The sequence below is a fragment of the Triturus cristatus genome, chromosome 12, assembly GCF_964204655.1.
Source record: "Triturus cristatus chromosome 12, aTriCri1.1, whole genome shotgun sequence".
Classification (NCBI taxonomy): domain Eukaryota; kingdom Metazoa; phylum Chordata; class Amphibia; order Caudata; family Salamandridae; genus Triturus; species Triturus cristatus.
Genome location: NC_140595.1, coordinates 60,990,836 through 61,114,578, shown reverse-complemented (window position 1 = coordinate 61,114,578; position 123,743 = coordinate 60,990,836). Strand labels below are relative to the sequence as shown.

The following is a 123,743-nucleotide window of genomic DNA, read 5'->3' as shown; positions in this document are numbered from 1 at the left end:
GAGGAGGAGGTAGGGGCACATGTACAAAGCATTTCCTAAATGCCAAATAGGCATTTAGGAAAAGCCATTACCATCGACTCCCAAGTCGATAATAACCATGCGCAAATTTAAAATATGCACCCAAAATTCATTTTTTTAAAAGTGACATGTATCGTGCACATGCCCCTAGGACATTTGTGCACTTTACATGTGTATCACTTCTTTTTGGGGTGAATCAAGGGGGGGCCTTGGGCCCATAGGCACCCTTGGTTTTGCATTTCCTAATTTGCGATTTCCTATTAGGAAATCACAAATTTGGAAATGCAAAACCATTCGTACCTATAGGAACGAATGGTTTAGCATTTTTTTCTAAATAGCGATTTCCTAATAGTGATTCCTACTCTGTAGGAGTTGCAATTGTGAAATCTCTATTGTTGTACATTCCAAACAGCATTTCCTAAATAGCGATTTCTTGGGATTCGCCATTTAGGAAATGCAAAATGGAAAGTTTGTACATATGGCCCCTTGCCTAACAAAACTAGTGGGGGGGGGGGGGGTCCACAGGGCTCAATCCTATTGTCAGTCTTGCTAAATCTATATCTTGAACCGAGTAACTGGCATTCTCGATTACCAGTATGGCGATGCTGAACAGAGCGGTCTGAAGATTTTTTTTTCCCCCCCCGAACAACATCCTCCCACTGTCCAACATCCTTCACAGTATTCAGTCATAGATATCCACCCACCACTTCAAAATAACGGTTGACTATTTAAAACTGAACCAAACAATAACTGAGTATTTACTAATCTCCCCCCAAAAATCTGGCCTACCTATTCAGGAGTGCCTGGGATTCTGCTCTCCCTTGAACTGCAGAGCAGCCATTATGCAGAACGCCAAAATGCAGGACGTTAACCTCACAATTGTCTTAATCAGGGCCGGCTTTAGCGCTGGCGGTGCCCAGTGCGACAATACATTTTGGCGCCCCCCACACAACATGACCGCCGGCTCGGATTCTCTCACTACCACAGGGCTAAAGTGATCCTCATCTCTCCAATCATAAGATATTGCTAAACACAGCACCCCCCTGAGGTCAGCGCCCCCTCCACAGTTCAGCGCCCAGTGCAGCCGCACCAGTCGCACTGCCCTAAAGCCGGCCCTGGTCTTAATCGTAAGAAGCAAATCTCAACCATAGCCCAAAGCCCCCACAACCAGTTCAGACTGCTCTGTGGCATCAATCAGTTCATTCCTGAGCAGGAGTTGATAATGGTAATCCAGACTTTGGTACTTTCTAGATTGGAAAGAATGAATTTGCTCCTCTCTGAGCTCACCAGTCGGACCTAGCACCGCTGACAGCAGAGCTTCACACAGCTGTCTGATTTTATTTCAATACAAGAGGTTCATATTCAGGGCTGGACTGGGAACCAAAACTGGCCCTGGCAAACAGCTTGGCCGGCCCCCGAGGGTGGGGGAGCAGGGGGTACTAGCGAAAAGCACCACTCCCGTCTCACCACTACCGCTTTTGTTACAAGGGGTTGATATTGCAGCTATGCTGCAAAATTGGCACCCGGTAACAAAATGGCCCCCCCAGGAGTTTAAAACCAGACCCCACCCTGGCAGCCCACCGTGGAAATGGCTGGTGCCCGCTACGGGCAGTCCGGCCCTGCTCATATTATGGAGTCTATTTTCTTACTGTTTATTCACACAGCACTTAAACACATCTACAATTCCAACAAACCTGCTCACCAAGCCATGAAGTGTAAACACAAAAAAATGCAATATCACACTATATATTATAAAGTCACACAAGACACTTCCTCTTTTCTTGCTGCTGAGACTTATTTTCGGAGTAGTTTGCTGTTATATGTATTCAATCTTTGTATTTGACGAGCTCATGTTTGGTTAGGAAGTGTCACTTTGTAGCAATTTGTCAATTGCTGGTTGTAGACTGTTGGAATCATGCAGGTGTTCGGAGACCAGACTTGGATCCCAGGGTATTGTCAGTTACTTGGGGCGAGTGTTACTTTGTATCAGTAGGACAGGCTTCCAGGGTATTTTCAGTTGCATTTGACTGCAGGAGTGATACTTTATATCAGTAGGATAGGCTTCCAGGATATTTTCAGTTGCAGTTTGACTGGGAGAGCGTGACTTTGTATCAGGAGGATAGGCTTCCAGGGTATTTTCAGTTGCAGCTTGACTGGGAGAGTGTTACTTTGTATCAGTAGGCAAGGCTTCCAGGGGATTGTCTGTTTCAATTTGACTTGTAAGATGTTACTTTGTATGCAGGAGATGGGCTTCAAGGGGCAGTCAATTTCAGTCTGGTTTAACAGTGTTACTTTGTATCAATGTGCATTTGGAGGGACAGGTTCAATACCATTTCACGTCAGATACTTTGTATTTCTGCTTATCTTGTTTAAACATGCATATTATGAGCCTCGTCTTCAGGGCCGGACTGGGAACCAAAACCAGCCTTGGAAAACTGCTTGGCCGGTTCCCTGGGGGTGCTGAGGGGTTGCAGTCAGCTGTTTGCAAGGGCCGGTTTCGGCCGGTTCTGTTACCGGGGGCCGATATTGCGGGCCCCCGGTAACAAAAACGACCACCAGGGGCCCAAAACCGGCCCCCACCCTGGCGGCCCACCAGGGAAACGCCCGGTGCGCGCTACTGCCAGTCCGGCCCTGCTCAACTCGCAGATTCGCCTAGCCAGTTGTGAAGAAGAACCCTGATTTTATTAAGACAAGGGAGGCGAGTATTTTGCCACCACTGATATGACTGAAGTCCATTTGGAGGAAAGCCAGATACAAAACAAACTGATGTGGTTGCTGCTGGGCTTTTTGTTGTTATTTTAATTGTTTAGGTTTATACATGGATTAATATATATATATATATATATATATATATATATATATATATATATATATATATTCACTTAAAAAACCATAGGTTTCACACGTTATAGTTAGCTGGACATTTCCCTTGTAAAAAACCAATGAAATTCCCCCGTTATAGTTAGTGCAGGCAACTATAACTCACGCGACCACAATCCTCTGCTGATGACGTCAGATATTACATCACTGTATTTAGACACCTATTTACCCATGTCTTCTTCCATTAATCTTTAGCTATACATATATTACAAATATTTATTTTTCAGAAAGACACATATATAATCAGTGATGTAATATCTGACGTCATCAGCAGAGGATTGCGGTCGCGTGAGTTATAGTTGCCTGCACTAACTATAACGGGGGAATTTCATTGTTTTTTTACGAGGGAAATGTCCAGCTAACTATAACATGTGTGAAACCTATGGTTTTTTAAGTGAATTTGCAAGGTTTTTTAGATGCTAATTCCTAACTATAACGTGTGTGAAACCTATGGTTTTTTAAGTGAATTTGTACGGTTTTTTAAATGCTAAGTTATGTATTTATTAATATTTTTTTTTCAGGTTTTTCACCGTGCGCGCGCTGTGGGCGCTCGGTACGCTTCGTGCACCGAGCGCACACGAAGCGTTGTGCGTGCCGTGCGCGCTCCGTGCGCGCACCCCGCGCATTTATCAAAAAAATAAATGTTTTTTTCACCCTTGGGGGTCCATCAGTGACCCCCTGACAAAGGCTAGGGGGTCAGGAACTGTCCACCTTGCCCCCTTTTCACGTTCTCCACCTTTGTTTTTCACTGCCTCAGACTGCGAGAGACAAAATGGCGGCCGCCACTTCCTGATTTCGACCGATTCGAATGTTTACTGACATCTAACAACCAATCAGAATTGCACTCGCGCACGGCAGGGTGCGCGCACAGTGCGCGCACGGTGCACGCGTATAGATATTGATATGGTTTTAAATGCTATTTTCTCAGGAAATACTGAACGGATTTACACAAGGCCTTCAAAAGGCACTTCCTTGACCTTATGGCTACCTCTCTGCCAAATTTCACGTAATTCTGTTCAGCCATTCGGGCTGTACCTTCGACTAAAGGTCCTATGGGGAAAACACGTTTTGGGACCCCCCTTTTTTCTCGGCCCCCGCTTGACTAATCACCCCGAGACTTTCAGGGTAGGAGCGGAGCGGAGCGCCCCACCTATTTTGAAAAATTCCCGAGGATTCGTCAACCGGCGCCAAAGTTATTCAAAATAGAATTTTCAGATTTCCTATGGGAACACGGTCCTAACTATAACTATCTACTGGCGACCGTCAGTAGATAATATATATATATATATATATATATATATATATATATATATATTATTACCTACTGGCGGTCGCCAGTAGGTAGTTATAGTTAGGACCCTGTTTCCATAGGAAATCCGCAACATTCTATTTGGAATAACTTTGGCGCCGGTCGGCGAATCCTCGCGAAATTTTCAAAACTAATGGGGCGCTACGCTCCGCTCCTACTCTGAAAGTCTCGGGGGGGATTCGTCAAGCGGGGGCTGAGAAAAAAGGGGGGTCCCAAAACGCGTTTTCCCCATGCATTTTTCCATAGGACCTTTAGACACAGCTACAGCCCGAACGGCTGAACAGAATTACTTGTAATTTGGCAGAGAGGTAGTCCTCAGGTCAAGGAAGTGCCTTTTGTAGGTCTGGTGTAAATCTGTTCAGTAGTTCCTGAGAAAATAGCATTTAAATCAATATATATATATCTGTAAGCGCGCTCCGAGCGCGCACCGTAAGCTTACCGTACGCGTACGGTGCCGTGCGCGAGCGCGATTATGATTGGCTGTTAGATCTTAGTAAACATTCGAATCGGTCGAAACCAGGAAGTGTCGGCCGCCATTTTCTCTCTCGCACTCTGAGGGGGGGAGGAAAAACAAAGTTGGATATCATGAAAAGGGGCAGGCTAGACAGCTCCTAACCACCTAGCCTTGGTTATGGTGTCCCAGAAGGCCATCCAAGGCCAAAAATTAATTTTTTTTTTCTTGAAAAAACGGCGAATACGCTTACCATACGCGTACGGTAAAAAAAAAAATCAAAAAAAAAAAATCCATATTTCCCCCCCCCGTGTGCAAAAGGTGCCCGCAGGTCACCTTTTGTGCATGGCATATAATTAACACTGAACATTTAATAGATAACCTTTCACAACGAAGCGCATAATATGTCCTCCGTGTGCGGACGGTGCGCGAAGGGCATCGTGCGTACATGGCCCATCCAGCGTAATGTGGGCACGCGGTGCGTGTAGCGCACCGCGTGCCCACCGTGCGTGCACGGCACTAACTGCGTTAACTGGGCGCGCGGTGCGCGAAGCGCACCGCGTGCTCACTGTGCGCGCACGGTGCGCGAACGGAACGAACTGCGTGAAGTGGGCGCGCACGGCGTAAAGTAACTTAGCATTTAAAAAACTGTACAAATTCACTGAAAAAACCATAGGTTTCACACACTTTATAGTTAGGAATTAGCATTTAAAAAACCTTGCAAATTTACTGAAAAAACCATAGGTTTCACACAAGTTATAGTTAGCTGTACATTTCACTCGTAAAAAACCAATGAAATTCCACGTTATAGTTAGTGCAGGCAACTATAACTCACGCGACCGCAATCCTCTGCTGATGCTAATACTGTATTTAGACACTTATTTGCCCATGTCTTCTTCCATTAAATTTTAGCTATACATATATTACAAATATTTTTTTTTCATAAAGACACATATGTCATCAGTGATGTAATATCTGATGTCATCAGCAGAGGATTGCGGTCGCGTGAGTTATAGTTGCCTGCACTAACTATAACGTGGAATTTCATTGTTTTTTTACGAGTGAAATGTACAGCTAACTATAACTTGTGTGAAACCTATGGTTTTTCAGTGAATATATATATATACACACACATACATATATACATATATATACGTTCTAATCTCGGTAAAATAAAGTAACCGAGTGTAACCTCGATAGAGTGCGGTCCCTTCATTTGCGCTGTGAGATGAAGTTTTGAGCTCACACACACATTTGAGGGGGATTAAGAAAGAGGAAGTGACTTGTAGAACTGCCAAATTTATAATAAGATGCAGTATTTCTTTTGTGTTTATACTTTCTCTCTTAGTGAACAGGATTGTGGGAACTGTAGTCGTGTTTAAGTGTTGTGTGAATAAACAATAAGAAAAGAGGCTGTATAATACTTGCGTACCTTGCCTTTAATAACATCAGGACTCTCCTTCACAACTGGCTCTGAGAATCTGCAATTTGTGATAGGTCACAAGACATCACATTTTCTCTTATCCTCTTACAACGGCTCTCCATCGGAGCAAGAGCCCATCTACGATAAAGCACTCACAACACCACAAGCTCCTATTTCGTTGGAAAACTGAAAATCTCTAGGGCTCAATGGAGATTGAGTAATGCTGGTTCCCTCTTCTTGGAACCTCCCAGATTCAGGCTAGGACGCTTTATGAAACAGGTGTCCTCTGGTAGGGCAACAAAGATCTGGAATGCCCTTCTGCTAGCAATTTGGATAAATTCTAGTCTTGCCAAATTTAACAAGCATTGGCATAGCCAATAGGTCTCGCCTTTGGGACCTTATAAGTGTTTAGCCATGCAACAGTTGCATAACTACATACTTATAAGGTCCCAAAAGCGAGACCTATTGGCTATGCAAAGCGGCCGTGGGGCCGAAAGTGAAAGTGATCGCGATCAAACATCAAAGCGGCCGTGAAAGTGAAAGTAATCGCGGTAAAGCGCGCGCCCGCGCACTTGCACTGTAGCTCTACGCTGGCCTGGTAGCACTTTTTGGAGCCCTCACAATAAGTCTCGCAAGACCAATGCATGCGCTGGGTCAGGCGAGACCTAAAAAGGAACGAAAACCATCTTATTTGAGAGGCAATTTGGGTAAGCTAGGTTCAGTTCTCTGCATCCCCTTGTCTATCCAAATACAACTGATTTACCTTTCTTTCCTGATTTAAACTGTTTGCTCTCTGTCTTTGTTGCATATCTGTTTTATAATGATGGTTATCCCTAATTTATTTCTTGTCACTCGTGAAGCACTCAACCACAATATTCCATTAGTTGCTGACAAATATAGGTGATAACTGAGAACCATTCCTTTTTCTTCAGAAGCACACGATTCACGCAAGTGTTTCCAAGCAAAGGCCAGGAGGCTCCCACACCCAGCGACAACTCAAAAAGAAAATACTTTTCGTATAAACTGGTTCAGTGGGTCTAACATTCGGTCCTCAAACATGCAGGGATGTCAAACTCAAGTTTGATTTCCAGGCAAAGCTGCCGCAGGCCTTCCAAGGTCATTAGGGGGACGACGCTACATTTGGTAAAGGTAACATCTGCTATTTAAAAGTAACAATTTTAAACGTGCGGTATGAAGGGCAATATAGAAAAAAAACAAGTTCTTGTACTTGGACAGTATGGGAATCATTATCGCCGTCTAGTCTGCAGCATACATTTTTTCGAGATGACTGCATCCTCCTTTTACTGGCAGTGAGGCGATTTCTCACACCCACCTCCCCACACTCAAGGGATTTCACAGCTGTGCGATTTTCTGTGGAAACCTTCATGTCTAGTTTTTATTATCACTGCCAAAAACTGCCCTGTTGGGTTTTCCCTCTTATCCCACCCCATCAGAATTCTAGTGCATCTTGTAATAATGACCCCCCCCCCCCCGTGCGAATACATGAATGTACAAGTCAGCGCACACGTCCTGAGAAAAATAGTAGGGGAACTAATTAACATACGCAATCACAGGAAGTGACATCACAATACAGGATGCCATGTCCTCTAACAATCCTTACTTAAAAGATCAAATTTATTTTACAAGACAGCAATTAACAATCACAAATAAATGTGAAAAGAACATTTTTTTTTTTTTAAAGCAGGTATTCTTTCCCAAAAAACAACACATAACAAAGCTCAGAATGGCTAAATATGACGCTATTTTTAAAGAGACCTGTGGAGCATAGTATTTACATTTATTTGTAAACGAATTTTAAGGAGCAAAATATGCTTGGTGAAGTTTTTGAACATTATACTTGCTGTTAAAGAGTTTGTTTCCTGCTAGTGTTGCTAATCAAGCTCCATTGCCCCCCCCCCAAAAAAAAGTGCTTCACTTTTGCACTTTCTTAAGCAATAGAATGGTTAATAGTTTTTGAAGTTTTGTGTTCCTCAGATACAAAATTAAAACTTACCCCCATCTTGGCCATTCTCACAAAGAAAGGGGATTGTTCACACACATCCTGAGGTCAGATTACACAGATAGTGTTAGGAAAAGGAAGCGGCTGCAGTGCTGGAGCACAAGGTCACAACTCAGAGCCTTAGATTTAGGGGAACGGTGTCTCATCTCTAAAAATAGTCTAAGGACTCCGTGCCCCCGACTTGTACCTTGGTACCAATGTACATTAAGGTTTTGTAAATTCAAATGTGAATTCACACTAAGTTAATCAGTCTTTTCAGAACCTGAAATGGACACACTTCTCCTCCAGAAGGAACCTCTGCATCACATGCCCCCCCTTCCTTTTCATTTTCTCCAAGACCAGGGGGGATTATTATATCCAGTAAGACTGGAGGGCATAGGCGCATAGGGTTCGAAACACTCGGTCAGGTGAAGCGTGGTCCTAGCCCCTGGTCTGAAAAGCAGAGTCTGAATTGCACGTGCCATCTTCCTGGTGGTGTGAAAGCACCTGGTCCTTGGCCGACATCTCCATTTGATGGGTGGGTGGTGGGAGCAGATCTTTGGAGGGCCTGATGGGTAAGGCTCAATCTTTCAGCATGTTATGTTCGGCGATAGGTAACCGGGGAAGGTGTCCGAGGTTGAGGTTAATAGGTTCCGGCTCCATGACCCCTTGGAATAGTAAGGAGTGTGTCCTTTATGTGGTGACGACTGGCGACTCATTGCCTTAGTGGGTTTGTGATATTGTTATTATACTAATATCCAACAATGCCGTTTGGTTTTCCAAGTCTGGTATCTCGAAAAGGCTTTTTAAAGGACCCGATTACTAGTAAGGCTGATTTTGGCGAGGGGGTACTGGGTGGCTGGAATTAACATTTCCTGTTGGTATCCAGCAGATAAATCCAGCTAATATAAGTTATTGTCCTTGGAATGGGGAATCAAGTACCAATCTGAAATTACCCATAGCTAGGTGTCATTTTCCACCTGCAGATAACCTATACTGGTGACAACACTGCTCCCATTTACCACCTGCTCTGAGAGTTTCTCAAGAACTCGTCATCAGTGTTGTCGAATACCGCTTCTGCCGAGCCTTGATTCCAGCTCATACCTCTGATTTCCACCTCCCTACATTCCCGGTCTTTTTACCTCATGAGTTGCAAGGATGGTTAATCTTGATTTCAGCTTGTGGCTTATCTTTCCATCACCCTACACTTCCTGTCTCTTAATCTCACTCTTCCAGGTTCTTTTTACTTCCCTCTTCTACTCCATTAGTCACGCCTTCCTATTCTTCTCTTCCTCCTTCTTTCTACCGGTTCTTCTCTCTGGGTCAAACTGAGAACGAGAAATAAATCCAGATCCCCAAAATAAGTGCTGATTTCCACCACCTGAATAATGATGCACTGCAGATTCAGACCAGGCTGGGATTGGTTCTCCACGTGGACCAATCACAGTGCACAATTCACAAAGACAAGGAGGTGGTACAACTGATGTACGGACAGACATACCTGATCCATCTCCTAACCGCATAGAAGTCCTTTAAGTGGCATTCCAGTCCACTGTTTTTTGTTTAGGCTTTGTCAGAGGTAGACTGTGGACTCACCTTTAGGCAAAAGATTTCTTTACAGCGCCTCTTAAATTTTTCACTGTGATAACATAGGTTAGGAAAAGACGCATTTAGGTTTTCCTACTATAACATGCCTGCAGTTTGTTATTGTCCATTTATGCACCAGGCTATTATTTTTTACTTTTTCAGAAGAGGTCTGAGTTTTAAACCCTCTTTTCATGTACCCAACCATCCTCACGTGCGGAGTTATAATCTAAACAAAAATTGCCTATATGAGAAAAAGGAGCTATGGCGTGATAGACAAAAGCCTCCAAAAGGTGGCAGTGTTGGGGAGGAGCCAACCACACGTTATGCCGTCATTGCCAATGCATCCTTTTTACCATTACACAGAAGTACCATTTTGACAGTTTTCAAATTTCCCTCTCGGGCACGGAGGGAATATTTTATGCTTGCAAGGGCAATCTTGGGCTGCCTGCTGCAAGCACCGCTGAAGACCGCAGCATCGATTTGCACAATTTTCTGTGTTTTTGAGCTCAGAATTGGTAGATGACGCTCTCAATGAATATGTGCAAACTTGAAGTGTTCGCAATTTTTCTCCATGATCTGCGGCAGGTGACAATCCTGCAGGCAACAACTCTTGGGCTTCACATTTCGTGCCCATCTACAGCTCCAAGTCTGCGACGAATAGATGTTTATGCCGGGATTGGTGCCCAAGTAGTAAAGACACCTTTCTCTTCCCAAGACCCACTGGCCTTTCAGAGGCAACGACTTGACCATTTCCCAATAGACCAGCCAAATACTCAAGCCATTTGTGGAAAGACAGCAACATAAAACAGAATTCTGACGGGCAAACAACATACACAAGTTCTCATTTGTACCACCCCCTGCCCCCCAATATGAAATCACATATAATGCTTCATGTAAAACACTTTATTTTCATTTAGGCAATATCTATGCAATATACAACTATATTGCTTAACACCACACCTCTGAAAATTCAGTAAATTTTGTACAATATATATATTTATAATTTTCACTTTTTATACAAAAAAAAAAGGCAAGGATCTTTCCTTTCCATTTTGTTTTAAATAATAAACAATTTCCCACAGCAAGCGAGATAGGTCTGCTGCTAAAATAGTCTTTACAATCTTTTACTTTTGTGTATTTTTCATTTTTATTACAAAAATAGAAGTTACATTCTTACAAGACGAGACGTGAAGAAAACAGATACAGTTTTCTAAGTTTCAGAAAGACAAAATGGAATGATTCATAATCGCTCAACTGATTTATTCCCCTTTACTAGCCACAGACAATTTGTATTTGGCTTGCCAGTCAAGTGGACTTCAACAATGGCTAATGCTGAGGTGGCCACTGTGTGCCACTCAGGCTCCTGAGTTCATAGTGCAGCACTGGTGTCAAGCAGCTTTACACACTAAACTGGATTTATTACTTAGTAATGCCTGCAGAATTCACATTACACTTCCCACAATGCACCAGGGTGTTCTTCATAAAACCTGCACTGGGGCTGACGGAATCCAATAAACTTTATTCTCAGGCTCTTGTTCTATGCAGCCTCTATGGTAGTGAAACTGAGGTTGACAACTACCCATTCCATGTCATCAGGACATGTCTCCTATACTTGGCTCTCATTTTAAAACCTGATGCAATCTGGGAGTTGTAGTCTTGATTCACTTTAGTTCAACCAATTGGACAAACACACCTGGCAACAATTAGTTGTTAAAAATAAAAGTAGATTCCAGGACTGCAAACCAGATGCCCGGATACTTGGTGTGAGTTGACAACCCCAAGTGCAACACCCACCCACCACAGTAATGTCCATGAATCTGCTTCTACAAATCATTACATAGTTGCTACAAACATCAAACACTTTTCAATAAATTAACAAGTAAAAAAAAAAAAAAAAAAGACAGAGTGGAAGGTAGCTTCTGTTTTTACTTTGTACCAACATTCACAAGCAGTGATTCAAATATATATTATCTTTTATAAATAGTATTTTTGAACACAGTGCTAAGGTTTTTGTTTCCTGTAGTTTTTGGGCGGCCACATGATTCAGGACGTGTTTACTGAGCAACACTAGGTAAAGTCATATTCCACGTCGAGAGAAGAAATCTGGGGCCACAGTTTTAGGAGCTTATGAGATCTATTCTGGATCATGTAAGATAAATGCTGAGTTGTCACACATCATTTAATGCTATAGGTGGACTTCTATCCTACTACAAGTTTGGCAGATAAGGGAACTGAGGCACAGCGATTCCCCCAGCATCATACAAATAGCAAGGTGGAAGGAAATAAAGGTTCAAACTCATGTCCCAGATCTACTGAAGACCATTTATGACCACATCTCCCCTTCATGTGGTACTAACACACAGATTTCAAGGCCCGTAGTTTCGGACTGGTGAATGCTCATCCTCCTTTGGGACACATACTTCTACAGCAAAGCACAATTACATTGACACTAGTCTTATTCACAGACTACGTGGATGGTGCCATTAGGGTCTGTTTGCTGGATAAGACCAGATAGCCAAGTGTGTTTTAAATTGATATTTTCTAAGCACTTAGACAATAAATATATATCTATTTTACAAAATTAGCTATCGGAGCTATCAAAATCCAAATCACTTGTATATATATGGGATGGTGAGTTGTGAAAATGCATGCCCAACATAGCTAAACACAAAGTAGCCAATGAGATACAGCTCGCTTAAAATAGTTGCTGACAAAAAACGCTAAATAAAATCTAAATAAAACATGTAGGTGCCCACATTTGTATTAACACGGAGCTCCCTGAAAGACCCTATCCCATATTCCTCCACACTTGGTGCATTGTGTAATTTTTGAAGAGCTATTATGAGGGGGCCCGCTTCGAACCGTAGTTAATCAGAAACACCTCAATCTTGGAGTACAACAGAAAGGGACAACAGGGAGATAAAATATTCAAAGCGGACTCTGACAGCTGTGAGTTTTCTGTGAGGGTGGTGTCATACTTCCAACAGAGGGGCCTATGTTGACTAGGGGGTGTAGTGTTCTGGGGAGCATGTGCGACAATGTGACAGCATTGTGTAGAGCCCTACTTTGCTATTTTCAGAATTCAGATACATCATTATGATCTTCTCATCTGTGACATTTGAATTATGGAGGCCAGCATTGTTGTTTTATGCTCTTGGGTGTCAGAATGCAGAATGTAGCAGTTATCCTCTCGTCTGTGACCACACGATGCAGAGATCAGCATTGTTTTCTTCTGCCCTGTGATCTTTGAATGCAGAGTGTAGCACAGCTATCCTCTGTTGGTGCAATCAGAATGCCCAGGGCCTACATTTCTGTCTTCTGCCTGAGATGTCAGAATGCAGAGTGTGACTTATTTTACGCTTGTGTGTGAAATCAGAATGCAGAGACATTGTTTTTTTCTAATAGAAAGTAGAGTGCACCATTGCTATCCTCAGTCTGGGACATCACAGCTCTACATCACTATCTTCTGATCCGGGGCGTAGCATGATGAGTGTAACACTGTTCGACTCAGGTTTATGACATCAGAACACTGAGCCGAACACTGCTAACTTTTCACATGTGACGCAGAAGGCAGAGTATAGACTTTGTTGTCCTCTCGTCTGTGATGTCAGAATACAGTCTAACAGTGGTGTCTTCACTTATTTGAAGCTAGAGCCCAGAGAGAGAAAGTTTTTACATACATGCAAAAGATGTGAACATACAAATTGTGAAGTCACATATTCAATGTCGGAGGGGTGGATTGAACAAGAGCAGTCTCACTTTTGTTTCAAAACAAGGTCAACAAGAAAAGCGTGGACATCTTTGTGGAATGGTACTGACATTGTTCTCACATCACACTGATGATCACTACGATCGCCTCGCTGCTCAATAGCATCCAAGCCCCAAAGGTAACAAGATGGGTGCTATGAAAGTCATTTACCCGCAAGCATCCAAGCCCCAAAGGTAACAAGATGGGTGCTACGAAAGTCATTTACCCGCAGCCGGGGGATTTCACTGTTAATCTATGAGTGACCTTATCTTGGTGACTGGCACGTGGCACAGAGGTCTGACTATAGAACCTTTGAAAAACGCCAGCTTGGCCGATCATAACATTATTGCTTTTTAGTGGGAAATCTAAATATGCACGTCCAACATATGTTGGGGCACATTTCAAAATCCTGCAGAGTTTCAGTGCTCCATGGAATAGGGGAGGACGTTAAATAAAGTAATGACTTCCTTCCTACCAATGTATACAATTGCTCACTCTGGCAAGAAGGGATGAGGTGAATAGCTTAAAAGAAAAAGTTAATGATTGATAAGACATTGTGCAAAACTGGAGAGATCCTGAAGCCCTCGGTATAGTCAAATGGAAGGCCAGACTGGGTCCCTGGAGTCTACCAGTGGACATTGCCACGGGGATTCCCCAAAACACAACACATTTGGGGAGATGGATGAAATACTATTGGCCTTGAGGGGGAGTGGGACACAGAGACTGGTAGCGATGAAAAGTCTGAAGAAACTATGCCTTTTTACGGTACATGTATACAGCGGATGTTTGTTTTATGTTGTATTATCAGTTATTCATTAAAACGAGTGTACACTTTTAATGTAAAAATGTAATACATTGAAAGCAAATGTATGAAAAGTAGTACAAAAATGCAGTTATTGAAAAAACAGAACTAATAGGACTCAGAATTTTTAATGATGGGCAAATAAATAAAACAAATTATAAACAAAAAACAAACAGCAAATAGTTTTATAAAAGGAGGACATAAACACTATGGAGGAGAAGTCAGAAGAGGTCTGGGGCAAAGCCCCCACCCCCCCAACTTACTCCCTCCCCCCTTTTTTCATCCTACTGAACAGTTGGAGTAATATGGGACAAAGGGAGGTGCTGCCGTGAGTTCCTCAGACTTCCTCACACGAGTCAACAATGGTTGACAGACAACACCAATGGTTGTGCACCAGTGGAAATTCCAGTGGCATACAATCAGTGGTTTTCCCAGCTCTAAATAGAGAAAAGGAGCGGCAAATTTAGTATGACGCTCGACAAAGGGGCTGCTATTCTGCCAAATTCTAAATGGGCCCCTTAAACGGTAGTTCGAACATGAAACACTCTGGTTTCTATTTGCTCCAGATGTCTATTCCAATGTGAAGTGGAAAACTGTAAAGACCCTCTATCGAATGGGTAATTCAGGGCCTCACCAACACTTCCTAATGCCACTGCCAGAAGATACACAAAGACACTGGCTGAATAGTTAATGACAATAACAACAACATTAGAATCGCCTACAAGTACCATAGTCTCCTGTGGCACGAGTACTTCGAATTAGCAAAACCTTCAATGGAGGCACCCGTGAAGATCGAATAAAGCAATACTAAAATATGCTTTGGGACTCCATTTGTGAGCCTCAATCTCTGTTATGTCACTCGGTGGGTAAAGAAGCTCTGACCTCATCAACCCCACTCAAAGTATGACACAGAGGTAAATTAAGACACAAGCAAAGTGAGCATTGAGTACAATGTCCGACCATTACTCCGGTCTTATTGGATGAGGTTACTAATTAAGACGAAACAATTTTTAATAAACTAGTGGTGTTCAACATTATGTGCCTACGGTGACACCAGTTTTGTTACAGTAATCAAGGGCTATAAACAATTACTTTTTAGCTGAACTAGATGACCTACATCTCATGAGGTTATACTGAAAAATCTGTAATGGCTCTAACCTGGTTTACCAATATTGGAGGCAACAGTAATAAACGCATTAAGACCATGTTTTTTGGGGTGGTTCCCACCCGCTCTGCGGTAAAGGTTTTGCATTGGTTAAATATACCAACTGAACAAGGAATTCCATGCTGGTTGCTACCATCTGAAAAAGGCACTGAAATTGATTTGTATAGTAAGTTGGCAAGCATGCCATTTCAGCTACACATGCGGCAAGATGACAGCATCAGCTGGGCCAACTAAGCCCGGTGAAAGGTTGGTTCCCTTCTGAAGCAAATCTCTCAGGGCCCAATTTACCGAAAGCTTTCAATATTAAATATTTGGAAAAATATTTGGTACATAAAATAGTTTTATGCTCGATTGGTGATACGAGGAAGCTGAATGTTATCAGAAGATAAAAAATGGAATGCAGGGACCACCACAAAACGAGTGCAGCTAGTCACAGCAAGCTCTTCTATGCACATTCTGAACCAAAACACGAAGAGGGGAGTGGATCATGAGAACCCAGTCGCTCCAGTTGCCCTGGAGTCTCTGGTTAAACTAAGGCTTTGTGCTCAGAACAAGCAGTGAGGCCAATGGGGACGTCTGCTGCAGTGCTGAATTTGTAAAAAAAAACAAAAACAAAAAACTTGCTGGGGCCCTCGTCAGGAGGCCAATATTTTTGCACCACAAATTGCCACCCACTGTACTTACACAACTACTAACCATCACACTGCTACAATTGTGACAATTCAGACTGTTCGAGGCTGCCAAAGCTTTAAGACAAATAGTGACACCATGTGGCAGCTATCTATCATAAGTGCAGGTTCCGGTAATTAAGCACCGGTGCCAGCAATTAAGTGCCGGTGGAGCGCACCGGAGAACACCGGCTCAAACTAAGCACTGGTCTGCTGGACAAACCATGATGAAAGCGTGGAACAGAGGTCACTGTGTAATGTCATTGGGGTCAAAGAGTATTTGGTGTCTCTTTTGCTATCAACATTCATATAAAGAGGACGATGAAAGGTATGGTCAAAGGCAAGTGCTCCAATGAAGAGTTCTCGGTAAAAAAGTGAGCAAGCGAAGCAGAAAGCCGGCTAGGGAAAGAACGAGTACAGCTGGACTTAGAATTGAACAATTTCTTGAAGGAGATTTCTTTAAGGGAATCCAACTCGAGTTAGAAATTGGGGGCAAGGAACTGAGGAAACGCTGAAGGAATGAGGGGTGTGAAAGGTGACAGTGGTGAAATTGGGAACCTGATGAAGGAAAAAAAAAAGAAAAAAGCCAAGGAGGTTTATATAGAGAAGAACTGCTCAAGTGTTAAGAATATCAGCTGCACACAGAGCACGCCGAAGGAGATTCATTGTAAATCAGTAAGTTGTTATTGTACTAAATGCTCAGGTGGCAGCAGTATTATAAGTGACCTGGTGGCCAGTCGGTCAATTTAATTCAACTCATTTCAGCCATCTGCTTCAGTATATACAGAAGCTTGTTTACAAACATTATTGTAAACACAAAATAATCTGTGGCCGTTATCAAAGGAATTGTATGGTTCTGTGTGAGCGACAGAGTGCCAGCACGCTAAACGACAGACAGTTGGATGAGAGAGTGAACATTCAGTGTCAAAGGATTGCCCCGTAAGAGTGAAGAGGATGTTATCCATTTAAAAAGTGCCAATGGATGAAAATACATTCATAGGTTACTTTTACTTTGAATATCCTCATACGTTTAAGCATCTAAAGCAAAGAATCCCACTAGGCTGAAATCCACATATTGGCAGAGGCCTCCCAAACACAGTCAGTGCTTGATTAACTAGTGTCACTGTTTGTCATTGGTCCTTGATGTACTAGTACCACTGTTTGTCATTGGTCCTTGAGGGTAGCAGTGCCATTGTTTGTCATTGGTCCTTGATGTAGCAGTGCCATTGTTTGTCATTGGTCCTTGATGTAGCAGTGCCACTATTTGTCACTGGTTCTTGATGTTTTAGTGCTACTCTGTCATTGGTCTTGGTATTTGTCTGTCCCCTGCAGAAAATGGTCCAGAGGTCTGGAGCACATAGGTGTGCAATCCACAAACTACTCCCACTCCTGTAAATAAATAAAAATGCCAAAATAAAAAATAATATACCAGAACGAATACACTGCTTTTCATCTACATATGGAATCCAAATGGCAGATTTATTTAATTGTTAGTCTCTGTCAAGTGGTCCCTTAATTGGTCTCCTTTGGGAGATGGAACACTGAAGTCCGCCTTACATCCTATTACGCCGTTATCCCAGGATGCACCATGGGGGAAATGGTTGCCAAGTGAGCTGCCTCTAAGGAATGTTAAAGATACCACCAAAGAAATAATGTGTGCTGCCAAGTGTACCATAATAATAGTCGGACTGAAGGTATTTTTTGGGGGGGTCTTTCTCTGATGTAATGTCAGCCAACTGTTGAGCTGTATGTCATTGTCATATCACCGCTCAAAACCAACAAACCCCAGTGCTTACGGATTACATTCGGGAGCATCTGGCAGATGTGCTTATTTTACGCAGTCTCTGAGCTGGCTTACTGGTGCCGATTGCTGGTGCATGTGGAACAAATTGATTGTCTGCAAAAGTGAAACACAGTCCAACTCTTTAGAGGTGGTCTCAAACGGAGATGGTCAAAAAGCTTTTCCATAATTCCCAGTCTCAGGAACACGTTATTGAATACAACCCCCGATCTACAAAGCAGAAACACAGTGCCTAGGAAAACCAGAGCCAGGCCACTTTCTCTTCCCCCACCTTTTTACTCTCTAGTCCGTTTCCTGTGCACGTTTTCCTCTTATTTTGGCCACTCGTTTGCCTCTCTTCGAATCCACGAAGACAGAAGGTGTCAGAGTTGCTGCTGTAGCCTCTTGTCTTTCTTGACCAAGTGGAGTTGTCACATTCACGGGTATCGGCAAAGTCCACTTTCTGCTAAGGTTCACTACATTCAAGAGTGATTTCAGTCGAGGGAACGCAGCTTTGACTGAAGGGTCATAAGCAGCAGGGGCTATAGGCCGGTTTGGAAAAGCAAAACCAAACAGCTTTTGGCTTCTTACAAAGCATGCCTTTTGGCTGACATGACCTCCACTTGCCTTTGGAGCATGGGAATTAGCAGTTTTACAGCCAGCCCTTTTGAGCCAGCGGCCTAGCTTTCCCTTAAGTCCGAATACTGCAACTCAGAGTTGAAGACCTCCTTATATAAAGGGGGGAAATTATTTGCAGTGTCCGGATGCAATAGTCGAAAAAACTCAAGCTTGTCCAAGTGGAGGTTGCAAATGGACTTCATGAAGGGTAGCTTTGAGAGGATCTAAAGGAAAAAAACAAGGAGACAGTCAAGAAAACGAACACTAAAGTCACACAGGCAAAGAAAACAGTGGTCAATAAACCTAGAAACATGGTTTGAAATCAGTTAAACCCAAATACCAGAAGCTATAAACTAGGCAATCACCGACTATATTGCAGAGTTCTTATTTCTTTCTGCAAAGCTTTTTTTCTATCAACAAGCAGGTTTCTAAGTCCTGAAGGCACTTTTACTTTTTTGCTTTTTTTGGCAAACAGGTTTCCTACTCGTGAGCTCAAGTGCTGTATTACAGAAACACAGCATCAACAAAGCAGAACAAGCAAGCCTTTAAGGTAATTAATAACTGGTTTTATTATACAGCGCTTTGTACCACAGTTCGCCCATTTCAAGGTACTGTAAGTAAGAGAGTTACTAGTACCCAATTCATGCCACTCCATTTCATGACCTCTGGAGGATGCACAGATTAATCCACCCTGCTGGGATTCCAACTCATGACTTCCAGAACACTGCATTTGCTAGCAGTGATTAGACTACTGAGTCATCCTGAGGCATAGCCTAACTGGCAGTGCTTCGTTGACAAGACCCATTGTTGATTCCCGACACTGAAGGCCATAGAAGAAATACATTTTGCTGTGGTTACAGGCTGTACATTTCTCTACAGATTGAGCCTACGTGCGCCTGTCAATTACTGTCCTTTGTGCTCGCTTACTGACAGGGTAGCCTTCTGCTTAGTGATCCTAAAAATCACAGAAAGCCAGCGCCTAATTTGTGAAAGGAAGAATGCCGGTGCCCGAAGCTTTACTAAGAAGCCGGCAGCTGGCACAATTAAATGTCCGTGCACTGAATACAAAGGCTGGTAGTCTTTAATCCACTAACAGACACTTTCTGTCCCTTTTTCTTGCTCTGTCGTGTTCCTGCTTTCTCCCTTTGGGACCATTTTGCTGCCTTTCTCTTTTTCCGTCTTTCCGATCTGTGTGTTTTTCCCTCTCTTGCACTCCTAAACATCTGATGTGGAAAGATAAGTGCTGGTCCTCAAAACTAAGTGCCGGTGGCCCCCACTGGCCCAAATTAAGCACTGCATAAAGCCCCCAGTGTATGACTTTAGAAATAATGACTAACAAGTATGCAGTAGTCTGTTTCTGTTAAAATAACCACCCAAAACATTCCCGTATTAAAAAAGACAGCATTACTGTAAAGTGGCCTACTCCAAAAGACGTGCACATGCTCAAAGCCAGTCTTTTTTGTACGGCAAGAATACAGCTCCTTAATTCTCCACAGAAATTCACAAGTTACGGCTACCAAGACATCTATAACACCCTTGCCCGATATAGACTGCTGATGATTTCACACACATGATAACACACCTGACATCCTTGAAAACCCAATACCTTTTTTGTGAACCTTTTAAAAAATTGGAGGTGTTATGGTTGAAATACACAAACGAGAACGCAACTACAAAACACAGAAGCATATATATATGTCTTAAGGTGACGGCTGTGATGATAATCTGCCATAGTGGTTTGCATTTATTTCTCAACATATTTTTTCGGTCAATAAATACTGCTAGAACAGGATGTACAAATAGGTTTGGTGTAAATTTGTTTAGCAGTGTTTGCTGCTGCATTGAGCAAACATACACACAGGAGATGGCGAATGGATGTTTTAGTTTGCCCCAAAAACCCTTGATGCCCTTAATCAGAGTGAACGAAAACAAACAACTGAGGCAAACGAAGAACCAAAGGCGGTGAGCCAAACCGGTGTCAAATTTTGTGCAGATTCGAAAAAGGGTCCAACGCCATTATTAAAAAGTAAAAGTGCATTTCCTGTAGACCAAGAATATCCACCATTCCCACAGGGCTGCTATTGATGACTGCAAGAGAGCCTTCATTATGGTTAAGATATAAAATTGTCTTTTTTGAATCATTAATATCTTTTGAGTAGTTCAAACGCATCTCCTTCAAAAGCTTTACGCATCTAACTTTAGACATATAATCCAAATTTGGTCTGGCTCATACTGCTCCTTCTTGCATGCATTTAAAGCCCACATCTCAAGGCAGAAGTAGACAAAATCTGCCATGAAGGCAAATAATTTGCCTGAAGTGGTCCTTTTAAGATAAAACATAAATAGTTTCAATATTTTGGAAGATATGACAAAAACACTCCTCAATTCATACTAGAGCGAGTTTAAGTCTTACAGCATCCTTATGTCACTAAGCGATCTAAATATTTGCTTTAATCAAAGTAGCAATTGAAAATGTTCATTCCACTCTCCATGTTGTAATTAATGTAATTATGGATCTTGAAAGAGCTCCATAGATTAAAAAAAAAAAAAAACACACACACTCCTCTCGCTCTGCCTCCCCTTCTTGGAGGGAGGAAAACAATCTAGAGGGATGAACCATTCTTTAAAATCTCGACCCGCTCCAATGGGAACAGTTCATCCCACACTTTCAGGCCAGGTCCTCCCGGTCAAGTTTTTTTTCTCCTGCTGATCATGTCTATAGGAAATGTGCTCTCAGACATTTGAAGTCTTTCACATCTTAGATCCCGAGACGAGACCAATTTGATTAACTTACTCAGCTAACAAGTTTATATTCTTTTTAAAACTACAGGTCGCCAAATTTGTTTCTCATGATCTCGGACTAAGGAACCTGTTAATTTCACTTGGTTCACAAGTCATGAGAGTTCCACTGGACGTCTTTGAGTAAAATCCAATCGATTTGTGCTTTGCCATGTCTTACTAAGTTCACTTCTATACTGCTTGACTGTGGACCACCGGGTAGATGGGAATCTATGATTCACAGATAAAAATAATTATTTTATTAATAAACCATAAAGCATAATAAACCATTGACACTAAGTCAATATTTCAAACAAGATACAGGGGCATACAACTGCCCATGTAATTTAGGAAAATACATATATAAAGATAGAAATAGGGGATACACAATAGGTAACTGTGCAATATAGTCCAATATTACATCCAGGGGTTTTGGTGCTAACATAAATTATGAGGCCTAAGCTTTATAAGAACCTGCGATGTCAACACAGGACAATATTACCTGTTATGAATTTTTTATATTACCTGGCGATTTTGGTGTAGTTCAAATGGAAAAGTTGTTCTGTTCAAAATGCAGCTAATGGACTTTAATTCGAATGTTTAAGTTTGGTTTACCTTTCATGAATACACTGTTGATAGAGTAATAAACAATTGCGAGGGCCAGAGATTTATGCAATTTTGCGGACACAATATTTCCTGCAAAATTAAGGATTTATTGCATTTTCCACTTCATTTTCATATTTTAACAATAATGTTTCTAACTGGAATTATTCAAAATGCTACAGCCAGAAAATGTGCAGCAGAATGCAGCTTAATTTACTTTCCTTGACACATGCTTTAGAGAACACTTCGCTGCTTAATTTTGTCTTACGTTGCTGTGCAATTCTAGGCCTCACAATGGTAAAGCTCTGCAGAGTGGTTTGAGGGGGGAAATGTCCACTACAACGCAGCCGTTTCCACGCATAACCTTAACCACGCATGCATTACAACGCATGCGTGGTTAACACGAATAGCCTTTACCACGCATACCTTTACTACGAGATACGTAGTAAAGGCATGTGTGGTAAAGGTTAAAATTAAAAAAGGGGGCGAAACGAAAAGGGGGTATGTGGGGGGAGTCTCCCCCCCCAAAAATGCACCTGATAAAGTAGCGATGTGGAGGTAATCGGCGTTGTTAGAGGAAACGGCACTTCCGTTTCCTCTTTACGACGTATAACGTGAACTCGGGAGATCATAGAGAAGAGACGACAGACGAGACGACGTGGAGAGGTAAGGGGAATGTTCGAATAAAAAAAAAAACGCAGGGGTGCGATTTTTTGTTAAGGGCAGGGGAGGGGTATTTGTAAGAAGAGTTTAGGGATGGGGGAATAACCTTTACCAAGAGTCTGCCCTTACCATACATGAATTTACAACGAAAATCGTTGTAATAGTATTCATGGTAAAGGAATATTCGTGGTAAAGGTTATGCGTGGGAATGGCATTTGCGTTGTAACGGATGCGTGGTAAAGGCATGCGTTGCAACGGAATGCGTTGTAACATCATACAACTCACCAAGTACGATTACAACAAAGCGTGATTTCTTAGGAGGTGGACGCTTTTCTATGTGTTTTGGCCACCGAAATGCGTATGTGAGTGTCCACCCGCTAAGAAATCACACTTTGGTGTAATCGTACTTGGTGAGTGCACTTGTATTGTCTTCATATGTGGGAACCTTTGGATTGCATATTGCATTCGACTGTGATGGAGAATCGATATCAGGCCGCACCTCCTTGATCAGGAAGCCGGCCATGCAACAAGTATATATATCCATTTGCAAAGCAGGAGTGTGATGAATGTCTAGGCTTACAGAGTGAGGCTGCATGACACCCACCCAACATCTTCTTACTAACCCTAGTGCCACGACCTCTGAAGGACCTCAACATCCTTCGTCTTTTCTTGCTAATCGTACGGCAGATATAGGTGATGCTACGATAGAGGACATCATTGTGGACACTCATCCGGTACACAATGGACACAAAATCTAATGGACTTCTCAGTCTTGGTCTAACAATCTGACATTGTGAGTCAGCTAACATGTTAAATTAAACTGATTTAACAAACTCCTTGCGTTCCTTTGATGTCTGAATTGTAATTGCAAATACTATTTCAGTTCCGACGGAAAGGCAAAGAGGATGCTCAAGTGTGTAGTACGCTTCAAGGAATGTGGTGAGTGGGCATTTTACTAAACACAAGAGATCTGCATTTGCCAACTCCAACTTCTCTTATTCATATTTTAAAATTCTGGGCCTGTCTGTGGTGTGCTGTACCTTCGAAAGTGTGTCGTCGCTGCCGTGCTTTTTCTGGATCTCCTGCTGCAGGGCTACATACACCCGGTCTTGGAGTTTCTGTACCTTCTTGGGATCCGTCAGCCAAGGCCGATCTAGGAAAAGAAGAAAAAAGGTAATGTAATTCACCATTTGGATTAATCAGCATTGCACTATTCTTTGTACAAATGGACACCTCTCTCTACAGTGCAGCTACTACAGTCTCAAGGAATTAAAGATCCATCACTACAGGCCATGGCAGAATTTCCGAACAAAGGAACCTACTCGTTTGCAGGATGTTCATGTACAAAGGATCATATAATCTCTGGGATCAATACCTTGACTTCCAGGCACTTACTAGGATTAAGAATCAGTTTCAGAAAAAGCCTCATTCAGGGAAAAGAGATTCTGCATCATTAACTTTCTGTGATTGTGATTGACAAGAATGTAGCTAAAACCTGCCCTTCTTAGCTAACTGGACTGGAAAAAAGAGTGGCAGCAGTATTCTGCTCGGTTCGCCGATTAGGGCCAATGCAAACCACAACACTGCCCACCGAATTGGTCTATCACCTACTAAGGTCTTTGCAATAATGTTAGGGTATACAGAGTATTTCCAGTCCATATGTTACTAGCCTCGTGCGCAGCCATGGATGGGAATTGGAGGACAGAAGAGCAGGAGCAGCTGCAAACTCCACTACCCTAGCCTTCAACTATCCTGCAAGTTCAACAGGACACCCTGGTCGCGCATCCCCAGACGAGTCTTTCCTGCGACCATCACCGTTCGACTGTACCAAGTTCCCACTCTCTCCTTCTCGGAACTACTGCCCCACAGTAGTGTGAAGGAGTCATGCCAAGACAATTATTCGGGGAGTTCTATTTGCAACAAAATGTGGCATTGATGTAGCTCTCAACCTGTAATAAGTTATTAGTTGAGTTGTGGCATCAAAATGCCTGTTGCTGGAGCAAGCCGATATTGTGAATTAAGGTTCTGGAGCAGAAGTTTGATGTGTAACAATGAAATCAAGCGCTAGCTTTCCAGCTCTATTGAACTGCTTCCTTCAAATGAACAGTCATTAGCAGAAGAGAAGCCTTCAGGGTAGCATGTTTATTTGTTGCTGAGGCATAGTTCATTAGACTAAAGAAGGAATCGCTCTGCTGTTACTGCACATCAAAAGTGCAGGAGCTGCGAGTAAAAGGCTGGTGGCTCATTGGACGATCTGGTAGCTCCAACTACCACTGCAGGTGAAGTCAGGAAGTGAGAGAAAAGTGCTGGAGATTATAGAAGGCAACGGGAGAATCCTTTAACCACAAAGGTTAAGAAGGGAATAAAGAATGAAACCAGTACTGGGGACTGAGGGTACACCAAAGTCGTTTATGAAAACAACCATAGCATGGTGGAAACCAGGGCAGACCTTACCTCTGACAGCCCAAAAATCTTACCTGGAGATAGGAGGACGGTGGCTGTGAACAGCGCAATCTCCTCATCGGACAACTGGAGCCGGCACATGTTCCTTCCCAGTTCAAAGATAGTGTTGACCAGATCATCGCATCCTGCATGACAGAGGAGACAAGGGGCTGCATCAGCATGAGGAAAACAGACACAATTTAGCTAATGTGTGGGGCTCACAGTTAAATCCTCCACCTTGTTCCCGGATGCACACACCCATGGACAGATAGGGATCAGTTACCAGTGATCCTTTTAATCTCCGAAGCAGCTATTCATTTGGGACGCCTTGGTACAAATGTGTACTGTGGTAATGGTGCTGGGGGACCCAAAATCTCAGTAACAGAACCCCGAGAATAAATGTAAATGTTTTGCAATCTTTGGAATGATTGGACTTCAGATGTGCGTAATTTTTCTGAGTACCTCAGCCTCTGAGCATGGCTCGTTCATATTTTTTTAAGAAGATAATCTGGATTTACATATCAAGGGTACTGAGTCTATCATGTTGTTACCAGTAAGCCATCAGGACCTACATGGGCAGTACTGGCACTTATGGGCACTGTAATGTGACCCATCACAGAATGAGCTACCTGTCTCTGGCACATTTTTCTGTGTTGTACTGATCTCTGTAATATAGGAGGAGTGGGCACGTGGCTTTGCCAGTGATTGACAGCCTGCAAACAGGCCTGTCATGTGGCTCTGTTCATCTAAAACCAATGCAATATGTCAATGCTGGTGCCAAAGCCAAGGGAATTAGTGAAGAACTCAGAACAAAACTGGGGAATATCTTTAATGGATGATCTTGAAACAGCAGTATCTACAACAGTATTGGTCTGCAAGGCGTCTAGAGGGATTGCTCCAGGGGTAGAGAGCCTATCGTCTTTAAGTACATGAATCAAAACCAACCCTAGCTAGCAGTGGCCATAACTTACAAAACAAAATCCATTTCTACAATGGGCCTTTTAAGACAAAGATGTGGAGTGCCATTCACAGTTCCATGCCAATATTGTGATTTATCATTTGTAGAGTCTTGGGACCTGATTTAGAGTTTGGAGTACCCGCACTCTGAATTTAGAGAGATCTGCTGGCCCAGCGGACATCTCTTTTCATTGGCAGAAACCGACGTCACAGCAATACCTGTCAATGAGTTAAAAGTTTCACTGACAGCTCCATCAACAAAAAGGACGCCCATAAGTCAAACTTTAAGCATATTTTAAAGTCTTCAACAGAAAATCCGAAAATGGGACTTTCTGTTTGAGAAAAAACAAAACTAATGACCCCCACACCATGGGAGTTTTCTCTGATGGTGTGGGAGTAATTTAAATGTTTCTACTGCCCTTTATATCCAAGACTTTCACAGCAGAGAGAGAGATAGTAAAAACTGACCATTTGAACGTCCACTCTAAATTAGGCAGTGTTGGAAAACGAGGCAGCATCTGTGAGGCCTGCACAAATAACATGACTATATTTGTCCTTCACTGGGAACCAAACACCCAATTGTAGCGCCTGACTCTCAGAGGGTAGCGTTGCAGAGCAGTCTGAGGCTTATTCAAGGGAGGTGGTGTGGGCTACTAATCGCCATTTGCAGGTGCACAAAAATAACACTCAATAATTGATTGTCCAGTCTGTACTTTGCTTTACAAAAGTAAGAGTACATTTATTAAACACACACACTACTCAATACCATGCACCAATTTACAAATAAACATAAACTGTTGGAATTACTTTGTGACATTGCATAACATCTCCACCCCTCCCGCAGGGGGGGTGGGGTCTAGTACCACCACTCCCATGTATGCACATCAACTTGCCCCCAATGCAGATAGTTGAACATAACCCGGAGCGAGGGCCCTGCGCACTGGCACCATCCCAGTGGCGACCCACCCCATTACCTCAACAAGCATTAAAAAGGGGTAAACCTGCCTTGGTGACACATGACCCTGACTGAGCATCTCCTACTGACCATACAGTATGCACCTCTATATCTTAAGGGCTAGCAGTCTGGGGTCTTCACCTAAGCGCAGCAGCAAGAATCCATGTTTACGCACACTTTAGAATGACAGTACTCATTACATTAGTTGATCATTTGAATGCATTGCAATTACAGCCCCTAAAGGCATCACAGATGAAATCACAGGATTACGCATATACAGCCAGGCACCCTAGCAGGACTGTCTGACAACATAACCCCACTTGGCTTATGACATCACCTTACACCAGCACATCAAATTAAACAAATGAACTTCAGTCCCTCTGAAAGAAATAACTATTAGTAAATGCATTTCAGTGCAGTTACACCACTTCACCTCCAGGGGATACCCTTCTCCAGACATCCCAAACTCAGCCCTTCACTCCATGATGCACTTCATCGTACACCCTCAGCTGTAGAACATAAGTCCCAGCCCAGAAGGTGATAAATGCTGGCTGAGCCCTTGAGGGGTTATAATTTCAGATGCCCCAGGAAACTTATGGGGGGACTGTTCTCCTTTCTGCTGGGGGAGGCTGCGGTGCTCCAACAGCCGGTCCCGCCCGGACCCCCAGGTGCCGATAGGCGGCTCAGGGAGCCCACCCCCGGCCGCTCCTTCTTGTTTCTGGGGCCCAGTCCCACCCGGGCCCCTCGCGCCTCCACGTCTTCATTTTCGGGGTCCTGGTCCCACCCGGGACCCCCGCATGCCTCCGAGATGGGGGGCAGCCTGGGGAGCCCACCCCCGGCTGCCCCCGCCGGCTCCCCGCCCGGCCAGCACCCTCACGTGCTGCCGCGGGAGCCGGCACGACTCTTCTCGTCTGCCCGCTCCAGCGGGCAGACACGCCGCATCCTCCATGGAGCGGTTCTTCGGGGGGAGTGCGACGGCACTTCCCCCCCACCTTCTCCACCCTCGGGCCCGGGGATGGGGTCCCGGGCCCCCGAACATCTTCGGGGGGGGGCACGACGGTACTCCCCCTCACTCAGCATCGGTGGGGGCCAGGGTGGGCTCCTGGCCCCCCGCCAAGGGCCACCTTCCCAGGGAGCGCAATGGCGCTCCCCCTCCTCCTTTTTCGGCGGGGGCCAGGGTGGGCTCCTGGCATCCCACGGGGGAACCTTCACGGGGTGCGCGATGGCGCACCCCGACTTTGCTTCCTTGGGGGGCAGCCCCCGGGACCTGACCCACCCCGGGGGCAGTTTCCAGACCGGCGGCGGAGCCCCACGTGCTTCGTCGTCGGTCCCATCAAAGGTCGTGTACCTTCTGGGGGACATATCTCAGCCCCCAGGGGTCCGATCTCCTCCATTTTCGCGTCCTCTTGCTCCTGGTGGTGCTCCCCAGCCACTGAGAGCACTCTCCTTCGCCCTCCGGGTCTCCAAGAGGGTGCCTTCTGCAGGGAACGGTCTTCACTAGCTCCCTGCGCCAGCCTTTCACCTGGCTCTCCTTCGGGGCCTCACTTCTCCCTGCGCAGAGGCCACTGCTCCTGCGCATCGGTCCTGGACTCTTCTTCTGGTGCTGTTTGGGTCCTGGGGGCAGTCAGGGGGTCTCTCCTTCCAACTGCCCATTGTGCCAGGCTCCAGCACCTTCAGCCTCCGCCGACCACACCCCAGAGAGAGCTTCTCTTCCTGTGCAAGCACTTTTTAAAAGTTGAGCAGAGGGCTGGCAGGAAGTCCCTGTTGGTCCTATCAAACAGCGACACATCACTTTCCTGCCCCTGCTCCCTCCTTCTTGTCCAGCCTCTGGGTTTGTTCAAAATGGCGTCGTCCAGTGTCTCTGGCCACATGGCCTCTGAAACCCAACTCCTTCCACGCTGCCTTCCCTCCTTGGTGCAGCCTGGTGCCTGGCACCCAGCGACAGCAGTTGATGGATTGGCCTGCAGCCCCACCCATCTTCTCTTCGTGGAGAGGAGTCCCTAGCTTGTGGAAGAAAGGTTATCAATCCATCCAGCTGAGGTCAGCCCTCAGCCTGGGTCTGGTCATGGCTGGCTCAGAGAAATATGACAGTTCTGGATGACCCAAAAGCAGTACAAATATGACTTTGGACTCTGCAGAATACTTCTTTTCACATGTGCTACATTGGACTTAAGTGCGTGTCTGAAATATGTAGGCCTAATTGAAGTTAATCTAGCCCCTGGCTCCACATTCCCATAGGGGAATAAGGAAGTGAAAACACAGTAAAACACACTGACTTTCCCTGGCATGTCTCTTCCATCCTGAGTTCACTGTGGGTGAGTCCCAACTTATGAGGCTCCCCCACAGTAACAGCTCAACAATAAGGTGCTCAAAAAGCGAAAAATCCGGGCGGCCCATAGTGTCAGAACCACCTTCTAACAGGCAGGCAGTGTAATGGCCAAATCTTCGACACCCGAGTAGGTCAGCAGGCCTCTGTCGCGGACATCTTTCATGTTCACCTGACTGCATATCAGGCGGCAGAGCTTCAGTCTGGTGGACAGGGTACTCTGTTGCCTCTCCGCCAAACTCTACATCATCCCCATAGTCCTACAATGACCGGCTAATGAGCACCAAAGTTAACTTTTCCAACCAGGCTATTTAAAATGTCCAGAGATTAAACGTAGCATAGAGGAAGGGCAGTGTGTTTGTGCATGAAGGGTGGGGTTAGTATAAAGGGGGAGCTAAACCCGTCACATCTAGTGCTGCATTATTTTGTGTAGTTAGGCTCATTGGACTGGATAATAGGAAAAAAAGTAGTCCTTCAATGAAGGCAAAGATAAAAGGCAAGAGAACAGACGGGCTAAGGAAAAAGGAGGTACATACACTGCACTGTAAGCATGGATAGCATTCATCATCTCTACACGAGGGAACCCTGCTCTGGATCACCGGGGACGAAGAACGGCACTGGCCAGTGTTTAAGACCAGCTATTGCGTTGCTTCGGTTCCATCTTCCTCTAACCACCATACTGGCCAAAGTTGCCACCTGCATTGGTGCAGTAGGTCTTCAGGTGCCACATGAACAGAGTAACTTGGCAGCCAGCCAGCCACCGTTCCATTGGCTGCAAAACCCTATGCTTGCTTTTGAAAAAGTTGAATGGTTGAACACAAAAGAAATAAGAAACTGACTTTAGAGCTATGAGCAAAAAACACAGACCACCCAACACAGCCCAAGCCCTGGAAACTTTTAACAAATGGTTCCAGCTGCCATTTTACATCCGCCACAATAAGAAAGAGAGCTCTCCAGAGGATGACAGTGTTTGCAATCTGTACAAAATGGAACAAATCTTACCCAATGATTTGAACATCTGCATACTTCCGAACTTCCCTTCAAAGAGGACAGTGTTATTTATAGGGTTGAATGCTCGGACCATCCGGATGAGAAGGACCTCCAGGCACCCTAATGCAGAGAGACAGACAGACGGCAGAGGAGGCGAGGGGGAGCGGGGAGGGAGAGGGCCCGATCAGTGGTTCCGTCATCCCAGGAAAAGATTAGATTAGGTTTAAATGTTGGGTAGCAGAAATGTGAATACCCAAAAGGCCCACCGCCCCCATAAAATGAATAAATTAGTATGCAATGGATAAAACGTCCCGGTTTGTGGTTTGAACATTGGCAGCGATATTTCACAGAGAGAAATATAACCGACGTGAGGCAAATCCAACCAAAGACATATCGAAAATCAAATCACAAGAAAGCAAAATGAGTTCACGATGAGAGGAAAAGGAGGGGAAAGGGATACAAGAAGAGAGGAGGAAGAAAGGTAATCTTGGTTAGAGCTCAGAAGGCAACACATAGTCTGTAAGCAGTTGTTTAAAGTACACAGAATAGTCTGAAACGTTCTACACGCATCACTGTCCACCTACCACCTGTCTATGGATTTCTGTCGACCAACCACCCTGATATAGGTATGCCGATTCCCTATGCTGCAGCATTTGCTCCAGGGCCTCTGCAAACCGAGGAGGAGGAGGCAAGTACATCTTCAATTCTAGCGCAGAGTAAGCCTGGTTTATTCAGTGAAGGATTTCACAAGGAGAGGGAGAGAGAGAGAGAGAGAGAGAGAACAAGTGTATGTGAGGGAAAGAGAGAGAGAGAGAGAGAGAGAGAGAGAGAGAGAGAGAGAGAGAGAGAGAGAGAGAACAAGTGTATGTGAGGGAAAGAGAGAGAGAGAGAGAGAGAACAAGTGTATGTGAGGGAAAGAGAGAGAGAGAGAGAACAAGTGTATGTGAGGGAAAGAGAGAGAGAGAGAGAGAGAGAGAGAGAGAGAGAGAGAGAGAGAGAGAGAACAAGTGTATGTGAGGGAAAGAGAGAGAGAGAGAGAGAGAGAGAGAGAGAGCGAGAGAGAGAGAGAGAACAAGTGTATGTGAGGGAAAGAGAGAGAGAGAGAGAGAGAGAGAGAGAGAGAACAAGTGTATGTGAGGGAGAGAGAGAGAGAGAGAGAGAGACAGAGAGAGAGAGAGAGAGAGAGAGAGAGAGAACAAGTGTATGTGAGGGAAAGAGAGAGAGAGAGAACAAGTGTATGTGAGGGAAAGAGAGAGAGAGAGAGAGAGAGAGAGAGAGAGAGAGAACAAGTGTATGTGAGGGAAAGAGAGAGAGAGAGAGAGAACAAGTGTATGTGAGGGAAAGAGAGAGAGAGAGAGAGAGAGAGAGAGAACAAGTGTATGTGAGGGAAAGAGAGAGAGAGAGAGAGAGAACAAGTGTATGTGAGGGAAAGAGAGAGAGAGAGAGAGAGAGAGAGAGAGAGAGAACAAGTGTATGTGAGGGAAAGAGAGAGAGAGAGAGAGAGAGAGAGAGAGAGAGAGAGAGAACAAGTGTATGTGAGGGAAAGGGAAAGAGAGAGAGAGAGAGAGAGAGAGAGAGAGAGAGAGAGAGAGAGAACAAGTGTATGTGAGGGAAAGAGAGAGAGAGAGAGAGAGAGAGAACAAGTGTATGTGAGGGAAAGAGAGAGACAGAGACAGAGACAGAGACAGAGACAGAGACAGAGAGAGAGAGAACTAGTGAGTGCGCGCGAGCCAGAGAGAGAGAGATACTGTTTTACTGCCCTTTAGAGTTTGGTAGGTAATTTGAGATGTTTAACTGCCCCCAATTTATCAGAAATATCTAGTATTGTGCTCTGGTACAGACTACCTCACTTGGTTTTGCAGTCAGTGGAAACTGCACTAATAAAGATTATATGCAGAGTTTAATGGTGTAATAGTACGGGTATGGTCACCGAGTCCCTTAAAGTCTGGGAAGATGCAGTGACATCTGTCTGAGGTACTGGTGCCCCTGTAGTGGTACAGACCAGCTCACTCAGTCTCTTAAGTGTCTTGGAAGATGCTATGCTAACAATCTGAGGCAGTGTTACAGACCAGTTTTTTTTTTTTTACCTAGGGACAACTCAGCCACGAGAGCAGAGATCTCTATATGGGAAATATGGGGGAAATTAACTTTTAATAAGTTCTATAAATGAGTGCAATATTTTTATGTTAAACATTATTGCAAGTATTATATTAATTTTGAACATAGAGCAAATTTTAAAAAATTGAAATATTTTAAATTAACATTTATTTAAAGATTTATTAACAAAATGGACCTGAACTTTACTAAGAAATATACATATACTATGTATTAATAATTATTAAAAGTGATGTATGGAATTCATACAAATTAATAAAATTATTAAAAGTTAATGTTGCATTATTTTTAAATTAAAAAAGTTATTAATATGTCAAAAATAAAAACATGTTTTATTTTTGCGATTTTTTTTAACATAAAATTATATTTATTTATACTTTAAGTATTTTTAATCGCTTAGTTTACTTGACCATTATTTTGTAAGGGGTTTTATTTTGAGCCTCTACCGCTATTATTTTCTGTAGGAGAGTGTTGCAGTATCAGTGATTGGCATTGTGAGGTACTGGACTTATTACTGATTTTTTGGCAGTAGTAACTTTACACTAGCAAATTTACGCCATTTAGTAGGTGTAGACATGAAAGTCTACACTTTTCAGTAACTTGCAATTGGATTTTTGGACTCACCCAGACCAGTAAAGTTACTCAACCATGTAAGAGTAAATGTATTGCTAGTAAATCTGCATGTGCACATTTTACCATTGTAAATAGGCCCGCAACAGAGTGTGGAAAGATGCTGTGCAACCTATCTGAGGTAGTGGTACCTCCGAGGTGGTACAGATAAGATCACTCAGTCCCTTAAGTGTGTGGGAAGGTGCTGCGCTAACAATCCGAGGCAATGGTTTCTATGTTGTGGATCAATCGCTTGGAAGCTATGGAGGCGGTCCTGAACACACTCTTCTCCCTAGCGAACCTACTAAGACCAAGAGAATCAATTCTTTAGAGGCTGTGGATGCTACAGAGTCCCACCTCTGCTGTTTATTCAGTGAGCCAGGCCATCTCACTCAATTACACCGAAGCTGTGGTGTTAAGCGTTGGGCACTGGGGGTGTCTGTTCTCTAGTAGTGGGCTCTGTTTCCAATAACCCTTGAATGCTACTTTGCAGACAGTCAGAGGGAGGAGTGACCTGGCAGAGATACAGCCAAATACACAGCAGCTGTTGTACTCAAGCTATGTCGCTGCAAAGGCCATCCCCCTTTACCCATCAGGCTACAGAGGTTGGTTTTCTAAGAAGGGGCAATGGTACAGTGGTACAGCAAGGGCCATGTTTCAACACTAGACCATTAGAGCAGACGCCAGGCCAGAACTTTAGGATCGTCATAAAACATACATTTACTTGCAATTCATTCAAATGTTCATCATTTATTTAGTCAGTTGATATTCTGAAAATGTTGTGCTGCGGGGGTCCCAGAGGCCAAAATGCTAGACACACATACTTTTGCTACTGTGGAAGCTGCTGTAGGAGGAACGAAGTTTGCTTGACAAAAAAGCAAACAAATAGATTCCTACAGCCGTATTGTCCTGACGGTACAAAGGATTTTCTTGGCAAGGAGCAAGGACTGGGGAGCCTGACCTGAAACTGCTCTACACGGAAATCAAACTTAATGTAGGCTTGCACATCTGAAGTAGCAACAGGGCTATGGATTCTCCTCTAAAAGACATGCACTAAAATATTACTTTGTTTCACAGTTTTACAAAAATTATAACAAATAGATTGATCACGGAATAGACCCATACTTAACTTAGTTGAATTATACACTTATTATTTTAAACTACCCTAACCGCTCAATAAAAAGCTGCACAATTATCAGGATTTGCCAAGAAACCAGACTAAAACACACAGAATGGTCTTTCTTTTGGACATTTCCTTCTGCCTACAGAGGAACCTCACTTTTCCCTCGAATAAACTCAGGTGTTAATTTTTCTCAACCCAGACATAAAATCGCAAAGGCCTGAAAGGTTACAGCTCAGCCTTGGCTCACCTAAGGATTCTCCAGCGAGGATCGGAATGAGGAATTCACCTTAGATCATGTCCAGTGTGGAATCCATACCTGCATTGATCAGTCCCAACCTCTCATGTCTGGGCTTTCAAAAGACACTGGAAGTGTACACAGTGATGTCATTAAATGTATTATCAACTTGTATATATAAACCGCTGAATACTGAGGTTAGCCTTATTTCAAATGCTCCTGATTTTACAAGTTGGCAGAAATAAGATTCATTGATTTGTCTAGAATTGCATAATTAAGTCATGGGGGAATCCAGCAGTAGAACTTAAGTTTCTTCATTTAACAAATGAAAATTCTGCATCCAGGTAACACAACCTTTGTACGGACGGTGTCAATTGATTGTATAATCCTCAGTATAACAGGGAGAAAGAACGGGAAAAGATCTTATTATTCAAGAGCTTAGGGCGGTCTTTGACTTCAACAGCGAAAAAAGTATCCACATACACAGCGTTTGACTTTTTAAGACAAACATCTGGACTGTTGCATATGTTGTTCTTACAATGTCATTATGCAACACCAAAGAATCTATAATCTGCTATCAACCATTGGGACATCATACCAGTGCGTAATCAATCTGATTGTACATGATACCAGAGCCAGTGTCTTTCACTACCTCCCCCGAGACTGCACAGACATGAGGAAAGGCAAGTAAAGGTTCTTTTCACATGCTATTTCCTAGCTATCTTATTCATGATTGCAACAAGACGCTACTAATTTTCCCATAGTATGCTTACTTATGACACCAGCTTATGAGGGACAGGAAATATAACAGCATAAAACTTTTTGTGGGAAAGTGTCAACAAGGAGAACATATACAACTTCTGCTTCCAAGTGACCTAGGTAGTGCATTCATGGTCTAGGATTTCACTCAGAAAATATTCAGTTATTGATACTTACGTGTGCAGCTCTACATCTAATGCAGCACTGTATTTGATAGCTTCAAATCAAATGCATATGCATGTCATGCTTGCATTTAATACCTCTGCTACATGTAATTTGTATGGGTTAAAGCTCCACATACTTGCATTTATGCATATTGCCCTATCTGTCCATCAGGGCCAGCACATATATGCCACTAATGAGTGCTTGAAGACAGGACAGCTTTTTCAGCACTGAAAAAATCAAATATAAGCTGTGACCGAAGGTTTTATTAACATAATGGGAAAGTCCAAAGCAATAAAGGCCGCTAGGAGTGAGTTCTTAAATAACGATAGCCATCAACATGTGCTGGACACGCCAATAGGATTATGAGAACACAATGGGATATTCACATCAGAAGTCATTGTGAATTACAGTATCGAACAGTTGGAATGTTTCAAGAACAACAGATTAGTTGAGGTATTTTCTGAAAAATGTACACACTCTGAAGGTGTCATTTAGAACCATGAGGTAATAACACGGCTAAACCCACACCAGTGTAAATAACATTTGCAGAAAGTATGAAGTGTATTTTTGCACCTGATTATGACCTTAGTGGTAAGTAATGAGGACTGTTGTGAGCAAACAGTTGTGTATGCATTTTCCTATGTTATGATTCTTTCCAATCTGTTTGTATGGGAGGTTACCACCAGATTTAAGCTGGTGATAACTGTCCTCGTAACAACAAAAACTAATGCAGGCAATATGTGCTAGTATGAGGACATAGCCTAGCTAAGCTGAAACTGGCATTCACTTATTTTCAACTTATTCCAGAAGAAGAATGGCAGAAGGTAAGATGATCTTCCCTAGGAGGGGCAGAACGCCTACTAATATATGTTAACAGTATGCAGACGTTCAAGACTGGGGCAGGGGGAGTCAAATATCAGGCTTGCTTACAAGCAACATGTTGGCAACTGCCTACCTTAAAGTGTCCATGGGAAAGTTGGATTTTCAAGATAGGAGACTATGGAAGAGAAAGTGTATGGAAAGTGATGACAAGGGGATTGTGATGAGCACAATGGCACGCAACTCCTTCACGTAAAGGGCTGTTCGCAAGGAGCATGGCAGCAATGGCTACTGAAACCAAAGTGGCCTCTTTATATGATATTGCACCTCAAGTAGGTGACATCTGAATAAACCTTCAGCTAGAGCATGAGTGGCCAACGTAGGTCTTAGAAGCAGGATCCAATTCACCTTTTCAAGACTCCTGGGCAGTGATACTCATGGTGCCACCTACTTTTCAATTCACCTTGTCGAGTGTTTTAGTGTTTATGTCCCAGGATAATGCTGCTGTAGAAACTGTTAAAGTGGCTAACATGTCACTGATATTACAATAGGTCTCAAACATGTGCGATCAAACAAAGGATCGTTCTAGAATTCCTAATGTTGCTGATTGTTAGAGATGCAAGACACAGGAAGAAAAGCTTCAGTAAAAAACAAAAGAAAGGCAGAGGAGTGAAGCCGGATACCTATGGAGGGACAAACAGTGGAGCATCATGGGGCTGGGAAGCCATTATTCAAGAAATCCAGGCAAATTAGGTCTCCTGCTATGCTTTTTTTTTCAGGGCAGACTGCTAATAGCCCTATTGTCGTTATCTTGAGAACTATAACTTCTGTTAATTACCACTTCCCCCACATTATTCATTTTCACCTAAGGCTTGGGCCCATAATTGTCGGGACGGAGAAAATGCTTAACTCGAACAGTAGACTCTTGGGACCTTCAATGAAAACAATGCGGGCTGACAGAGGACTTTTGCTTCAACACTCCATTGTTTCTCTAGCTTGCTCACTATGTAACTTAGGATATTCTGCCTGCAGTGAGTGGAATATTCTAATTGTTTTCAAGGCCTTCTTCTGCCTTAGGGTATTACGGTTGTTACAAGCCATCTCCTGTTATGGGGCCTTTCTAGTGTCTCGGGCACGTGACTCAGGTACTGGGACTTTAACGAAGTATAGTCCGGGCCACAGTGCCAAATTAAGGGCCAGATCTGAGTTATCACAAACATATTTACATTTCCACCAGGGTGCTCCTTGGATCCAGTCATTAACGACTGCTGTTGGAGACCCTAACTTCAAGACAGTAGGCAAAGTTTGAATATTAATGACGTCATAGCTTTATCCTGCCGAAACTTCACAAAGTTGCAACCAAGTGGCAGATGCACCCGTAAAGTAACACACGCTCATCAGATGTTCCAGTTTTCAAATAATGAGCTGTAGGGTGCAGCAACTTGTCTAAAATAATTGTTTATAATCTATTATGTTAGCATTCCAATGACGAGCACTCAACAAGTGATAGAAAACGCATTCACGTACCATCGGCCTCAAGATGATGACAAGTGTGTCATTTTAGGGCGTTTGTCAGAATATGGTCTACAGGGATGTCTTGACATACATATTGTGTCCAAAATATAATTTACAAATACTTCATATAACTGGGTGCAGCATAACAGCCAATCTTTCTTTGACCTCTGTGCCACTCTAGACAGGGCCGACCTTAGGCAAATCTTCACCCCTTTCCTCATGGGAACAGTCTATCCTGCACTGTCGCCTAGTCCCCATTCAGAAGGCAAAATAAGCAACCCCAGGATGACTTTGGCTTTACTGGGCCTGTGTCAGAGAGAGCAATGGACCCACATCTGGAACACCCTTGGCCACCTTAATCTCTCTTCTATAGCTATCTGAAATGTGGCCTTGATGCAACTTGCAGGGGGCCTGGGAAGTAAATACAGTAGCGCGTCAATGTCGAACAATAGGTTTTAACTTTAAGGGCACTTAAGATTTGTTATTTACTTAATGGAACAGACTTTATTGAGCTCAGCGGTCTTGGGAATTTATTTCTGAATAAATGCTCGATATTTGTCAAAGGATTGTAGGTTTTCAGTGCCCCAACCTGCTTTGAGAAGGATGATCTGGTCATTCTGGCACAAGTCCATAAAGCCGTCGAGGCGCTTGGCGAACTCTACCACATACTGGATGGCGTTGGATATCTGCAGGGCACACTGCTGCCACATGACCTCACAGGGCTGTGGGTGAAAGATCATCATCAGAAAGTGTTCAGAAAGAGTTCAAGAGGTGAGCCACTAGACTCGCCCCTGCCACCTCACTAGACTCGCCCCTGCCGCCTCGCCAGACTCGCCCCTGCCGCCTCGCCAGACTCGCCCCTGCCGCCTCGCCAGACTCGCCCCTGCCGCCTCGCCAGACTCGCCTCTGCCGTCTCGCCAGACTCGCCCCTGCCGCCTCGCCAGACTCGCCTCTGCCGTCTCGCCAGACTCGCCCCTGCCGCCTCGCCAGACTCGTCACTGCTGCCTCGCCAGACTCGCCACTGCTGCCTCGTCAGTCTCGTTCCATGCTGCCTCGTCAGTCTCGTTCCTGCTGCCTCATCAGTCTCGTTCCTGCTGCCTCGTCAGTCTCGTTCCTGCTGCCTCACTACTCTCATCCTTTCTACCTCATCAGCAGCACCTCTTATGCCTTAACTACTTCATTCCCTCTGCCTCGCCAGACTCGCCCCTGCCGCTTCGCCAGACTCGCCCCTGCCGCCTCGCCAGACTTGTCACTGCCGCCTCGCCAGACTCGTTCCTGCTGCCTCCCTAGTCTCATCCTTTCTGCCTCATCAGCAGCACCTCTTATGTCTTAACTACTTCATTCTGTCTGCCTCGTCAGACTCCCCCTGCTGCCTCACTAGCCTCAGCCCTTTAGCCATTCCTTTCGACTCATCAGCTTCACAACCAAGCCATGTAACATGCTTCACTCATTCCGTCTCAGCCTCACTCCTTCCATGTTACATGGTTCACTACTTCCTCTTACCCACATCATCCCTTCCACCTCAACCGCCTCACTCCTTCCTCTTACCTGCATAACGCATATCCTTCACCACACTCCTGCCTTCCTGTTGGGTTTGTTACCTTTTCATTCGCCTTCCAACTGCTGCTGCCTCCTCAGCAATCCATTTTCACCAGCCTGACCCCTTCCCTCTCCTCAAATTCTTTACTCATGCCCACTTCACTCCTACCCATATTGCAGCCTCTTCCATTTATACCTGGATCATACTTGCTTTACATTCATCTCCACATCTTAGCCCTGACCATATTTCCTCTTTCTTAACATGCTTCACCCCTTAATGCCTCTCCCTCAGTACCCAACTCCTTTCCTTTAACCCACCACCGCCCATGCTCTTCCCTAACCTTCCACCATCCTGTTATACCTGCGTAACCCCTTCATTTGCACCCACCTCACCACTTCCCTCTCACCCACCTTGCCTCTTCCCTCAAACTGACTCACCTATTCCTTCTCAATTGCCTTGCCACTCCTCTTCCAGATTTGTTTCTTCATAATATCCACCCTACATCTTCCCTTTAACGCATCTCTGCCTTTCTTCATTTAACTTCACCAATTATTAAGCATCTGTATTGTCCCATTCCCTCTCACATAGCTCACCACTACGTTCCCACCAATCCTCCGTCTCACTCACCGCACATTGTCCTTCCCACCCACCTTGTTGTGTCCTATTCTCTTGACTCCCATCATTGCTACTTCCCTCCTACCTCACCCATTCGCTTCTTCCTTCCTACCTCAACCATTTGCCCCTTCTTCCCTTCTCTGAAATCTAGCTCAACAGATGGCATTTTATTCCTTCCGGAATACCTCAACCTTTCGCTACCGGAGGGTTTTAACCAGTGCTTAATTTGTTAAACAATTAGTGCAAGTGCCCTCGTCAGGAGGTCACTGCAGCTGGCACCACTCATCACCCCTGCCAGTGCTGCCAATGGCAGTACCAACAGGATTGCTAATCATTACCCTACTAGAATTGTGACGGTCCAGACTATTCCTGTCCCAGAAAGATATAAAAATAGCGTGAGCTGCAGGTCTTAGTCCTTTTTAATGAATAGTGAATTAGTAAACAACTGTTGTTGTGCTCATATCTGAATCAGACAAACAGAGCCACCATATGGCAGACTGTGATAAGTGCTGCTGTTGACAATTAAGTACCGGTGCCAAGCACCGGAAACCACAGGCTCAAATTAAGCACTGGTTTTAACCCCATCAGGGACAAAGCTACTCATTAAATGCCTCTCGAAAAGGTCAATAACAATTGACTAAACTAGCGCTCAGATTTATACCGAAGGGGTTGGGAAAAAAATAAAATGAAGAACGCAAACCTTGCTCTGCAAGTTCCGGACCTCATCTTGCGAGTAAAGGCTCCACAACAGTCTCTTCAACTCCTCCGTCGTGTACTGACTTGTCTCCAGGTGGGACTTGATGACATTCTGTGCCACACGATCTGGTGAAGGAGAAAAAGTGAACTATATTTTATGTCAGCATGATTTAAGGCAGGCGTCATTTTATCAGGGCGTTTTCGGGGAGAAACCTAAGTTGAACTGACCAGCAATCACCAATCTTCAGGGAGCCAGCTGCAGGGATCCACAATGCAGACAATTCAACGACCCATGCTCATGAGAGATGACTAACATGGAACCTTCTTAGATCAATATAGTGCATTGAACATCTCCTGGTGCCGGGTTGGATGCAATGCAATACACATCTGTTACAAACATCTCTAACCCAGAGAACATTGGTATCTCCAATTCTATTAAACTACCTAATTTTGAAGACATCTAATATCTTCTGTTGGGGCAAATGGTGCATTTCATACATTTTCAAGAAATTTGAGGGTCACATGAAAGACTGGCGAGTAAGGAAGAACCTCACATTTCTCAAGGAAACTTTACCCATATAATTGTGCCTTCCTTAGTAAATGGCCATGTTTTGTTCAGCGATTGTTGACTTGATATATTGAGACCACATACTGGGAAGTTCTTGGTTGTTAGGTTCTTAGGTTTTTCAATCTTTGTCACCTCAATCAAAGTTCTTTTCTATGTGTTCAAAATACGATTTCTCTTTTCTAAATGTGTCACTTGGTAAGTGGGTGTACGCTGAGAGGTGTGTCCACAAAGAGGATGGACTAAAAATTCCTGGACAGACTGCACCTTTGCCATCCTCCTCAAGAACATATTGGGAGAATGGAGAAAATGAAGTAGATGCAAAAGAACCCTGCCAAGTCACCGGTATAAAACAAATCCTGCTGCCCTTGTTGGGACAATCCGAAGCTAAATATGACCCCAACTGCCTCTACAGCACCCAAATAAAGGAAGGGGTACGTCTTGTAAGAACATTCCACATAAACCAGTATGGAAGCTAAGACTCCACAACTTGTTAGGATCCTTTGGTAGAGGAGGCAAGTTGAAAAGAATGACTACTGTAACCAAAAACCACTAAACAAACCAAGACATGCCATGAGAATCAATCACAACCTCTGGAGGATCCCATTGAGTAAGTTGGTTTCCGCTGGGCCAACGAATGGTCTCTCCAAGATGGGAGATGCAGTTTGGACCTGCTATCTCAGTAGGACAGGAGAATAGGACGTCTCTGATGAGAGGGGCAATTAATAATTGCACCGGGGTGTATCTCGATGATGACATTTTACTGAAACATGACCCTGGGAAGTTCATGAAAAGCTTTTAACACACATTTACTAAGGGATGCCGATTCTTGCATGATAAGTAAAGGTTGATATTTATTACTCATCATTTTTTGGTACTGACCGATTTCCACTATTGACTCATCCGTGGTCAGCTGTTCACCCTCCAAGCCGTGGCTGAAGATGCCGGGTGGCAGCATCAGGTCATAGCGGGACTCCTGCTTAATCATCTTGACGTCGTTGAGGTCCAGGCTGGACTGGTCAGGGGAGGGCTGTGCCGACGTCAATAGGTCAAGGCTGTAGTAGGAGTTTCCGGTTTCAGGGGTGAGGGGGAAGTCGAAGAGGAGCCCGTCGGAGAAGGTGCTGATGTCATCGAGGTCAGAGAGACCACTACTGACGCTGGTGGTGTAGACGCGGCCGAGTCCTTCGCCATCTTCCTTGGTGGCACTTTGGTCCTGGGTCTGCTGGTGCTTCTGAACTTCTGCGTACAAGCTGTCACGCTGCTTCTTGGACATTCGGCCAAACTTCACAGCTGTAATGATAGAAGGTAGGTTAGCTGAGAGTAGGATTCAAGGACCAGAGGCATGCAGAGCAGAACAGCATCTGCCCCTCCAGACAAGAAGACATTGTCCCCTTTAAGTAATGGGGGACAAGCACAGAAAAATCCAATCAGTAAGGTTTTCAGCTGCAGCAACCTTGCGACTACAGACAAAGAAACACTCAAGACATGTGTCCATTCACTCAAGTGTTGCTGTACAGCGCCTATGCTGTTCCAGTAATGTATCCCCAAATTGGAATAACAAGTCTCCCTAATCCCACCCTTTCATGGCTCTGCCATTCCTATACTGGAACACGCATGGAGCCATAGCAATTCACCTTAACTCTGAGCCGGGGAAACTCCACCACTCTACTACTGGAGCAAACTCACCCCCGTAGTGATTCACCCCAATTCTAACGCATGCCATCTATTGCCACTGCTGGACTAAGACTTTAACCCAGCCATACCAGTCCCCATTCACAATCATGGCTTGCAACAAAAATAATATACTCCTGTAGTTGCTTCTCCATACCTAGACAATTGCACTTTAATCCGGCCTTACATAGCAAGCGGTTTATTTTAGCAGAGTGCCTGCACTCAGCTCTGAGAATCCGGTTTAACATCTTACTACAATAAACCGGCCACTCCAATATTGAAGCCTTGTAGAGTCCTACCAATGCATCCTTGTGCTGTACCACAACAACCCCATCATTCCAGTACTGGAGCCTTACAGAGACATCCCAAGACACCCAGACCCGATGGACACCCATGCCGTTTGATTACCATGACCGCTTATCCATTACAACTGACCTTAACCCACTGTAAGTTTGCTGTGTGTAGTCTGGTTCCTACAAACACATTCCTACGCAACCCATCCAATTATGTGGCATGACATCCCTGACCTTTCAGTACTTAGGCCTTGGAGAGCCAGACCCAAGCATTACTATGCCCTTATAGAGTAATGCCATACCCTCTAACCTTTGACACAACATGCCCATTACTGCCGTCCCTAGACCTGTGCCAGTGTGCCCCAAAGGGGACACGCATATGCCCAGCTTCCAGCGGTTGGGACGTACAAATCTACACAAATGCACCCTAATGCTAACCTGCTTGTTGCCATCCTGTTCCATTGATAGTCCCCCTATGAAAGCAAACCCATGCTCCTGCAACAAACCTCCCATACAGACACACAATCAGTTGATACAGAACCCTTCCAGTACTTGAGGCCACACTACTACAGCCTCAACCTAACCTGCAGCTCAGCGTAATTTCCAAGCACTTAACACCATACAGACACACTAATAGTAACCAAAAAACTGCTGCAACCCTATCCTCATAGTAGACACTGTGCTAAAAAAATCCCTGCTTGTAAACTGCTCTCGAGTGTTGACATTATTCAGTATCCGAGGCTGGGTGGCTTATTGCAAAATTGGGAGAATTTAGACTGGTGGGTGGCTGTGAATGGCCTGTAGGTTGGAGCTGTGATAGTCGTGCACTAGGCGAATACTTGGGTTGTTTTTTTTCTCTCAATAATTAACACATACATCCAAGACACGTAAAGCAGGTTATGCAAAATGGGCAGACAGTAGTCCGAAGTCTAAAAGTAGACATTTTGGCAGTCTGGCCTTTCTGGGACATACTCAATATCCCATTCATGCTGTATCGAAATGCCACTGACCGCCGTGGACTCACCGTCACGCGACATACCCAGTGCCAGGCACTTCTGCAGGCGACAGTGCTGGCACCGGTTGCGGTTGGTCCTGTCGATCAGGCAGCTCCTCTGACGGGAACAGGAATAGGTGGCATTGTTCTGCTGACTCCGCCGGAAAAATCCCTGGGAGGGAAACAGAGAATGGAGGGGTGGTCAAGTGAAAAATTGAGAAACACCATCCTTCACATATGCACCAAATCTCCAGCCATCGTCACCACCAATTCCTCACCTACACTCCGAGGTGGATGTGCCCGATAGGAATCCTCCTAATGTACTTTGAATCCAGTCTGGTCCTACCACCAGCACAGCGATCATCAATCTTTAGCCTATAAGTTTTATTTCTAAAATTTCTCAAAATTCTGCATTAGGTAATTTTGCCTCAATTTTGCACAGCGGGGACTAGTTTGTGCAGAAAATCTCAGCTACAGAAGGTTTCTGCTTGAACCAGTGTCCTGCCAACATCTCGTGTGACTTTATTATGCGAGGTATGCCCTGGTGTGAAAAATAATCCACACAAGATATAGTGAAATCTCTTTTGCATTAAAAGTATCATTTTGTGGATTTCCATGCAATTTTATGTGTAGGGGGTGAAAATCACAGTTTCACACTTCTCTAAATTTGCATACCGCTATCGCTAAAGTAGCATAAGATTCCTATTTTTGCTCATATAGGGCATATTCTGGATTTCTTTGTTTTAGGATATTCCTTCCACACCCAATGTCTCTTCCATGGTTAATATCCAGCGCGTCAATCATACATCCACGAGCCTGCGCGCACCTTCCACACTCCGGGCCGCGCGGGTGCGAGCAGCTGGCATTCCTTAGGTGCCAGAATCCCTGATCGACACAGAATACTGTCCATCCTGCAAATTTGTCATAACTCAAAGGGCAAGTTTCATATTTGAAAGCTGAACTCCTTGACTGCACCCCAGTCTCTGTGCAAAGCTATTCATATCAACAGTACGGAAGGACCGGTTTCAGTCGCCTTCTCCTTCGCTTAAAGCGTGCTGCTTTGGACATAAATGCCAATGTTGAAGGGTCCGTCCACGACATTTATTTATTTAGAACATATATAAAAATTTCGAGTACTTCAGAGCACCAGCAGGGATCACAGAGTTTGATTACAGTGTCTGGCAAAGTTAGAGTCAAATCAGGTAGGGCGAGGGCCAGTATCCAGCATAATTCAATTGTGGCCTCATTACGTTGTACGTGGTTCAATTAAAGCTACTCCAAATAGTCTTACTTTTAGGATACACCTGGTACATTGGGCTCTAAGGGGAGGTGGGTGTGAAACGGGTACCTACAGTAGAAAAGTGATAACCCACCTCCGGCAGAGGGATTTCTGGACATGGCCGATTCAGGGCCTCGCACCAGGTTTGCCTCCTCTTCTTCTAACATCTGTGATTGGTGTCAGCGGGGGGGCCTAGGTTTTTCAGCAATGTTGGTTGTTTTAGACCCCAGACACTCACTTCCCCAGAATGCTGGGTCTGGTGGCTCAGTGGACTAATACGTCCATTGCAGGGCCTGTGTTCAACCTCATGGGCACAGGTTTAAATCCCAGTGGTTCCACTCAGACTTTCATCCTTCTGAGGTTGATAAAAATAGGTACCATTGAGTTGGGTAACATTAAAAATTGGTTCTTCAGTGCCAAAATACCCTTCTGGGTGAACGTGCGCTTTTCAAATACACGCTATGTTATTAAAGGAACTGCTATTTCAAAATGGAAAATACCTTCCAAAATGAGTATCCATGATACAAAAAAGAAAAGGCTATCATGGAAATATCAAAAAAGGGCCTTGTGGGTGCAGAGGGTAGATTGCCAAGCTGGGGCCCTTGAACATCTTCTTTCGGGCAGGTGGGACATCTGATTTGCTTATGCTAGTTCAATCTGCAATGGGATAGAGTCGCTAAAGCGATGGAATGGAATGGTGCCCACGGTATATCAAAGTGGTATGGAAGCCTTGGCTATAGCACTTACACCCAACACTATTTAAAAATTCAGGAGAGAAAGTGGACAAGTGAGTCGACTGCAACCCGTAAAAAAAATGCGTACCCGTAAAATGGACAACTGAGAAAATGACCATTTTATAGACGGCAAGCAAAAAATACCCCGAAAGGGTTTTTTTTGCAGACACGGTGCCAGCTTCCTCTGGTGCCTTTCTTTACATAGCAATCAATCTCTTATTCACTATCACACTCCTCTATCTTACTTCATTTTCACATTTTGTGTCATGCCAATACCAACACACTCTTTACTCTCTCCGTCACTATTTTTCCAAGTATCCCCTTTCTCTCTGCCCCACTCTCTTTTCCCCACCTCCGTCTCTCTCCCTTCCCTTCTCTTTCCCTCCTCTATAAATTGAGACACTGCCGTGTGTGATCACGTGCACTGGAGTGACTGAAAATACAATGCAAACACGGTGCAGGCGTAAACTTCCGAGCTCACAGACGCCGTCATGTACAGTAATGGACCCTGGGGTGCGAGCTGGCTGCAGAAATGTTTGCTTGAGCAGATGACGGATCACTTATGCTGCTATGGAATGTTAAACGGCATTCACCTTATTTTACTGTATTTGCATTCATATAGCGCTCACTATCCCTGACGAGGCGTCAAAGCGCTTTTTCGGTGAGTAGCACGCTACTCTGGAACCCATAGAGGATTAGTGGTGAATTAGTATAGTTGAAATATGAAAGTAATTTGAGCGGTGGATATGTTAGTCCGTTATTTGGATTGAGAAGGATAGCGAAGGGATAGAAGAGGGGAAAAGCTTGCATTTATATAGCGCTTGCTTCCCCTGATGTGGTGTTTAACAGCTTTTCGGTGAGTAGCACGCTATTGTTTGTATTAAAGGCTGTGGACCCGAAACACTTATGAAGTTAGAGATCTAAAAAGTTAAACTGAGGTTCCATGTGTTTGACGGCCACACCCTTGAAGCACACGCAGCTAGCCGGGTGGGGCCGGGGTTCACGGCGCCCTGGGCCACAGATAACTTTGCGACCACACCTCTGCATCTCCGCGCCCCACGAGTCACAACCTGATCAGACATGCGTACACACAGACACACAATACACCCTCTCATCAACTTACACAACACGCACAGTGGTGTCTCTAGCAGTGAATTTTAAAAAGGGGTGTCTTTAAAATGTTTAAATCGGACTTTGTATGTGTGTCCCTATAGCTATATTTAAATATACATATAGAGATGTACACACTCATCAAACAGTCATATTTACACACTTTTAATAAACAACACTGCTTTGCAACAACGAATGGTTGGACAAATTAATGTGCACTTTCTGTTTTTCTTGTGTGGCCTCCTAACACATTAAGCAGGTGGGTGGTGCAGGACAAATAGTCCTGGGGCACGGGCCCCCTCTGGTCCCCCTTTAGAGACATAACTAAACACACAGAAACTCCACAACAGAAATTCACTCACTGCAAATCACCCATAACTCACGGACGGACGGACACACACACACACACACACAGATGAACATACACACACCAACCTGGCACTAAAGGCACATATATTATATATATATATATATATATATATATATATATATATATACATACATGCATGCATACATACATACATACACACACACACACACACCTCATATGTGATGCAGTCATTTGAATAAAGTGCCCGTTAGCTGTACAGTCGCACGGCGCCCTCAAGCGGTGAAGGCGTGAGTGACATACCTTGCAGCCCTCGCAGGTGATGACGCCATAGTGGATCCCCGAAGACTTGTCCCCGCAGATCTTACATGGGATCACCTCGATTTGCGCTGAAAGACACAATACAAGACACGATAAAGACACAATACGACAGACTGGGTTTGAACTGAGCAACAAACTCCGCACTGCTTTTTATGAATTTGATGCATTTCTTAGACATCACTCGGAACTATCAGGCACATGCATCAACCTTTTTTGTGAGCGCAAACGATGCGATTCACAAAAATCGGCCGTTTGCGTCCGCAAAAAGGGCTTTTGCAATGCATCAAGGTGTAAGGCACTCGCAATTTAAGAAATCGCAATTTGCGATTCCTTAAATGCAATGCAAGAAGCACTTTTAAATAGCGATTTTGCTATTTGGGGCCGCAAATTACTGAGCAATGAAACTGGTCGGTAATTTGCAAAAACTTTGAAAAATGCACTAAAGTGCATTTTTCAAAGTTTCATGTTGCACACACACATGCCCTTGGGGCATGTGTGTGCGCAACATGTGTGCACATCACAATTTCAGGGGTTCAACAGGGTGTCCTCTTGACACCCTTGAAATTGCATGCGCAATTTGCAAGTACCTATTGGTACTCGCAAATTGCCCATGCAATCTCCCATTCATTCCTATGGGCCTGTAGGCCCATAGGAATGAATGGGGAGCCATTCCTTAATTGCGACTCGCAAATTGTGAGTCGTAATTAAGGATTGTTTAGGAATCGCTATTTTTATAGCGATTCCTACATGCATAGGCTTTTGCGAGTGCTTAATTGCGATTCATTAATAATCGCAATTAAGGACTCGAAAAATCCTACCTTGATGCATGTGCCTGAATATCACAGACCTGCCCTCCCAAGCCAAAATCTCACAGAGCCAAAATCCCACCGTGTGAGGAGGGGCGGGGTCTCATGCCGAGAAGTACCTAAGAGGCCCTTTCGCCCCCACCCCAAAGCCCCCCCCCCCAAAGAAAAGGTTACTGAGGCTGGTGTCTATGTCCTGGGGTGTTTTCACACAACTTAATGGGCGTCGGCAGTTCAAAGCCTCGGAAAACGAGCTGAAATTCACTCTCTGCAGTGGTTTTCAGCTTGGTTTCCCCGGCCACCGTGTGATATTGGCGCCTCACCTGGTGACTGTGTGCTGGGAGGCGATATCGTGTGTCACACGGTAGCACCCTGTGAGTGGGCAGATTTGATATTGTTCATGTCAATTTACCAAAATGCCAGTGGTGGCAAAGTGACATCACACATACATTTACAAAGGTTCATACGGTTTTGAGACCCAGAGAGCATTGGCAATGTCGGTAGGTCTGGCTTATTTATAGCTGAAAGTCCCTCGAGTCACTGCTGCAGTTCAGGCACTCAATTATTTGTCATAGATGCACAATGTCACTTATCCGTGCACTCAGACACAGATGAGTGTGTTTCTTGCATTCGCCCACTCAGCTATCCACAATAAAACACAAACGCTCAACAACCATATGCAAGATCAAGTAGAAGAATAAAATAAGAAAAAAAAGAAAACATGCTGCCAAAACCTGGCAGGCGCAGGATTCGGATAAAAAATAGAAATTAAGCATAGCGACAAGTGGACATTTTGCAGTGGCATTGTACATAGTGTATCTTTGTTTCAAAGTTCCAGCATGCCGGTCATCTTCAGGAGCAACATGTCGGCCTTCTTAGAACAGTACACAATGGTAAACTATTGACAATACCATTCCAAGATGGCTATCGGGTTTAGAAGCTGTGGCTATGTTTCTGTAGTGATTTGCAGATGAAAGGACCAGCAAGGGTGGGGCCTGGTAACACGGTCTGGGGTGTTGCAGTGCACTCTAAAACTACATAATTTTAATATTAAAATAAGGAAAAGGAAACAATTTAAATTGGACCTATAAAAAGAGAAATTGGAAAACTAAAGAACTTGAGCCGCACTTTAAGCACTAAAGAATACTCCTTTTCAGGTACATGAGCACATAAGAAGGTAAAATTCATCACTCAGAGGGCAATAATGCAAATTTCCCGCCGTGTATGCTTTAACAAATACTCTTCACAAAAAATAAGTCAGCCCTACTGTATTTATCAAAACTTATCAGAATAAAAAGATCAGACCAACGACAACCGACAGAACTTTTCCAAAATTAACGAAATCCGGCCTTTAGGCTTGATCATTTCCGTGTCACTATGAGAAGCTCAGGTCCTCAGCCTTATGCATGGACTTGCAACCTTCAGGCATACGGCCATAAATATGCACAAAATTGCAGTTGGTAAAATCATATGCAACTCCCCCCAAAGGGGCCCGACAATGATGATCTAACTACCCATTTTCAGCCCTCAGAGTTTATCAGAGTGGGAGAGCAACATTTATTATAGAAATCTGTGAGGCTTCATGCAAAAAATAAAAAAGGTCTACAGTCTTTAACACAGTGTACTAACAACCACCCTTAAAAGTGTACTCCTTGAAAGATCCTTTTCGCAGTAAATAAACCAGGCCTGCTGCCTTGGTCATAACTCTTCATAATAAACCTATCTGATTCATACCCAACTCAGACATAAGGTTTCCTAGTGAACCAAAGAGGTCTCTAGCCTTTATCATTACTTGGTCACCAGAAACAACTTGGGTCCACTCAATAGAGCATATAGTGTCCCACAAGGCATCCATCAGGCATATATACTGTGATAAAATTACAAATATATAAAGTTACAAATATATAAAGTTACATGTGACAAAAACAAGTTCCAACCCCTTCTAAGAGGCTGTTCCAAGAATTATTACAGAGAAAATCTTCTACACCACTAAGGTTTGTCACCGGGGTTTGGTAACCCCAAAACTCTCACATTCCACAATAATCTGTGAGATTCCTTGGGACAAAATAGCTGCCTAGAACCTTTTACCAAGTACAGTGCCCTTCCACACTAAAAGGCTTATTAGCTTTAACAAATGCTTTCCCCAAAAAATAATTATGCCAACCGCCCTTGTCATAACACCCCCTGATAAACCGATCAGACCAGTGAACCAATTAGGGTGAAAGTCCTAATCAGTGGCTTGTCATAATAACAGGCATTTCAGGCTAGACTGTTCCTATTGGAGCAGAACCAAGGCTAATTTGCAAATAGTCCCTTCTTGTCTGCACTAGCACAGTGAGCACAAACACGATGGACTAGAATAGGACCCAGGGTATTCACACCCGGCCGAGATTAATTCAAGTACTCCACCTATCGAATTGTCGTTTTTATCAGTGAGAGGCCTTAAGTGGAGCTAGTATGCCCACAAGCCAGTTCTGGATCTCACTGTGCCTTGTGGCTAAGGTCGAGACAAAGTCAAACTAGGATGTGGCCTTATGGCTAGAGCGGTCGACCTCGGACCTGGGAAACCGGGTTCGAGTCTCGGCAACGACGCTACACATCCTGTGATTCTGGGCAAATCACTTAATCTCCCCGTGCCTAGCAAAAATGAACGTGTTCATCTGTAACGAAACTGTTGCTCACGTAAAGCGCTCCGATACCCATTGCCTCGGGTCTAGTTTGCGCTATTTAAAACTCTAAGAAAATAAATAATGGATTTGCTTGTGTCTACATTCAGATGGGATGTGGCTTAGCTGTTTGGGCTGAAGTTTCTTATTGGAGCAGGTCGGGCTGCTTTGCATATGGTAGGTCCTCACCTGTGGTGGCACCATGAGTACAAATGTGATGTACTGGAATGTTGGCGGAGAGTAACAGCAGTGGTGTAAATAGCTTCAAGCATTCTAGCCATCACTTTTATGTTTTTTATCAGAGAAATGCTCTAAGTGTTAGTAGTAGGGGGTGGGTTATGCCACTGAAAAAGCTTCCTGCATGTAGACAGGTTAGATATTGAAACAATTAATCTATGTTCTAAAAATGAATGCCGCAAACTGCCCCAGGGGATGCAATGTGCCTAGGCACAGGTCCCAGGGTCCACTGAGGTGACCTGGGCCTCATTCATCACCAGTCACCTCAGACATGAGAGTAGGTGCCAGTTTATTTTTATTCTCAGTTATCTGAGGGATACATCCGTCTTCGTCCCGACGTCCTGGTCCTCAGATATCCCCCTCCCCAGTGTCCCCTTGCATCCTTCCCGAAGGCCACTTCCCGTCCCCAAAGACCCCTCGAGTCCCAAGGAGTGGTCAGTGTCCTGAACGGTCATGTGACCTCCAGCCCTTTGCTGTTTTTCCAGGTCTTAGGACCTATTCCACACTTTTAAAATCTTGACTACATTAAAGTTGAGGTGAAACTGTGGAGGCGATAATGTTGTGCCTTTCTTTATTACCTAGCCTAGGACAATTCCAAAAATGTTGAATTTAAAAAGTTGTTTTTATTACATGCATTCTTTAATGCATCCCATTCACCCCATTCACTCACTAGTGCCCCTTAATGCTTTGCTTACCTGAAACCTTCAAAGCCAGAATTACCCTTTTATGCTACCATCTATGAACCCTAAAAACCCTTACTACGCCTTTACACACCGTTCCCTGAACCCTAAAAACCCCTTACTATGACTTAATATTACCCTTTCCTGAACCCTAAAAAACTCACCACACCTTAACACTACCCTTCCCTGAACCATATAAATCCCGTACTACCTTTTTTTTACGCTACCCATCCCTGAACACTAAAAAACCCTGATCCACCACTTAACACTACCTTTACCTGAACCCTAAAACAAAACCCTTCCTAGTCCCCAGTTCCTTCCCCGCCTCAGTGTGAACGCTCCTCTCTGATTTAGCAGGCGGAGGCCCCCTTGCCCCTGCTCCCCGTGCACTTACATTCGCCCAAAAAACACAATATTATTTATTTTTTGTAGTTATAACTTTTTGTATTCGTTTTTTTTTCTTACTAGACATTTTTTACACAACTTTTGGCAGCCCAAAACCTTTTAACCACTGGAAGTGTCCCTCGCCTGATTTGCCTATGGTGCTCTGTTTTTTCCCCCTTTTTTCTCCCCACTAGGCTTACAGTGTCAAACACAACCTGGAGGTATACGAATAAACGATGTAGTCCCAACGAATAAATCCTAATGGATGACAAGGGTGCATTTATTCTAGAGTAATTATAAAATGCGCACGCTCCTAAGCCCTCCCTGGTAAGCAAAGGGGTTCATCGGGGATATATGTTCTCTTTCCATCCTGCTCGGTCAGCCACCGCCTGCAGCTGAAACATAAGTACAAATCAAATTTCAACCTGCCCCTGTCCTGAAAGCCAGGCCTCGCTACCGACTCTTGCAGCGCGGGTTGCAATTTCTATATTTACCACAAGATGGCGCTCATGCGCCACGTCACAAAGAAAACCTCACACCTCATTTACAGCTACAGAAACGAGACAGTGGTCACCAAGTCCCGGGCGGCGTCAATGAATCTGTCCAGACTCCAGGCAGACGGTGTGTCAGTGTAACGCTTAATCCTAGGAGCTATCCTGCTTATAAGCACTACGAGATCCGGCAGATCAAGCAACCGAGGCGATGGAAGATAAAGCGATTTGTCTAGGATCAGAAAATGTGGCTTTGAGGGAGGAAGCCGAGATCGGACCTCAGGTCTTCAGGTTCCAAAATGAACAATTTGGCCACTGACGTGACTGACCTGATAGATCCTTCCCATTGGCAAAGCTTTTGGGTTAATATTTCTGGGCCATGGGAGCTAGAATTTGGCGCTACGTTCCTCAGTATGCTGCTGATAAATTGAGTGTTGGCGGGCGGCGCGGGGGGAAGCTTTAGGGTGTTCTGCAGCTGTTTCTTTTAGGCGGTGAGATGAAGAATCTTGAAGGGCCCGAGTGTCCAATGAGAAACATGGGCATCTCTGGTGACAAACTATTTTGCATCATCTCATGCTTTCTTTTACTTAAACTTCCACATCCTGCTGAAAACCACAATTCTATATCTGTAAAACTGCTGCCACGCCTTCCCAATAGCTAAAACCCTACAAGTAAAATAGGTGCACCGGACCTTAAAAGCGTTCAATATAATAGAAAATTAGAATAATACGGGAAAAGGTTGATTTGTGCACATTATTGCTTCTAAGCTAGGCTGCACTTCTACAGCTGTGTTTGAGTAGGCCTGGCTGTGAAATTCCACTTCACTCGCGGCGTTTACTGAGTTTCTTCCTCTCCACACTCTCCGTTGCACGCGGAGTTCTGAAAAACTCCGCTCTGCGTAGCCAATGTTAAGCTGGCGAGCGCGAGCGAGGACATTCTTTCTCCAGACCACCTCCCGGCAACATTTCTCAATGCGGGCGCTCGCGGTTGGCTGCCACTGCTCGCCTTGAGAAACCTTACGTCCGCATTGAGAAAGCTACCGCTCGGGTAGAAAACATTTTACGTGAGCTGCAGAAAGATTTTCCAATGCGGTACAAACACCCTATGCTAAAAATCAGCAAGAACGGCGCAGCCTAACACACTCCGCTGCTTGCGGAACTGCGGAGCACAACTGAGTCTTTTAAGTCCCTTTGTGGAGTTCCGCGCATCGGAACTCCACAAACTCCACCCAGGCCTATTTTTGAGCCTGCCACTTTAAGGGCTCAGCCAGCCAGTGCCCCCCCACATCTCCAGGGGGTTGTTCTTTTTAAAGGTGTTGGCCATTTTACTCTTGTGGAGCAACACACCAAAGTTGGAGCAACACACCAAAGTTGGTCAATATTTAAACTTTGTTTTTTTTCTCCATTTTATGTATCATATTTGCATATTGCTTTGTGTAGGTGGAAGTCTCCTTAAGGTGCTGCTTGTGAAATGAAAAGAGAAGTTTGCCACCGCAGAACTAATTCTTGAGGGGAACTTGGAAATCTGTAATGCTCCAGGGTGATTCTGACACACCAAATGGCTGCAGAGAATGCATCACAATGGCAGAGGATGGGAGTAGGTGGGTACAGAAGGGACAGTGTGTGTTTTTCAAGGCCCTGTGCAACCAGAGCCTAGTTTATTTGTGACTTTTATTTAAATCTAGCTATCCATCCTTTATAAATTATAATGCAGCTTGCATGGCACCGGCAGCCATAGCTGCTAGTTTTTCTCTCTTTGTGGTAGAAGTGGTTGTAGAGTCAAGTGCTTATGGCACTTGGCAAAAAAGGAAGAAGTCTCCTATGGGCCCCACATCAAGTGTTTGACCCAGGCCATGCAAAAACGCCTGCCAACTCTGGGTCTGGACTTAGCAATCTGATCAGTCTAAGGGGTCGATTACGATGTCAGTCAGAAATGCTCTGAACGGGATTCGGATTCTCCAAATCCGATTTGGAACCAATGTTTCCGACCGAATCGGATACATTTCCGAGCGACCGATTATGATACAGGGAAACCGTTCGGGCTGTCTGATTCTGTTTTGAATGGCATTCAGACAGCCAGAGTCGTTCAGAGCCAAATTGTACAGATCTATGGTCACGGTTTCTAACTGAGGAAAACGATGGCCTATTTTGATAGCCGTTCCAAATCGGTTTGCCCAACACAAAATGGCTGTCGGAATCTGACTATTGGGGCCCATAAGAGGCCTCCCTTCACTTGGAGGCCTCCGGTTGGGGCCCATGTGGGTACCCATGGGACTCCTTTTTACAGCCATGCAGAGTGGGGCAGGCATCATAGGGTGCCTGCCACATGGTGCAAAGTTTTCCCCTACCACCCCTTTTTAGGTCTCGCCTGAGCCAGCGCAGGCGGTGCTCTGCCAGACATTTAGTACTGGGGTTTTAAAAGTGCAACCAGACCTCGCTGGCCTAAAGCTTGCGTTCATGCGAGCGTGCACGCACGTAGCCGCCATCTGCCTCCCAGCATGATCACTGCTGCGCGCGCACCACTTGCGTGCTTACCACAAAGCGCGTCCTCGCGATCACTTTTGCTTTGATCGCAATCGCGATCACTTTCGCTTTTACGGCCGCGCGGCCAATGCTTGTTTACAAACTCATGCAGTTTCTCCCGAAAAGCTACGCGGACATCAAAACATTCACTTCAGGGACACTGCGCATTTTTTTAAACATTTTTTTTTTACTGAGCCCAGGGAGCCTGCAACGGAGCAAACTTCAGGGCTGAGAGCTCGGGATGAACACGTCGCCCTCAAGGTAAGCTTACTTACTTGGTCTTCATTTGAAGTAATTCCCTTGCTCTCGTTCCTCTCCCTCCTACCCACCTGTGAAATGACACAAGTCGAAGGCTTTGCAGATAATTTGATCCTCAAGGCCAACATTATCAGTGCCTGTCTCTCAACTAATCAGCATGCAATTAACTGGAAGAATTCAGGATGGAGCTCGAGACACGCGGTGACCCTTCAGTTACCGAATTCGATGCTCAAATAAGGACGCTTTATTATAATTTCATAGTGATAATTTTGGCCTCTTTTACCTCAAGGAAATAGCATTAGCATTTGAAATAAGCAGGATTTTGCAGATTCATACACCATGTCATTCATCACTTAATTTGCGAGTGGAGTTTAGCCAATAGCAATACATTTCCAAACAATGCGATGCACATATAAAATGACCACGGGGATGTTACAATAAGCCCTGTAGGCCAATATATTACTAGATTAGATGTGGGGTATATTCTACACTGAGTACGATTTGCGAAATAACAAGTTAAAACACAAACAGTAATGCATATTGATGAATCGCATTAGCTAACATGACAACTGAAATCAACTCTCACGGATCGTTAGAGAGGTATTAACGACCTGGCTTTCGCTGTGATGTCACACATAGCTTTCACCCACTCGCCGCCCAGACTTAGAATTCTAAAGTCTCCGCCGCGCCCTGGACCCCTTCCTCTGCTGAGTCCATATGTGAAAGTGTCAGTGTCGAGAGCTCCTGCCCAAGACAGCGCTTCCAGATTAGATCTCCTTTGTTTCTGCAGTCCACCAAACCCCCACCCTCTCCCCCTCTGCTCTGCACCATTTAGTTATAGGGCACCGGACTCTGGGGCCTAGGATTGGATTTCCCTGCTCATCATTACATCACCATGCAAAAGATGGATCAAAGGCATTTTTTTAAACAATGGGACACTTCCTAACATGGTAAAATGGGCTACCTTCTCATCTCTGTAGCTAAACTATAAGTAGCCCATAGGAAACACTTTACAAACTTTCAAAATTCCACCTTTATGTTTTTTTTTCCTGTCAGGGTAACTATAATGCAAAAGCGGGTGCATACGATTTAAGAGAGGCAAAACGTGTTTTTTTTTAAAAATGTAAAAACAGTGTGCTAAGTATTGCATTATGTTGCGTCTTAGCTTTCGTATAGCGCTTCATACCCCTGAATAAGGCCATAAGGCGCTGTATTCATGGCAGAAAACGTGGCTGCTCATTGTATTCACATGTTTGGAAGAGTGTCAGTTTATATTGTAATCGATGTGTAGAACGTTCAGTGCGAAGGCGCAAGGTTGAGATAATCTATAATCCCGATCTAAACTGGCTTATAAAAAGATGTGCCTATACCCGAAGCTTATGTGCAAAGCGAATGAGAGCTAGGATCATGGCTGCATGTACATATCGCCATTTTATAAGCCACACCTGAAGGATCATGTATTGTGGAAGAACCAGGGCACATCTTTATAAGCTCCTTGCGCCGCCGATACGTAACTTTTTCACGCAACTTTTTCACATATTGACAGTGATGCTTGTAAATAAGCACCTCGGTTTTTACTTCATTCCAGATGTATAGATAATTGCTAAATATGCTTATACGTGAAGGGGCCGAGTTCCATATTTTAGATATCAGTAAAGAACATCTGCTGATGTAGGGTTTTCTGACTAAAGGTTTCATTTGTGGCAAAGCCATTCTGAATCAAGGACATCTTCGAACAGTAGATTTAGAGTTTAGTCTGAAAGAAGCGTGGTCCTGCACCACATGACAAACAAGCATTGGCATAGCCAATAGGTCTCGCCTTTGGGACCTTATAAGTATTTAGTTATGCAGCACAATATCCTTGGTGCAACAACATCAACTGTTGCAAGGCTAAACACTTATAAGGTCCCAAAGGCGAGACCTATTGTCTATGCCAATGCTTGTTTCAATGGGAGCCTGTGTTCTCGTTTAAACACAGGATCCCATTGAAGTCAATGCGAGTCCGACTGAACGATGTTGGGAAGCATCGTAATCGGTCGGTCGGACTAGCAGAACCCGATTCGGTCGGGAACGATTCCAAAACTGATTCGGTCAGAAGAGTTTCCGACAGAGATCATATTCGGCCCCTAAGTGTTCAATACATCGTTGAAGAGTCAGGGTAGAAGGTAAAATCTTAGCAGAAAAGGCCTCCCTCAGGCACTTCAATAAATATTTCCAAAATCTTTGTATCAAAATAATTGATCATAGTGCATTCTGCAACTGAATCATTTGTGTCTGTGAGACCTCGACAAAATTGCAAATTTTTGGTAACCTGTATAATTTCGTCAAGATTACATATAATTATCTATATAGCGCAAAATGTTCTTGGCTGGTATTATTAGTATAGAAATACTGTGCTTAAATAAAGTTATTCCATAGACTGGTAGGAGACTGCTTCAGGGAGAAACTGTCTACCAGTTTACCATGGGCATCACATCAATGAAAAAATAAGGTAACGCTGTGCAACCATGAAATGGAAAAAATAAAATAACCAATTTTGCTAGATTTAATGTGTAATACATTTTTTTCATGGTATAATCCAGAGTTGTGTTTCGAGGGTGGGCGAGATATCCGATTGAACATCAGAAAGCTAGAAAGGAGTTTTAGGACATTTGGTCCCACCAGATTGGTCCATTACGCTTCTTGCGACATATGTCACGTAGGTGTATTGAGGCAGGGAGATGTCTCGCTTACATCCCAAAGGGATACAAGGACGCGACTAAGAAGTCAGGGCGGTTCGACAGCCGCTGCCAGGGTGAGCCAGTGACGCTGAGGCAGGGCAAGTCTTCCAGATGCCAGGACTCCTCATGAAGTTATGCAAACTCTATAAAAACATTCATTGTGTTCCCTCCAAAGGGCCATCACTGGTGCCTGGCATCTGGTCGAGCCAGTTCAGCCGCGCTGATCCAAAGGCAGCGGGCTCTGTGGACAAGATGCCAAGGGCTGGTATGCTGAACATGCCAGAAGGGTGGAGCTCACCAGCTGGGCACAGGGAACCGGAAAATGGAGAAAAGGCCTGGGAAGAGAAGGCATCGAGGTAGGTGTGGAGAAGGGTTGCTTGGTCGCTATAACTGGTCTGCGGTTCCACAAGCTGCAAAGGGCAACCCCTGAACTAACAGCAATGCCTGAGGTTACCAAAGAAAAAACAGCACCAGCAACAGGGAGTACAAAAACCAAAGAAGAAAAAGAAAAAAGAAAAGAGGGCACAGCTTAGACTATGGAAAAAGTGACACCTCAGTGGTGAAGGATGAACACTCTGCTGCCAAAACCTCAACAGGAAGCAAAAATTCCTGTAACCGTGATTAAATAAATAAAAAAAAATAGCTACAGGCGGAATAATAAATCAAACAAAGATATGCAGGCAGACTGAGACACACACCCATCCACACACACACACATACACACACACACACCAACAGTCAGTCTCTCTCTCGATTTGAAATTATTTTTCATAAATTGGGAAAATTGAGCAGAATAAGCAGATTGATAATGCAGGCTGCTCCCATCTGTGATGCATATTTTAATATAATGAAGCATTAAGACTCTCTCCAACTGCAATCCTTTGAATGAATATGTGCCTTTTATTTGGTCTGCTTAACCCAAATTAAAAGAAGAAACATCTTTCGTTATTTTCCAATTGAAAACCAGGGCACTTACCACAACCACTCAAGACAGAAATACACGACTTAAAACTAAGAATATTTCTATAGATTTTGCTATATGCAAATATTTATCAAACGATATGCAGGGTCCGCAACTAATTAAAAAAAAAAACAGTTTTTAGATATATTTGGCTTTAAAGGTTGAATGAACACACAACTGCCCCCCCAAAAAACACCACCAAAGCTACTCTGGGCAGCAGCAACATTTTAAATCACTTTCAATGTGACGTGTAGCAGAATGGAAAACAATTTAGTTGTGTTCGGAGATTTCAGTTAATTCACTTGTGTTTGGTGACTAATTCTAAAGGCAATTCACTTACGTTCAGTGAATGTAGCAAGTACAGTTATGATCGACGGGCAATTCACTTAGGATAAGAGATTCTTGTTAATTCACTTCTATGACAAATTCAATTTGGTTTGCGGACTCTACAGCCAATTCGATTGTTTTTTGTGATTCCACAGCCAATTTAATTAGGTTGAGCAGGTGCAGCAGGGACTCTTCGAAATAAGTAGCAGCGCTGGCTTCAGACTTATGTAAATGTCCCATTTTGTAAAGTGCCTAATGGTGGTGGGTAGTCTGTTTCTATCCGCTAGCGACTGAGATATTTAAGGGACAGAAAGCAGGAAGAGAAAAAGTATTCCGGGATCAAACCGGTTTGTCAAATGGGAACTCACAGTGCAAGAATTAAATATATATATATATATATATATATATATATATCACGCCTTGATCCTCAAGTAAAGCGCTCTGATACCTCCAGGTCTAGCCTGGACTTCCTCGTCTCCTCGCTGTGTCTCCTACCCCCTCCCACACCTCTTCCCTCCTTCATTTTTCATTCTATCTGTATCTCTTCCTAGTGGGACTCTTCAATTCGCTGACTCCCTCCCTTTGTTCTCCCTGACCCTTGCCTTTCGTGGATCCTGTCCTTTTCTGGATCGCTAATTTACCCCGGTATTGAATGTGTTATCTTTTTATAATTAATGTGATTTTTTCTGTTGCCGTTTGTTCCCCCTCTGTTGACCTGCCAGTTCCGGCCCGCCTCCTAGCCCCCTGTCTCTTGTTGCCCTTTGACTAAGCGCTCCTTCTCCCCTTGTTGGGGAAAGATCCAATATTCATACTCTGGATTCTCAGTGACCCCTCTGAGAGAGTCCACAGCGTCTAGGGAGCCACGCACCGTTGAGGTATGGTATGGCGCCCCTTGCCAAAGCACTCCCTCTCCCCTTGTTGGGGAAGGATCCAGTAGGTAGGCCTTGGAGTCTCAGAGACCCCTCTGAGAGAGTCAACCGCGTCAAGGGAGCCTCACGCAGCGGAGATGTGGGAATGATACCCCTTCCCCTGGGATCACAGCTTACAGGACCTTGGACACGGCTTTTACTCGTCTACCTGTTTGTGCCCCCTTCACCCTCTCCCTCCTCTTTCATGCTCTGTCTCTCACCCTCCCCCACTGCTTTCCCTCTTTCATTCTTTGTCTACTTCCTCTGCTCCTATCTCCTCTCCCCTGAATCTCTCCCCTTGCCTGCTTTTTCCCTTACGTATATGCCCTTATTGTTTGTCTCGACCTAACATGTAACTATGTAGCTATGGTCTAAAACTGTGTAACCTTTGTAACAATGTGAACCTGCAACTATGGTCTGATACTCCTGTGAAGCGCTCTGATACCTCCGGGTCTAGCCAGCGCAATATAAAAACTTTCAAATAAGTAAATAAAATAAAATAAACTATCAGACAGTTCATTTTCTGAAGTTGAGTTTGCTTCTCAGCCAATTATGGGTCACCGCGGGATGGGAAATGGAGTGGCTAGCAACGCTATCCTTTTATTAAGGCCTCTCTTTGTCTAGGGTCTCTTCCAGCTAGCCTCCAGAGCAGCAACTGTGAGGAAAGCAGGTAAAGGGCGGCCACGGTTCATGGGACATCATTGATATGAAATAATTGAGCTTTGGATACAAAAATTGTTTACAACAAATTCAAATTCTCTTTCTAAGCCCTTCCCAATACAGCAGAAACCAGAAAGCTGAAACCATGATGGCTCCATCCAGTAAGAACCCATGTTTTGTTTTCAGTCGCAATATTGACATGTTATGAGGATAAATACATTTTGAATTCACAAAAGACACACAGTGAGATAGTTCTTCTGAGTTAAGTGGGAGAGTCACACACACTGCATTCGCTGCTCGCTTGGGATTTTTTCCCCTTAGTTCACAGACCACAAGTTTGCAGTAGAGGAAGACAAATATGAAATAGGCTTGCAGATATAACCTCAGGGTGGTGAAGAAATGTTCTTTAAGGTTGATACGAGCAACCAACATGTACATTCTGGTAGGTGTATTGCAAAAGGAATGCATCCACTCCACGTCATCGCCTAACCTCACCGGTGTCACAGTGTTGCGTAGTGAAATCCACCAGTCGCCACCTGCGTTTCCAAGGGCTAATACCTCTTCTAACTCACTAGAGACTGGAATCTCTGTTCTGAGTTGACTTAAGATGTCACATATCAGGTTTCCTTTGAATGATTTTTTTCCACTCACATCTTAAAACATTAATGACTGTCGCATACCACCTCGGTAGATGACAAGGCTCGCCCAGGATTGGTGCACACTACCACCTTTTTAGAGTGTGGCCTACTGTGGACTAAGAACAACAAAACAATTCATGGGTGGAATGCTTAAATTAATCTTATTTACTGGGTATTACTCAAGGGTCGCATTTGAGTCCATCATTATTTGCCCACCATACAATCTCAGGCATAAACCAGCCATATGCAAATTATTCTCTGTCTTCTCTTATAATGATAGCCCAAACCAAACTGCCAGACCAGGTCCCCTCTGACCAGAACACAAGCAAACCAATACCGGTTTCCGCCTATTTGGGCCTGGTCATTAGTGTGTACCTTCAGGCCGTAGCACAGTGAGAATGGGACATATGTTTGCGAATACCCATCACACTTAGAGCATCGTACTGAGAAAACTAAAAAAAAGGATGGGTGGAATGCCCGAATCAGTCTCGGCCACTGGTCGTTATTCAAGGTCACATTTAAAGTCCATCTTTTTTTTGTCCACTATGCCATCTCAAACAAGAGCCACCGATATACAAAGAAGCCTTGGTCAAGCCTCTGAACGGGAACACAAGCAACCCAAGACTGATTTTGGCATAATTGAGCCTGTTCAGTTGGTGAAGAATAAATCCTACTGCATCCAAATAGGGGCACAAGACGAGATAGAGATGCAGGGGAAATAAAGCCCCCGGGAACGACCAAAGGATAGGAAACGAGGCAACACAGAACCTGTAAATGGCAAAGACGCACCCAAACTGAGAGGGACATCAAACCGACCCCTTGTTTTGCCCACGGTGCCCAGCTTACCCGCGGGTGCAGCTTCTCACGCGCCAAATAATGTATGATAATAGCAATGTGCTCTTAGCTTTCCTTTCCCCATCCTTATTGTTGGTACTCTTTCCAGCTCTCCAATCTCTAGCTTCTTTTTTCTGTAATGCGCGTTCACCTTTTTAAATTTATAGTCATTTTCCTAGCTTATTTGACCGTCCCTAGCCTTATGCCTTGCTTCTCCGAACCCGCGCCCCTTTCTCCCGCACTCTTTGCGGAATCTAGCTCTAGTATCACTGCACATGAACCTCTTGTTTTATTAGTGTTCCCAAGGTGTTCTTTGAAGTCAGTTCTTGCTTTAAACCGGGATGTATAATTGAGATGCTGGTGCTCCACGGGGCGCTGTTCAAAGAGCCGCCGCGGCCTCTTGAGGGACGCTGGGCTGCCTTTGCTTGTTTTATGTGAACAGACAAGACCCTCCCACCAGAGATACATCCTTGTTCTCATTCAGGCATTTAGAAACAGGAAGGGGAGACCACAGTGCTAAATTTTTAGGCCTTACTTCACAGCACAAGACCCATTGTTACTGGTGCTTTAAAATGTCAATAGAGTGGGCTCCGCCCACAGTAGTGTTTCCCTCTCACTTCATGCTATTGGTAGTTCGGTGAATCCCTCCGCTTCTGATGAAGTGCCTACAAAGCTGTGTATGAGGGGCCATTTTACTCCTCAAAAGTGCATTGAGTCACCTTGCATCAAATTCTTTTATTTCATAGATGTATAGTATACAGGCAAGAATGCTTTTTATTTTGTTTTTTTTCCCCGCTTTCTTTTTTACGTTTAAACATTTTAGTAAGCACTCAAAATGCAAACCAGAACTATTGACTTTGACAATGCTTTTTTGTTTTTTGGTTGTGCCAGTCATTAATTCACCCAATGCCCCATGGTATAAGCTGCAGTTGGGTAAAAGGGAAGTGCAAATGAGAGTAGCTGCCACTAGGCCAGACCTACCATAATAGGATTGGTATTTGCGGGGAGGACACCTCTAAACCTAGAAGCCTCTACAATATGACATCTGTCAGTGAAATGCAGACCCTTTCCTCCCCTCTCACGCTAATGTTCTGCCCCTTCCTAGCATCAAAAGGGAAGTTGAAAGCCACACCCAGGACATGCAGGAGCTATTGCGCCACCCTGCGGATCTACTTAACATCGATGACGACAGACCTTGTTTGCAAATCGCTAACCACCAGGCTCCTTGTCAAGTATGGAATGGCATCCATAATTGTAAGGGAAGTATGAATCAAAATGGTATAATACGTCAAATATATTTGTAAATTATCATTGCGCATTCCTTAATTTGTCTCTGCAGGACAACGTCCGACCAAATAAATATGAACGAGTGTGATTTGACCCAAACAGGAACTCAAAGGGCTTCTGATATTTTGCTTTTGGAGCGCTCCATGTCACTTATTTATTTATTTTTCATTTATTTAATGCGATTTTATATAGCGCGAACTTTACCCAAAGGTGTCAGAGCGCTTTACAAAAGGACCAGTTATATTACATAAGGACTTCGGAATACATGAGTTACATAAAACATACAAACAGAAAAACTCTAAATAATTCACAAAATAATTATAGTAAGTACATACGTCTACTACAGATACTAGTGGTTAGAGTTGCATATATACAAGTTGAAAATTCACTCAAGGAAAAGATACAAACAGAAAAACTCTAAATTCACAGAAGAATGGTAGTAAGTACATACGTCTACTACAGATACTAGTGGTTAGAGTTACATATATACAAGCTGCAAATCACTCAAGATTACATTTATAAAAGCGATTAGGGTTGGACAATTATATATTACATATTTACAGAGCACGACATTCTTGCCGTCGTTCAGCCAGGCGTTCAGGTGGTGTTGCACTTATGGGCGGTGGTCTTGGGTCTGTAGGGATCCCCGAGGTGGAGGTGGAGATGGGTGGAGGTGGAGACTGGTGGAGGTGGAGATGGCCGGAGGGGTAGAAGGCCGGGTGGTGGTGGGCGGAAGCAGCATGCTGATCTCAGCCCCAGGGCGCTCCCCAGCTGCAGCTCAAGCTAATTCCCCCAGGCAAGGCCGCATCCGCCGCGCTTTCACTGCTTCTCTCCCCCCTATAGAGTGCACGGCCAGCGCTCAGCTCATCGGTGGGGTCCCAGCCCAGTCCCGACCCCCGCTGTTGTCCTCCCCTTCACCGGTCGGCCCACAGAGGCGCGCTCACATACAGGAGTTAGATGCCACCATCTCGGGGGCCGCAGCGCCGCTACCTCGGTTCCTCTTCAGTCACCGCCATTGTACGACCCCGTGAATCCGGTAGCGGGCTGCGCCTGTCCCTTCTCTCCGCCTCCACGCTCACCATGGGGAGCTCCCGGGCTAGTACAAGGCACGCGGAGGTAGAGAGGGCGTAAGACAAAGGGAGTTTTTAGGCTCTTCTCTTGCACCTTGTTGCTACCTTCTGGAGGCGACCGGTGGTGGCAGCAGCCTCACCTGGCTTTATGCAAGTGGAGGAGGCCCTGGCTGCAACAGGTGAATGAGATTAAAGGAACCTACACAATGAGGAGTCAAGAGATATTCAGCCCATGCAGCGCTTCTCAACTTCAGATGCCCCCTTACCCTTAATTACTTTCCTTCCACCAATAAAATCCACTGTCCCATTGCAATCACAAGCCATAAACCGGGCCGCTGCAATGATGCGATTATGCAGATGCTGCATTTCTTGCATAATTTGTCACTACTCCCCAAACTGCCTTTTTTCCCCTCCTACCTAGGGCCTTTCTACAATGAACGGAGGTGTCAAGTCATTGACCAGGTAGTTTCTGCTGCACGAGGTGCTTGCAGAGTCAACGCGGGAGCGCAGTGGTATCTCATGGACCAGCAGCTGCTGCTTGGAGCAGAAAAAAAAGGGCATTAAAAGCCTTTTCTCAGGTTCTTTTGCATCTACTCTCATATTTGTGGGTTTATGTGTGAACTGCGGGAGCAGAACCACTAGTTGGGCACTTCTATTGCAATTTTATGACTGAGATCTCCTGTCTGATAGAAAGCAATTGACCTGTGGTGTACCACACGGCTCGTCACTAAGCCCAACATTATTCAATGTTTATATGCAGCCACTGGCTGACATTGTGCAGGAATATGGCATCTCCATTATCTCCTATGCTGACAACACCCAATTGGTGGTGTCACTGGAGTCCAGGACCAACGGGGAGGCAGGCTTATGTGTTTTAAACCACGCCCTTAATTACATTGGCCACGCCCCTGTGAGAGACTCCCAGTTTTTCCATCCCACTTAAAGCCCTGTAAATATGCAACAAAGTGTACATGGGCGATAGGCCAGGGATCAGTAGTTTCAACCATATTAGTGCACTAAAGCGGAGCGGAGCTTCATGCTGCAAGTACTGGGAAAATACTATCCTTTTGCTTAAAGATATGAAAACCACAAAATTACAAAAAAATAAAAACGAAAAAATGCTGAAAATGAAAAGTCAAGAAGTAGGGATTCAAACTCAGGCAAAGTTTGTGCAGGTAGCAGAAGACAACTGATTTACCGCCAGGCTTAAGCTGATTAAAATTTAGCCTGAAAAAGATGCATGAGAGAAATACGGTTTGTGAAGCCTGATGTTGGTGCTTATTTTCACGGTGCATTTGTTTAGCTCTGTTTTTAGGCCATTGGTGAGTGGTACCAAAGGTGAGCGTTAGCAGTGCACTTACAATACCTGCAGTGCAGTACTGAATGTAAGGGGGCCTGCACTGCACACACAACACCTCCAGAGTGATACCAAACGTGAGAGAGTCTGCAGTGCACTTACAATACCTGCAGTGCGGTACTGGATGTATCTGGGTTTGCAGTGGACATAAACTACCAGTTCCACATGTAAGTGCCTGCAATGAAGGTACAACACCCCCAGTGTGGTACTGAAAGTAACAATGCCTATAGTGCCTATACAATACCTGAAGTGATATACTGACTGTAAGTACCCGTAGTGTACTTTGAACACTGTCGCTATGCTACTGAATGTAAGAGAGTCAGCAGTGAACATACACCACCCCCAGTGTGGTACCTATGTAAGAAAATCTGCACTGTACAAACAATACCACCAGTGAATGCAAGTGCCTGCATTGTACATACAACATCACTATTGTGATGTCTAATTTAACAGAATCTGCAGTGTATATACACTACCTCCAGTGCGGTGGTGAATAAAAGTGCCTTCAGTGTACTTAGAACACCTCCAGTGTGGTAACACATTGCAGATATTTACGTACATTTGGTACTAAATGTAAGAGAGTCAGCAGTGTAAGGGCTCGAAGTGTGCAGACAACGCCTTCTGTTATGGACCCAAATGTAAAGCTATCTGCAGTGTACATACATTATCTTAAGTGTGGTACTGAATGCAAGAAGCACAGCAGTGCACATACAATACTGCCAGCGTGATACAGAATCTCACGCCGTCTGCAGTGCACTAACAATCCTGCAGTGTGGTACTGAATGCAAGAAGCACAGCAGTGCACATACAATACTGCCAGAGTGATACAGAATCAAACACCGTCTCCAGTGCACTAACAATCCTGCAGTGTGGTACTGCTTGTAAGAAGCCCAGCAGTGCACATACAATACTGCCAGCGTGATACAGAATCTCACGCCGTCTGCAGTGCACTAACAATCCTGCAGTGTGGTACTGAATGCAAGAAGCACAGCAGTGCACATACAATACTGCCAGAGTGATACAGAATCAAACACCGTTTCCAGTGCACTAACAATCCTGCAGTGTGGTACTGAATGCAAGAAGCACAGCAGTGCACATACAATACTGCCAGAGTGATACAGAATCAAACACCGTCTCCAGTGCACTAACAATCCTGCAGTGTGGTACTGAATGTAAGAATATCTGTCATGTACATCCAAAACCTCCAGTGAGGTGAGGGAAAGAAAAACATCTGCAGTGTACACACCACACCTCCAGTGTGGCTGAAAATCTAAGTGTCTGAAGTGTACACACAATAAGTTCACTGTATGGTATTCTGCAGTGTACATACAATGCCTCTGGTGGGATACCAAACCTAAAAATGTCTGCAGTTTACATACAATACCCAAAATAATGTATTTTGTAGGCTATTGGTGGATTGTACTAGGATTCTCGCCATAGAAGGCAGGACCCAAATATTGTGGTTGGCACACAACTCCCATATGGCTACACCCAAGAGCCACCGTTTTAGAGAAGAAATTAGACCGGGAAGGAGATCTGTGCCTAATGATCGATAATAGTATCCCGGATAATAATTCCCAAAGTCCTTTTCGGTGCATAGTGTGCAGTTTTATTTCTTAATCAAGATATATTCAAACAAAACGAAGAAAAACAACCTGCACTGGAAAGGACTTTGGGAATTATTATCCGGGATACTATTACAGATCATTAGGCACAGACCTGCGGCCCGGTCTAATACATACAATACCTGCTGTGTGCAACGGTATTCAACAGCATATGCAGTGCATACACAACACCTTACGTGTGGTACTGAATGTGACAGGCTCTCAATACCTCCAGTTTTGTACAGAGTGTACTACAGACTGCACAGCAAAAAAGCAATACCACAGTAAAGTGCCGATCGGTCTCATCACTGTACATGCAATATCTTAACCATGGTACAGAATCCAAGAGTCTGCAGTGTACAAACAATCGGTACAGAGCAGTGCTCGGCTGTGTCTGCAATGAAATACATCTCCAGTACACTACTGACATACAAAATAACTCCAGTGCAGTACCAAGCTGTAGTACTAGTTTTGAGGTGGAACTCTGCCTCTTAAAAAATTCAATATCAATTGAACCACTCGGCTGAAATGTTATTTCCAAAAGTTCATTTTAATCATAAATGTTATAAGCAAATTAATTCTCAAAAATCCCTTTCCAGGCCATGTGTGAAATCATTTGTCAACACGTTTCGTGAAAAACCCTTAGCTTCTTCAGGGCATGTAACACTTTTCAAATAATACATAGGTACCGGCCCATTAGCTGTTCAAATAACACATTCTGCACCGGCACATTAGAGGTATCTCCATCATTTTCAAAATGAATGTTAACTAGACAAATATGTCTATAGTGAAAGAAGTTTTGGACACAGTCTGGAGTCAGAAAAACACCTTAATTTTACATGTTCTGTGTCTACAATGCAATTCGGACAATAACCAAGCTTTACATGGGGTGTAAGGACAATAATTAGAGTGCAGCAGTGAACTGTGTAGGTACAACACCTCCATTACACCATTGAGCTTTGCCTGCGGAGTAAATATCTCCGGTGCAATATGAACCGCCTATGCAATGTAAATACATTTACCCCAGCGAAGGACTGAGCTTAAGTATTTAGGGTAAATACAATAACCCCATCACACTACTGTGTTGTGTTCGCACTGCACATACAACAACCCCAGTGCAGCACAAATAAAAGTCAACCAGTGGAGTACTGAGGTGTGTGTGAGGAGGAAACTCAACAACTTAGATACAATCCTGACGTGTGTTCAGAGTACCCACAATTTCTACAATGGAGTACTATGCAGTGACAGCAGTATGAATGGAGTAAGTGCAGTGCTGAGGCTTTGTAGACAGGGTACACAAATAACTCCAGAGCAGTACTGGGCTGTTTCAACACTGTGAGAAATAACAAGAGCAAACATGAACTCTCGAAGGAGACTAGTGGCTCATCCGGTCTGTTTTTCTCTTTTCCTCTGGTTCACTGCAAACGTACAATCTCCAAGATTGCTGGAAAAGGTCCTCTTATAAAGTGTCGTGATGCCTTTGGCTATGTTCGCACTATAGAACGTCACAGATAACTCTGGTTCAGTACTCTGATGTACCAACCTCCTGTGTTGCTGAGGATCTGTAGTAATTTGAGTTACCGAGGAGGTCTGGACATGGAGATGTAAGCAGCTCTCGGAAATACCTACCATCCAGCATCTCCAGGAGCATGGGTACGTCTGGGGTGGTGAGTTTTTTTTCATTTTTTTTACATCACTCTTTTTTTTGAGCCAAGCCAATTATATTTACGTCTCCTGGTTTTATAGGATTTTTTTTACATTTTCCGTCTGTATTTATCTATATTTATTTTTTGCTAATTTTATCCATTTTTAATCAATGTTTATTTTGGGTTTTGTGAAAAAAATGAAGCTGAAACTGGTATATTTCCACATTTATTTAACCGATAAATTTGCACTCATGCTTGAATGGCTGCCAGGTTTCAGTGATCTGAACACCTGCAGATCAGTGATCTGAACACCTGCAGAAGATGAATCAATGCACTTATATGAAATTATGCAAATTTCAGTATCAATATTGTGCTTTTCTACTACTGTTTGAGCTTCTTTACTAAAATTACTTTCTTTTTTAAACCTCTTACCTACCTATCAAACCAAACAGCTATTGACCTGGCAGTCATGGCAGAGAGTATTTAGAATCACTAAAAAAAAATCAACACAATTTCCGTTTCTATCCACATTTAAAAATAAATAGACGAGAAAAGAAATTATTATCTGTCTGTATTTATCTGTTAAAAAAAAGTCAAAACAGAAAACAGGGCGCTTTAATTATATTACAGCATGATTTGCCAAAAATGATGCAATACATTTTTAAAGCAGTTTTGGCCAGTGTTATATTGTAAAACTTTAGGGACTGGACTCAGGAGCTGAACTGTAGGGAGTAAATTTGCCTCAAGACGAAATTAAGAATGGGCACCAAGGAGACCATTATTTATTTTAATTTTTTTAATTTGAAGAGTTTTATGTAACGCGAACACAGCCCTCGCGGGTATAAGAACGCTTTACAAACATTTGAATAGTAGAGACATAAAAAAGAAAACAATCTGATCATAGTCAAAAAAATGTGGAGTACTTGTGTGCTGTATGGTACTCGGAAGTTTCAACATTAATCACTGTATGGTACTCAAGAGTCTCCATCTTAATCACTGTATGGTACTCAAGAGTCTCCATATTAATTACTGTATGATACTCAAGAGTCTCCATATTAATCACTGTATGGTACTCAGGAGTCTCCATATTAATCACTGTATGGTACTCAAGAGTCTCCATATTAATCACTGTATGATACTCAAGAGTCTCCATATTAAACACTGTATGGTACTCAAGAGTCTCCATATTAATCACTGTATGGTACTCAAGAGTCTCCATATTAATCACTGTACGGGACTTAAGAGTCTCCATATTAATCACTGTATGGTACTCAAGAGTCTCCATATTAAACACTGTATGGTACTCAGGAGTCTCCATATTAATCACTGTACGGGACTCAAGAGTCTCCATATTAATCACTGTATGGTACTCAAGAGTCTCCATATTAATCACTGTATGGTACTCAAGAGTGGTGCCTAAGTACCCCCGTCAACCACTGCATGGTACACAGGAGTGTTCCCCAAGTACACGCATTACCACTGTATGATACTCAGGAGTGGCCTATCGTACCCTCATTAAGCCATTTACGATTCTTCAGAGTGACAGCCAGAAGTTGCTCATTAATTACTGTCTGGTACTGTTCGACTTCAGAGATCTCTCAGAGTATTATCAATATCACTAATCCCTGCCCGATACTCAGGGGTACTCCCTAGGTATCCCCATGAGTCAATGGGTGATACTCAAGAGTGACCAAAGCTATCCATATTAATCACGGTATGATACCCTGGTCGTATCTAGTTATCCGTGTTCATCACTTGGTGATACGATGGGTATTATCTGGACAGCTTCATTAATTACTGTATCGTACACCAGAGTTTATCTGGGTATCCCCAATAATCACTGTATGATATGAGGGGTAGTGTCCGAGTATCCTCATTAATCACTGTATGATATGAGGGGGAGTGTCTGAGTATCCCCATTAATCACTGTATGATATGAGGGGAAGTGTCTGAGTATCCCCATTAATCACTGTATGATATGAGGGGTAGTGTCTGAGTATCCTCATTAATCACTGTACGATATGAGGGGTAGTGTCTGAGTATCCCCATTAATCACTGTATGATATGAGGGGTAGTGTCGGAGTATCCTCATTAATCACTGTACGATATGAGGGGTAGTGTCTGAGTATCCCCATTAATCACTGTACGATATGAGGGGTAGTGTTTGAGGATCCTCGTTAATCACTGTATGATATGCTGGCTAGTATCTGGGCACTCTCATCAATTACTGCATGATAAATGAGGGTGTATCAGAGTATCCTCGTTAATCACTGTATATTATGAACGGTAGTATCAGAGTATCCTCATTAATTACTGTATGATACGCTGGGTAGTACCTGGGTACTCTAAATTATCCCTGTATGATACATTGGGGAGTATCCCCATTAATCAGTGTCTGAGAATCCTCATATAACGACGTATGAGATGCGGTGTAATATTTCGGTCTTCATATTAGTCAGTGCATGATACATGGGATACAATCTGGGTATTCATAAACCAAGTAAATCGCAGCATAAGCCGGGTGGTGTCTAGATGTCCACACTAATCACTGTAAGATATGCACGGTAGCAGCCTAGAGTCCTCATTAATTATTCTATTGTATTGTAGTACAACATTGATGTTGGGCGTCTGGCCCCTAGGTGGGGTGCTGAAGCGTTTGCCTACATAGCTAGCATGCTGCTCTGTGAAGGGTGTGAGGTTGGAAGTGCGTTGTCTTTCATTTGATCGTACATTGGAGGTGTCTCCATGCTGTGTGTGGGTACCACCGAGGCGCGGTTATCGTGTTATGGGACGCAGCGCTTAGCAGTGAGATGAATATAGACGTGTGAGAGACAGACGTGCAGCTAATGGTTTGCAGCAAGCTGGCAGCTTGGAGCAGCTATGCAGTCCCCTTTATATTATTTCTTATTTTTATGGTGCAGGTCGCTGGTTACTACCCAGGGTTGTCCGTTCCGAGATCACTGGTTTAGGTTTATGGTCCTGAGCAGGGGTAGGCGGTGGAAGACATGGATCGGAGATCCGCTGGGATGGACTTTGTTACTATCGTCCCATATCTGATTGCCACCGTGAGATGTCAAAAGGTCGTTATTGCATGCAACTAGTTGGGACCCGCAGTGGTGAATGGACAGTGGCATGTGGCAGACCTCTTCAGTTATTCTGTGCCTGCTCAGTCGGTGACAGGCGGTTTATTGCTGGTACAGTACAGGGTGATGGATAGGACCTTTAGCAGTTTTGTCTTGTATGAGTGTGAATGCATCACACAGTATAAGGAATTTATTATGCAGTCGATGTGAACTACAATGGACTGCCCAAATGCCGAGTGTTTTGGTACTAGTACATGTTGAATATGGTAATGTAAATGCATTTATATAGCACTAACTACCCTTGAAAAGGTATTGCAGCACTTTATGTCGGGCAGCACGCTGCTCAGGAACACAGGGTTAGTAGATTTTTTTTTTTTTTAGCTTATTGTTGGCTAGTGGGATTAGTCTTGCACTCTCGGGGAAAACAGCCCATGCATTTACTCCAGCTTCTATGTGGTTGATTACATTAACAGGAGTTAGGTGTGGTCCTTAGTGGAAGAGGGGGACATTGAATTCATGAATTGTTGGCAGCATTAATAGATAAGCTACGGGAGGTTAGGTATCGCTAGACGGCAGAGGTAGCTACGGGAGGTTAGGTATCGCTAGACCGCAGAGGTAGCTACGGGAGGTTGGGTATCGCTAGACGGCAGAGGTAGCTACGGGAGGTTAGGTATTGTCCGACTGCAGGGGTAGGTACGGGTGATTAGGTATTGCTAGACTGCATGCTAGGTACGGTAGATTAGGTATTGCTAGACTGCAGGCTAGGTATGGGTGATTAGGTATTGCTAGAATACAGGGGTAGGTACGGGAGATTAGGTATTGCTAGATTGCAGGGGTAGCTACGAGAAAGTAGGTATTGCTAGCCTGCAGTCTAGGTCAGTAGATTAGGTATTGCTAGATTGCAGGGGTAGGTTCGGTAGACTGGGTCTATACAGCCGAGGTTGCTACGGGAGGTTAGGTATTGTTAGATGGTCCATGTAGCTACGGGAGGTTAGGTATTGCTAGACCTTAGGGGTAGCTATGGGAGGTTAGGTATTGCTAGACTGCAGGGGTAGGTACGGTAGATTAGGTATTGCTAGATTGCAGGGGTAGTTTCGGTAGACTGGGTATTGCTATACAGCCGAGGTAGCTACGGGAGGTTAGGTATTGTTAGATGGCCCATGTAACTACGGGAGTTTAGGTATTGCTAGAACGTAGGGGTAGCTACGGGAGGTTAGGTATTGCTAGACTGCAGGGGTAGGTACGGTAGAGTAGGTATTGTTAGATTGCAGGGGTAGGCTCGGTAGACTGGGTATTGCTATACGGCCGAGGTAGCTACGGGAGGTTAGGTATTGTTAGATGTCCCATGTAGCTATGGGAGGTTAGGCATTGTTAGATGTCCCATGTAGCTATGGGAGGTTAGGTATTGCTAGACTGCAGGGGTAGGTAAGGGAGGTTAGGTATTGCTAGACGGCAGGGGTAGGTAAGGGAGGTTAGCTATTGCTAGACTGCAGGGGTAGGTACGGGAGATTAGGTATTGCTAGATTGCAGGGGTAGCTACGGGAGTTTAGGTATTGCTAGACTGCAGGGGGTAGGCATGGGAGATTAGGTATTGCTAGATTGCAGGGGTAGGTTCGGTAGACTGGGTATTGCTATACGGCCGAGGTAGCTACGGGAGGTTAGGCATTGTTAGATGTCCCATGTAGCTACGGGAGGTTAGGAATTGCTAGACCTTAGGGGCAGCTATGGGAGGTTAGGTATTGCTAGACTGCAGGGGTAGGTAAGGGAGGTTGGGTATTGCTAGACTGCAGGGGTAGGTAAGGGAGGTTGGGTATTGCTAGACTGCAGGGGTAGGTATGGGAGGTTAGGTAAAGCTAGACCGCAGGGGTAGCTACCAGAGGTTACTTATTTCTAGACCGCAGGGGTAGCTACCAGAGGTTACTTATTTCTAGACCGCAGGGGTAGCACCAGAGGTTAGGTATTGCTTGATGGCCGAGGAGGGGCTTTTAAAGGAGAGGTTGTCATGTTCGAAATGAGGTGTGGGAAATAGGTAGAAACACAATAATAGGGATTATGGGAAGAGTGCATGTGACAGAGCAGGCTGTGATCGGAGGGAGGAGGGATGCAGAGGATGGTGAAAAAGGAGAGAGGCTTTCCAAGGCGAAAGGATAGTCGACAACTGAAGGTTTAAAGTCAAAGTCAGTTTTCATGCAGGGCTTTTAAGAATATTGTGGCGGTTTCTTGAGATTGCAAAAGTGTAGAAAGAAAGAACGATATTTGCAGGTGTCGCAATACCACTGTAGGCTGAGAGCACCACTGTGCACATAGACAACCACCAGGCAGCAATGCACATTCATCCTTCTACACGACAACCTCGCAATGAGCCCTTCAAGCGAAGCTGGATGTGTGACGGAGTATTCTCCTGGTCAATACATTAAAGGTTTTTAACCACACATGTCCAGTCTACCAATGGCGTGCGTAGTGTAAAAGGGCAGTTTACTCACGCCAAGCGTATATGACAATCAACCTTAGTCTAAATGAAGTTTGGTGGCACTTTTCACATCATGGTGTCTTGTCGGATCAGGATCACAGAAGCAAAACCTCCTCTCTCTCAATAGAACCGCGTCATTACCTAGGAGGGCTGTTAGCGGGGCTGCTTATAGATCCAGTTGCTGTTCTTTAACTGGTTCGGGTTCAAGTACCACTGACGCCTTTCCTCGTGGATGGCAGCAAAAACCTAACCCAAGAGTTTCAGGAGGATGGGAAGCCTCCTGTGTGCTGCAGTCTGGCCCCATCCATGAGTGAGGCCAACATGTCCCTGGAGATGCCCAAAGGACAAACCCAAGAGTCCTTGTGCACTCCCATCTGCAGGGAGAGAGCTGGAGAAAAAACACACCTGCAAAGCTGAAAGTAACAAAGTCAACGCAAGCCCTACACAACTCAGGGCTTCCATGGTCCCAGTGAAAGAAGACATCTCACTGCTTTATGACATGTGGACCCAGAGCTGAAGATTGCGTGAAGACCAAATACACCCCACTCCTCCCCCAAGGAAACCAGCCCCGTGGAGCACACCTTCCTGAGCTCGCTTCTGAGACAAAGACAGTGTCCCGGTGATACGAAAAGTAGCAACTGGGGTTCATGATTGTATGCTGCGCTGGCTTGGATTTGCGTATTCTCATGAATCACTGTAAGACACGTAGGATAATTGGGGTGGCATGTAGGGCAGCCTACAGATCAGTCCGTCTAAATTCCTCGTTTTAGCATTCTGGGACTAGGGACTTGTCTCTTTAGCCCATTATCAGTGCTTGAAATGGAAAAATATAAGTGCAGATACTCTGTACCAAAGTACCTGCTTGTTTCTGAGAAGTGCCGGTACTCTCCAATCAAAAGTATTACTTGTTTCCTGAGAAGTGCATGTACTCTCCCTCTCAAAATAAAACGGTGCCGGTACTCAGTACCACACAGTACCGGCCCATTTAAAACACTGCTCATTATGCAAACACGACTACAAGTCCCAGAATGCAGAGCAGAACCACAGGGAGTGGCTGGGCTACTCGGCCATAGGTCCAGGAAAGCTGCGCCCCCTGCAGTGGGAGTGCCACGCGCCGCATCACACCCCCTTCTCCGGCCCGAGCCGCGCGCGCACAGCTGGCGTGGAGCACGCGGGCTCGCGTGCCGGGGTGGGGGCCGCCTCCACGCCCCCGCTCACCCTAATCCCAAGCCTTGGAGGGCCGTCTCGGCACAGCAGATGGAGCGAGGCCTGCACGCCTGGCGGATTAAGGAACGAGAGTCCACGCGGGGAGGTAGAGGGGGTGCCAGGCTGCAGCCCCGTCTGTCCGGGCACTGGAGCCAACCCCGGGGCCTCGGTGCTCCGTGTGGACGAAGCTTACCTCCACTAGCTGGGGGTGACTGCGGCCCAGGTGCAAGCAAGGAAGAGGGGCTCTTCGACTGCTGCTGGGGTGCTAAAACATAGCACTTATCAGAGTTCAGTGGGCCCCGGTGCCACTGCACCGGCCGCACCAACTGGTTAGCTCCACACACAACTGTGATCCCTACACGCCCCCCCCCCCCCCTTCCCCCCCCCCCCCCCCCTCCCCACCACCACGCGCGGGTTTCAACTGACGACATTTGCCTTAAGAGGGGATACCGCAGACCAGGTACCCAGGTCTCAGGGGGACCCCGAGGCAGGTCGGACTCTTCTTTTACCAAAAAGCGCTCTGCATTTTGGAACTCGGCGCCTCGCTTTCGCCATTCTTCGCCGCGGCCTTCAGTGCGCTGCCTGTCTCTCGTTGTTATTTAAACAGCCAGGCCCGTCTGCCGATTACAGGTGACTTCACCGCGGCCGTGTTTCGGGGTGAACAGCAGTTTCCTTTCATCCAGCGCCCGCTCCTGTGGTCTGCAGACAGAATGTCTATAAAATCCGCTTTATTACTGGGTTTGGACCCCCTAAACTGGGCTGCCATTGATTTACAGGTGGTGCTTGAACGTCACAGAATTGCTTGTGAATGTGTGACAGCGCGAAAGGGCTTTGCACTAACGGGGCCCCTTTTATGCTGAAACAATGCACCCCATTACATTTGCATAACCATTACATTTGATATATATATATATATATCTCAACGTGCCCGTCTTCAGTTTGCTAGCGCCTGGAAGTGCCCTGGAGGTGCTGCCCAATTCCTTTGTCATACGGACAAGGAAAGGTGCGAACATCCTTGAAGACACCCACGCGCATGCCACACCCCAAAGACATTGTGAAATGGTTTGCTTTTCATTCGCGCAAAAAAAGTGAGCCAAACGCTGTGAAGTGCTTTCATTTTGTTACCAAAGCTCCGGGCACTATACTGGAAAGGGACAGACGCACAAGGAAGCAGGCTGTGCCAACGAGAGCCGGCAAGTGCCTTTACAGCACAGCTTCCCACACAGATTGGTTATAAAACCAGAAGTTTAGCATGACGGTCTGCAAACCCCTCTGCCCGCGGCTCATCACAGTGCGGACCTTGTGAACCAACTTCAACTGTGACAAAGTGTCAGGGATCAATGAGAAAACCGAAATAGGGACAAAAAAACCGCCTCGCCCAACCCATCACTTGCCTCGCCCAACCCATCACTTGCCTCGCCCTACACCCATCACTTGCCTCGCCCAACACCCATCACTTGCCTCGCCCAACACCCATCACTTGCCTCGCCCTACCCATCACTTGCCTCGCCCTACCCATCACTTGCCTCGCCCTACCCATCACTTGCCTCGCCCTACCCATCACTTGCCTCGCCCAACCCATCACTTGCCTCCCCCTACACCCATCACTTGCCTCGCCCAACCCATCACTTGCCTCGCCCAACCCATCACTTGCCTCGCCCCACACCCATCACTTGCCTCGCCCTACACCCATCACTTGCCTCGCCCTACACCCATCACTTGCCTCGCCCAACCCATCACTTGCCTCGCCCTACCCATCACTTGCCTCGCCCTACCCATCACTTGCCTCGCCCTACCCATCACTTGCCTCGCCCTACCCATCACTTGCCTCGCCCTACCCATCACTTGCCTCGCCCAACCCATCACTTGCCTCCCCCTACACCCATCACTTGCCTCGCCCAACCCATCACTTGCCTCGCCCTACACCCATCACTTGCCTCGCCCTACACCCATCACTTGCCTCGCCCTACACCCATCACTTGCCTCGCCCAACCCATCACTTGCCTCGCCCTACCCATCACTTGCCTCGCCCTACCCATCACTTGCCTCGCCCTACCCATCACTTGCCTCGCCCTACCCATCACTTGCCTCGCCCTACCCATCACTTGCCTCGCCCTACCCATCACTTGCCTCGCCCAACCCATCACTTGCCTCCCCCTACACCCATCACTTGCCTCGCCCAACCCATCACTTGCCTCGCCCAACCCATCACTTGCCTCGCCCTACACCCATCACTTGCCTCGCCCTACACCCATCACTTGCCTCGCCCTACACCCATCACTTGCCTCGCCCAACCCATCACTTGCCTCGCCCTACACATCACTTGCCTCGCCCAACCCATCACTTGCCTCCCCCTACACCCATCACTTGCCTCGCCCAACCCATCACTTGCCTCGCCCAACCCATCACTTGCCTCGCCCTACCCATCACTTGCCTCGCCCTACCCATCACTTGCCTCGCCCAACCCATCACTTGCCTCGCCCAACCCATCACTTGCCTCGCCCAACCCATCACTTGCCTTGCCCAACCCATCACTTGCCTCGCCCAACCCATCACTTGCCTCGCCCAACCCATCACTTGCCTCGCCCAACCCATCACTTGCCTCGCCCAACCCATCACTTGCCTCGCCCTACACCCATCACTTGCCTCGCCCTACACCCATCACTTGCCTCGCCCTACACCCATCACTTGCCTCGCCCTACCCATCACTTGCCTCGCCCAACCCATCACTTGCCTCTCCCTACCCATCACTTGCCTCGCCCTACCCATCACTCGCCTCGCCCAACCCATCACTCGCCTCGCCCAACCCATCACTCGCCTCGCCCAACCCATCACTTGCCTCTGCCTACCCATCACTCGCCTCTGCCTACCCATCACTCGCCTCACCCTACCCATCACTCGCCTCTCCCTACCCATCACTCGCCTCTCCCTACCCATCACTTGCCTCGACCGTGTACTCTTACTGTGCCCACCTCTTGGCTTCTCAGGTGAGAAAATGAAAGACCAGCTTGCTCAGCCGAAATATTTGCATATTATGGTTACTATTTCAGTCGTTTTGCTTGTCTTCTTGAGGTCATAACGAACACCTGTTTGTATTTTTTATAAGTTCTATTATATAACTCTGTTTGTAACTCGCCCGATCCTAGTGTATACATTTGTGCTTTGCCGTTGCTCATGAAGCTTGCTCCATCCAGACCTGCTGGTGGTTCAATCTATTCATTTTCCTTCTGTTATTAAACCCTTTCAGACTTTGATTGGCGTGTGGGGAGATGTTCTTTGACAGTGGCTGCGGAGAGACTCGCTCTGGGGTGCAGGCTGGCTGTAGTGATTAGCCGTGGCCAGAAAGGCTGTAGCGAGACAGACAGTAGCGGGGTTTGTGGTCAGCCTGGCTGTGGTGGGAACTGGTGGCTTTTCTCCAGGCCCTGGTGGTCGTAGGTAGCATCCACTTGATTCAAGTGACTCTGGATTCTAATACCAGTCCTTACTTTTCGTTTCTTAGACTCTCCAGTGGTAGCTGTGGTCGAGCAGTCAAGACCTGACTCGAGGGAGGGGGTGTGAAGGGTGGGGCCCAATGGAGAAGAACACAGGATCCCACAATCCATATAGTTCAATGTCCCATCAGAAGTATTAATGTCAAAGTGAATAACTTTATGGTGTACACAGAGGAAAAGAACAGTTAGAATTACCATATCTGGAAACGACCAGGCCCCACGCCAAAAACACACTTCTCTGCCGGTTCCTGGCTAACTACTATGTCTCCCCTATCTGCTTTTCTCCTTGTTCACTCCTGACAGTGCTTAATTTGAGCTGGTGTTTACCGGTGCTTGAAATTGCCACTAAATTCTTAACGTGAGCACTTATGACAGTTCTCCGCATGGTGTCACCGTTTATCTATTTTTGAAGTGAACGCATGAGCACAATGTTTAACAAATACACATTAAAAATGAATAATTGCAACATGTCTAGTTCATTCTTGATTGATAATAAACGCCAATAAAGCTTGTTTTAAAAAAAAAATGTCTAGTCCATTCTTGTAGCTTTGGGTCGCCGTGAGTAGTGTAAATTGTCGCACTTTTAGTAGTGTGTTGATTAGGAGTTGTGTTGGTGCTGGAATTTAGCAGCAGTGGCTGGTACAATCTGCAGCGGCCTCAAGATATATCTTGGGTCAAGGTACTTATACTTTTTTTTTTTCCATATTAAGCTCTGACCTCCTGGACATTACATTTCTAAATATGCAAACTATTACTAAATCCCATATCGCTGTCCGTTGTACCTATTGTTGTTTTTTAGGTCTCGCCTGACCTAGCGCATGCGCTGGGCTGGTGAGACTTATTGAGAGGGCTCCAAAAAGTGCTACCAGGCCAGCCTAGAGCCACAGTGCATGTGTGCGGGCGCTCGCGCCGAGCTTTAACACGATTACTTTCACTTTAGAGGCCGCATGGCCGCTTTGATGTTTAATCGTGATCACTTTTACTTTCGCGGCCGCACAGCCGCTTTGCAAAGCCCATAGGTCTCGCTTTTGGGACCTTATAAGTATTTAGTTATGCAACTGTTGCATGGCTAAACACATACGGGCCCAAAGGCGAGACCTATTGGCTATGCCAATTCTTGATGATCATGTTATCTGTTAGAGTTATCGTAATACGTAAAGCGCCTTAATGCTCCCGGATGTGAGTGCGCCATTGTAACACGGTACAGAAATAGAGGTAGCAACCAATCCATTTGATCAGGGAATAAGACAGGATAGCAAAAGATTAAGGCTTCTATCTATTATAGAATGCTTAAATGAATGAATGGGGAAAGTCTCCTCCTGTGGACAGGCATTGAAAAGACTGAGATAATCCAATTGTTAATCTATGGGAATTCTCCCCCATGCATTTGGAAATGATTGATATGGTTTTCTACCACAGATCATCAGCCGGGGATCTACAGGGGAGATACAAGGCGCCGCAAGGAGGCTCGGCTGCCGGTCTCGTGCACATGTGATACTGGCACGGATAGTTTCTTTCAAGTCGTAATCCTGTCTGGATGTAGGAGAGGAGGTTATGTTTCTACTCGTTCAACCAAAAACTAAACAAAGTGTAAACGAGCCCTGGCATAGCCAATCGGTCTTGGTTTAATCTGCTGATCAGACAACATTAGCACATTAGAGAGACACCCGAAAGGGAGACATCAGGAGTGGACAGAGAGGGGAATATGTGTATAGATGTCCTTCAAGCAGCTCAATGCAGGAACTCGAGTCGGAACGACACACCCAAAAAGCCAATAGCATTAGGTGAGAGATGCATACTGTGGGCTGAGCCCAGATGTGATTGACACATCCTCAAGCCAGTGGGTGAAAGAGGCTCACAGGAAAAAGAAAAAAAAAGTCAGCGGTTGAACGGGGAAGACCCAAAGAGCACTCGATGTATATTGTTAGCATTTGGTCCATTTGACAGCTGCAGTGTCAAAACCCAGGACTAAGAAACAAAAAAATGTAAACTTACATTGTTTATACACGCTCGTCAATTCTCTTTTCTACATTTCTACATTGGTTTACTCTCCTACGTGAGAGCTACACATCTTTACTAGTCTTCCTTCTATAAAGATAATATATGTGCCTCCTTCATACGGAGCCCTGCGAGAAGGTAGTAGTGAGTGATCACAAGAGTCAATATCCTTGATACAGAGGCGTTACAGACATAAATACAAGCCAGTTGATTATATAAAGACTTCTTAATGTAATTTCACGCTCTTCTCTGATACACGGGGTGGAGAGTAAGGCCATGGAGTCTGGTGGCCATGGTGGACTAACGCATCCACTTCAGTGTTTGACCCCAAGGTTCCCTGCTCAGATCACTGCAGGATCAGTCAGTCCGTCATCTGACGGAGGTCAATAAAAGGAGTACCGACAAATCGGGGAGTAAGGAGCATCTGTAACACGCCAATAGCGCCAAGAGACGGAATGTGCTCTATACAAGCATGCCGGTAAGGTTACGGAGAGCCCTGCGGATTGATCTTCGGAGAATCACTTCGAAGGGTTTGCTTTCCAGATAATTCCCATCAATATCTTGCAAAGGCTTTGTGATGTTTCATGATAAATTCTCTGCAGCTGCCTTCAGACATGGAAGCATTGGCCAGTCCTCATTATGATGAAGACCTAACAAGGAAACCGCTGTGGCATCCATCACCTCATACAAAATCACCATCAAAAAAGAATTCGGTAGTTGGAATGTGGGAGCACCCAACTGGTTAATAAGCCTTTATCTCAAAATCTACCAGTGTTTCTATGTCAGCCCAAAACAGCCCATTGCTTGGTGAGAACATATCTGGAGGGTGCAGGGGAAAACAGTCATGGCCAGGGGCTGGTCCTCTGGTGCGGAAGGATGAGGTTACACTTTGGAAATCCATGAAGCCGGGCTCTTGGGCGGTCCTTAGTACATTACTACGGCACACTGGGTTAAAGGGAAGAGTCCTGCTAATGTGGACTGCATGGACTTCCATGGGAAGGGTCCGTGGAGCTCCTTTTCTAGGATACAGTAAAAGATGGTCCAATAAAATTGACAGTGTCTCCCCCTTGCATTCTTCCTATAGCAATTGAAGAGAGGATACCCGCTTGAAAAAGGAATTTAGGGTAATTTGGATGCTTCCAATATCAACCAACATGTACGTAGAACTCTGCCCGCGAGCAATCAGAGATCACATCTAGGTGGCCTCTGGGTCTGACACCCCCAGGTGAGAAAAAGGGGTCACTTTTTCGTCAAAAAATGTAAGAAGAAAAATCATTGCAGTCCAAAAGGCTCCACGTGGGTTTGCTTACAATAGTACGCGAGTCAAGAGTGGTGGCACTTTTAGCTGTGGTGAGAGGGGCAATGCTAAAAGGGGTTATTGCCAACTGGCTGTTGTCAGACTGGCCATGCTGGCAACATCATACCAAGATTGGCATGCAGTGCCTGGGGTGGGCGACTAGAAACGGATTGCTTCAAGCCTAGGATGGCCTCACTCAAAGCATGGGTATAGCCTCAGAAAAGTCAAAGGTACAATGCTTTGGCAACGCTCCCGATTGGTCAAAGATGTCTCCAGGTTTCTATAAGATCCATAAATACTTTTTTATAATGTAAAATGCTACCCATAACCTTTTCTGGTTCTAGCCACTGTTTACTACTGTGTAATAAAATATTCTATAAGTTCCTAAAGACATAGCCAAAAAGCCTCAAATGAGGACACTTACGCCACTCCCAAATTTGGGGAGTATGGTGCAAATTTTGTTTGTGTGAGCGGTGCACACTGCAAGCGATCTCGTCTCCTGTCCTCTCTAGACACCAGGAAGAGTTTAGGATATGAACTATTCGGGTTTAATACCAGCAATAGGGTTCGTACTTTCAGTCTGGCAAGAGCCAGGCAACGTTGTACCACAAACGAGGTGAGGGAAATGCGGCTGATCACAAGTTAACCCACAGTGACTAGGGGAGGCCAGAAACCCCAGCGTCGGCTTCAGGATCCAGGTCGCTTTCCGAGATCCACAGGGGTTTATCCCTGATCCGCATTTTTCCCAAGCATTACCGCTTGCTCCAGAACGGTTACGCGCGGCTGTGAGGGTCTCTGGCAGCACCGACCCAGGCCATCATCCTTCTGAGGTCAATGCAATGATTGCTATTGAAATTAGTAACAAATGACCCACGTTTTTGAGGGTGAAGATGCAAAGCGCCACAGGAGTCACCACGGTTAGTATCCCTCGAGCAGGATACTAGGTGTCACGGTGCACTCTCCTCCTAACTAGGAGTTACTGAGGACAGTAGTTTGGGAGTAAAAAGTGGCATTTGGCGATTTTATGTTAAATACACTTTTACAGAAGACTTCTAATAGAGACGTCTGGCTACACTTTCCTGGGCAGAGGGTGAGATTGTATATGGTCATACCACTGATGACGTGCACCGCCCGCCGATCCATTCTATACATGCAGACATTATGATTCTCGGTTAGTTTGACCCTCTGGGCCAGATGCCCGTCAGCAAGATGGAGGCCAGTGATGCTGGCAGCCTCCCTCAGTGCCAGGACAAGGCTGCAACTGGCGATATAGGTCTGACCCTGGCTGGGGGACAAAGGGAGTGATGCTCCTGGAACAGACACCATCCTGCATAGGAAGAGCACGTCTGCAGCACAGGGAGGGCAGCAGGAGCTCTGCCCACTGTGCACCATACTTTTTCGGGCACTCCACTTTTTAGGGCCATATGCTCCATTTGCAGAATAAAAATAAATACAACTAAAAATAGGCATAATGTGTTCGTTAACTATGCATCTGTCATGCCCATACCACTTGGTGATGCCAAACGTTGCGTTTTCTCTCTCCTCAGGAAACATTCACATTATGTGGTGCTCATTAGATTACAAGAGGGGACCCTGGAAGAGTTTTTACTCTTGATCCGACAAAAGCTTCTGATAAACCTGAAGAAGGGCCTGGGAAAACTGATGATCAAGTGACAAACTGGCAAGAGCCGGGAGGAACCCGGGGCACAAGGTGCCTTTGAACTACCAATGATCAAATGTGCAATTCACACGAATACTTGCATCTAACTGTGTTGTTCTTGGATGCATGAGCTACGTGACTGCCTGCCAAGAGTCACTGGCAACTTTCCGGACGTTCACCCACGTGATCAGGAGGAAGACAGCGTCACCTGTCCACTGCTCGCTTAGAGAGACAAGCTGATGTGTCAAAGTTTCCAGGCTGTGCGTTGGCTTCAACAACTCCAAAAGAGTTTGCAGGCGCTCATGGAAGATTCTGCAGCAACAGGCAGGCCTCGGCTCCCACAGCTGCCAAGGCAGAGAGCTTTGCTGCTGGACTAACCACACAACCAGTCGCCGGGGAACTTGGGAGTCTTCAGACCCCAGCTACGGCTGACACCTCTGGATTCACCTGGTTCGGCATTGGCCTGGGCCATGTCAGCAGGTTGGTGTTCAGCCTGGAGGAGCTGCTGGTGGAGAGGAACCTTTCGAAGTAACTCACAAGACAACTGACTGATGGTGTGTTCTCGTAGAAGCCCAAGTGGCCAGAACGGCTCCCTACCCACCCTTCGAAGCAGAGTGTGGGGCTGCTGCAGTTTGCATGCGGAAGTGAGCGGTGCGGCATCTTTGTCATGAAGAGACAGGGGTCACACACTGCTCCCAACTCCTCATCCAGTCTGTTCTGCCACCCACACAAGGCCAGAGTGGCTCTCGGTGTGAACATGGGGAGAGCATTTGAATAAGACCTCCTTCCAGGCGTGTTCCACCAACTACCTCCTTCCAGTGGACAGCTCAGCAAAGCTTACCACTTGCACTCAGGAGAGCCCGGGCTTTCATGGCCAGGCCCTTCAGGGTCAGTCGGGTCATTATGGAAGGAACCGGCCACGTGCCAGGTCCTGACCCAGGCATATGGCAGCTGTGGAGCTCTCTGTCCACCACTGCACTTTTTGCGCTGTAGGACTGCTCATTATATTTGGAAGGAAGTCACATTCGGAACGTAGCATTAACCGATAATGATCCTTCCCAATGTTCTCCTATGGAAAACTTATTACTACCTTTACAGCTCTTTGCCAAGTTTGATCAACTTCGCGACATTCCACCAACGCTATCACCAACACCAGTGAGACCGTTTAGAGGACTCTACTAGTGTAAGCAGTGCATACAACAGGCAAGAACAAATTCAACACAAGCTTGAGACACAAACTAGGCTTACTTCAAATTCCTCATTCCTGGAAAAATGATTGGAATCCCGGTTTCCTATCACAAACCGAGTTCAGCGGGTGACTGGCACCTGCTGATGGAGGCGCATGCTGATCCTTACAGTATGTTGCACGTCCGGCCACGGACATCGCAGATCGGCTACTGCTCCATTCTTGTGGCTGAACATCACTTATGTCGCTACATTAAATGCGGATTACTGGTGGTGGATTAATTACCTAGAAGGCAGAAGCCTTGTTCATTACTGGAATTTAGCAAACAAGTCAATCTACCCCCTAAGAAAAGGCGTGCCCATCCCACTGACCAAAAAGAGCCATCAATGTTTACATGCTTCCCTTGGCAGGGTCAGGCGCGGGCGCCAGTGCGGAGTTAAATTAAAACTCTGGCTCCGCTCCAGGTGGTGTCCTTCTGTCAATTCCTTTAAAGTTCAACTTTGCCCCTGCAAACCCCCGGAGCCCAAAGACTTCAGTTTCTTAGAAGCTGCTCAGCAGGTCAAGGGCATAACAATGCTAGACTGCTCGTCAACGTTGTATAAGGTAGAAACTACAATTGTAGCTGGTCGTATTCGAACCTCTGACTTGATTAATGACAACATTCTTGGCAAATGCTTTCACTTTGGTTCGTTCTGCGCCGATTAAAAAATGTGACGTCTAGTGCAAGTATACGAAAGCCCATAGTCAGCCCGCTTAGAAGAGGCTCCAGTCTTGAAAACTAACACGACAGAACCAGAATCCTATTAAATTATTTCTCACTGAAACATCCCCGTAAGTGGTCAGCTGAACACTCTAAACGTTTTGGATCTCCGGGGCACTCAGACCAAAGAAAGAAGGGGTCAGTGAGAGGCAGGGTCTTTGAAATTCAACATCTGGCCTCGCGACAACACCAGCTTGATCCCAAGACCAAATACAATCTTTTTACCTTCAGAAACTCCAATGTACCCTACTAGAGCTGGAATTACCGCGGCTGCTGGCACCAGACTTGCCCTCCAATGGATCCTCGTTAAAGGATTTAAAATATACTTATTCCAAATATATGGCCTAGACAGAGTTCTGCATCGTTTTTTTTTGTCTTCAACTCCCCAAATTGAAATGGGCAATTTTGGTGTGAGCTACAATCAATGACGGAATTTACAAAACGCACTGCTTTCCTTCAGGGAAGGGAGCACTGAGGGGCAAACAGTGTTTTCTGTGGAGCAATTTCACACAGCGCACGGTGGCTCATCACTTCTGGGGTCTTCCTTTCCTGGCTGCAAGATTATCCGAGGTCAGGGTCCTGCTGGTCTGCCACTGGTGGAAGAAGGAGCAGCTGCCCAGAGTAGAGTGAGGTGGCTGCGAGCATTGGTTACTAGTCTACTCAGCCACATGTGGACCAATCACAAATTCCGAGTATTGCATGCATCGATGTATGTCTTGAGGCTTCTAAGGTAGCTCGGTGGGGTAACGTGCTTACTGCTAAGATGTGTATGTAACTTGCAAGTCGTAGGTCCCATGCTACCAGTCATCCTCCAGAGACAGAGCCGGGTATCCTTAAATCGGCTTCATGTTATTGAACACGCCACTCGTCCCGGGCTGGTATTGAACTGAGGTGCGGAGGCCTCCGCTCAGCCGGGGAGTGCAAGTCGAGAACCGGTTTCATTCGTTCCCTGCAGCCGGTGCGGGAAGCCTGGCTTCCTTATCCCGCATCCTTATTTTTAAAATACATAAAAGGACCGGATTCCTAAAATAATCTGTATCCGAGAGGATTTCGGAACTCTCCCTTTGCTCGGGATTCCGGCTCCAGTTTGGGCCTTGGAACGCCCCGTAGTCCAGTCCTGGAGCACCCCAGACCTCTCGGTCCCCGGTTGGGCCTGCGCCCGGACCCTGTGCCAGCTCGGGCCTGTGCCAGGAGGTGCCCTGGCACCGAGTTCACTCTTTCTGGGCGGCTTGTCTGACGTCTGCCATCGTCTGTGGTAATCACCGAGGCCACAGAGCATCGCAACGCCCACGGGCCTGCGGGCGCCTGGCACGGGTCCCACAGGCCCGGCTGCATTCCTGCGCCCGAGCGGCAGTTTCGTGCATGCCCACGGCGTGCCTGGGTGCTGCTGGCACCCCTGGACTGAGCTCCTATTGGGGGAGGCACGGGTAGGGTGTGGGCATGCCCGGGATGCAGAACGCACCCAGGGGAGAGGCTGGCCCGAGTGCCACGGACAGCGTCCCCGCAGCCCGTGCCAGGAGAGAGGGCTGGATTACACGTGCCAGGGGAGGAGGCATGCTGACAGGACGCTGACAATATTGTGAAAACCTGGAGGCTCCGAGAGAGCTCCAGAGGCGAGGGGCTCTGAGAAGCGGGGCTGGCACGCCTTGGGCACACGGAGGACACATTGATGCCGGGCATGACCTGCACGAGGCCTGCATTGGGTCCAAGCGGACATGGACCATGAATGCTCAGGAGGTCCGGCTGGTGCTGACCTACACGGGGTCCCCTGAAGGCAAATGCTGGCATGAACCAGACTAGATCAGATGCAGCGCGGACGAGCTTTCACTGAAGACCACTGCGGACAGCGGCTGCCTTTGCCTGGGATCGTCTCTGAGAAGCTCTACGCTCACGTGGACTGACGTGCCCCAGACTCACGCAGGCCTGCCGTGAATTAGTGCTCCTCTGGGCTGCTAGTGGCGTGCACTTGGTTTACCCTGTGCAGTAGGATCACCCAGGTCTCAGTGCTGGCACGCACTAGCCTTCCCAAGTGCTGGCATGCTCTAGGCTCACAGCCCGTTCACATGCACTAAGCTCGCCGAGAACCGGCATGCACTAGTGTAGCGAGAACCGTCATGAACCACGCTCGCCTAGAACAGACATGCACCAGGCTCGCCGAGAACAGACATGCACCAGGCTGGCCGAGAACAGACATGCACCAGGCTGGCCGAGAACCGACATGCACCAGGCTGTCCGAGAACCGACATGCACCAGGCTGGCTGAGAACCGACATGCACCAGGCTGGCCGAGAACCGACATGCACCAGGCTGGCCGAGAACCGACATGCACCACGCTTGGTGAGAACCAACGGGCACTAGGGTCACCGAGAACCGACATGCACCAGGCTGGCCGAGAACAGACATGTACCAGGCTAGCCGAGAACCGACATGCACTAGTGTAGCCGAGAACCGGCATGCACTAGTGTAGCGAGAACCCTCATGCACCAGGCTCGCCGAGAACAGACATGCACCAGGCTGGCCGAGAACAGACATGCACCAGGCTGGCCGAGAACAGACATGCACTAGGCTGACCGAGAACAGACATGCACCAGGCTGGCCGAGAACCGACATGCACCAGGCTGGCCGAGAACCGACATGCACCAGGCTGGCCGAGAACCGACATGCACCAGGCTGGCCGAGAACCGACATGCACCAGGCTGGCCAAGAACCGACATGCACCAGGCTGGCCAAGAACCGACATGCACCAGGCTGGCCAAGAACCAAGATGCACCAGGCTGACTGAGAACCAACGGGCACTAGGGTCACCGAGAACCGACATGCACCAAGCTGCACAGAACTGACATGCACTAGGCTCGTCGAGAATGGACATGCACCAGGCTCATTGAGAATGGACATGCACTAGGCTCGCCGAGAACTGACATGCACTAGGCTCGTCGAGAACTGACATGCACTAGGCTTGTTGAGAACTGACATGCACTAGGCCTGTCGAGAACTGACATGCACCAGACTCGTCGAGAACTGACATGCACAAGCCTCGTCGAGAACTGACATGCACCAGGCTCGTAGAGAACTGACATGCACTAGGCTTGTTGAGAACTGACATGCACTAGGCCTGTCGAGAACTGACATGCACCAGACTCGTCGAGAACTGACATGCACCAGCCTCGTCGAGAACTGACATGCACCAGGCTCGCCGAGAACTGACATGCACCAGGCTCGCCGAGAACTGACATGCACCAGGCTCGCCGAGAACTGACATGCACCAGGCTCGCCGAGAACTGACATGCATCAGGCTCGCCGAGAACTGACATGCACTAGGCTCGCCGAGAACTGACATGCACTAGGCTCGCCGAGAACTGACATGCACTAGGCTCGCCGAGAACTGACATGCACTAGGCTCATCGAGAACTGACATGCACCAGGCTCGCCGAGAACCGACATGCATTAGACTTGCTTATCTTTGATATGGACTAGGCACTCCGAGTTGCTTTGTCTGATGTCACTTGAAGTCTTGAGATCTCTTTGACATCATTCACTAGAAGGTCCATTTAATATCTCTATTCTCGCACATTGGAAGCTCTCTGGTCCAAGGCGGACACATGCAGTGGACTCGTGAAGAGTTGAAATGGACCAGGTCTGTTAGCAGGGCCGGACTGGCCGTAGCGGGCACCGGGCAATCCCCCGGTGGGCCACGCGGGTGGTGACCGGTTTGTGGCCCCTGGGGGCCGTTTGTGTTACAGGGCCACTTATGCAGCATAGCTGCAAAATCGGCTCTGTAACAAAAACGGCCGAAAACCGTCCGTCGCAAAGAGCTCGGCGGCACCCCCAACCCCCCCGGGGGGGGTGCCGGCCGAGCACTTGGCCAGCGCCGGTTGTGGTTCCCAGTCCGGCCCTGTCTGTTAGTGTCAACGCCGACATGCTGCTTGCCTGCTCGGGTTCATTGCTCGTATGCAGTGGATAGGCTTGCCCCATGCTGACAAGCACTCCAACTGTTCAATTTCGACGCTGGCATGCTCCTTGCGAGCTGAAGGTGTATGCTTGCAAGGACTTTCCTTGTTCAGGTTTGGTTTTGATAAGCACAGGAGCTGCTTTCATACAATTGGTTTGTTAGTGTGAATGCTTTCACACAGCTAGCTTTCTGTGGTTACCTTCTGACGAGCAGTAACAAGGCTTGCTCGATGCTGGCAAATACTAGTCTTGCTCACTTTTGAGGTTGGCGTGCACCTTGCTCCCTCATGCTGGCACGCACCTTGCTCGCTCATTCTGGTGCAGACATGCACTCTCCATTTCGGGAGAGCATCTGCCATGCAGTAGGCTGGTCTGTGCTGGTATGCAGGATGCCTACTCAAGTGGAGTGCTGCCATGAAGTAGCTAGGCCTGCTCACGGTCAATACTAGCATGCACTTTGCTCACTCAAAGCAGATGCTACTATGCGCTTTCCTAGTACACAGTTGGTTCTGGCCAATTACGCAATAGACTCCTCAGCGTCTACCCTGGTATGCCACTTGCTTAATCAGGTCGAATTCTGGCCTTCAGTAAGAAAACTTGCTCAGTGACGGATGACGAGCACAAGCCGTCACTCAATGCCACAGACCGCTTTCTAGCTCATGCTCAGTTGCAACACGCCCTCAGCTGTCTTTCCCAGTGCACATCTGCCTGCTCTTTCGATGCAGACATGCATCGTCCTCACTAAAGTTCAATGTTGGCGTGTAGTACGTTAGGTTGCTAAATGCTCGTATTTGAGGCATCTGTGCCTGTGCTGACATGTAGATTGCTGGTTCAGTGCTGACATGCACTACGCTTGCTTACTGCCAATGCTGACATGCACTCTACTGGCATGCAGCAAGTAGGCTCGCTTAGTGCCGTTAGGCACAAAGTATGCACTCTGCAGGGTAGCAGTACATAGGCTCCCACAGTGGTGCTGTGCACAAGTCTCCCTCACTGCCAATGCAGACATGTACTCTACTGGCATGGAGTAAGTAGGTTTGGTTACTGGTCTCATGCACAAGGCTCACTCACGGCTTATGCTGGCATGCACTCTTTTGGCATGCAGTAAGTAGGCTCGCTTAGTGCTACCTTGCACAAGGCTGGCTCAGGCTGAAGGTTGCACATCACTATCTCAAGGTCTAGAGCTGAACTTCTGGTTAGCTTCTCGGTGATGGCTGCTTGACTGCTAGTGGATAGATCACCAGACCTGCTCAGCTTCAGTCATGCTCACAGGTTCACTTGCAAGGCATCCTGCAGTGACGTCATCCACTGAAGAACCTGCTACCATCTATAGATAATTGCTTCAGAGTTGAAGGACAAGAAAAAAAAACACAACAGTCGTACTTCTTGTTTGAACTGGTTATTATTTATGTAAATTATGAACTTTATGACACCCACATATCTTGGATCAACAGCTCGGAAATGTCATAATAAACCACAGACGAGACCGTCAGAGAAATCAATGCCACATTGGAATGAGCGGGAAAGTGTCTGTATGGAAGTGGTCCCTGTAAGTAAATGGAAGAGGCTGCAGCTTGTAAGCAAGTGACGAGGGGAGCTACTCTGGAAGACAAAAAACATGGGCTCTGCCCAGTCCGAGAGCTAGGGGCATTACCCTGCTGGCAAGCCAACAGGGCCACTACTTAATACCGTAGCTGGTGGGGGGCACAACCAAGTAGGATGGTAAAGATCCACTCGGCTGAACACCAAAGTGGAGCCACCAAGAAAGAAACACCATGAGGACACTACCTTGTAACAGAGTAGAGGGGGTACTACCCACTAAGAGATCAGAGGGTCACTACCTTCTAACGCAGCAGGGTAGGGTACTGCCCACTCGAACAGCTGAGGGGCCCTACCTTGAAAGATAACACAGCTTGGCTCCTTATTACAAGGCAGGCAAAGGGCCCTATAAGTAAGAGCGCAGAAAAGTGATGTGTCCTGCAAGATAGAGGTGAGAAGCACCGACTCATGGAGAACCAAGAGTGGTCCTCTAAGAGAGCCAAGAGGCGATCTACCCTGAGAGAGAGGTGAGGGGCAGTAACTAGTAAAAGAGCAGAAAGGTACAACACCCTGTAAGAAACTCAAGGGAAATTGCCATGCAAGATAGCCAAGATTATGCCTCTAAAGATGCTTTACTCTGCAAGAGAGCCAAGAGGCACTAACATATAAGAAAGCAGATTCAGCAATACCTTATAAAAGACCCTAGGGGCAATGCCATGTAAGATATCCAAGAGCATGCCTTTTCGAGAGCAGAGAGGGGCTGTACAAGAGAGCTGGGGGGCACTAAGTGGTAAGAGAGCAGAGAGTTGCAATGCACTGCAAGAGACCTGTGGACACTGCCAAGTAGGACAACCAGGAGCATGTCTTGAAAAGAACTAAGGGGCCAACAGCGAGAAAGAGAATAGAGTTGGGGTCCAGTCTGTAAGAAAGGCACTACTTTGTTGAAGCTGAGAAATACCGTAGCCTTAAAAAACAGTCAAGTAGTACGCTACCTTGTGAGTTAGCCAGGAAGCGCGCTACATTGTGAGTTAGCCAGGAAGCGCGCTACCTTGTGAGTTAGCCAGGAAGCGTGCTACCTTGTGAGTTAGCCTGGAAGCGCGCTACCTTGTGAGTTAGCTTGGAAGCGCGCTACCTTGCGAGTTAGCTTGGAAGCACGCTACCTTGCGAGTTAGCTTGGAAGCGCACTACCTTGTGAGTTAGCTTGGAAGCGCGCTACCTTGCGAGTTAGCTTGGAAGCACGCTACCTTGCCAGTTAGCTTGGAAGCGCACTACCTTGTGAGTTAGCTTGGAAGCGCGCTACCTTGCGAGTTAGCTTGGAAGCGCGCAACCTTGTGAGTTAGCCAGGAACAGCGCTACCTTGTGAGTTAGCCAGGAAGCACGCTACCTTGTGAGTCAGCCAGTAAGCACGCTACCTTGTGAGTTAGCCAGGAAGCACGCTACCTTGTGAGTTAGCTTGGAAGTGCGCTACCTTGTGAGTCAGCCAGTAAGCACGCTACCTTGTGAGTTAGCCAGGAAGCACGCTACCTTGTGAGTTAGCTTGGAAGTGCGCTACCTTGTGAGTTAGCTTGGAAGCGCGCTACCTTGTGAGTTAGCTTGGAAGCGCGCTACCTTGTGAGTTAGCTTGGAAGCGCACTACTTTGTGAGTTAGCCAGGAACAGCGCTACCTTGTGAGTTAGCCAGGAAGCACGCTACCTTGTGAGTTAGCCAGTAAGCACGCTACCTTGTGAGTTAGCCAGGAAGCGCGCTACCTTGTGAGTTAGCTTGGAAGCGCGCTACCTTGTGAGTTAGCTTGGAAGCGCGATACCTTGGGAGTTAGCTTGGAAGCGCGCTACCTTGGGAGTTAGCCAGGAACAGCGCTACCTTGTGAGTTAGCTAGGAAGCACGCTACCTTGTGAGTTAGCCAGTAAGCACGCTACCTTGTGAGTTAGCCAGGAAGCGCGCTACCTTGTGAGTTAGCCAGGAAGCGCGCTACCTTGTGAGTTAGCTTGGAAGCGCGCTACCTTGTGAGTTAGCTTGGAAGCGCGCTACCTTGTGAGTTAGCTTGGAAGCGCACTACTTTGTGAGTTAGCCAGGAAAAGCGCTACCTTGTGAGTTAGCCAGGAACAGCGCTACCTTGTGAGTTAGCCAGGAAGCACGCTACCTTGTGAGTTAGCTTAGAAGTGCGCTACCTTGTGAGTTAGCCAGGAAGTGCGCTACATAGCAAATTACACCAGAGCGATCCTCTTAGAAAGCAGAGACAGACACAACCCTATAGAAGATCCAAAAGGTCAACTACTCGTATCGTCCTTCAACAAACGCCTTTAGAACCAGAGAAGACAGGACGCGACCGTTGGCCCCACTGGCCTCACAGGCAGTGACTTCGATTGATCACAAGAAGTGATGTCAGACGACCTTTGACCATAATGACATCATCGAAGTTAGGAACCGTACAATAAATATCAAATGAATATGGTTCAATGAGAACAGAGAAGGGATTTTAAGAAGAGGTGTCCATCTTATCTCACAGAAACAATAATAAAAGCAGTGGATGTCCAACCCATCCGTGGATGTGCTAATTGTCAAGTCCGAAACATGTCTGGACAACAGCTGTATGTTCAATACAGATACTGCAATAGATACGCTTAAAATGCCCATTCCTTCCAAATGCTTATTCCTTCATTAGCAATAAGAGGGCCCAAGTAACAGTGATCAGACAGTTCAACAAACATGATAAGGCGACGTGTGTATGCAAAAAAGCATCGTCTTTAGGCTTAGGAAGATTCATAGATAAACATGGTCATTTGAGTCCAGCCGGCGCATCGACTAATATACAACTAGACTAAATTCATTGTTTGCATGTAAAGCCAGAGCAACTTCAAGTTTGAGCCAAACTGCATGCCCTATGGACTCTAGCTGACCTGCCAAGGTCACTCCATCATGGTGCCTCAGCCTCGGTTCGGGCAGCCAATGAGTCTCTTCTAAGATTAATAACAAGGTCTTCTAGAAAGGGGAGGAAGCCGAGGTGACTTTAGGTAGCGAGGCAAGGTTATGTCTAAGCAGCTACCAGCTACTATGTGCAACCAAAAGACAATGCTGTTGGAAGGGATATATGTTCTATGTGTTTCATATTGCGTTGTCTGCTCATTCTCCTTTTCATCTTCACAGGGGGTGTAGAGGCAGGTGGTCATCTCCACTACCAAGTTCACAGGTCTTACAGGTATATACTGTAAATAGTAGTGTTTAGTATTCTAGCAGTTACAGGGAGAGTGCGAGAAACATGTAACCCTATCATATGTTTATTCCTTGCAGTATCCACCTGTCAATGTCTGCTCCTCACCCCGTATCTGCACAACATTATTTTCTTTCCTTTCAGGTTAGTGAAGGATTGGGTTTCACTTAAGAGTAGTACTGATACCTTATTGTAGGACGTGGTCTGACAGTCTCTTCTCTTGTATTTTCAGGTCTCCTTCCCCGCTGTTCCCATCCTTCCCTTCCCCCGCTTAACCATCCTACACGTCTGTGTGCGTTATATATCCAGACGTGGGGGCTGTCGAGAGGTGGACCCCTTGGAGCATCGGTTCGATCCTGAGAATACGTTCAGGCCTGGGACAACGAGAATCAACTTTCACCACATTCTCACACAGAAATCAGCGAGCAGAATTAAAGTCATAGGGAATCAACTTTCACCACATTGTCCCATAGAAATGAATGTATTGAATTCAAGTCAATGGAGAACCACCTTCTTCCCAACAAATCAAGGAGTTTGATTCGGGACACTGCAGCGTCACCTTTCACTTTCAAAGACTTGAATTCAAGTCATAGGGAATCTCCTTTCAACGCAGTCTGCCATAGATATCCATGTGTTGAATTCAAGTGAATGGAGAAGTAGCTTTCACCGCCTTTACTCTAAGAAATTTACTGCAGATGGATGTAGAATCAAACCTCTCCACCCTTTTCCCATAGAAGTCATAGTGCACGATGCAAGTCAATGGAGAATAACCATCCATGCCTGTTTCGTACAAATGAGGGTAAAGCACGTGTGGGAAATCACCATTCGCCCAGTCTCCTGAGGACATCCATGCATACGGCGCATGTCAGTGGGAAATAGCATGTTCGTGCCTAATGCCACAGAAATTAATGGAGAATCAATTTTCACCTCCTTCTGCCACAGAAAGTTGTGGGTAAAATGAAATCAATGCAGAATTTCTCTTCATCGCCTTCTCCCATAGAAATCAATGTATTATTTAAGTGAAAGGAAAAGGCACAATACATTTAAATTTAGCTGTATCTCAAGGGAACCTCTAACCTTATGGGCTTATTTGGTCGGCATGATAACAGTGAGATAGGACAGTGGTAAAATGTGAAGAGTTTTGCACTGAAGGCCTAAGGCGATGAACTTTATTCTCTTTGATAGGGACCCAATGAATAGTCATTAGTGCAGGAGCGATGTGCGCATCACATAGTGGATGAGGCCGCCGACACGCTACATATAATATGGAAAGTTACCATAATTTCCCCCTCCATTAGGTACTCATTGTGCCAAAGTCTTTTTTCATGACCTCACCTGTCTTCGGTGTTCGCCAGTAATAACGGGAACAGAGTCCGTTTCTAATGAGGTCCCTCTAGATGCTTTACCTTCAACGTTACAAAAGACTACCTCTGACCTCCATTTCCTAGGAAGAGTCATGTAATGGTGAGTTATATCAACCTCGGAGCTGTGGTGGGGAGCAGGAGGTGGTGAGATGGTTCTCTTCACCCCGGATCAGGACATCTAGGAGGAAGTCAACATGGCTCTCGGCTAATTGCCTGGTAGGAGTTTGACGACTACATGTAGGCTCCTTGACACCTACCCACCACCTACAGGGGGTGGAAGCAATTAGTAGCACACACCCCTTTCAGTCAACACTTAGTCGCTGGAAAATGTAGGCCAATGATCACTTCCTGCAAAGGCTGATGGGTAATGGGCGCCAGTGTGTTTAATGAGGCTCGTGGATGACGCGTGAGCTGCTGGAGATCAGGAAGCCATCTTGACTGGTTGGTGACTCCGGTTGAGCACTGCACCCCCTGGATCGCTCCAGCTCGATATGGGCACTGTAATTGGCCTCTTTGGCCTTTTGAGCTGTGGTGTTGCCTCGTGTTCATGCTGCTTGGGACTGGGGTGATTACTTTTCAATAGACATACTGGTCCATGAGTGACGTTGCATGATAAGAGAAGAGACCTGCAGCGGTCACAGATAAAGTGAGGGATTCTGGGTGGAAGTGCTGGATGCAGGAAGTGAGGCATTAAGCAAGGGATGGACAGCAGTGACAAAAGCAACTATAAAGTGTTGGGTGCATTAAAAAAGCACAGGATGTATGAGTCGAGTGATGGGTGTTAGATCGAAATGATGGGTGGGCCGATTGGAGGAAGTGATGGATCGATGAAGAGATGCATTAAGTAACGGATAAAAGCATCAGGGACCACTCTATAAAGTGATACGTGGTTGAATAGAAGAACGGAGTGAAAGATGAATCAATAGATTGGTCTCAGTGACGGACAGATCTCTAAAGTGCCAGAGCGATGGGCCAAGAGATGGATACCCGGTAGGACAGATGAAGAAGTGAATATAGCAATGGATAAAAGTGCAAAAAAAGCAACAAACTAATTACATTAATTCAGCGACAGGCAGATAAACTGAATCTATACATAGTCATTATATAAAGGAAGCTATGGACATACGGGTGAAATGACAGACGGAATGAATCGAATTGGGTAGATGAAGGGATGCATTACGCAATGGATGATAAAAGGGATTAGAATACATGTCAGCTGGACGAAGTGATGAATGGACGGAGTGACATGGCTGGATGGACCCAGAGAGTTGATAACCTGACGAAGAGATGCACATCTATGCAGTATTGCTCATCTCAGAACCGCATCTTGAATTTTTTTCTGCAGGATTACAGCTGAAGGGCCCTTCTGCTTTATGTGCGGCAGGTGACAGGTAAATGCATACTCACACCCAAACAAGGAGAAGATACTCATAAGAGTAGATGGAAGCGCGGCATGATCAGGCCACAAGAGATATCCAGGAGTCGGTCACCCTGAGGCACACGTCCCCTCCATCCATCTGCTGCCAGTGGGAGAAGCTCCTCGCTGCAAGCGCTTGGAGTGCACAGCCTTGCCTGGCAGTGTCAGGTCAACACTTGAGTATACATAGGGTCGAACTTATCATCTGGACCCTTATGTTGGTTGCTCTGGAGAGACCTTCAGCATTTGGTCATTCCATGAGCACACGTCAAGGCCAGGCCATCTGACAGTGAAAGCCACAGACGCCCAGAAGCAGTTCCACAAATAGGGTTTGCAATGTGAAGCTAATTTCTGATCAAGGCATTGCAAGAGAGAGGTTAACGCTCTGAACGTTTGCACTTGAGGGAGCCTTGGAGCACACACATAGGATCAGGTACCCATGCACTGGCTTTGGTGTGCACCCCCTTAGGATGCTGCCTGAATCACTTACACTTTGTTGACAAATCCATTAGAAAATTATTCAATTTACAGTACAGCAGCCTCGTGCTTTATTTAAACACAATAACATTTAATTGAGTACTCAATTTGACATATAGCAAAAAATTGAAATCCAAAGCTCAATGTGTGGAGGTCAGAGGTTTGCGACCGGCCGCCTTCTCTCCTTCCGTGGGGAGTAAATCAAGTACTATAAAGAAGATATTAGGAAAATCAGCTATTTACAGCTTTGTAGTCGGGGAATTATTGAGGGGACATTGGCGAGTCGGCAGCAGTAGAAGATCAGGGACACCAAGAAGGTGGTGGCGTAGTAGTGTTGACTTTGGAACAGTAGGAATACTTCAGCAGGGGTGGAGCACTCTTGGCCAGCGGTGTGACTACCGCAGTGGTAACTGGGCAGAGAGGCTCAGGCAGCAAGAACTCAGAAACAGCGGGCAGTGCAATCAATATTACTGTTGCACGCAACACTGTTACGCAGTAAAAATGGGTCCACGGGGTGAGAGTGCTGGAACAATGGGGTTACTGCCATCAGAGTTCCATCACTCAAGGTATAGCAACTGTGAAAAATCCAAGTGTCACAGTAAGACCAAGTGTCGCAACTGAGCCAGGTCCATTCAGCAGGAGAGTGGGGGGGAGGGCGGATGCAGCCCCTAGTGCATGTTGGAGGACACTGTAGCAAATATATATATTACAGTATGGTGTGGTGGCACACTTATGTACCAACAGCACATTGATCATCAAAATGGCCACTGATTTTACACAGATACAGTTTTATTGATACAACTATATAGGATACAAACAATAATAAGTGGAAGTTCGGTTTCAGCAAATATTCATCATTTGCACATCACCAAGAAAAGTGTCTTGACCTGTTTTGATCCTATTAAAATCTTTGCTTTCATAACAATTCAGAATTAGAAGAAAATGTCTCTCGTGTGCTCTCCTTATGGCCGATAGATTTTGAAATATCCGCACAGTTCATTTACAGGCGCTTAAATGTTGTGTGTTAAACTAATTGCCTTTCCTTCCACACTCCCTGAACCCCAGCAGGATAGTCGCATAGTTTACTTTACAGAATGCTCTCACTTTACAGTCAGAGAAAGAACAGAAAATAAACAGCAATGTCCATGTTAAAAGCATCCGCAGCAATTTGTCAAAAGTCATTCTCTGACATTTGAATACACAGCAAATGTGACAAAATAAAAAACACAAAATGAAAGGGGTCTCTTTTAGCTCATTCACCTTCTGGACTCCAGCATGGTTATTTTAGGGGTGCTGCAGCACCTACCGAACCCCTACATTCAGTGCCTATGCATGGTGTAGTGTTTATTTTTTGAATTATGGCTTATGCATTCGTTTTATTTTTTAATTCCCTATTAGTAGTTATTTTTATTTTATATTTGAGTGAGGTCGGTACACTTGGTGCATAACACTATTTGCATATGGAATTCTTCGTCTCACACCTGCATTACATACCCAAGTCAAGATGTGTTATCCTCTTTTAACAGTGCAGGCTTTTTTGTATCCCTTGACAGCGCTCGACAGCATGAGACAGTCGTTACCATCTCATTTTGTTTCCTTTTGATAAGTTGAGACGTCTTATACCAAGAATGCAGTCGTGATCTTACAAAGACTTTGGAGACCATGTTTGTTTCGTAGAGTGTCTATCTTTAATGTGCTAACACGCTTTCACCTTGTGTCAGCACTTTCAACCCAGACCTACTGGCATTGTAAAGGCATATTCTCATTTTTGATTGGGTACTTGCTGTAGGTGGCAACTATAAAGACAATGTATTGGAGACAAAATGGTATATCTGCTCATTGCTTATAGGATATCACAGCCAGAGCCTGTCCAGTACCTCTTTGGTGCATTAAAACTCTCTTTCCTCTGATAAGTGTTGATGTTTACAAGATTTCTCCTTCTATTTAAAGGGGTTTTCAGTGTGCCAATGGGGTCATTTTTTTAATCTACTTGTATGTTTCCCTCCTACCTTTTGGTGTGCGGTTATAGTTTGTCAGATTTTTTTATATTCCTTTTGTGTGAACCTAAGATTTGCCTGTTTTACATTTCTTGTGAGGTTGGCGCTTGCCTACTTTTCTCCTTTCCTTTTAGTGTGTGGTTGGGTTTATCAAGGTGCACCTTCCCGTTAGCCTGAGGCTGTGGTTGATGTATTTGACTTGGTTTGAGTTTTAATTTTCTCCCTCTTTCCTTGGTGAGAGATCATGGTTGTCTTTCTACTTTCATTCCATGTGTTGGTTTTTTTCGGTGGGGGTTTTTTGGTTGTCTCCCTCCCTTTAAGTTTTACACGTGTACCTTTTTATTTAATGTAATTTGTCTAATTTTCACCTTTTTTTTTAGGCCTGAGGATGGAGTAGTGTGCTTTTCTCCTTTCTGTCTGTTAGCTTGAAATTCACATGTTTACACTCTCCTACAATGAGAAGTCTGTGCTTGTTTTTCTCCTTCCTTTTGCTGTGAGGCTGGTGGTGGTCTGTTTCCCATCTATGACACTGGCTGCTCATTGTTCTGTGTTTCTCCATTCAGTTTTGGTTAAGGTCTGTTTTACTTCTTTCTTTTGGTATGGGTCAGGAAAAGTCTGGTTTTATATTTTCCTTTGGTAAGAGGCTGAGGTTTGTTTGCTTTTTTTGTTGGTGTGAGGTTGGTAGCCGCGTATCTTTCTATTGGATTTTTTCAGGTTAGTCGGTCAATCTTCTTTTGTGTGGGGCATGTCTGAGTGTTGTTCTTCTTGTGCATGGCGAGGAACTTTGCCTATTTAACCCTATTCTTTAGCTTGGGGATGAAGTGTGTCTGATATTTCTGTTTCCATGTGTGGGACATTGGTTTACTCTAATGTGTCTAAATTTCATTTTTTGGTCTCGTTCTTAATCTTTGGCTGTTCTTCGTTCCTTTAGGGGTGGTCTCTCATATTTTCCTTTAGTGAACGAGTTCAACTTGTTCCTTTTTCAACTTCGCTCTAGTGTGACTTTTGGATCTGTCTGGTTATCTCCCATCATTTTGTTTGGGGGTTGTTTGTTTTACATTGCTCCTCTTGTGTCTCAGTGGGTTTTGAGTTTATTTCCACCTTCCCTTTGTGTAAGGTTGTGGTTTGTTGTCTCTTTTCCCCCTGCCTTGCCCTGATGCATCTTCATTCAATGAGGAGTGAACTGTGAGTGCCAAAAATACCCGACGCTACTTCACCAGGAAGAGAGATGTAATGTTGAAAGAGGAATGTTTGATTAGCGCCCACACGAGGCGAGTCCATGTGCCTTGCGTGCTACAGCCAGATATTAAAGGGTCACGAGAAAGGGTGTGGGGTGTGTTCTGGCTGTAGGAGGGTCTGTTTAGAGCTATGCAACAGTGGCCTCTGTGCAACTCTGAGACTGTTATACAAGGGTCTGGTGGTGGATATGTGGGGAGTCAGTTTGGGGCTTTTTGAGATGTGGTAGGGACTGTATGATGGTGTCCAGTGGGGTAAGTCCAAGGCTTTTGGGAGCTAGGCGAGTGTGTGTTAGGGGATATCTGATGGTGTAGGGGGACAGTACTGGGCATTTTCTCCACATATAAAATATGTGTCCCTGTAGAGAACCCCTTTCTCCTTGTTCCCTCTGTAAACCTACATCCTTAGTTGTGAATAATGTTATATGTGGAATGCTCCACTGGAAATAGTTGTGAACATCCACAAAATTACGACCTGGTTTTTACACTTCAAGGTCCACCTATCCGCCCTTATCCTGGAAACACCAGTTTCCCCATCCTTAATCCTCAATTCACAGTGCTGTAAAAATCTAGTGCTTAATTTGTGCTGGAGTTTCTAGCGAACGTGACTTCTTTCATCAATGCACTCTGACCAAAAGCAAGAAAGAAAGGGACAGTCAAGAGGAAACAAGAGCATAGGAAGCATTGAAAAAGAGATAAGGAATGGATAAAAACCTGCAAGTGACGTTAGGAGCCGGGAGGTGTAGGGTCAAAGAGAGAGTCATTGAAACCATGAAGTGCAATCTGGACTAGGCAGGCTTGGTGTACTGCAACCTCCGCATTCAGCAGCATTCAGCAGCATCAGCAGCATTCAGCAGCGTGCTCTTAAGAAAAACTTTGCGCCTCTGGACTTGCGTGTTTTTGGTTAAGTAAACACTGCGTAAAATCGAGCACACTCTCGGTTTTCCTCCACTGTAAGAGCACTTTACCATCTTAAACTTCAGTTTAGATCAGTGCTTAATTTGAGCCGGGGCTTTCCGGTGCTAAGCACCGGCACTTAATTGGTTTCTGGTGCTCGGCACCAGCACCAAATTTTCAACACCACACTTAGAACAGTCCATGGTGGTGCTGCTCATCTAATTTAGAGATGAGCAGAACAACAGATGTTTATGAATAAAATATACATTAAAATTGCTAATACCTGCCTCCCCAGCCATTCCTTTAGCTTTGGGGACTTGGAAAAATCTGAACTGTCGCATTTACATGTGAGAGCGATGGTTAGTAGTTGTTTTGGCAGCGATGACAAGGGCGATGGGTGGTCAAGCTGCAGTGGCCTCCTGGTCAGAGCCCTGGCACTTAATATTTTACAAATTAAGCATGGTTTAGATCACAAATTACTACTAGCGCCCAAGTTATGCTTTGGTGCACTGAACCCTCACAAGAAGGCAGCTTTTCCCCGCACTATTATTACACTCTATATATTGCGCCGAGTTCCTATAAAGCATATTGAGGATCTGAGTAAAGAAAAAAAGTGTCTATACTTATTTATCATTACTTAATAAGTAATGAAGATTTCAATGACGTTGCATCCGAGACACATGAGAGGTTTCGTGACACAGGAGTCCAACGCGACAATGGCTGCATTCTAGCAGTCAATGGAACAGGCATCAATTTTGCTTTAAAATGAACTGTATAAAAATGTACTTTTTTTTAAAGAGGGGAAATGAACAAAAATAGAACATTTGAAGCTTCGAAATCCACAAGCGATGCTCTAACTCCCACCACAGACAATACCAAGACAGCAGTGACATATGCCTTGCGTCTCATCGACGTAAAGCATATGTTCCAAGACCAAATTAAGTAACGGAGGACTCCTCCTGAAACACTTTCAAAGAAGATGCACTAGCCAGTGGGACATTTTAGAATATCGGCCCCACCTATTGGCTAAAGTAACTTTCAACCAATCCTCTTCATTCAACAAATAGAAACTAAGCATGCTGGGACCTATACGTCCTAGCATGCTTAGTGATGTCAGATGAACACCACGGCTAGATACAACTCACACAGGTGACATTTGGCCACTGACGGCGATGATGTGTGTATGATTCCAGGGTAAAATCACTCAATTGGTTAATGCACTGATCATATAAATGGAAGAGGTAATACTACAAGTCCCAGCATTCTTAGTGCAGTGGTCTGAAAACTTAAACCCGCTGAAAGTCATCGGTGTCACATGAGCTAGCTGACAGCTAGGAGCTCACAGTTTTACTCAAGAAAAATACACATGTACTAAGACGGTCAATAAATCATGTGACACCCCTGGTATTATCAAACAGCAAAGGAACTTCATTTTAGAGACTGCTGAAGAATTAGGGACCAAACAACCTCTGCCCAGTTTCCAACATTTGAGCCACAAATAGTGCAGAGAGCACTGCAAAGGGAGCATTGACCCCATAAGCTAACTTACTTGCAGAGCACAGAGTTGGGTAGCATGGATGCCTGCTGGGTGCAGAGGTGGGCAGCAGCAGAGTACGTCAGAATGGGATTCACGTTAAAATGTTTAATGTCGCTGGCCCCATTATTCAAGAGGCGGGGTTCTCTCAAACACGAGCTGCTTAAAAACCCCACAATTGGAAGGAATCATTTCCCTCGATGGCATAATCAGGTAGAAGGCCATGTGACATCGACCTGCATAAATCCTGCATCTCTTTCGTCACAGAATGTTGCCAAGTAAGATGTGCCAATGTGGACCTGCCGAAGGGTGCTGTTCAAAATAAACTTTGCAAAAAGCCCCGGGTACTGATGGGATTGTGCCACAGAGAGACCGAGAAGCGGCCTCTGAAAGGCCTGTCGGGCTGGGGCAGGGAGCCTCCGCCAGGTGTCTTTCTCCACCCTCGTCCCTAAAGCCCTCGTGTAAGCGGCACACAGCTGGTGACAACTCTCCCAGAACAACCTCGCCCGTGCTAGGCCTGGGCGCTATTCTATTTGCGTTAGCGAAATTCTCAAATTACAATTTACTGAAATTTGCTGATTTTCGTGATGGGCAATTTCATGTCATTGATGCCTATTAGCTATTGCTCTGACCAGAAAGTGTCCCAGCCAGGGCTCGAGTCGGGGTACCACGCGGGTGGACGGCGTCCCCCCACTTATTTTACCGGGTTTTTACCGGGTGGACGCCGTCCACCCTGCCCAAAAGATAGAGCCGGTACCCGAGCCTGCACCTGCGCGCGCGCTCAGCACTCACCAAACCCCACCTTCTATTGTCGAGAGAGGGCGAACAGAGCTCTTTAAGTTGTTTCACGTTGATGGAGCCGTTCAGTATGACAGACGGGCGCTCGTGGCCGTATATTAGAAAAGGTCAGTATGTATTCATGCATTTCAGACGGAGACCGGAAAATTTACTGTGGGCAATAAATACGCACCGAACAGGCGCAGCTTTAATTTCCCCGCTCCTTTGAGTGTCAATACGGTGACTAATTCCAACGTAAACATTCTCCTTTGCCCTTTGAACCTGCCCCCATCGCCTACTAACCTTTGTTAATTAATGGGGACTACATCTCGTGACGTCACTTCCTGCCGTGAGGTCACTTCCGGTGACACCACCTAACTTGGAGCGTCCCCCCACTTCTTTTTTTAGGACTTGTGCCCTGGTCCCAGCAGAGTAATTTTTTGTTGCAAATTAGATTTTTTCCATGCTAGCGGCACACTCATGTAAAACCAGTAACACGCGATATGGGCAAGCCACATGGCATATGTAGGGCACCAGGGCACTTCGGAGCCTGGCAGGCCCGAAGCCAACTCTCGGCCGTCCTCTGACGCCAGGCTGCCCAGAGCACGTGACAGGAAGGGGCGGGCCAATAGAAAAAGGCACGTGGTTGGAGAGCCAAGGATGGGCTCTATCCACATAAGATGATGTGGGAGGGAGGGCCAATGCAATGAACGATGTAAATTAAGACATATAGGGAAGGGGGCGAAGGAGAGGGGGCGGGGGGCTAGAAAGAGACCGAGTAGTTCAAATGTTGAAAAAGAAACCCACTAAACATTTTTCTCCGTCACTCTGTGACCCGTTTACTTGATGCCTCTTAGACCCCCTTTCATTTACGTTCAACTATAAGAGGGTGTGAGAGTGTCGGCACCGAAGAGAGACAGCTGCAGGACAATGAAGAGTGAGCAGGGAGTGTGGCATAGGCAGAGAGACGAGACTGCTTTCGGTAGAGTCAGATAAAGAAACATTATTGAGTCGAGACATATTCAAAGAGATGATTGACAGAGGGGGTAGAAGGAGAGAGAGAGAGAGCGAGAAAGTATCTTAAAAGAAAACCGCCAAAGAGACAGACTAGTCAAGGGGGAGAGTGGACAAAGAGCGATGGAAATAACGAGAGGTGCTGATGGAAACGACAGCAGGACAGAACAGTAAGAACAGAGAGCGAGAGAAGAACGGAAAGAGCTGGAGAGATTCAAAGAGTAAGAGACAGAGTGGTGAGCAAAGTGAGTGACAGAATAAGCAACAGTGAGAAGGAAAGAGCCGGAAACACATAACTGCATGCGATAAAAGGGGGGCGGGGATAAGAAGACGGGAGAGAACATACAGTGCCCACTACCATTGAGAGATGCCTTTCTCCTTTGCATAATATAGTCCGCGTGCTACCCTAGCTTTTTAGTCAGAGGTTATTTACCATATTAAACTCTCTTTGCACTTAGATACTCTGGACAGTTATACCGAGGACGAATGGAATGACTGTATGCTACAACATCTGGAAAAAACCAAGAATTACTTTCAAAATATTCTCTCTCTACCTTCATGCCAGCCCTGTCCTTCTCATCTGAGTGAATACAATCTTACCGTGCCTACTGGCACATACACTGTTTATAAGAGATACCTTAAAGTTCAAAGCGCAAAGACATCTGGTCACACCACAACTCCCAAAAATACACCATCCTTCTTAAATATATGGTATTCGGAGTGTCATGCCTGCGGCCTTATGCACGGTCAGCTCTATGGCTTGACCACGGAGATTTTTTTATTCTTTTAATTGCACAGTGTGTAAATTTATTCTAATGCAGGTCACTATATCTATAACTTGCCAAATAAAGTCTTAATGAGTATGTGACAAAGGCGCACTCGAAGCGAGGTAAGCTTTTTGCTCAGCAGTAGGAAGTGACTTTGCATTTCTATTCCAATCACATCATATACTGCACTCATGGGATCTCTTTGATTTCAATTTTTGGAGTGTTAAATCCTATTTTTCCCCTTATAGCTTTCTGAAAGGAATGAAGAAAGCCTGAGAAAATGAGCTCTAAAAGTGATCCTGTGTTGGAGGCGGAGACTGTGTGAGCCCATCTCACTCACTTCAAAAGAAGATTAAGAGTTTTTAGTTCTGACAGATCTATAAGCCGCCGATTGTCTGAAGAATTAAAAAACTGTCTCTGGACACAATGCAAGGCAAAGCCGTAATTACAGGTCTAGCAGCCCACACGCATTATAAGAAATACAAAGAAGAAGCCGTAATGACTCTTATAACCGCCTCTACACCACAATAAGCAATTTGTGGCAGAAGATGTTACGACATTTATAGAAGACTTAATCAAAATTATGCGAACCAGGGGAAAAGGCGCAATTACACTAAAAGCTACACAGTATATGTAGAAGAAATGCAAGAACGAAGCCATAATTGCACCTACAGCACTCCCGTAGCATTATAAACAATGCAAGGGAGCAGACGTATTCACACCAGAAGTAGCATCAAATCATTGCAAAGGAGAAGCCGTAGTCACATAATAGCAGCCTCATAGCGTTATCAACAAGCTATCGGAGGGACGTAGTAAAAAAGTAAAATAACCCCCCCCCCCAAAAAAATCACTTCTTTTACGACAAAACGGAAAGCCTGAGTTTGTAAATATTTATCCATGCATGTACACATGGGACTTTATCCAGTACAATTGTATATCTCCCAATGTTTTACCACATACGCATCATGTTTAAATCTCTATGTATGTATACCTCCTATGTGTGGACATGTATCTATATATTTATATATTTCCCTCCCAAAGCAGGGAAAGAAAAAAAGAATCTCCCGAAACCTCGTCAAATCCACGTTATACGACCCATCCTATTCCTAACCGAAAATATTCGACCTCCGCTCTGGCTCATCCCAAATCTCTATTACTACTGTGAACTCCCAAATAACCCTTTCCTCCTCTATACCCTTCATCCAACTTACAGACTCACATGTCTACCACTCCCAATAGCAATGTATATTTCCCTCCTTTGGGTTCCCGAGTAGCATGCTACTCGCCGAAAAGCGCTTCAAGGCCTCGTACAACTTGAAGCAACGCACAGCAAAGCTGTCATTGCACTAATATTGCCACGGCGCGCCATCGTATACCATCCTTGGGGCAAGCTGCAATCACACTTCTAGCAGCCCCTATACCGTTTACAAGCAATGCACATGAGAAACAGCAGCCACCGGGACACTCCATGCAATGAGTGGGAGAAGACACAGTACTACAAACGTTCTGTTGCTTTGTGCAGCTCAATTCTGCCACTACATCTAATGAGTTTAAGGGAAGGAAAGCAAGACCACAACACCCAGAATGGATTAGGTTATCACATAAAAGTCCAGAACTGGAAAGAGTGTCCGTAAAGACCTCACGGGAGGTGGTCACCCTACCTCCTCATGCTATGGACTTTTTAGAAGGTGAGTTTCCACTTGGATGTGGGATTTCCTATCCACTACAGCCTGGTTGGCGTGTTTCAGTTTCCGTGTCTGCCACTGATTGTGTAACCACTGACTTTCTATGTGTCGCGCCTGCGTTTCGCCCAAGTGCTGGTGTCTTCTGACGGGCTGTCTCCCGTCTAAGGATACACATTTGCCACATTGTTACCGCAGGCCCACCCATACTATTAAAAGCAATGCTTAGAAGAAAGGATTACCAAACAACATTGAGCCTCATTAAATGTAATGATAGGGAGGGACAGGACATAATAAGGTGGTTAAACGCAAGTCGAACACTTATATAGTGCGCTACATAACACAGGTTGCCACTAGGCTCTGGTATGTGCAGCTACTGTAAACAGTGGATGGGAGAGCTCTGGCTAGACTCGCATGCCATCATATATAATGCATAGGGCAGGGTCACCTGAATTATGAGTCAGGGGAGGACCAAATTATGCAACAAGGTTGGCTACATTATGCAGCAACAAATGGAACATGATGTGGTGTTATACAGCACTTTTTGTGATAGTATTACTTCATTATTTTGTTTCATCTCATTAGTACCAGTTTAACACCTAAATACAGCAATGGGCAAAAGAAAGGTGACCAGTCAACCTTTGTGAAGGGCCTTCTACTGCGCAGCAACATGTATCGCTGCGATTTTTGTAACTTTTGAACCATATGAGCCAGAAACAATGTTTTTGCTGATATCTGCATTTTATGCAGCAGACGGTGCATTATGTGGCAAAGGTGGCAAATTCAGAATCATTCGGTAAACACTGTGGCCTCAAATACGTAAAATGCCCGTAACCATGGCAGAGGGGCAGACTCAACATAGGGATGTCCAGAGTCACTGCGTTGAAGAAGCCATAAATACATGTAAAATGGCCACAGGCCATTGTAAACAATGCAATGAGAAACAGCAACTATCCTGCCGGATTTCACATTACCTCGCTCCATGCATTAGAAGCTGTCATGGGAGAAGCTTTAAGAGGTCCATTCAGTGAAATAAAATACTTTAAAAAAAAGACTTTGGTTTACCCAGTTCTGCGCCAGTAACAATCGCCAACAATAGGCGTTCCTTCGTTTGATGCTGTCAGCTGTGGTATTGAGAAGTATTATGACTTTACTCACCAGTTGGCCATTTTAACTAAATCTCTAACAGTCTACACTTCACTATAAACACTGCAGTATGAACCTATAATTACATGTACAAGAGCTGCATGACATTATAAACATGGGTGAGGTCCTAAATGCATGTATAACACCTCCAATGCCCTTATAAGTAGAAGTGCGCAATACTTACATAATTTCCTTTTGCTTAATTCAACAAAATTTCAGCAACATTCAGTAAAATTTCGAAAAATTTGCACAAGCTTATAAGAAATGCAAATCTGGCATCATTTAGCGCTATATTTGAGTCCAAAATGCATCATTGGGGCCATTTTGAACGTGAGGACACATTTTGAGCCAAAAAAGCCGAAGTACAGCGATCAACAGTGGTGGTTTGCTCCGTTCCAGTGCTCTCATAATAGGATTTTAAAATTAGGTGATGCAGTATGATTTTGGAAGTTTCACATAACAAGCGTAATGCAAAATGCTGGCTGTTACGCAAGATTATACTAGCGTAACAACATTTTTGTGTGGTAGGATTATAAGCGAAGCAAAAGTATGGAGAAGCCTTAATTACATGAACGAACGACATACAACATTGCGACAATATAAATACACGTGTGCTAGCCCCTCGCAATTCTAACAATGTCAGGAGACGCCTTAATTATAAGCAAACTAGCCCCAGCCCATTATATGCTCCGCGTGGAGGCACCGTAATTACACGTATACTAGCCCCATGCAATTGCAAGCGAAGCATGGCGGCACAGTAATTCCATGTACAGTAGCACCATGGTATTACAAGCTGTGCGTAGATAAGCCATAATTACATGCAAACTAGCACGGAGCCATTTTAACCAAAGCAGGGAGCCTGCATAATGACATGCACAGGAGCCCCATGCCATTACAAGCAATGCATGGGGGAAGCTTTTATCACACCGATGGCAGTCTGAATACCATTATAAACTATCTTTGTACAATGTCACCATATTATATGCATTGCCTGGGAGAGGGCATATTTACATGTGAACCAGCTTTATGAACGAATTACACACATAGCAGATCCTATACAATTACCACCCAGAACCGTAAGTAACCTTATGTAAGAGCCAGCTGAATTAGAAGAAGTGTATGGGAGAGTCCTAATTACACGTATGTAACCACCTCCCCATGCCACCACCCAATGGTTATGAATGGCCAGGTCCCACCCATGCCAGCCCGCGTGCTGACACTGACAGCAGGCCGCTCCCTAGCAACAGAGCGATTAAGATGGCAGCTGGAAGAGAATCCCGCCCCGTTCATGCATCCGGGGTGTCCAGGGAGTGCCAACGGGAGTGAAGCAGGCATTCCCAGAGCACTCCATGTTTGTGCCAAGCTCGGCAGCAAATGGCTGCTGGGTCCAGGTCTCAGCCAAGTCTTGTTTCTGGAAGGCCCCTTCTTTAACTGAATTTTCACAATATTCTTTCAAAATAACAATCACTGTTGATCTGAAATAAGTTTACCACTTGACTCAAAGCCACAATGGCCCAAGTCCTGAACTTTTCACCTAGAAATCATTGATTTCAGACGTTTTAGTCTAATTAGTAAAATCGAATCAAAACAAACTACAACACCAAGAATGCATTAAGCTGTCATAGTACTGTCCAGGACTGGAAACAGTGTCCGTAATTACCTAGCGGGAGGTGCTCACCATAACCTATGAACAAGGGTGGCATCGGGTTGTGGGCATTTGAGAAATGCCTAAATCCATGCGAGACTCTGCGTCAGGGTGAGCAATTCACAAAAAGCCAGAGGGAGCAGGACCAACATGAACCACAGGTTGAACATGGATGACGACACACGGTCGACCGCACAAACTCAGCCCCTCAACAGCCCCCTATTTACTATGGATACTCCAGGGTACGGCATAGAACAGAAAGCAAACATGGCTCCCACAGAGAGAGCAACAGTAGGGTCAGGGGCGTGGGGCAAGCAAGTATTAGAAACAGCTAACGCTGGCCATCCCTGATGGACCTATTCATGTGGTAAGACGCCATCAAATACACAGTCCACACAACACCACTGTACTGTGCACGCAAAGAAAAAAAATGGTGCAGACAACATTCAGCTTACAGTGCACACAACAGTGGCAATACGTCGCACAACAAATACAGGGCAAGCATATGCCGTCTACAATTTCATGCATGCTTTGCAGGTAACATTAAGCATAGAGTTTTGTATGTATCGGTATTTATATAGCGCCTATCTAGCTAGGCAGCAACGAAGCACTGTACATTAAGTGTGGGAGCGGATTGGTAGACGAGCTACAATATCATGTACGTCAAGTGAGGATTTTACAAGTACACAGTTCACATATTGTATTTTACGTTTTAATCGAGCGAGGATCATAGGTCATACCACTTCATATCCACCATAGTGCCTCAAGGTGAAATTTGGATCAAATATGGTGCAGGCGCTCTTGAAGATTGCGAAGAACCGTCCTCCAGCGGGCAGACCCTTCAACTAAAATCTACCCACTGTTGAGTACTGACTGCAAGCATCAGGGTGTTCACAGACCACTCTGTGGGGGGTGAGAGGGATTGTAGAAAAATCATAGGTCTGTCTTGTGGGTGATGCTCCATAGGGTCTGCTAATTACATATGGAGAAGCTCGAAATTTGGAACATTCGGTACAAACAGTGAGTACAAATTAAACGTGATTAGGCAACACTGGCTATACAACACTGAGAAAACAGTGCACAGCAGACTGAGCATAGGGGCAGAGACCAAGCAAAGGGAACTGACAAGAAGCATATGGGGCAGACATCATCCAGCACACAGAGTGCACACAGCCTCCAACCTACAGTGCAGACCATAGTGTGCATAAGAGGCTGGCATAATCCACCGCAAGTGGGCCGCGCCAACCAAAAAAGAGAAGACGCTGCACACACAACAGCAATGATGGGGCGCACACAACTGTGATCGCAAAGTGAAGACAACACCAAGGCAAGTCGAGAAGACCACGGAAAGCATTAAGGATACAGTGCACACAACAGGAGGCCCATGAACCTGCAACATAAGCATATGCACACTTGATGTGGAGAATGAGGTGTGCACAGTAACAGGCCTATGTGTGCCACACTACACACAAAACAAGAGATGAGCAGAAACAGATGCAATCTATGGTGATCTGGTGGCTGCGCACTCGACTGCACTATGCACAGAACAGTAAGCGTTAATGCACACAACACTGAGCATCCGGTGCACAAAATATCCAGAAAACCACTGCAACAACACTGATCTCAGAGCAGCACCAGATGAAAGACAAGCAAGCGGTGGACCCTGAAGAGTGGGAGCACGAACCGGCCCCCAACACTGGCTGACTGGGGTGTGGGGGCACCTTTCACAGCAGTTCTTAAATGACGTCACTACACCCCCCAGAAGTAGCGGCCTGAAGCACGGCGCTGGGTATTCTGTTAGTTACGTCTTTGGGGGGGGGGGGGGGGCGGGGTTTATAGCGCACCCATCGCTTGTCAGCACAACACCTTGCAGGTGCGGTATTATTGTTAGAATATTAATACTGCAGCCACTGTCATGAGTTTGCAGCTTCAAAGCACTATAAGTGACAACGCCTATCATTTTTGTATCTGCGTGTAGTTTCAAATATTGTTGATCTGGACAGGGAAATAGGGGAAGCACACAGGTCTCCAACAACAGTTGCCTGGACACTTTGTTACAACCTTGGAAATAAAATAACCTTTTTGTCCTTTATTTAAAAAAAAAAAAAAAAAAAAGATTTTCACTCCCTTATCCCCAAATACCCCTTCAGGTGGTAGGATGGGTGTAGTGTGCTTACATCGTACAATATGGGGCAGGTACTACACAACTGGCTCCCTGTCCTGGCCTGCCCGTTGTTTGTTTATTCACACATTAATTGCAGCGCACGCTGCGTACATGGATCACTTCCAGGTGCTGGCAAGAGGTGACTAAAATCACGGATGACAGGGATCAGAATAGAAGTTTTTCTGTTGGTTTATTACCGTTTTTGTTTTAATATCTACTTTAACTCCAAGGTAGTGGGTTCAAAACGGAATCTGAGCTTCATAACATACAGTGAAATGTACAATATAAAAATATGTGTGTGTAGTTTTTCCACGTTATAGCGAGGTGTCAAGCAAAACAAGTAAACAACTTCGTAAAATAAGTATGTATATATATATATATACACACACTACTGTAGTTGACTGCGATATCAACGCATTGATATTGTTAATATTACCAATAATCACGTTAGTCTGTGATCTCTGACCCCGTCTTCCAGTACACGAATGAGTGAACATTAATTTTGAAGAGCAGAGAATCCATCATCTAGTCTGTGATGGCTGCCGCTGAAATGGACTGGACTGCATTTAGTACTAAAACACATACACACACTCGTACGTCTGTGAGAGGGCAGGACACTGGGTGACTAATGAAACAATGAACTCCCACGCTGCTCTGTGTGGCTGCAGACATGAATGGCAGAGTCATTACGTGACATCTGGGCTGAAATGGCTACGGGAGATAGCTCGGTCGGGCAGCGCACCGGCGGCGGAGTTATACAGATGTTAAGACCGCTGGGGCAGTCTCAAGCATTGAACCTTCTGATGTGCAGCCGTGACTCATGTTCAGTTAGGTCATGACCCCAGTCATCCCCCATAAACATCTCTAAGAAGCAGCATATTTACTCTCAGCGTAGCTGCAAAGATGGTTTTCATGGACATTACTCATAACCAAGATTTTGAACCAGGGAATAAAGGCGGAAATTGGCGAAGCGAGACACACCTTGCACTAGCATGGCTGTTTTCCACTGTACACCCCTACAGTCAGCCCCCCCCCCCCCCACTTTGAGGCTGGAAACAGTGCGTTCACACTAGTAAGGTAGTATTACCGAGGTAATAACTTGGAATTCGATGCTTACACTGGGGTGATTCTGTGTTAATAATTGACACATTTCTTGTAACTGGAACAGCGAAGAAAGAGATTGAGCTGTATATTTATAACTAGAAAGTCACCATCACAAATGTGCAATAAATCACATTTGCAACCTGACTAGGACACTAGTGATAATATCACGACTACTTAGAACCACACAAGTCCCCATTAGCTGCACATCAACACCTCGTCCATCCCTTGCAGAAACAGCAAGATCTCGAGTCGGCGCTACATAAAGATGTACTTTGTCCTTCTCATATATCTAGTGAAACGTACTCCACCCTGCCCCACACACATCGCCCCACACACATCACCCCACGGATCCGTATGAAAGGTATCACCCTCCCCTCGTTCAGAGGCAGCCCCAGCCTGCTGTGGAGCAGGGCTCGCTCCCAAAGCTCCTTAGCGCAGCTCTGGGCGCTGTGGGATTTATAAATCCTGCCACAAGCCGTGTGCATGTTTAAGCTTCAAGCAACAGCAGCAGCGGCGGAACACGCACGGCCCCTCTTACCTCTCATCTCGGCTGTGCTCAGGGGGGGCTGGCCCCACTCATGGAAACTCGGCTCTGCCTGGAACAGAGGGTCCTGTCCTGGGGGCGTCCCTCCAAGGGGCCAGGTTTCTGCTCAGGCCTCTCTTCTCCCTGCTCCGCTCCTACCCTCCCTCGGTGGCTCTCCCTCCGCCGTGCAGTGCACTGGGGTCCCCGGGTCCCACAGCTCCCTCCCGCGCGCCCTGCCTGGGATGCAGCTCTAACCTACTTAGAGCAGCAGACGGAGCATGTGGAAATCCACCTGACAGGAGGCTGCGGGCCACGCCCACCGCGCTAACCACGCCCCAACCATCCGTCCCCGCCTATGAGAGCGCAGGCGCACGCCCACCGCTCAGACCGCGCCCACACAACGCGCACTGGTCTAGGCGTGCGGGTCCACGCCCATCGCTCACACCGCGCCCCTGCCAGCCGCCCTTCCAATGAGAGCGCAGCGCCACGCCCACATGTCATTCTAAAGGCAGAAGGCCGCGCCCCCAGCGGCGGTCCGGGGTTTGCTGCGCGCTCCAAGCGTTGTGTTTGTCTATTACTTTGGACCAGGTGAGTTATGAGTAGTGTATTGTATTGCAGCATTTATATAACGCTTATACCCCTATGTGGGACACTGAAGCGCTTGCCTGCATCGCAGTGCTTTAAATGGGCAGGTACTGTCCGGTACTGACCACCTGCCATTCTTTAATTTGAATTGGAGAGTATCTGCTCTTCTCAGCACTGCTGCAATACATTCAGTGGGAGAGTACCAGCGCTTAGAAGCAAACCGTACTATCAAAAGTGAGTACCTGCACTTGTGCATTTCTATTTAAAGCACTGGCTTACATGGGGGTAGCCGTTTCTTTCGCATCCTCGCATTCTAGAAGGGGATGTTGGCGAAACTCTTAGTAGCAGCAAGCAAAGGTGGTACTATAACCAGCTATAATTGGGGCACAGGTGACCACTAAGGACCCAGGGCCCTGGTGCCACAGCACCTGCTAAATCATTGCTAGCCACCCCACTGGTCAGGCGCTGGAGACTAGCAGGGGCACAGCTTTGGGGGGGGCGGGGGGGGGAGGCTGTTTGGGGTGTGACCCCACCCCCTGAATGAATGCATTCTAGGCTTGATAGTTGGGTCTGGGGGCCCTGAGTCAGGTCTCCTATGCCTTTGTTATTTTTGTCGTCATCCTCATTTGAATAGAAGGTTTTAACTTATTATTATTAATGACGACTGTAGACAGGGGCCCACCAAATGCAAATCAGTATTGAACCGGCTCCTCATGGGGACAGTGTGCCCCAAACGTTGGTCGTCCTTCCACGCTTCCACCCTTCGGCATGCTGTATTATAGTTGGGAAAAGTACGATTCACAGACCCAGAATCTCACTTACTAAGCTACGCCCCGGGGGCACTAGCCATGGTGCTTTTTAAAATTGAATGAAGATACGCTTGCAGATCTTCTGTTAGGCTGTCACCTTGAGGCCAGTGAAGACACTGACCAGGCGACTCCCCACTCTAGCTAATTACACAGTGGCCTCTGTGGCACCTGTTATGCCCAGGTTAATGTGAGACTTTTGTTGCGTGGATATGCTATGGTTTCTTATGTGACAGTCGTGCAGTGTGTGCCCTGTGGATGTGCATAGTGGCTATTTAGCATTGTGTTTGCTGTGGCTGTGCACAGTGCGTGCCTATGCATAGCTGTTACGGCGCACAGCGGTCATCACGCACTAAAGGAAAGATGGAAAATCACGGTATTACGTTGCTCCTGGCAGTATATGTATTCTGGTTTTGCATGATGTGACAATATATGTTAGTTGTTTCGCATGGTATGTCGTGCCTGTGCAGGTTGTTAGCAAAAAGCGTGGTATAGGAGTGTGCATTATTCTTGTGGCAGTGTATGTACTATCATTGTGCATGCTGTCCAAATGTATGGTAAATATAATGCAGCATGTATTGAGACTGTGCAAAATGTAAATGATGGAAAAGTATGGTATTCCGGTGTGCATGTTGCTCTCTGGCAGTGTCTGTGTTGTTGTCGTACATTGTGTTGCAACATATGTCATGCAGTGTGTGTTGCAGCTGTGCAAGGTGAGTATAATGCTGAATACGTGGTGTTAAGGTTGCTACAAAATACATTAGTACACAGGTTATTACAATATGTAAGTATTCTTGGTTTACTAGTATGTCATACACATTTCACCCAGGGGCTGAAGAAGTATGATCGCATTGCCTACATCCTGATAAAAAAGTTACTTGCCTTCGGTAACGCCGTATTTGGTAGGGCTATATCTAGCTGCATGTCCTTTACCTTTGAATTTCCCAGTGCGTCAGACCGGATTCCGAAGATTTTTCATGAGCAGTGCCCCTGCGCGCCAGGTGATGGTGTAGATCAGCACTGCGTGCGTCGTCGGCACCGGAAGTGACATCTGCAACACCTATATAGGCACCAACTCGGTGTGCTGACATCAGTTACTTTTCATAACTTTCGACTCCAAAAGCACAGAGCCATGAAGAACACTGACACTAGTGTGGATAAATTAGGGCCCTGAAAAGGATCCGCCCTGACCCTAGAAATGTGTCTGCAGAGCGGGGAGGATGGGTGGGTTGTTAAGGAATCTTCAACTAGATATAGTCTCTACCAGATAAGGAGTTACCAAAGGTAAGTAAATTGTTAATCTGATAGGGACTTCTAGCCACAGATTCCTTACCTTTGAATAGATACCCAAGTAATACCATCCCCAGTGGTGCGTCTGCAGACCGATTTCAAACAAGGAAGTCCTGCAGGACCAAACGGGCGAAGTGCCCACCCCATGGACCTGACTGTCCAGACACTAATGTTTGGTGAACGTGTTCAGAGAAGCACATGTTGCTGCCTGACAGATGTCCAGAACCGGAACTCCTTGTGCCAACGCAGTGGTCGCAGCTTTAGCTCTAGTAGAATAAGCTCGCAAGCCTTCAGGAGGTTGCTTCTTGGCTAGTGCGTAACAGATTTTGGTGCAGAGCACCACCCAGCAAGAAATGGTTCACTTCAGCACCGCCTGACCTTTCTTCGCACCAACACACCCCACGAAGAGTTGGTCAACCACCCGGACCTCTCATGTGTGGTCAAAGTAGAAGGACAATGCTCCTCTTCTTTAGAGGGATGTAGAGGGGCATAGAAGGTGGGCAGGGTGATGGAGTGCCTTACATTATAAGGGGTGACTACTTGAGGCAGAAAGGAGGCCCAAGTGTGAAGCACCACTTTGTCAAGATAGACTGAGAGGTAAGGCAGCTTAAAAGACAAGGCCTGCAGCTCACTCACTCTGTGGGCAGATGTAATTGCCATCAGGAAGGCTGTTTTTAGTCTGAGAAGTCTGGGGTAACAGTTGTGGAGAGACTCGAAAGAAGCACTCATCAAAAAAGCGATAACTAAATTAAGGTCCCACAGAGGCATATTGAAAGGCGAAGGGGGAAAGAGGTGGACGAGACCCTTCAAAAACCTATGTACAAAAGGAGATTGAAACAAAGAGGGCTGATCAGGAAGCTGCAAGAAGGGAGACAGAGCAGAGATATAACCCTAAAGGGTGCGCAGAGCACAGCCCTGCTGGGCAAGGGAAAGAAAAAAAAGCAAGACTTCTGAATGGGGAGCAGAAAGGGGATACATGGATTTTTCTGCATACCATGCTACAAAGTTCTTCAAATGGCAGGTTTATACCGCCTTGGTGGAGGAATGTCTGGCTGCTAGAATATCATTACAGACATCGGGAGGAAGGTCAAAAGTTGTCAACTGCTGCCGCTCAATCTCGATCACAAGAAGGCAGAGAGTAGACGGGTTTGGGAGGAGGACACTCTCCTGCTGCTGCAACAGAAAATCCTCCAGAAAGGGAAGCCTGATCGGAGGATCGAAGGCCATGCTCAGAACCTTGAATACCAGACTCTTGTGCCCAGTCTGGAACCAAAGGATGACTTGGAGCCGGTCGTTCCTCATCTTCGGCAGAACAATGGGCAGGAGTGGTATGGGCGGGAAGGCATTCAGGAGGCCTAAGCTCAACTCAAGACGAAAAGAGCCACCTAGGGAGAGCCGCCTCGGAAACTCCAATGTGCAAAACTGCTAACACTGTGTGCTCTCAAACGGAGGCAAACAGATATAACCAAGCTCTCCCAACTGCTGAAAGAGACCTTGCGACACCTCTGGGGAGAGACGCCATTTTTAATCCGCTAGGCATCGATGGCTGAGTTTGTCTGCTTTGGCGTTCAGGGAACCTGTCAGGTGTTGAACCACCATGGATATGCCCTGCTTTTCCAGCCTTGTCTAGAGACGCAGGGCCTCTTGACAAAGGGTCCATGATCCCACCTGTCCTGTTTGTTGCAGTACCCCAAGGCGGTGGTGTTGTCCGTGAACATCTGCACTAGCCTTCTCTTTGATGGAGGGTAGAAAGGCTTTCAATGCCAGTCGGATTGCACGGAGCTCCAGCAGGGTGATGTGGAGTCTATTCCGTTGGAGACCAGAGTCCTCTGATCTCCACCTCTCCCAGGTGGCCGCCCCATCCCAGGAGTGACGCATCACCACTGTCAGCTCTGGTTTGGGAAGGAAGAGGGACCATATCGGAGATGTTTCCCTGATGCTGTGTCCATTGAAACTTCGAGTCCCACTGCAGAGCCCGCATAGGGTCTGCCTCACCTAAAGCCAGAATAAAGGCTGAAACATCAATATCACAGCCTGAATATACAGGACTCTCCACCCGGGAGAATACGCCTGAAACTGTATTGTGTCCAGTACAGCTCAGATGAAAGGGAGCGTCTGAGAGGGAGTCAGGTGTGACTTCGGCATGTTGACAGTGAACCCCAGATAATGCAGGAGGTTCGCCATAGTCTGGAGGTGGAAGATGACAACCTGGGGCGAGTCTGCCTTCAACAGCCAGTCATCAAGATAGGGAAAGATGGCACCCTTTATCACGGCAGATGAGCTGCACCCACAGCCATCACCTTGGTGAACACCCAAGGGAAGCATGGTGAATTAAAAGTGCTCATGGCCCACTGTAAACCACAGATAGCACCGGTGGGGAGGCAGGACGGGAATATAGAAATAAGTGTCCAGCAGGTCCAATGCTACCATCCAGTCTCCTGGGTCCAGGGCAGACAATACCTGAGCTAGCGTGAGCATCTTGAATTTCTCCTTTTTGAGGAAGAAGTTGAGGGCTTGTAGATCTAGGATAGGATGAAGGCCTGTTTTTTTTTTGGGGGGACAAGAAAATAACGGGATAGAAACCACAGCCTACTTCTGGTACCGGAACCCTCTCTACGGCTCCCTTGGGCAAGGGAACCATGACTTCGTTGCGGAGCAAGGATAAATGATCCTCAGTCAGCCGGTCATGAGATGGGGGCATGAAGAGAAGGGTAGTCTTGAAGGGGAGGCAGTAGCCCCTGTGGACAATCTGCAAAACCCATCTGTCCGATGTTATGGACTGCCAGTGGGAAAGGTGGTGGTGAATTCTGCCGCCAATTGATGCCCATTGTTGTAAAGGGAAATATTAGTAGGACTTGGAGGCTGCAGCTGCCGGGGGTGGACAAACAGGAAGGCTGGCTATCTGACCCACTAGGTCTGTTGGAACTGCTCCCTTGTCCATGCAGAGGCTGGGGAGCATGCGAAGGCATGGTGACTGGGAGGAAATTGGCACTGTTGGAAGCCCCTTACGTAGCCATTAAAGAAGAAAAATGCACATTGAGGCTGCTGAGAGGCCCAATGACTTGGCTGTAGCCCTGAGTCTTTAAAGTACTCCAACGTGGAATCTGCCTTGTCTCTGAAGAGACGGATGCCATCGAAGGGCATGTCCGTAAGAGAAGCTTGGACATCCCTTGAAAAGCAAGTCATCCTCAACCAGGCATGGTGCCTCAGAGCCACTGTCGATAAAGCTGCTCTGCCCAGTGAGTCAGTCGTGTCCAATCTACATTGACATATGAACTTTGCTGCATCTCTTCTTTCGGCAACAACATGGGAGAGGATGGCCCGTGCCTTCTCCGGGACCTCTGGCAGCACTTGAGCAACAGCGTCCCACAAAGTGTGGGAGTAGCAGCCCAAAAGTCATGCAATGTTCACAGACCACAATGCTAGGCTGGCGGAAGAAAAACAGTTTTCCCAAAAGAGCCCATTCTCTTGGATCCCCTGTATGAGAGTGCAGTAAGGAATGCGCACTGGGAAGTTGAAGCTTGGACCACCAAGCTCCCCGGGATAGGGTTTTGGGTGAGGAAATCGGGCCCCCTGGGGCGGGGCGGTGGGCCACTGTCTTATACACAGGAGCCCCTGTGTTGGGTTTGGACAAAGTCCCCTACAGGACATCAGTGAGGGCATCATTGAATGGGAGTAAGGGTTCGGATTAGGAGACTCCCAGTTGCAGCACCTCTGTCAAGATGTTGACTGCCACTGAGGGCAACTGAATTTCTAGGACCTCAGCTGCCCTCCACACCACCATTGCATATGAGGGTCCCTCAGTGGTGGCTCCTCTGCTATGGCGGAGGAGCGTCGCCCCCCCCACTCCCTGCTAGCAGCCCAAAAAATGAAAAATAAAATGATAATAAACGCTTGTTTAATATTGTTTTATTTTGGCTGTCGGAGCAGATGCTTGGGGGCGGGCCAGAGATGGCAGGCTGGTGGAGAAGTGTTTTAGAGTGCGCATGACTGTTTGGGCAGCCCTCTCAGATCGGCCAAACCGTCATGCACACTGAAGCTCTCTCCATTCCCAGCTGCGTTGTTGGGTTGGAGAGAGAAGGCACAGGCTCCCAGTCGGCCCGGGAGCGTGAATCCACGGCGCTCATGCCAATCCTTACGCTTTCTTGCAGCATCCAGATTGGCCGCAGTGGGTTCTGGGAGCCTGTGCCTGCCGTGCATGGCGGCAGATCGGAGCGTGGATGCAGGTGAGTTATTTATTCATTTTTAGGTGTCGGCTAGCGATGCAGTGCAAAGCTCTGCTCGCTATCGGCGAGATCTGTTGTTACCGACGTGGCTCGAAAGTGGGACAGGACCGATGCACGCGTACGGCAAGGCCTGGACTGGAGATGTGCACGTGTATGGTGCGAGCAGGAGTTGTAATAACGCCTCAAGCCGTACGCGTGCACATCAACTGTCTGTGCCGAAGCTTTAACAGACAGGAGATGTGCACGCGTACGGGTCACAGCGTTCTCACAACTCCTGCTCGCACCATACGCAAGCACATCTCCCTCGTACAGCCTGCCTCACCCCACTTACCAGCTCTTGTGGGGACTCTGCGCTGCTCCTTAGCTGGTCTTGCGTCTTCAGCCGGTCACTGCAGCAACACACGGGGCTCCGTCTTGCTCACAGGAGCTCAGCCTGAAATCTTGATTTGGCCGCACCATGCGGCATTCATGAAGGCAGCGTGTGCTCCCGCCACACTTCCTCTACTGCTTTTAAAAAAAAATTCTGGCTTGGGTACTTTGGCGGCCCCCTCCCTGGGCCGCACGAGCTGCGCAGCACTCATTTAAGTAGGGCGACATTTCAAGTCCGCACGCGCCGCCACCGGGCACGAGCCGCATGCCACGTGCCGCCAGGCTAACTCGAGTTAGAATGCGGGCGAAAAGTTCCAGGTACCGCGCATGCGCGGGCAGCCCTCGCCCTCCCAGGTCTCCTCCCCGGCCCGGATGTGGAGCTGCTTTTAAAAGTGGTGCAGGGCGCGTGGGGCTCCGGCAGTGCTCGTCACCTCACAGATCTCTCTGACAGCCACAGCCATGTCGGACCAGACCACGTTCGATACCGATGTCATGACCCTGACCCACTTTGTGATGCAGGAGGGCAGCAAGGCCAAGGGGACGGGAGAGATGACCCAGCTGCTCAGCTCCCTCTGCACGGCTGTCAAAGCCATCTCCTCAGCCGTCAGGAAAGCGGGGCTCACGCACCTGTAAGTGGACTCCTCGGACCCCAAGTGCAGGCTACGAGGAACCAAGCCTCAAGTGCTGATGCTCCCTCGTAGTGTCGGCTGACGGTTGAGGAGAAATTGAAGACCACTTTGACTTCTTGCTCTTCTTCTTCTGTCTCTTACCTGAATGTCCAGAGGACTTGGAGTGGGACAATGACAAACTTCAGGCTCAGCGAACAGTCCTCAGACCTTCCCCTCGACTGGGACCTCAATTTTCGCAGAGTTGCATGCCGGGCTGCCATGAGCTTCAGGGAACACTCCCTCAAAGCCTTCAGGTTCACAGCCCAGCAATCGGAGCACCAATTTGTGTCGTAGTTGCAGTCTAGACACCACAGACAGATGAGGCTCCACAGGGTTGAAAACCTGTCTTTCTGTATGATTTATCCTACCACACCAGGAGGAAAACCTCAAAGACTCTAGATAAAATGTCAAAAAAATCCAGTCAAAAAATGACTCAGAGGTAGCTCTTCTCTGTATCAGCGTTGGCTGGTGCAGAAAGAAAAGAACTGATGTCACCGTGCCGAGTTGGCA

The 123,743-nt window shown here is 46.0% G+C and overlaps 1 protein-coding gene across 2 annotated transcripts; it reads right to left on the bottom strand.

Moving 5' to 3' along the window:
- Positions 1-10,555: 10,555 nt before the first annotated feature.
- On the bottom strand, positions 10,556-115,571 carry LOC146772468 (nuclear receptor ROR-beta-like). 2 transcript variants are annotated; one of them, XM_085639387.1, is made up of 10 exons: positions 115,305-115,571; positions 47,631-47,716; positions 43,907-44,048; positions 41,801-42,208; positions 40,358-40,479; positions 38,092-38,224; positions 30,175-30,282; positions 24,970-25,080; positions 23,533-23,645; positions 10,556-18,672 (listed from the first exon to the last, which is right to left on the bottom strand). In XM_085639387.1, exons 1-10 carry the CDS (start codon positions 115,309-115,311, stop codon positions 18,511-18,513), a joined length of 1,392 nt encoding a protein of 463 aa, XP_085495513.1. In that variant the 5' UTR covers positions 115,312-115,571; the 3' UTR covers positions 10,556-18,510. The 2 variants fall into 2 exon arrangements, with proteins under 2 accessions (XP_085495513.1, XP_085495514.1); XM_085639388.1 differs by lacking the exon at positions 30,175-30,282 and having other exon boundaries at positions 115,305-115,498.
- Between the last annotated feature and the right edge of the window lie 8,172 nt (positions 115,572-123,743).

What these genes read in the sequence shown, in the direction of transcription:
- LOC146772468 (XM_085639387.1), bottom strand. An exon ending in TGAGTCAATAGTGGAAATCG is followed by an intron (nt 40,480 to 41,800) that starts GTCAGTACCAAA and finishes CTCCTTCACCAG; the next exon opens with ATCGTGTGGCACAGAATGTC. An exon ending in CACCGTCCTCCTATCTCCAG is followed by an intron (nt 23,646 to 24,969) that starts GTAAGATTTTTG and finishes TTCTTTTCCTAG; the next exon opens with ATCGGCCTTGGCTGACGGAT.